Source organism: Chaetodon trifascialis, chromosome 10, assembly GCF_039877785.1.
Source record: "Chaetodon trifascialis isolate fChaTrf1 chromosome 10, fChaTrf1.hap1, whole genome shotgun sequence".
NCBI classification, from domain to species: Eukaryota; Metazoa; Chordata; class Actinopteri; order Chaetodontiformes; family Chaetodontidae; genus Chaetodon; species Chaetodon trifascialis.
In genome coordinates, this window is record NC_092065.1 from 22042196 (window position 1) to 22173347 (window position 131152).

At 42.7% G+C, this 131152-nt stretch overlaps 1 protein-coding gene across 2 annotated transcripts; it reads right to left on the bottom strand.

The window, feature by feature from the left end:
- Positions 1-7700: 7700 nt before the first annotated feature.
- gnao1a (guanine nucleotide binding protein (G protein), alpha activating activity polypeptide O, a) lies at positions 7701-105627 on the bottom strand. Of its 2 annotated transcripts, none has more exons than XM_070972209.1 (8): positions 104567-105627; positions 103671-103713; positions 83643-83784; positions 38008-38168; positions 30389-30517; positions 28373-28502; positions 12823-12976; positions 7701-10644 (listed from the first exon to the last, which is right to left on the bottom strand). In XM_070972209.1, the coding sequence occupies exons 1-8, from the start codon at positions 104682-104684 to the stop codon at positions 10457-10459; spliced, it is 1065 nt and encodes a 354-aa protein (XP_070828310.1). In that variant the 5' UTR covers positions 104685-105627; the 3' UTR covers positions 7701-10456. The 2 variants fall into 2 exon arrangements, with proteins under 2 accessions (XP_070828310.1, XP_070828311.1); XM_070972210.1 differs by lacking the exons at positions 7701-10644; positions 12823-12976 and adding exons at positions 20414-20679; positions 23026-23179 and having other exon boundaries at positions 104567-105329.
- Positions 105628-131152: the final 25525 nt, after the last annotated feature.

The following is a 131152-nucleotide window of genomic DNA, read 5'->3' on the forward strand; positions in this document are numbered from 1 at the left end:
AGTGAAATATGCGGCTCGGGCTGATTTTTCCATGTTTGCGATTGGTCGCATGCAGCAAACTCCGCCCTTTTTATGTGAGCGCGCACAGATCTAGATTGGACAAGCCTGAATTGAATTAGTGAGTTGATAGTCGGCTTTATGGTACCGAAAATCCGGAGGGCGGATGTCTCGTTAAGTGAAGCCCGATAAGTAAGAGGAAGCCCGGCTAGGTTAATCAAGCTTTATGGTACAGGCCTCAGCTCATTGAAAACTCTGCAGCTCAGCTATTAACCAGAACCAAGAGCAGAGAGCACATTAGTCCAGTTTCAGCTGCTCTGCACTGACTTCCTGTAACATTCAGGATTGATTTAAAGGTCTTCCTCCTCGTAAACAAAGCTCTTAATGGACAAGGACAAAGCTACATTTGTAACTCTGTTGTTCACTGTTTTCCTTCAGCACTGTGATCATCTGCTGCTGGTCTACTGGAGGTTTCCAGCAACAACCAAAAGAAAACTGGGGATGCAGCCTTTGTCCATTACGCCCCAAAACTCCTCAACACACTATCAACAGATATCAGGGAAGCAGCTCGCTCAACATTTTCAAAATAAAGCTAAAAACTTATTTCGTCACATTTAGCCTTTAACTATCTATGACTTCCTGATGCAGGTCTGCTTTGCCTTGTGCTTATACACTGCTGCATGTCTTTGAAAATATTGTGTTATATTGTCTATTATATTGTCTATTTTTTTTTTTTTACCTACTTTGATTTTATGTGTATTTACTTTTATTTTCATCCTTATTTTATATTTTTACTATCATTGTCAAGTGTTTTTTTTTTTAATTTTACATTTATTTCTTATTGGTCCATTAAAGTTTATCGTTATTATTATTACAGTATTCTGTGTACTGTTTTCGCAGAGGTAGTTGTTTTCTCATGATAGTCTCTATTTGAACAAATGTCCTAATGAGAAGGTTAATACGTGCACAACAGTTTAATGCTGAGCTCCACACAGACATTATCAGAGGGATGTCAGGACACCAGTTATCAGGATGTGAGCTAACAATGGGTAGACAGACAGTGGATCAGGTAAGCAAGACACAGGTAAAGCAGCCAGGTAAGTAAGGAGGTGGGTCAAATGCTTGACAGCTTGGGCTGTCTGCCAGTGTTCCAGGGTAGAAAACAATCTATACAACCTGAATTGTTGGTGAGCCGACAGGGAACATCTGACGTGCTGAGGCTTGGAACTCGCTGAGGACCAGATGTAGACAGAGTGGGCCTGGGACAAAAACAGAGCACCCACAAAGACAGCCAGAGGAAGGAGAAGCGGGTGGTGGAGACAGTGCTGCTGGAGTGTATGTGTGTGTGTATGTGTAACCTGAAGGCAGCCAGATGGTAGATGAAAACTGATGGCATCCAGGTACACAGATGTGTTGTGATAAATCAATTTCACTTTCAGATTTGCATAGTGTGATGACAGCAGGAGGACAGATGCCTTGTTTTCAAACTTGTGTAATGAGCATGGTGGCACTGCGGACATTATAGAATGATGATGGGCTGTATGTTAGCAGCCACACACACACACACAGACACACACACGCAAAACATAAAACAACAATGGAGAGATATGTCAACACCTGAAGAAATGCAGCCAGTAACATCTAGATGGCTTCAGCAGATACTACTCGAGAGAGGCAAGAGGTGATTTTGTATTTTTCGTGAGCCAGCACTTAAATCGAGCTGGCTATGGCCCACATATGACAGGAAAACATTGGAAACTCTGTGTAAAGCTCCTGGAGATGTACTTGTGAAGCAGTAATTAAAAGTTGTTTTGTGCTGTGTATGTACACAGTCACTGCTTTAAAGATGAACTGTGATGCAGGTGCTGTCGTGGATTAGCGCTGGCAGTGAGCCAGGTTCATTAAATTGGCAGGCTCCTGGCTAAACATCTCAAGGTGAATGATGATTGCTAATTCTGCTTGATCTCGGCACAGGCCTCTTAAAAATTATTGCATGGCTCTGACAGGCGATGAGCTTCACACTCCCCTCTGTCCTCATCTCCCTCCATCGCTCTTCTCACCGCCTCCCACCTCTCTCCTCCCCGTCTTCCTTTCTGCTGCTTCGTTCCTTCATAAATCTCTTCAAGTTTTCAGTCTAACCTACGCAGCTTTTTTTCTGCACAAAAAAGCAACGCTCGCAAAAAAGATAACTTTTAAATTAGGTGTCAGCTTCTTAGGAAATTTACTGTGATGTGTTGCTTATGCAAAAAAAAAAAAAGTTTGGTATGAAAATGAGACAAAACACAGCATATAGCCAACCGGCTTTAAAGCTGATGAAGACATAACACATCACTGCTGTGACTGAATTCCTATTTAATCTCTACCTAATCTATTAAAATCTTTTATGATTGAACATCTGTTCATCGTTAGTGATCATGACACCTGTTGTTGAGCACACACCTGATGCTGCTCCTCCCCAGCTTGGGTCAAATATTACTGAGATCTAATAGGAAACCAGCTCTGAAGCACTGGAATGACACCGACCGAAGAAATTAAAGTGATCTTTCTCTAATAGAAAAAGAAACAACTCGTCTCAGCGAGCTGTCAACTCAGCTCTTCCTTTGAAATGAAGAAGAACAGTGAAGCACTAAGTCTGGTCTGTTTCATGCTACGTGACTTGAATGCAGCACCAACGTGAACGCTGTGTTTTCTCAGTATAAAGTTTGTCTCAGCTCCGTTAATATTTGATTTCTCGACCTGTTATTTGGATTTATGATCATTCATTATTTATATAAGGCATAGAGACAGTACACTTACAAAGCAATGAGACACTGACACATTTTTATCATGATGGCTCTACACTCACACTTTAGATTTGAAATAATGTGCGAAAGGTTTAAATGCTGACTTTCACCTTTAAGGGCCTTTATTTTCAAATCAGACAAACAGTGTGGGAAATGTAGCCAGTTTAATGCAGAAAGCAGTTCCCTCAGTTTTAGGACAATTAACCTAAACGAGCCAACCACAGAGCTTTTTAAGGCCAAAGGAATATTCTTGACTGGTAAAGACTGACCTCAGTCCAGCTGAGTGGAAGCAAAGATGGCTGCAGTTCAAACCTAACGGAGCATTTTGTAAGATAACAAGAGTCTGCTGAGATGTGAGGTTTGGAGACTTCAGACATTATTGACTGCAAAGAATGTGAAAATCAAATATCAAAGTAACACAGTGGCTTGAAAACCTGGGAAAATAGGTTTATTCACTTTCTTGCAGAGAGTTAGATGTGAAGATCGATACAACTCTCATCTTTTTTGTTATTATTATGAAGCTACAGCCAGCAACCAGCTCAGCTTAGCATGAGGACTGAAAGAGGGGGAGACAGCCAGCCTGGCTCTGTCCCAAGGTGAGAAAGTCTGCCGACCTGCACCTCTGAAGCGCACTCATTATCATATCATCACTCTATTCAGCTCAAATTTTTTTTTATAGCACTTTACACACAACACGCCTGACTGGATGCTGAAACCTTAATGACATGTTGTGGTTTTTAAGAGGGCTTGTGTGCTGAACTTCCTGGAGTCTTCCCCTGTCCTTGTCCAGAGATTGTCTCTGGTTCGGGATCCTTCGTCAGTCATCCACTGGCTCCTGTTCTGCCCTTTGACCCAGTCCCAGTCGATGCTGTAAGCCACTTTGGTCTTGTGTTCACAGACAGCTGATGTTATCTATTTCTGGTGTTTTTCACTCTAGGATCCTTGCTGTTTCACCAGTGTACGTTCTGCGCAGCTGCATGTGATGTCACCCACTTCTCCAGCCTTCCTGTCTTTAGGCTCTACCAGCAGAGATGTTCAGGAGTGGAGAGGCTTCTGGTAAGTGATGACTCCTTGTAACTTGGAGACTCATGACATTGTGTGGCTGCAAACACCCCCACGTTAAAGCTGAGGGCCAGCAATTTAACCTCATCATATCTTAATATCAAATCCAATATGCTGGAGTACAAAGGCAACACAAGCAAAAATGTGTCCTAATACATTTTGCTGCTGAAAGGCTCATCTGACTTTGCTTCTCTTTGTTGGCTTTGCTGTCAGCGGGACCTGAAAAGTCTTTTTAACTCTGCGTGGAAAAAAGCTTGACAAGTCCAGACCAAATGGGATATTAAACCACCACAGAGCATCTGAAATGAACCTGACAGGGATTCCATTTCCATATAAAACACATCTTCTTTCATTGATCACAATAGCTCGCAGGCTGGCAATGAGCATCAGATTGCAGGCATTACTTTTGGCTATTAAAACGACAGCTCGAGTAAAGATCATGCACCGAATCCTGCACATGAACACAATTATGCAGGAGAACCAGATGTTCATTTCCCTCCATCCAGGGAAATATTGAAAAACCTTTTGTGGTGAAGCTTATTATTATCAGTGTTGGTTGACTTTTCTTGTGTGCCTGCAGCAAAAGAGTTGCAAAAGCACATGCATGACCCAAAAGATAATACAGAGTGCTGTGTGGTAGACTGGCATTTGCCTCTTACAGTATTTCTAAAGCAGAGCAAGCCTGGTGAGAAAGTTCAGTGCAACATTTCCACTGAATTAGACAACAGAACAAAGTCCCAGAATGGCTTGTTATTCTGTAAAAATGATGAAAGCGTTCGCCAGTCGCAGTCCTGTTAAATCTGCCTTCCCTGTGTGAAATAGGCTCTGTGTCTGTTTCAGTTAGGCAGGAAGCTGATGTGGCTGCTGTTTTCCCCTGGATTTAAAAATATCTCACTGGCAGCCAGGAGGTGAGGTCACTCGGGGTTAGAATTTAAGATGCCTGTCTCACGCAGCTGTCAGTCACTCTGCTCATCAAAGTTTCCCTGTCGGTCTTCACTCTGATAAATCTGTCCTGCGTTTGGTTCCTTCAGGCGTTTTCTTCAAAAACCTCCTCGTTTCGGTTTCCTTGTCTGTTCCATTTTTTCTGTCTCGAAAATGACCGTAGATCGTGTGAAGAAATACCTCAACCCCAGTAAGATGACGAAATAGGATTCAGGGAGACAGGCTTGAGTAGCAGATTGATAAATTTGAAGGCTTATCACTGTAGCTACCTTTCTGCCTTGACATCCCCGCAGAGGGGTCACTCTGACCCCGGAAGAGTAGCTTCAACAGCTAACGGCAATCCAAACAAACAATATTTCAAAACTGTAGCCCTGAATGAGCCAGAGAGATAGATATAAGAGATAAGGAGAGTGAGTGTTTTCTTTTTTTAAAGAAAAAAAGCAATTAGGGTGAGTGGAGTAGATAAGATTCAGAGCTTCTTCCCTTCCACCCCCTCCATCCCCGCCTCGTGTTCACCCTCACGCCTTCTCTGCTGCCTCTTCTCCCTCTGTTATGCTTGAACCCAGTGAACCAGCCTTTTCCTCGCAGCGACTGCTGCAGCGAGGATGAAAGACTCCTCTCTCCGTCCACTCTCTCTTCATGTGAATGAATACTGTCTGACACAACATCCCTCGCTCAGCCTCCTATCACTCCAAATCACATTTACTATTCTATCTGCCATGACAGGGATTCTTTCTGATCTGTGTGCGTGTGTGTGATGTTCTAAGCCAACAGGACCTGCAGCAGAGTTGAAATGCATCTTCATTAGAGGCCAGAGTATGTTAACTGGTGAGGTGTGTGCACAGTACGTGCAGGATTACTCCCATGCTTTTTATCAGTGTACTGACAGGGCATGGCTCCATGTACACAGTGTGAGTTTGTGTTTGCACTGCAGAGACACACATATACACATTATCAACACACATACAACCAATACAAGAGGATGAGCAAGAAAATCCCATTTCCTGACAGTGAAGAAGTAGTTTGGGGATCTATAATGTTTAAAGACTGCACGTGAACACCCTTATATGTTTTGTTTAAGTTGGCATCTCCAGTATTTGAGAGTGTGCGTGTATGTGTGTGTACATGTGTGTGCGTGTGTGTGTGTGTGTGTGTGTGTGTGTGTGAGAGAAATAGATTGCATGACAGTGTGATAGAAAAAGTGTGTTTGTCCTTCTGAAATATCTCAAACTCAATTCACAACTTTCTCCCACTGGGGGTCAACTAGAGGACAGGAAGCAACATGTTTGTGGCTCTGTGTCCGTCTTTCAGGATCAGGGTCCTCACAGGGCTCGTAGTGCTCCTCCTTGGTGTTATGATTACAGCTCACTCACTCTGTTACAGACGTTTGGGGATGCAGAGACACTCACTGGAGTAAATGTTATTACACACATATAAAGATCTAGATTAGATTTATATTTTAAGCAGGAACACTTCTTAACAGCATAATCAAAACCACTTACCTGGAGGTCAATCATTGAAAGACTTTATTAAACAAAAGTGAGCATGTAAAATGTCCATCAGATCTTAATGGCTACTACCTGGTGCAACTTTTACATCATGTGGTTTCTGTGTGTGTGCATGCAGTTGTGGATAATTCTAACATTTGATGTGCTGTTTCTGTTTTTACTTGCAAATAAGCAGCTGAGACATAATGTGGTTAAACTGGTGATTTGTCTCCAGCCACGCTAGCGGCTCTGTGAGGCTGTATTTAGGCAGAGCGGTGCTTGGAGCTGAATGATAACATCAGCATGCTAACACGCTAACAGCGACAACACTAGCGTGCCGATGTTTGGCAGTGCCTACCTTGTTCACCATTACACTCTGCAGCATGTTAGCATGCTAACATAATCAGCATTACACACAAAGTAAGGGTGCGGCTGAAGCGAATAGATGGACACTCTCCAGTGGACACTGGACTCAAAGATGGCCTGATGATGGTGCTACATGAGAAGTCACCGACATCTTTAGGAGACATTGTCTGATGGCCATGAGTGTCTCTATAACATTACATGGTTGTCCATTCAGTAGTTCTTGAGAAATTTCAGTCTGGACTGCAGAGGTGGGTTCACACCACCAGCACGGGTGGAAATCTGTCGCTCGTCTGGGAGCTGATTGGTTGTTCAGCTGTGTCTGGTGATGAGTAAAATGTTATCACAACTGATGGGAATGACGTAGCCAGCATGACCGTACCTTGATCAGTTTAGCTGAACCTCCGGAGGTCATTTAGTCTCACTTAACACACGATCAGAAGTAAAAGTAGTCAGTGACTGTGAAGAAAAAGGTGATATGCATCCTTTGAGAAGTCCAAGTGCACATAAAAGATGGTGCAGGAGCTGAGATGAAACACAGGGCTACGTTATCTGTTTTCTACAGATTAAATTGTGGCTGCTGAAAAGGTACTCGAGTCGGCCCACCATGTTTCACAGACTCGATTGTAAATTGTCTCCTAAGATAATTGTCCTCCTCTGTGGCTGCAGCAGTATCAGGCTGCTTGCTGCTGGCTATAGGACAGCCAGCTGTAAACAGTGAGAGCTTATTAAAATGCAATTAAAAGAGATCATCAGCACTGTCTCATTAGGTGTCACAGTGTGCACCAACAATGATCCAGAAGCTGGTTTTGTTTCAGCTGCTTTCTTTCTGTGCTGATCTCCTTTCCAGCTTTTGGGAGTGTTTCATGTTTCTGCTGGCAAGCTTTCGACTGAGGTGTTATGTTTTTGTTGGGTGGCAGTGAACCATCTGACTGCGCAGTTTACCAGGTGTCTGAATTAAAACCCAGCATCTGCGACACCGGCAAAGTTTTCAGAGAACGTATGTTTCATCAGCGGGGTTCAACTTCAACAGACGCGGCGGCAGTGAATGACTCGGAGACGAGAAGAGGTTGGCTTTTTTTGTCATGAAAACAGTGGCTTTTTAATGTAAACACTACATTCGATTGGTTTTTCCAGCACGGACATCCCACATGAAATAACAACCATTCACTAAAGAGGAGTAGAGGGAGAGAGAGAGAGAGAGAGAGAGAGAGAGAGAGAGAGAGAAAAAGCTGCACAGAAAAAAGCATTCACTGGGTAAAGAACAGAACATAGAGGGGTAATAATGAAAAGAATGAAGGTAACAGGAACAGAATGCCAAAGAAACAGGTATATCATGTCATTATACACAGTTGTTTTCTCTTTTAAAAACTAGAAATCAAGAGGGCAAGAAAGAGAGGTTTATATAGATAGATGGATAGATAGATCGATGAGGGGTAACATAGATTAGGCATGAATAGATAACAAATTTCCAAATCTACTTATTGTGTGTGTATGTGTGTCTGAGTGCAAGCAAGTGTGTGCGTGTGACGTGAGAACTGTGCTTTTCATTGTAGACCTGGAAGGTGTGTGTCAAACTGAAAAGAGACAGAAGAAGAAGAAGAAGAAAGGAGCATGACTTTATACAGCGTCAATGTGTGAACATGCGGCGTCCCTAACTAGCAGACGCAGCGAGAAACGTGCTCTCCCCAAAAAAAGTGGTTTCTTTTTTTTTTGTTTCTGAAATAATAAAAAATAGATATTGTTATAATATTATATTTAATCGTTCTGAGTCAGGCTAAAGTGAGGACACGGTTCTAATGCAGGGAAACAGGCAAAAACGGTAAGAGGAGAGAGGGTGGGGCACAGTTCAGAGCATTACAACAACACGGGGGTCAGTCTGAGATCGGCGCGGTTCCAAATCAGCTCGCTGTCAAACTGGAACCCTCTGCAAAACATCTTTTTATTTAAAAAAGGGAGATATAGAGAAAAAAAACTGTTTGTAGCTACAAAGCACAAGAAAGATTATCCTTTGAGAATATTACAGGTTCGTCATGATGGTTGTTGTCGATGCTGTAGTAATACCCACGTTCGTTGGTTTTATTAGTTATCGTAGTTATAGGTGTAGATTTTTTTGTCCTTTTTTTCTGAGGGTTTAAATTTTACGTTTCGCTGTAAGAATGCCAAAATCTACACTTCTTCCAAGCCTCGCACGTGACCTTTCAACCCTTTTCTCTCGGTCCCCGCCCCGTCCCATTCAGGAACCAGTCATCTCTCTCCTTGTGGCTGCTGTCTGTCCTCGTAGTTCTTTTTTTTGTGTTTTTTCCATATTTTTGATTCATCTTTTGCAATTTTTATTGAAATTATTTTTTAAGTTATTATCTCAATAGTATCTATGTGAAGATTTTTTTTAGAGGTTTTATGAATCAACTGGTCTCTTTATACAAAGGCTTGAGTATCACATGCTATCTGTGTCAGGGCTTCAGGAGGAAGAGGAGAAGAGGAGGGGAGGGGGTGGAAAGAGAGGAGGGGCCCTCGAACCCCGAAATGAGGGTGCCAGATCGCCATGCATCAAGAAGGCAAAAAGAAGGAGGATGGATGGAGGTGTGAGCAGTAAAGGCATGGCGGTGTGTAAATGAAGAGAGAGACAGAGGTATGTGCAGGACAGGCGATCGATCAATAAATAAATTAATAAATTAATCAACCATTATCAAACCAGGAGTGAGTACATGGAGAATGTTAGTAGGTCTACAGGTTATAACAGTGAGGAAAGTAGAGTTATAACGTTGTGTACTTGCTTCTAAAAGCGTAGCTATCTACAGTACAGTACCTCTGTTACATGGCACTGATAGGACATTTAGCACGTTTCCTATTGGCTCTTAGGCTCGGCCATGACCGATGGTTGGCTAATGGCTGAGGCCAGGTCTGGGAAACAGGAAGCCTCACTTCCTGTCCGTGAAAAGCCGAGTGCAGGGAGTAAAATGATCCAAGCTACTCTAAAACAGAGAGGAAATTGATAACAAACATCTTAAAATGTCTTGGCTAATGTAAACAAAAGGCGAATGTTAAACTCAGTGTTGTCAGTTTCAGCAGGTCTCGAGAATGTTTTAAGGTTTTCGGCGACCTGTCTAGTGTTTTTTAGTGCTAGCAACATTTTCAGGTATTTCCGCAAAAAAAAAAAAAAAAAAAGTTATACATAATCACTAATATAGCAAAAAAAAAAAAAAATCATACACAAATAAAAGTGTCAAGGTGAGGCAAAATGTGAATAAAAATCAGTGTACAGACTGATGCTCGTAATAAATATACACACGATCAACAAAAATAAAACAGAAGTCATATTCATCGGAATAATAAAAAAAATCTGCAAAAAAAAAGTACAGGTTTTGTTTTTGTTAACAACAAAAGACACAGCGGAGAAAGAAAAGAGAGGAGAACAGGGAGCGGAGGCTTTCATTGACTTTGTTCAAGAAGTTATCAAGGCTGCAGGGTTTCGTGTTTTCTACTAAAACAAATTTGCTTGCTTGGCAGCAGGCCAAAGACCATCAGGAGGACAAGTCGGAGCGAGAAGAGACAAGAACTAAAAACATTATATATATATATTTATATATACGTATGCCTATTTTTTTTAAATTATCCTCATTATTAATATGTACCTAGTTGCATTTTTCTTTCTTTTTTCTTTAAATAATCAGCAGAATCGTCATCATCACCATCGTCATTTCCAGAGCAGTGTCAAAGGAACAGGAGCCGGGAGGGGGCAGGGGGGAGGGGGGAGGACAGGAGGGGTGAGAGAGAAGAGGGGACAAAAGGGGGAGGGCATTACAGGGTGTGTGGGCGGGCTCAGTACAAGCCACAACCTCGGAGGTTGTTGGCGATGATGATGTCGGTCACAGCGTCAAACACCACCTGGATGTTTCCTGTATCTGTGGCGCAGGTCATGTGACAGTAGATTTCCTTATTTGGAGAGCGATTCTTGCTCTCGAACTGTGCTTGGATGTAAGCTGCTGCATCCTCGTAGGTATTGGGTCCTGGAGGGAGAAAAGACGCATCTCTCATACGACAGAATGATCAAAAAGGCACTGATTTCACACTCAGGGCCGAACGCTGGCCGCAGACATCCCAATGTTCCCATGTTCCTCTGGCCTCAAGGATGTTCAGCGCGTGCGCGTGTGTGTGTGTGTGTGTGTGTGTGTGTGTGTGTGTGTGTGTGTGTGTGTGTGTGTGCACGTGCTGGAGAGTACGTACTGAAACCACATGAGTGTCACAGAGTGTCTGAGCGGGGCTCAAACTGCGTGTTTGGTGGCTCTCTGACTTAGAAGATATTGTCTCTGTTCTTTACTCATGAAACTGTGATTCGTGACCCGTAAGTGAGAGTTCTGGAGCATTATTCTCCAAGGCTTCCCGCGGGAAGGTAAGGGAGGCCGTGACGAGGGAGGGGGAGAGATAGGCTAACTGCGATTATGACGGTAGTTAGCAGAAGAGAGGAAAAGCTCAAGAGACAGAAATGAGGAGGATCGTTTGTGTGAGGGGGTTAGCAGGCAGCTCTCCCCCGTCATGGCTGGCCGAGCGTGACTGTCTCCTGCTCTCTGACTCCTGAACTCCTCCTTTTCACCGCCATCCGACTCTCACCTCCACGTGAAGAAATCTTTCTGCTTTTTCCTCACAGCGTCTATCTCGGCCTGTGTGCTGCTCCCCTCTCTCCCTCCGTCTATCGCTGACTCCTTCTCTGCCGTCCCTCCAGACACAGCCAAGTAAATCTTCATGTATGTTGCACTTTTCAAATTGAGGTCAGGCAGTTCTTCAAACAGGCCACATCAAACATATTTTGTTCATCTCCTCCTAACAACGCATCATTCAAACTGATTCAGCGGCTCAAACAGCTGCTTTGATTTAAAGTGCCACATTTCTCTGAATGGTTTACAACTCAGCGGCAGTAAACGTCCAGGTTGGTGCTCGCGGCTCTGGAGGTACGACGCAGAGCAAACCAACATATCTGCTGGATCTAGTAGCGATTAATCAGTGGCCAGAGACACAGACAGCTATTTCACCTCAGGGAATCCCATTAAGATTAGCTGGTAGTCATTCAAACTGGTGTTGCTTTCATTACCTCAGTTTCAGCATCTTCATATCAGCAGTTTTACGAGATAACATAAGACAAAAGTGAAATGATAGTTTGACATTTTGTTTCTTGTTGAAACTTGGGAATTGATGCCACTCTTACGCCTGGATGATAACTATTAAGCTTCAGCGAGCAGCCTGTTAGCCTAGCTTAGCATAAAAACAGGAAAGGGGAAACAGCTGGTGGCACGGTGGAAACACTGTCACCTCACAGCTAGATGGTCCCGGGTTCAATTCCCATCTGGGGCGCTGTGGGTGTGTCCTCCAACATGCCTGCTGCCCCTTATCTCGAGGAAAGGGGCCTTTCTGTGTGGAGTTTGCATGTTCTCCCCAAGTTCGCCTGGGGTATCCATAAAAAAACCCCACTAAAAACATGCAAGAAGATCACCACCTGACCAATGGTGACAAAAGGAACTGGGTCCCGGGTGCCGCTGTCAGCTGGCAGCCCACCGCTCCTGGTCTGCCGCAGAGGAAGGACTTACCAGAATGGGTTAAAAGCAGAAAAATAATTTCACTTAAGCATGGCGTGCGCAGTTTCTCTGTAACTCTGCATGTTGTGTGTTGTGACTAATAAAGGGACGTCTTCTTCGGATTTTTGTTTTAGCTCCCTTTGTATCGACTCTTACTGGCTGCTGCCTATAGCTTCATATTTAACATACAGTGTGGCATCAATCGTCTCATCTAATATTCATCAAGAAAACAAATAAGCTATTCCTAACTGCACTAAAGAGAGATTTTCAAGACTTAATACTAATACTTGAGACTAAATACTGATCCTACTTTGCACTCGTCTGCAGATGAGGAGAACTGCCATCCTCCCTCCTCAGTAATGTGTGGAGGCTGGCAGGGGCAGCTGTGTTCTTCACGTTTTGTCATTTTACAGCCTAACCAATGGATCAGTCACTTTATGATATATTGGGCTCTCGTTTCCTCCCCCGTGCAACTGGATTCAGTGTCACTGGTTCACAGCTATTTGTATCCTCTAAGAAATCTTTTTTTTTTTTGCACCTGTCAAGTTTTGTTGAGGCTTATATGTTTTGAAAGCTGTTATTTCTCACCTACACACTCCTGTTTTTTTTCCTCCCTACCTGTGTATTCGGGGAAGCAGATGCTGAGCGCAGACTTCTTGATCTTCTCTGCAAACAGATCCTTCTTGTTGAGGAAGAGGATGATGGAAGTGTCGATGAAGAACTTGTTGTTGCAGATCGAGTCGAACAGCATCAGAGACTCGTGCATGCGATTCTGCGGAGGAGGAGGGAAAGAAAAGATGGAAAAAAAAACACGGATGGGGTTAGATGAGATGAGGGGAGCAGGTGAAAGGAAGAGGATTAAACAGAGGAGGAGGAGAGGAGAAAGAGTTGGGAAAATATCGAGGAGAGACAGGGAGGAAAGTGAACGGATGATGATGATGATGAAGAGAGAGGAGGAAAGAAGGAGAAAGGTTAAGTTACCACCAATCCATAACCTCTGCACTGTGACAGTCTGGCAAAGAGACTGCAGAAAGAACATCGTTATGGCCAGTCCAGAGGCCAAAGAGGATGCAGATGAGCCAACACTGCTCACGCATCTTTGAAATCAAATGCAACATTTTATAAGCACAAAGTGGTGATTTATTTGTCTCACCCACACATACAGTAGCAACAAGAAACAGCGGCAGTGTCAGATTACACAGTGAGGAAATGCTTTCCAACAATTACAAGAAATAATCAGAGTTCTTGGAAAACAGAGAAAGAAAGAGACAAAATGCACAAACATCCTCAGTATTTCCATTTGAATATACTGCCTACACACACACACACACACACACACACACACACACACACACACACACACACACACACACACACACACACACACACAAATGAAATTAGGTCAGCAAAATAATCAACCATATCAAGTTACTCATGTGGTGCTTTATTATCATTTCTCTTGTATAAATACAACTTTCAATAAATTATCACAGCAGTGAGGGAGATACAGCAGACATGGTACAGTGCTCGGTAAAATACAACACATGCACACACATACAGTACACATGTACACACGCACACACGCAAATACACACAGAACAGGGTTGAGGATTTTGCTGTAAGTCATCTGTACTTCTAGGCAGGTGCTGACTGGTATTGACAGAGGGATTAAAAGATGTGGACATCAGAGGGTTGAAGGCTAAACAGCTGAGAGCCTGACAGGACTTTCACCAGCTTACACTCTGCCTGCTAAAGTCCAGAAAGTCCACTACGGTCCTGTGCCCTGCGGCTCTCTGAATCCTCTGCCAGTCCAGCGGTAGAGCAGGATCTCCCTGCCTCTGCAGAGGCATGAGTGCTCGTTTCACCAATTAGCCAGCTTGAGAGGGAACGGAACATATCGAGAGACAACCCCAAAGCTTTTACAGACAAAACTCTACCTCTAAAATGGAAGCACAGACAGCTGAGCAAAAAGACACCACAGAAGCTCATCTAAATGTAACACGGGAAACATTTGGCACTAAACTCTGGGTTCAAACATTCGTCAGAACAGTTCTTCATTTGGCTGCCGTTGTGGGAAATTGTTTATGTTGCTGAGGCACTGGAATGGCACCAAGCTGCAAACATTTCTTTTGTGCCGCCACCTGCTGCCAGATAAAGTAGGACCTTTGTTACTTGAATGAACCACTGATTGCATTATTCACATCAGAGCCACCTAAAAAAGACACCATTACCCATAAATCCTCACTAGCATGGCCTCAGACTACATTACCCACAAATTTCTCCTTCACTACAGCCTATAGGAGTCCATTATTTATCGCTGGGACTGAAGCCGGACATAAACTGTGTTAGCCACTATCCTCTCAGCCTCGCTCGCTGCTGTCATTTCCCACTGGTTGTTTGGGGTTTATTGGTAATTCATCAGGACTGGAGACAGGTTGTGAAAAGCACAAACACACGCATACATGCACACACGCACACACACGCGCAGGAAGCATCAACTCCACCAAACAAACTACTAATAACTTCAGAGGAATGAGAGGTTTACGTGTTCGAGGCAGCTACAGTGAGAGGAAATCAAATGAGTTCAGTCTACCACGGATGAAGCTGCCGTTTAATCAGACTGCTCTGTTCTCCTCCAACCTGCATGCACAGGTTTTATACCGTGATAAAGAAAGGGTGGATGCGGCTTCACAGTTGCTTCTAATTGCACAGCGGGCATGTTTTGATCCACTTCCTGTTCATCACATACACGTTAACTAAAGGTTTGTCAGCGTGTGTTGTTGTGTTAAAGGCCTGGTCACAACAGCATTCAAAAAGGCAAAAATCAATTCATTCCAGTGGAATCGCAACAATTATTGGACAAGCCTGCAGGGGTGGAAGTGAAAAGAGCATATTTTCAGTCTAAATTCTGCTTTGGTGAACATGCGAACTGGAGCCATTGACCAACAGCAACATGTGTTAACAATGCTGACCCTTGCAGGAATGCAAAGCCAAACTGGACGAAGCTCTTGAAGCTCATCAGCTGTGTTGGACCATCTAGTTTTATTCAACCTCCTCTGTCAGAGAATTAACTGCTCCACAGAAAACATGGGGAAAACCGGATGGTACAAATACCTTTCTTGAATAAACTGTGAGAACTCACTGTTCTGTTTCTGATCAAACTAGTATGATAGCTGACTCTGATGAGTGGTTAGCTTGATAGCTACTTTCTTGTTCAATGTGTAGACCACCAACCAGCCCTGCTTGCAGTCCATACATCACCAAACCTCTAGAACCCCACAGTTTGTGAAGAGGTGCAGATAAATCACTGTGCTACCTGAATCTGTTTTTCTAGACTTCCACTTGTTTTCGTTAAACTTGTGTACTTTTGTTACTTGCTTTGAGCTCACAATGATCATGTCTGTGTTGCTATAATTGCAATACATTAGCGTGACAAGGTAATATAGACTAAAAAAAAAAATCAATCTGTACTTACAGCTGCATTTTCACACTACGATAATGACTTTTTGACAAGAGTGATGGATTACTGTGCCTAACGCACATTTCAAGAGTCTGCGAGGTGATTTCATTACTGTATAACATGAAGGTTAGCATAAGGCTGAAAAACACTACAGCACATCAAACACACTGTCTGTGATCTGCAATAATTGATTTAAATATGCAAAAACACAGTTAGGGTGCTTTAAATTCAATTTTCTGCTAATGCAGTGATGTATTTAAGTGCTGTTACAGATTGGGAATAAATTGGGGTAATTCACTTTTAAATGCATCTGATAGTTCTGACTCGTTTCGTATGCCACTGAAGAATCTGTCCAATAGAAACACGGCTGGATCTCGCTCTGTGCGCCGCCCGAGGTTAACACCGGCATAAAAGAAGGTGGAAGACAAAGCTCGAACAGTATGCTGCCACTGACACCCTGAGGGCAAACATAAATGTAGGCATTTCCTTTCATCTGAACGTGAATCGGAGCTGCTAACATACTTAGGATGGAAATTTCACCAGCCCATTGTTCCTCAGCCCATGCCTACCGCTGGCTGCTCTTAAGGCTTTCAGGCATAAACACAGTGGCATACATGTATTTAAAAAAAAAAAAAGAAAAGAAAAGGGCGAGGCGAGGGTGTCTTTGTTTTATTCTAACAGCAGAGGCTCCACCAGCGTCCTGGCCTGCATTGAGTGAGGATGACGCTAAACTGAATTATTCACACAGCAAACGTTAGGGCGCTTTTACAGAGGCAGCACACAGAAAAAGCCTGTAATCTAATTATGCAGAAGCATAATTCAGCTATAGAGCAAAAGTTTAATTACAAAGCGGACAGGCGCGCACTTTGATATGTATTTTAGAAAAGCAGGGGAGCTTCTACGCGCAGTGACTACTGACAGATGTGCAGTTAAGAAGCGAATGGACAGAAATATTTTATGCGGACTCCTTTTCACATGATTTCAGGGAAACGCTGCTGATGATATCTGCGTATTTCAAGTCATATCTCCAAAAGTGAAGCACTTCCTGACACAAACAATTGCAGAGCTAATGCAGTAAGATCGTTTTCCTTTCACGCCATGTAATATTAATGCAATGAGCGAGGAGAAGATGATGAACTAAAAGCCTTCAGCAGTAGACTTCACGTTTGGCAGAAGAACCCGAAAAACAGCGGAGGCTCTTTGGTCGGACACGCTGCTATCATTTGGCACCGCCGAGTAAGGTGTTGTGACATTTTGAAGTCCCACGGGTGTGTTTGTGTCTTCAGTGCGTGTATGTGTGTGTGCGTGTGCATGTGCATGTGTGTGCGCATGTTGAGGGCCTGTGTGTGTGGAAAGGGTAGACAGGTGCCTTCTGGGTAATTAATCCACAGATACTGACTCCACCACAACACCCATGGGCTGGCATTGTCTCTCACAGAACACATGCACATGTTCATAAGCACGTAGCACACGCACACGCACACACATACACACACATTGACCTTTCCTGTACTATCAACAGACACACACACAGGCAACTATATACAATTGGTAAACACATAGGAATACACAAACAGGATACACACACACACACACACAGGATACAGACACACACACACACACACACACACACACACACACACACACACACACACACACACACACACACACACACACACACACACACACACACACAGCAGGCTGATCAACAGCCTCAGGCAGCTCTCTGTCTCTAATTGGGAAAAGTTGGCACAGATGTGGTAGGACGAGCCGATGACGTCATCTACCTGTTTTTTTTTTTTTTTTAAAGGCAGCTCTGAGCAGAGGGTGGAGACACGCCCTCGCTGTTCGAGTGTCGAGGGAAGAGTGGAATATAGCAAATGCCCTGCTCATAAATAAATAAAGGAGCTCTCTACCTCTGTTTGCCAGGGAGCACTCACACCAGTAAAGCTGTAAACACACTCAGCTCAGTCAATTCAAGCAAGTCCCACAGACAAACAAAGCTCACTTTCTATGTGATGCTGCAAACTGTTGCTTAAAGACAGAGAGAGGGGGGGCTGGATGATACTTTCCTGCTGCTGTATGCAGCTCTTTGCCTTTAATGTCAAGGCTCAAACTTGATCTGTTCCCACAAACTACACGCATCACTTTTGGTTTCCCCTAAGCTGTGCTCTACATCAGACCTCAATCCTACAGCAGCTCTGGGACGCCTCCCGCCCGGCACAAATGGAACTCGCTCAGCAGAAAACAAAACATCAGGGCTAAAATAATAGTCACGAGGTTGACATTCTAGTCCCAGAGGACCACATGTACCCACCAGCACACAATCTTTCAAAGCTCACCTCTGGCTTATTAAGGCAGAGTGGTGGACAATAGGGATATTACACTGTGCAGCCCCACACAATGGATGCGGCCCCAGGGCCCTATAAAATCAATGCTTCCTTTGAAGCATTATCTGGGAATTGTGTGGTTGAGTCAGCACACTGCGCAGCTCTTCGTTTAAAGTGATATTATAGTGGACCCATACTCGCCGCAACATGAGAAAATCAATCCTAAAATCTGACCAGAGGTGACATCCGCAGGAGATGAAGGATGACGGCATAGAAAGCAAATTCCTCACCAGAAATTGAAATATTAGCTATGCATTTGTACAAAACCCCCCCAAACAAATAAAGCAAAAAAAACAACAACAACAACAACAACAAAAAACAGCAACAACAAAAAAAGCAAACAAAAATACTATTTCAACTATATTCTTTTATGGGGACCAAAAATAAATTTAATGAAAAGCATCCAAGGCCAAAACACTGAGGTTATAATGACGCTGTTCCCCTGCAACGTGGAAACACACAGCTCAGCTCTGCTGTATGAACGTCTGCTGCACCGTATTCAACAAGATGATCGAACTCCCAATGACCATGTCCACGCTTCAGTCAAATGACATCACAAAATACAAAACAGTAGTCTTCTAATCACTTTCTGAATAATATAATCTTATTCTAACAGCCCCACTGTGAGTGTAGCATGTTTCAAATGGTTCTAATGGCATGAGTGAAAAATGAGGCGTTCCTCATTACTGTCAAAGCCAGAAATGCTGAAATCCTGCACATAAGGGCCTTTAAGTTGGACATGTTGGGCCTTTAAAAGCTGGACGAGGCAACCGAAGTGCCATAAATTTGTCATGTTTCCTAAGTGGGATTACCTAAATGGTCTCATTACATTTAATACACTGAACAGTCCACTCTGATAATCCCCCTCCTCCCACAGGTTCTGACTGAACGAGGCTCTGCTACACTGAGGCTGGTGGGAGGCTGTGTGTTTCTCTAAGGCCACTGGAGGACAGGACGAGATGAATGGACTCTGTGGAATTAAAGGGTCCTTCTTGTTGAGGCATCATGTGAAGCAAGGCGGTTTGATATTATATGATATTAAAATCTAACAATGAACAGGGCATTATTACAAGTAGACGTATTATTATAACTAAATCATAAAAAAATGGAAAAATATACAAACTAATGAAATTAGAAATGAATTAATACAGAATTAAAACTGAAATCATGTAATTATTCTTATTTTAAAATTTCATGATGGTTAATTTTTGTTTTATTAAAGCAATTATCTTTAAAAGTATGTTTTCACTTCAGTCTTCTCACATAAGGAACACTCACATGGTCACAGCCTCTCTGCAGGCTCAGCAGCTGCTACGACATTCATTATTGTGTTTGATGCTTTTAAAATAATTTCACGATCATTGGCCCATCTATTTCTTCTCCATTTATTCATATGATGACTTGACTCATAATGTCTTATTTATTGACTGAATGCTGGTCATTCTGGAGCTCCATATTTACAGAGCATGGCTTAGTGCAACAATGCAATCAGACACTATGCAGTAACCACAAACATGAGGGCAGGCCTGTCACCAGCAACCACAACGAACAACATACAAAATAATGAAGGAGGCGAGCACAAAGAGCTATTTTACACAATATAAATAGAACTACAGTTTCTTTGCTGATGACTGACGGTTTTCAGTGAATTTCCTCTCATTAGGCTGAACGTAATCTAGTCTACAGTCTATTATCTCATGCACATGGCAAAGTCACATGAAGTCTGAAGAACATCTTTGGACGCAAACTTAGAGTGAACTGAACATGTTGCACAACATACTGATGTATTCAGCTCCATCAGCCTCGTGTGACTGAGGCGTAAGTCCAGGGCGAAGAAGAGGAGCAACTCAAGCTGAATTTAAATTAATTAGAAATACTTTGGGGGAGAGAAGTGCTTCTGATTACGCCAGTTTTGGGGGACAACTGGAGAGCCCCTATGATGGCTGCACTTACCACCATGTAATTTGCCATCCATCTCGCTCTTTGAGTAACACAGCAAAACTGTATGTACAAACAGGTCTGAGGAACCTTTGTGCCCCTGAAGTGTCGACTGTGCAATTTGTGCAAGACTTCAGCAGCACAACAGCAAAAGATTTGGACTTTTGGTACAATTAAAAGTACGGTGTTAGTGGAATTTTTCCATTGCTTCTTGTTTAGGGGGGAGTAAAAAAGACAAATACATTAAAAGAAGTCTCAACCAACAAATGAATGAACCCACCAACCTGCCACTCAACCAATCAATTCATTATTTAAGACTCACGTTGGACCAATGGCCAGTCTTACAGTAAAGCATCATGTTGTCATCACGAACACAGCCCATACCCCATATTTGAGTGATGACATCACTGACATGGGCCACACAACCTCAGTGGAACCCCCGCACAGGCAAATACAAGTCAAGCACCCTTCATCCATTGGCTAATATTGAACAGAATGGTCAGTACAGGCCGCAGCCCCGCAGGTTATTTGCTATGATGACATCAGTGACAGCATCAAACACAAACTGGATGTTGTTGGTGTCTGTAGCGCAGGTCACATGGGAATAGACCTCTTTGTTGGCTGACTTGTTCTTGCTCTCGTACTGACACTTAATGTACGCTATTCCTTCCAAGTACGTGTCTGGACCTGAGGAGAGACACAGAGAGAGATGACATGCAGTGGGAGTTAGGTGAGGGCTTAAAAGCTGTTGCTAGCTGAACCTTGGTATCGGTGGGCTATCACACATTTTCTGTATCAGCACTATTTTCTGAAAACATAACCTGTGACTCCCTGGCTCAGCACACATTCTGCTGAGGTGTACAGAGGGCCGAGCTTAGTGCTGGCCAAGCTTTAACAAATACGATACACAGACGGCTTTTTTTGGACAAAATGGAAAACTGATTTTGGGCTGACAAATAAAATGTGACGGAAAATGTTATGGCTTGTTATTGGTCTGCCAGTTTCTGAATATTGCCAATGTATCAAAGCCTCTCTACAGCAGCAGAACAAGTGTGACAGCAGTGAGGTCCTCCTGATTCAATTTTCAGCAGTACCGAATGTATGCCCTTTTAGTCCATTACTTAACTGTGAGGGTTACTTCTCCTTGCACTGTAAGCATTTGGCACGCAAGTTTTAATTTGTTGTAATGCCTTTGGAATGAGTCAGATCCCAGTGATTGCGGTCATGTCTGCTCAAAGCGTCACTAACATCTAACTGACTCTCAGCCATGAGCTGCACTGTGGTCTGTCTGCTTCAGCAGCATCAGAACAGGCACGAGGTCTGGCTGTGTAAAGGGATGAAGAGGAGAGAAGAGCAGAAGAAACAGGTTTGGAATCCTAATTCTCTCTTTCTCACACTCTCGCTGTTTTGGTCTCTCCATCTTGCTTTCCCACAGTCTTGCTTTGTCTATGTTTCCCTAATTTTCTCACACTCTTGCTCGCTCTGTCTTTCTCACGTTCTGTTGTTTTCCTACGTTGTCTGTCTTGTTGTCTCTTGTATCGTACTTTTCTGCTTCTTTCACTCTCATCCTTGTTTTGCTCCTGCGTTGGAGCTGAGCTGCTTTTTTCTGTTGCCCTCAATCTTTTATTTTGTACCTTTACATTGAATACAGTGCCAAATTCACCTTATTTATCTTATACCTAAGATAAAGGTCGATGCTATAAATGATGACTGCAAAAATGAAGTTAATATGTGCACAGTGATTGATTTAGCCAGCTGTGTTTGTTAATTAAACATAGGGCTGAGCAATATATGAAATTAATTTGATTAATTTAAATTTGTCTTTGTCACTTTCACATGTGGTCCTACATTGGACACAGCTCAGTCTAAACAGTCATATTGAGACGTCACTTGCTTGAACTGAGTGTCTTGAGGAGAGATGTAATTAAAACATCCCGAAATTTTGGATGAAATCTGTCGTGTGTGAAGCCATTCAGGTCACGATCCCACCACTCCTGACTCCAATTCTGCATCCTAACACACCTTCGTACTGAAGCAGCAGCCGTTGCTCCACAAAAACTTAATTCATAATTTGTCTCTCTTCCTCATCATCCTCGTTATCGTCTGCTCAAGAATTTGCTGGCTTCCACTGCACATCAACTTCTAACTGAAGCTGTAAAGGCTGACTTCAGTGGCCTCCAGTGGCCTGTTTGTTGTCAAAGCATTATCTTGTTATGAGAGGTGAACTCGCGGGAGTCACCTAAACTAGCATGTGGATTCTAATTTGTTCAGTCTGGCCCTACCTGGTGGGTAACTAACGTCAAGAAACACAAGCAGCTGCAGCCAATGATTTTCTGCTCTATCTGTGTTGAAGCTGATTATTCATGTGGATGCTCTTCTTAGTTTAGGCAACTGGTACTGACAGTGCTTTGATGAAAAACTACTTTAGTATATACTACTATAGCTACTCTAAATGGGAAAGCTCATTAAACATTTTGGTGGGATGACACGTTGCAATAATCTAATATTGTGGAGGAAAAGACACTAGAGAGACATTGATCTGGGACATGTCTCTCATAGAACCACCTGCAGCTGGGCTGTCAGGTGGGAGTATTTGACAAACATTACTTCAACGTTCGCTGGTTATTTGAACAACTTTAACACAAACTGCACCAAACTGTTTTTTTTTTCCTTATTTGAGAAAATGTCTTGGTAGGACACATAATTCTCCACAGATCACTGAGATCAGCTCAAACCACTTCCATTTGAATAAATATACACATTTTCTCAAAGCAGTGACCCAATCAAAAGGACCCTGGACTACGCCCAGACGCTCACAGATTTAGGAGATGGGTTTAGCGTTAAAATGCTTTGTCAATGACTCTTCGACAAACAGTTAGGAGTGTTTGTCTTTCCTTAATCAGCTACTCTTTAAATGGTTGTGAAAACTGGCTGGTGGGTGCTCTACCTCAGCGGCCTCAGTCCCTCTTAGTCTCCATATTACACAGTATGAGCTAGTACCAGACAATCAGTCTCAAGTGTATGGATATGTACCGGTATACTCAGGGAAGCAGATGGACAGTGATGACTTAATGATCTTGTTTTCAAAGATGTCCTTTTTGTTCAGGAAGAGGATGATGGAGGTGTCCTTAAACCACTTGTTGTTACAGATGGAATCAAACAGCTTCAGAGACTCGTGCATGCGGTTCTGTGGAAAAGACATAGGTAAGGGTTAAATGGGCTTTAAAACACACTCTGCTGCATGCTCACAATGCACAAATGCAAAAAGAAGTAGCCAAATCAAAAGTACACATACTGCAGACACATCACTGCAAAACAAAGAGGAACTGAGTAACCAAAATTGAAAATGAGGAGTTCCTCTTGTCTATGGACACAGTATTTCCTTCTGCACAGTCAGTGGTATTTGTGTGTGTGTGCATGTGTGCATCAACATATCAGTAACAGAAGTTATTAGTAAGCTGGTTGCTGCTGCTGAGTTAAACAAAGCCATGCACTTTTAGCGTTTAAGCTGTGAGCCACTGCCTACTTTAACCCTAGTACAGCATGTAACCCTGAATAAATGATAGCTTAAAGGTACCCTGTGGAGTTTTTTGACCAATAGGGGTACTGTACAGCAATGCTCGAAGAGAAGCTCTCTGCATTGAGTGTGTTGGTCTACCTGCTCACTGTGAGCAGGCGTTAATGTAATCTACATTTCTGCAGACTGCAGAAGGCAGTTTGTGGAGGTACAGAATTATAAAGGCAACAGTGCGCCAATGAAGGAGGAGAAGAGGCAAAATGAGCTGATGTAAACAATGCACACTCAAATCAAGAGCTTTGCAAATGTTTTCTGAGGTAGAAAATTGAACACATTCCTCAGGCCGGATACAGCAAATGCATTTTGGTAAGAGAGGCTGAATGTGAACAGAATAAAAAGCACTGCGTACAATGAAAACTCCACAGAGTCTGTAAAGAATAAATGCTGCAACAAAACAATATACAAGGCATTGATGTAAACACTGCTAAATTAGCATCTAAAATGAAACTAAAATTGCTAGAAATCATAGTAAGTTAATAATGATTAATACATTAAATATCAAATTAACTTTAGAATTTTGATTTTTCATCATTAGGCACTTTTTTTCTTAGTAGATGATGGGATTTTTGGCTCTCTAGATTTTCCTGTTAGCAAAAGTAGAATGCTTTGTTAGCAAAAGCACTTCACAAATCAGTCTACCTTGATCAGCTCTCACCAGAGTCCACTGCTGTGCTAGCTAATGAAATCTGTGGCATCTGGTGAAAAACTGTTGGTTTTAGTTTTTAGTGCTCATGCAAAAAAAAAAGGTAATCGGTTAAGAAACCTGTGTAGACTGCATACAAAGGTGCCTATTGATGGAAACAGATGAGACTGATTCTTTCAAAGAATGAGTTGAAAGCAGCTTCTCTCTGTTTATGACCCGATTACAAAGTTTAAGATGGGGGTGTAGAGAAAAGGTGATTGATGGGGCCCATCAACCAATCAGATTACAGGAAACGAGAACTGCAGATACATTACTGGAGATTCAGGCAAGAGACAGAGGAGAGGAGGTTTAAATAGCTGTACAATAATTTAGAGAAATAATAAAGTGATCAGACAGACAGACAGACAGACAGACAGACAGACAGACAGACAGTCAGTCAGACAGATAGACAGAGAGACAGACAGACGACATGCAATAAAACATTCTGCTGAGCTGAAAACGAAGCTGTGCAAAGACGCACACTGACAATTCACATCCTTGGTTCACAAACAGAAAGAGGCACTGCTTTCAACTCATGGTGAGTGTATCAACCTATCAGGAGGTTTCATACCTGTCTGTGGGTGGGGCATCTGTAGAAGATCTGACTGCTGATTGGTTAGAGAGGACAGTCGATGGCGAGAGTGACAGGAGGAGCGGAAGGAGCCAGAGATGCTGCAGGGTGGAGCTTAGAGCAGGAACAGGAAATGCAAGGGACCCGCCCACCCAGCTACGTCCCACTTCCTTTACATGACCCCCCACCCCCACCCCACGCCCTAAACACACACATATAGACACATACACACCCCTAGTGCTGCAAAGAAAGTGTTTAGAGGCAGGAGGACAGGACTTAATCCACACAGTGTTCACCAGGAGCAGTTGTCATTTCAGAGTACAGACTGTGTGTGAGTGTGTGTGTGTGTGTGTGTGTGTGTGTGTGTGTGTGTTCATAGCAACAAGACAAGGAGAGGCAGAGAAAAACACACAACGCAAGCACTTCTTCTATAGAATGAAGGGAATTACAAAGCAAAAGTTGTAAGTGTTGCACTGCATGCGTGTGTGTTTGTGGCCATACAGCACATGATGGTTATATGGATTTATACAGTCAGAACCTTCAGCATGGAGAGAGGTGGTCTATTACTGCTCTACTGTCCTCTCTAAAGAAAAATAACACTCAAAAACAAAACAGTTCCCCATTAATAAGGTATTTCATTCACTTTCACCACCGTCACTCCTGTTAGCTTCAGTAGCTCAGAAGCCGATCAACTCATCATGAGCAAGTGTCGATTCTGGCAAAAACTTTAATGAATTTAAAACAACGAATCATTTTTCCATTGGTTAATCCATCCTTCCATTTTATGCCACTCATCCGGGTCCAGGATGCATCTGTTATAATTATTAAATCAGTGGAAATTACTGTAATATACTGCTGGGAAGCAGTGAAAAAATGTGATATAATCATGAATAATTCTAGGTAATATTAATATACTTTCCATCCTACTTTTATACTTTGGACTGTATGATCATAAAACAGTTATTAAATGACATTCTATGTGGTATTAAAAAGGTCTTTAGAAGTCTAAAGTTGAACTGAATGCACTGAGAAGGAAACGTATATTCTTTATGGTTACGGTCATCAATAATTTGTTGTTTTTAAAGAAAACCTGCTTTGTTTTACTTGATGCTAAAATTTAAATAGAAATGCAAATGTGACCACAAAACGTATGTGACCTCTTTCAACTCACCCATGCAAACTATGTCACATGTCTTGACATACTGGAAGTCACTATTAAGAGCTTGAAACATTGTTCTATGTATATGCAGGTCAAATAAATCAAAATAATAAATGCATATATGCGTCATCTTACTTCATAAGAGACTGGTATACTGAGACTTTAAAACAGGATTAGTATTACTGTATGAGGGAAAAAGGTGGAAATAGATTTGATGATTTTAATGAACTGCCCAAAAGGGATATGTATTATTTTATCACTCCCATCACTGAAGGGGCGTCATCTTTGGCTTTCTGATTGTAGAATATTTTTACTGTGCACCATACTTGTAATTTCTGAATCACATGCCTGGTAGTGTGTCTGGTAGCAGAACTGATGGAGGATGTGGGCGCTTGCAAAAAAACATTGGGTTATTTGCCTGGTAATTAGAACTCCCACACTCGTGTTTGCTCTTTAATGATAACACATAATGCTGATCAGAACACCGTCTCACAGATAAAAAATTAGCAGGTTTGCTATTAATGTTGTCTGAACAGATAGAAATCTGGGATGCTTCGTTTTCTTTTTTTGGTGGACCCATACCTTGCATTCATCTATTGGAACTGGCATCTTAGTTGTGGCTGTGTTGGTGGAAAGGTAATAGTGGCGGCTGTATCAAACAGCCCCTTTATTAAAAAATCTCTTATCACTGCTCTACAGTCGGATCTGCCGAGGTTCTGTCAGATGAAAAACCGGTATCTTTTACAATGGACTTACAGAGTCTAGATATACGCCATTGTTCTTTCACTCTGAGGGATGGAAATTCTGTTTACTATTGTACGTAGCTGAGACATTTTCTGCCATCAACAATGGCAGCAGCTGTGCTCACAGTATCACAATGACCTTACATTGCCTACATGTGAGCAAAAGAACACCACGCACCAATTAAATGGACTGAGATATGCAGCACTCGTACGAGAAGCTGTGTGCGAGCGTGTTTCATGATGGATATTTCCTCTCCTCGTCTGACGTTCTTCTGCTGCTCCCAGCTCAGGGGGAGGCTTGACGACATCTGCATAAATAGAGCAGCTACTGCACACAATTTCCCAGCTTGGAATTCTCAGAGGATACACTTCAGGCTTATAAATAGCAGTGAGCACGGTGCATTCAAATCAGCTTATTTGTTTTAGGTTACATGGTATCAGCTTTACAGCCACATGGCTGGTTGTGGCCTTTTGTTGAGGAAGCACAGAGCTGCTCCATTGTAGCTGAGTCTTGCTATTGCAGGAGCTGGTTTTTCACCACACGTGTGATAGGTGTATAGTTTTTTTTTGTTTTTTTTTTGCAGTTTTATCACTGCAGAGCTCTTAAGATACACACACAAAGCCAGTTTTTCAATGTGGAAAAAATGTGGGAATTGTACAAATTTGTGGTGTATAAGGTTTTTATGTGCCAGTAATGTTCTGTGCTCACCCAGCAGACATTCTTTATTTCATATTATATTAATTTATTGAGAGAATTCAACTCTGAATTTCCTACAAAGTACTTCATGGATGAGGTCTACACCTGCATGTCGCTGCAGTCAACACAGTCTGCCTTGAGAGCAACCTCATACACATAAGATACTGCACGTCCTTCCCATGATTTAAAACATTTGTTGTGACCAGAATGCAACTTGTTTTGCAGCGTCGATGCCGGGAGGAATGATTTAGAGAAAAAGCACTGAAACCATCCAAACAGTGCGTTCACTAGAGACAGAGCATTGTTGGATTCAGTGCTTTGTTAAACAAACACGTCCAGCAAGTGTTTTGAATGTGGCCCTCAGAGGTATTCTGTTGATGTATTTACATGTTCTGCTATGACACCAGAGTTCAGCCGAACATAATGATGGTTTACCAGAAGGACATCCAGAGAACACCATAGAAATTCACACTCTGTCCTGACTGTAGGGAAAGCATGAAGCGAGGCAGACCACTGCTGATGCTTCAGCGTTATTAGAGACACCGCATATTTGAAAAGACATCTGAAAAGATTATATATAACATGTAAATACGCACATTTTAGGACTTTCATGGCTTAATTTATTTTGCAGCTCGTCAAAGAGCACCAGACATTTATCCCTCCCTGCCTCAAGCTTTCACACAGACCATGTGTTTAATGTCAGCTTACACATCGTTTCTACATATAGAACAAGTGGATACTCTGTCTTCACACTAGCTGTTAGACAGCCTGTGTCAGGCTGTATGAAGGGATTATTGCCATGTTCTCACATCCTGAATATATAAAATAGCATTACTGGTGCTAGTTGATAAAATCTCCCTTAAAAGGTGTCTTCCAATATTTAGAAATGTGCCAGAAGGCCACAAAGTGACAGAGAAAAGAGAGGACAAACACGTGAACAGCTGTCCTTACCGTGGTCTCGTCCTCATGCAGCACCTGGTCGTATCCGCTGAGCGCCACACAGAAAATGATGGCTGTGACATCCTCAAAACAATGGATCCACTTCTTCCTCTCCGACCTCTGACCGCCCACATCGAACAGCCTGATGGACAGAGACAGACGTGAACAAGCACACACATAAACCCGTTCTTGTTCTTTCTTTCTTACTGTCTGATGAGACAAGTCAAATTTGAACCGATGAAATGTTTAACTTCAGACTGTGAACATGCCGTATACACAGCTGTGGAAACCAAAGTGGAAAGACAATGGCCTCTTAAGGCTGGCAGCTCCTTCAGCATTCTCAGTTGCGGTCAGTTTGTAGGTCCATTCATAAACTGGGCCTGTTTCTGTTTTCCTGCTGGCTCATTATTCCAGCAGTGGCACACTGTGTTCAGATGTGACAGCTCTGGCCCTCTTCCCAGTCCATAAAGTGGTTCTCTTCCCTGCAACAATCTGATATTGTCACTTTCAGGTTTTATAATCCAGCTTCTCGGTTCAACACCCAAATGTGTGCTCCTGGAAAGTCTCCTTTCCACACTATTGTTTTCTTTTACGGGGTTCAAAACGCTCAGCCAGTCTCCCTAAAGTATATGAGACAGACATGGGATCTCATAAAGTCTGGCAGTGTTCATCTTATTGTAATTCTATCCTTTGGATGTGGTGTGGTCTCACTGGGTATGAGTCATGTACAGACTCTACTGCCCATCTGAGATTTTTTTTTTGCTTTCTGAGATGAGAGCTGACAATCAGGAGAGGAAGTCTCTGGTAGTAACTGAAAAGAGTGGTTGTGGATCGCACTGTGAGGCACGTCCACTGACAGCAGATTCGGAGATTTGGTGATCAAAGACAGCAGAATTCTGACAGAGTCAGAAATTTAGGAGGAAATACTCAAAGCTTGGCTGCTGGTACGCTCCAAAAACCAACCAATCAGAAAACACTCGCCCGCTTCTGACACCGACAATGATTCTCCTGCCTCTCCTCTGCATCTGTAATTATGCTGACTTGATCAGACCATGCAGCAGGTTTTAAGATATGGGATGTTTGGAGAGAAGGTACTGGACTCTAGACCAAGACCTGAGACCTTCTGAGGAATACGGTAGAGATCAAGAAATCAACAGTTCATAAACTGTATATCTGAGACTGAACCTTTGACATCATACGCTTCAAACGGCCACTTTCTAATGTATAAGCTGTGTTTTTGTGGCTTTTAAAATCCACTTGAAAATTACACCAGCAGAGAGGAGTGAATCCAGTGCCACATGTGCTGGGTATAATGGTAGGTAGGTTGATGGGTTACACCCAGTGCAGGAACACTGCACACTCCCACACACTGCCTGACTGCCCATAATAGCAATTGATCTGACAATATTTAGAGCTTCTCAGCAAAACACACCCAGCACACCACCTACTCAACCGCAAGAGACACAGTAAAAAGCACCATTCAGCAGTACCAACATTTCTCTGCATGCTTAAACTGAGTGTGTGTCTACGTATCTGAACACACAATACATATGGCGTGTGTGTGTGTGTGTGTGTGTGTGTGTGTGTGTGTGTGTGTGTGTGAGAGAGAGAGAAAAAGATTGAGACAGAAAGTCAAAGCTGAAGTGTGACAGTGCATCCACCCAGAAAAAGAATCTCTCTGCTCTGTGAGCCCGTTAATACGTTTGTGTATGTGTGTGTGTGTGTGTGTATGCTCATGCACACAAGACGTGCAGAAATAGAAAATTAAGTGAATTAGAGGCCAGAAAAAGACTCCTCCCCTCCTTTCTCTTTCCTTTCCTCCTGCCCCTCCTCTTTGTCACCATTCCCACAGCTCCTCTAATTGAATCAGGTCTCATTAAAAAGGCAGACAATCATAAATATAGACACTTGTTTAAAGCATTTAATCTTATTAATTACAGAGTTCCTACTGTATGGACAGAGGAGCAGTGCCGGTGACAGTTAAGGACTAATCAGAGGTTAATGTCGCTGTCACGAGTGGATACTGACCTGAAGTGGAGGTTTTTGAAGGTAAAGTGTGTCTCGACAATGCCTGTGGTCTTCACTCGGGTCCTCAGGATGTCCTGCTCTGTGGGCTGGTAGTCCGCCGCACCAATCCGATCTAGGCTGTCTAGGTAGCTGCACACAGAAACACACAACAAAGACACACACTGTAAATCAGCAGCAATCTACTTCCATGTCAGCTATCAAAAGTAGGCAGGGTCGAGCTTTGGATTTGTCCTCATCTGTGTGGAAGCTGGTCCTGGATGCTACTAGCGTTTAGCCTAACAGTAGCTTCCAGTTCTTCTTCCACTCCAGCTACCTCAGCCAATGATGGCGGTGCACTTGCCAAATTCCTAAAAAGCCTAAAAGCCTTTCCTCTTGTCAAGTTAAAAGTGAAAACATACTTTTAAAAATTAAAACGGGTATGTAAGCCAAGTAGCTTAACAGGGTTCTTGCCATACAAAAACGATGACGTTTCGATATCTCTATATTACGATGTCTTCACCATAGAAAATGCCACTCAAGGCTCAGCCTATTACCTTGATATCATGTCTTTAGTCATCAACAACAAATCCACTAGAAACTAGAAAGTCATCTAGTGACAAGTAGAAGTAGAATATGACAGCCATCCACTGGACTCCTCTCATTGATAATGATAGTAAATGTGCTGCTGAACTGACTGCATTGGGGTTTTCTATCTATCGGCTCCCTCTATTGGAGGTCAGAGGTCAGGGTTAGCTACAGATCAATCCAGTCAGAACCAGTAAGGAATGTGTGCCCTCCTTTTACGGTACTTTAATTTCCTGGAAAACAGAACATTTTAAGTCGCAACGTCAAGATTTCCCAAGGAGCTGACAAATTTCTCATTTATTAAATAAGGCTGTCAACCGCGGCTAAAATACACATGGAGACTAAGTTAGCACGATGAGTATCCGTTTGGTAAGAAATGAGAAAGGGAAGCGGGTGGGCGTGATGACTCTGTTGAGTTATGTAATGGAATATCCCTGGAAGTGGACCTTTATTTTTTAATGTAGAAATATAAATCAAATAACCTGGAATAGTGCAGTTCAGAGATTCATTTCACGGCCCTTGCAGGGCAGTTCTCTGGCTGAAGGATGATCACTCTACCTACATACAGTATTAATCCACCCTACCATCAAACAAAGAGCAGGAGAGACAGTGAAGAAGAGCTGTGATTCGATTATTTATTCACTTTTACACCTTGGCCCTTGAGAATCTCTTATTCTGATTGGCTGGCAGATATCCTTTATGTTCTTTTAATGCCATATCCTTTGCCTCTGTGGACTTACACTGGTGTAATGCCCACCTTGAAGGGTATCATCCCTTACATATCCCCCTCTGAAAGACAGCTTGGCTTCTCCAGCCAAGTGCAGTGAGGTCTCAGCAATGCTAATTATTTTTCCACACAACAACCACTCAAACATTACTGGTATTCTAAGCCAACAGACATGGGCTGACAGATAGTCATGCATAAACACAGAGCAGGGGAGACGAGCAGAGCATATGCCCACACCATGAATCCCTTTAGTGTAATGGTGTAAAGTTTTATTTATAGACTGGTGAAAGTGTGGTTTCAAAGCTTTTAAATGGATGCTGAGTTACTTCCAAGAGAGAAAAAGATAAAGGCTAGAGAGGGAGGAGATACTGGGCTGATGGCAACACGCACACACACACAGATTCAGCGAAAGAACAACTGAGTACTCAGAATGGAGTATGGGTTGGCCCTTGGAGTTTGGGAAGGATGGAAATATTAAGAGCTGACAGGGGTGGACAAAGAACATGAGAGGAAAAAAAGGACTTTTTTTGGATCGCAGTCAGGCAAAGTCATCAGTGGGACCTTTGATTCTCTGACTTGACTGTTTTAACTGTATCACAGCGATTTGGTGTTAAAGCATTTATCAGTTTTGGAAGTAAAAGGGCTCTGCTAAGATTATACGATCATCAAACACTTGCTCACCGCCTAAAGCTGATTCTTCTTACAGTATGATGCTTGAAACATAAGAACTGCTGTTCAATCAAACGCATTCTAACACAACAGTCGCGCAAATCAGAGCTGAAATGCATGTTTGCTTTCTGACAAGCAAAAGAGCCGTTTTATCATTTTTAGTCAGCTTTTATGTTTCAGTGAGAATAGAACTTGAAACTCGGGCCAGTAAAGGGTTAGATACATTTTCCCACAAGGAGGTAACCCTCAGAGTCGATGGCAACATGCAGAGTGACTGTCTTGCACTGTTTATCTCCATCCTCCTCCATCTTCAATAAATGCTTCTGTGGAAGACGTCCAGCTCTCCTGAGCCAGGAGTTAACCAGCTCTCAACATTTCCCTCACATGTGGTGCAGATGCAAGTCATAGCCATAACGTCCAAGGTTTAAAGATCACTGTGGCTGCCCAGTGCTCCCAATACTCAAGATGGGTTCAATGTAGGGAATGAATTTCCGTATGGGGATTAATGGAGGACATAACTTTAACTCATCAGTCCGCAGGTGACAGATGAGACACAACAGAGAGAGAGAGAGAGGGATGACCCAGGCTGGGAAAGAAGAGCACAGAGCAGCTGAGTCAATCACTCTTGTAATGCACAAGGTGACAAGTTGATAAGTCAGCTGAAAGGAAATTAATCAGCAGCTATTTTGGTAATTGATTAAGTGTTACATTCAGTGGTTCCAGCTTCTCAGAAGGGTTAAGGATCGTTGGTCATAAAAACAACATTTGAACATGTCAGTGTTGGGCTCTGGGAAGTCATAATTGACATTTTTCATGACTTTGTGACATTTTATAGGCTAAACAATTAACTGATTTCTGGAAGACAATCACAGACTAGCTGATAACAACAAGAACAGCATTATTGAAAGTAGGGTTAGTACTCTCTCAAGCTGTTTGCTGGAAGTCACTGATCTCTTGTCCCTCTGTTTGACCACTAAAGCATCTCTTCATTAATGTCTCATGCTGTCTTTTTCTCTGTCCTGTCAGACTCCACTAGTTGTGAAGCGATGCTGAACACCTGCCAAACAAACACAAAAAGCAAACTAGTCGGCTGCACTTACATATTTCTACTCGGTAAGAAAGGTCAAAGCTGTCATTATCATTGTGACTCTGATGACTTTTGCCACCGTGGGAGGTCGAACTGTCTCTGAATAGAAGCTGCCTGCTCCTCCTGTTTCCACCCTGCAGTCACTTTTTGGAAAAATACTTTTGACATGAATGTACAGTGCAACACAAATGCATATAGTACTGTTATCCCCCAAGGGTGTTTTTACACACACACTCAGCAATGTAAATGACATTAAATCATGCCTGGGCAGGCTAATGACTTGCATGTGTAGCCTGGTTTTTCGACAGCATACGGTATGTAGACCACCACTGGATTAGTCCTTTTCCTCATCGTGCACTCAGTCGATTAACACACATCTCTATATTAAAGATTACATTATGGATTATCGCCTTAAAACAGTGTTCGGCACAAAAGAGACGACTGGAGTGAAGTGATAATGACAAGGATGAGTGTGTTTGTGTGTTCCCAGCACAGAAAACGACAGAGTTTGTCTGACAAGTTGCGATATTCAACATCTCACACACACACACACACACACACACACACACACACACACACACACACACACACACACGCACACGCACACGCACACACACACACACACACACACACACACACACACACACACACACACACACACACACCCCTCCCTCTCTTTTCAGTGGCCTGCAGTAATTGCTGCATGCAATGTGCAAAAAGAGTCACACCATTAACCAGTAACATCAACTGAGGCACTTATTAATAAAACAGAGGCTAAAGAAAAGGGTGTGGTGGATTTTTATGCATTTGGGGGGAAACTGCAGAATGCACAAGAATAGGAAACGAAGGAGGCTGGAACATCTAAAGAGCCACACAGAGCGAGAGAGATGCAGATAAGTGGGTAAGTACGCAGGCGAGCGGGTGCCAAATTATAGCACAGTGATATTGATCACTTGCTGTATTAACTCAAGTTCAATACCCTAACATTAGCCATTAACACTGGCATGTGGTTCACTACAGAAATTAAAGCCATTAAACAGGGCCGCAGGGCATAGAAAACAACAGAGCTCTTCCGCCAAAGAGAGAACATGTAATACAGAGACTTGAAAAGATTTCATCCGCCACTTGTGACTTCTGGAGACGCTGCAGGAACGTGATGCAACATGATACAACCTGGCCATGAGATAAAGGGGCTCTGAATCGATAGAGGAAAAAGCCCTGTCATTATAAGAAGATAAACCAGAAGACTTCACACTGGCAGTGTAGACGCTTCAAGGCACGTCTTACATCAACACAGGCCAGATCGCAGACTATTCTGTATTTTCACCTTTCACGAAGAGAAGCGTGCTGGCCTTTCAACCGCTGTCGTCAACACAAGATGGAAGATAGAAGACAGCCAGCAACGGAGCAATAGCAGAACCCACCAGCACCGGGAGGAACTATATTTATTCATCAAAATCAATATAGCTGAAGCAGCTTTACATTATTAGCCTGCGCAGAGTTTGATGATGTAAAATAATCCAATGCAATGCAAGAGGCTGAATCAATATCTTTAGTAAAGAATGGAGAACGAAGCCATTTCGTCTGACATTTAACTTCAATTAGTTCTAAACAAGCACACAAGTAGCAGACTCACTGCCTTGACTGTGACTGTGCACTTGATCTGTTAGATACCGCCGCGTCTCAGGGTCAGAAATCAAAGCACCAAAGCAATGCTTTTCCATTAAACCACGTCGCCTGGCATCTGAATGTCATTGCATGTGTGTGTACAGAGAGGCCGAGTGTGTACATGCATACCGCTGTCACAAAGACAGGTGATGTAAATCATGAAGTGTACGTGTATTGTGGTAAATAGGTCAGCACATGCAGAGCATCTGCGCACACACACAAACACACACAGAGCGAGGTGGCTTCAGGCAGCACTTGCTCCTCTCAGAATAGAGCTTTCTGCTCTCTATGTAATACAAACACACATTACATGCATGTGTGGCTGCACACACACTCGCACTAACACTGTATTTGTACCATGGCCTTCTTTACTTTACTCTAATACTGTACCTGACAACCGCAGAGCTTTTCAAAGCTGAATCTCACAAAATATCTTTACTATGGAGAAATATCGCATATCGCATTCTTCTGCTGAGAGGCATAAACACACACACACACACACACACACACACACACACACACACACACACACACACACACACACACACACACACACACACACACACACACACACACACACACACACACACACACACACACACAGTCAAACTGAGTGTGGTCTGGCCATGTGATATCTGTCCTGTCAGTTCATTGGCTGGTTGGCCTGTTCTGCTCCACAGGCCACAACATAATAGGAAGTGTGCATCAATCTTTAATGTGACATTTAAGACAGATACACAAACGGACACGTGCACGCGCGCACACACGCACGCGCGCACACACAGGGCGGATGTTGTTTGAGTTAATTGACCGCATGTAAATGTTGGTGTGTTTGCTCTCCTTCCAAGATGTCTGCCATGATGAGAAGTAACAAAGTGCTCTCTCTCTCTCTGTCTCTCTGTCTCTCTCTCTCTCTCTCTCTCTCCATCTTTTCTTGCTCTCTCATTGTTTCTGGCTCTCTGGCTGCTTTTCCTCGCCATTTCGATCTCATTTGTCTTGTGGTGTGCATAATTCAATCATTTTGATGTGTTTTCTTTGTCTAAGCCTCTGTTTGAATTCCCCACTTTAAACTTTCCCTCTCTTATCTCTCTCTGTCTTCCTTGCCCTTTCTCATCCTGTCTTTTCTCATGTTCTCTGTGCTCTTCAGTCCTCTCTACCTCCTGTTATTTATTCTGTTTTATGCTGCCTCTATGCCTGCAGACATTTGCTTCTCCATGCTTATTTTAACTAGTAGATTTCCACATATGGTGCATTTGATCTCATCTCTAGATGTGGTTCGAATGTGTGGGATGCAACTGTTTTCTTTCCCATTGCCTCTAAATAAGACATAATACATACAGTAATGAGTTATCCTCTCACAAAACTAAGACATGAGGTGGAGACTTTCTCTGCAGGGTCATGTTGGAGTGTCTTTCCGTGCTTATGACATGGTCACAAAGAAAAAGTCGTTTCTAGTCAGTGTCTCTTCAAACAGTAAACGTCTTTAACTCTAGTTTGAGGTTTGTTGCACCAGATGGAACGGAACAGGAAGCAGAAGCAGCGTTGCTATGGTTACCCACCCATTCAGAATGGTGGTTGAACTGTTGACCTGAACAATGTTTGACGTGTCCTAACACATGATTTTAGCAACCACCTGCCAGCCAGTCAGAAGCAATTACTGCCCCTGACTGTGGTATGAATAAAATCTGTGGACTGGAGTTGGTGCGCAGTCGTTACTCTTCTGCTCTGACACATCCTGCTGTCGTCGATGTCAGCACACTTTAGCATCTTAAAATGACCCGACTGCAACACAATGCCAGTGACATAGAAATCCAAAGGCAGCCAAGCTTTTGTGGATGAATATTATGGCACTATTCATTAATGTAAGCATAATTCAATAGTATTTTCAGATTAAAATACATTATAATACACTGTCATCATAAGACAGCGAAGAATGATGTTTAATATGGATTCATGCTATCAAATGGCCAGCGCATACATCTGCGGTTAGAGCCTATTAGCGTGAGTGGTGTACGTGTAGTGGATGTAGTGCGCACAGCGACAAAGATATATGACTCCGTCTGCCACTCTGATTCAATTTCTCTTCATGTCACTGTGTAATTTGCATTGGATGTATGGTGCACAATTAACCCCCCACACCCTCAGCACTCAGCATAAATCAGGCCTGCTACTTACAATGGTGATTGACTGTGTGTCGTAACAGCTAGTGTATGATCGCATTTTGCATGGAGAAGATTGTAAATAAAAGGTGGTGTGTGTGTTTTTATAGTGGGTGGATGAAGGGGGCTAATGAATGATGCATTGATCCGGACTTCAGCTGGGCAGGTGGAATATGAACACACACACGCTCTTACTACTGTGCTGAGTCAGTGATATGGTTCTTCTGGGGGTGCTAAACAAAAGCCATCAAATTCAGAACACACACACCCTGTTTTGGCTTATTGCTTACTACAAACACACACCTACACATGCCCACAGCCAAAACATGGATGGTAAAATGTGCACAAACTCAGTTTATCCATTTTTTAAGCCAACTCTGATTGGCTCTCGAGGAGCGGCAGCATTTATTTTGCGACAAACTGTAGCTGAACACACACACTGAGCTGCTCCACTCTGCTGTTTCCCAACAGTATTTACATTTAGCTTTGTTTTGCTCTGTATTTTGTTGACTGAAATGTGCGCTTATGACATTTTTGACTTGACATATGACGCGATTCCATAAACAAACTCTGACTACAGTTAACTTTGTCCTTGCATTTTCCGCCTTTCTGAAGGGACGAATTTATCATATATACTGAAGAGGCTGAAATTAAGTCAGCTGGATAGTCAATCTGATTTCATTAACCGTTCGATTAATCGCCCACGCCTACAACACACACAAATGACAGCATGTCCTGTACGTACTACTGCGCTGAATCGTTGAGCTGGTACTCTCGGGCACGGCTGAAACACTCCTGGATGCCTGAGTCGGACCACAGGCGCATCATGGCGGAGAGCAGCTCGGCGGAGTAAGGCTCTGTATCCTCCATACGACTGACCACGTCACACACCATCTTAGCATCCGCCTGGAGGGAAAACAACAGAGGTGAAGCAGGAAGTTAGTGTTAGAGGCCTGAGGAGGAGCACAGCTCTACAATACCTTTGCGTACTGTGCACTATAGCATCATGTACAACTACTACATATTGCAGAAGAGCAATAGACAAATCACCTGGAGGAGGGAGGGTTAACAGGGATAGAGGATGAAAAGGAAAGAAGAGGTCAGAGGTAACAGGAGAAGAGACAAAGATTAAGGGCAGAGAGGAGAGAACGAGAACATGTTCAGCTCCCTCTGGTCCATTTACTCTGCAGGTCAAAAGCACCATTAAAAATCCACGTGTCCAAATCCAAAGGCTGAGTCAGTACAGAAGCAGAAACACACCAGACAGCTGCTGCAGTTTGCAGGTGCATCATGCAAGTCCAAAATCTGCCAGGGCACACTGAGAGCAGAGGGCATGAGGATCCACCCCAGAATAAAACAATACTAATAACTACAATTTATTCAAAGATGTCACTGAATCAGTTTTTGTATATCAGTAATCTCCCACTTCATATGACGCTAAATACTACGTATTTGGGAAAAATATATTAGGGATAAGGGAAAAAAATGACCATATAATCATGACTATAAGGCTGCATCTTGTCCTGGAAATATCCAGTGAATCCAGTGTCTTGTTCAGTCTAACCTGTCAGCTCAAATAGGATGCTATGCTATCACAAGCTAGAGAGCCAGAAGGCTGAACAGCTGGATTGAGGGATGGCTATTATGCGTTTAAAGTTTGTTTCAGTGCCATCAAAGTGCAACATGGGCGCACCTTCAAGACCTGGAAACAAAGCTGGCTGGACTATGGCTTTCAGGCTGCTGTCATGCAGCAGTGATCTGGCTCTGGTTCCTTCAGGGGCGCAGACGGTGGGTCTGCACTGAGCTCTCTCCTGACAAGGAGGCAGATAAGTTGCTGCCTTACAACCCAAAGCTGTTTGGGTCAAATGATCCCAACAGTCCTGTCAGTAAGCTGCCTGCTCTGGTTCACATCAGGCTAGTTCATACATTTATTGCCTGATATAAACAAACGTTTAGCCATACAGTTCCTATTATGACATTAATGTTACAGACAAGGATGGTAATTATTCAATCAGATGATGTAAGTGGGGCTCAATCTTTTAACTGCATACATGAGTGTCACAAGATGTTTTTTTTTTACCATTCTATTTCTTTTGTTTAATAAGATGTGTCATTCTGTTTATGGAAAATCCTGCTGCCCACTTGGCTATGAATAAACCAGCTGCAGTGATCTGATTCCGCTGCCATAACCACATCAGCTGGCTTTATCTGTCTGAATCCAGCTGTTGACCCCCATCTGCTTTCCTCTTTGCTCTTATTGATTTCTTTTCCGAGCACTTACCTCCTACATGGTCATTCTCACTCACAGTAATGACCTTTGTGCTCTAATGCTTGGTGTCTTCATAAGAGCTCTACCACAGCACACTAGAACTGTACTGAACAGCAACATGACAGAATGTTTTTTTAATACTGTATACAGATGTGTCAAATAACATCCTCGAACTGAATTCCACTGGAGACATTAAACCTTCTACTGCTTTAAGACTTAGACTTAGACTGACTTAAACTGCTTCTTTATTGATCCAAATTTGGGAAATTATTTTGTTGCAGTAGCATTAACATACAGGTAAACACAGAATGTAAACACAATATTTAGAAAAAAGTAACAAGTGACAAAAAATGTAAGCAGGAATAAAATTAAAAATATAACTAAGTAAAACTAAATATATCATTATATAATATGTATTATAATGTATAATACATATTATATAGTATTATAAAAATATAATAAAAAATTCTATATAACTAAATATACAGACAGTATTTACAAGCAGTGCAGTTTTGGATAATAAATAAATGTAAACCATGGACTGTATGTGCAATATAGCAGTAGTGCAGATATTTAAAATATTGGGGTCTGTGAGGTTAGTGGATTAGCTGTTTAAGTTATTATTGCACAGTATGAGAATATTAAATATTTCATGTGGTATGATGTGGTTCTATAACAACTTCTATAAATGAGATACTTGTATTATTGTGGCCTCAGAAATCTTTGAGTCAGCAAAATGAAATATAATATATATGTATCTATATATACAGCTTAGCATCTATCCAACTAAATCACACCGAAACCAAATAGTCTCTGCAACACTACACCTGGCTAACTCCATGACTGCACCAATATATCATCACTTCTCGTCCCCTGAAGAATTACATTTCTTTTAAACAAATGAAACAGTACACTGTCAGGGTGAGCGTTGTTATTCCCTTATTGTAATTTTATCCAGACATTATAATTAGATTGCACAGCACTCAGGCTGAAACTGCAATAACTGCAGGCATGATCTGTTTGAGTTGCCACAGCCCTCTGAAACTCATAGCATGCCACGCAATCAGGATGAGATAATAACACGCTGCACGAATTTGGAGCTTTGACGGAGTACGCATAGACTCTCTGAGCAGCAGCCTGATTAAAACTCACCCATCTTGACACACTCACACCTGGGAATCAACCAGTGTAGCCTCATTATATTTCATTTCCTGGAGATGCTGGGTAAACCCACATCTACTTTGAAAGTTCAGAAAGTGAAGTGTGAACAAAGAGTTCTCCATTGCACAGGGAAGTGATTTCACAATGACGCTTAATGATGAAATGTTGCTTTTACAGGATGTTACAACATCACAACTCCAAGCATAAAAAAGGCTTGATTAATTATTCCAGGCTTAAAAGATGTAGGCTTCGTTATGATCATTAAAGAATGGTAAAGGTCTTTTTCTTATTGTGCACCTATTCTCCTCCCTGATTTTCCATATTCTTCTCATGCCCTCTTTCTCGTTTCTTGTCCTCCATCCGTACCAAAGTCCCTTCATATACAGTAGCACTATTTCTGTGGACATGAAACATCTCTAACTTTTTATGTTCTGATTAAAGCTGCAGTAGGTAACTTGTATAAAAGTAATTTTTTGTCATATTTGCTAAAACTGTCCCTATGCCCAGACAGCAGTACATGAAACATGTAATCTGTGAAAAAAAAACCACGAAACCGCTCCACTGGTCTTACATACTGCTCCTACTGCGATTTGCAAGAATCAACCGCGCCCGACACAAAACAACCAATCAGAGCCAGAGGAGTGACGTCAGGAGGCTAGTGAAAGCTATGGTGGTGCAACAGCCACTCGCAAAGGAGAAACTGCCCATACCACCGCTGCCAACAACAGCATATACGGCTAAGACATCAAATAACTGTAAAGCTAATATGGTGATTGTGAAAGTAACACTCCGCAGCATGTAAGGTATGTTAGCGACTGTGATGTAGTGGCTGGGCAGAGTTACAGTAGCTTGTTTCCGATGCTAAGGCTAACGTTACTGGTTGTGCACAGCAGCCGCCGTAGGGAGGAGAGGCTTTACATCTACAATACCAATGCTTTTACTGCTTCTGAGTTTGCCCAATCACTGCAGTTTGTTTCAGCTGGTGTAAAAGCTGTCAGAATCTGGCGCTGACCAATCAACCTGACCGAGACCCTCCTTTTCAGTGCTTCCATGCAGACAGGTGTGGTTCATTTGCAGTGTGCAAGCTGGACCAAAACAGCCACAAGACTGTGTGACCGTAGATGATTGTGAATGGTTAAGAAAGCAATCTCCCAATGTGTAAAAGCAAAGTATAGCCTGAATCATTTACAGGTAACCACATGGTCAATCGCATACTTAAAAAGAGCTAAACCAAGCAATCACGGTCTCATGGTGCTGCTCGAGCTAACGCTAGTCTTCCACTGGAGCGGTTTGTGCAGCATGCTGACATAACAGCAGACTGTAACGATGTGAACTGAGTCACTGCTGTCGACTTCAGCCAGACCTGTCATTTGCTTTACTATTCATTTACTCTCCTGATCATGGGCACTTTGCTCCTGTCTATCACTCTCTGCATCCAAGCATACCAACTCTGCACCTACTTGACCTCATCCAGTCAGCCAGTCTTTCTCTCAGCCATTAGCATCCCTCCATCATGATCATCATCATCATCATCATCATAATCACTGTCACAGTCTATTTCTATCTGACCTCTACCTGCACTCATCTCTCTACACTGTTTTCAACTCTGCCTGTCCTTTATCTCTCCTTCCATCTGTCTCATGACTGTGTTTGTTTTGTTCTTCTTCATTTGTCCTCCACTGATGCCATGTTTGTTTTCTTTCTTTCTTCCTTTCCTGTTTTTTCATTTCCCCCATGTATTTTTCTCCATCCTGCCTCTTTGACACTTCACACCAGCTGTCCATCTCTCATTCTTCTTATCTTTCTGTCCTTTGGTCACTTTTCCTATCCCCCTCCCCCATCTTCATCTTCATTTCTGTTTTCCCTCCCTCTCAATCTCCTTTCCCCATCCAGTCTCTCCACTCTTTCAATTAGCAATCTCTCTTCCTTTCATAACTCTTCCTCCTCTCCCCCTCTCTCACTGTTCTGCTCCAGTCTCCCTTTCTCACCTCTATGAAACTGCCATCAGCTTCACGGTCTCAAACCATTTTTAACTCTGCCACCAAGGCGTGCATGTAACCTGTGCCAAGTATTTCTAGATTGGCCCAGATTGCTGGATGGTGAGTTTATATAAATGAAGAAAATAATATTGATATTACCACTGACTTCAGTGTAGCCCCCCCCACTTATAAAAACCAAAGCCACATCTCAGAGCCCGATTCTTTTCACAGAGACTGGACCTAATCTCCAAATAAACGCTTAAGTCTGCTGAATGTGAAGGCAATCATTTGCTAACACATCAGCTATAAAGTAATATGTTGAGGATGTGTGTCTGACAGCTCGTTTTGGAGTTTATACACCTTTAAAATGGATGTAAGTTTTAAAAGTGTTGGGTGAGTTGACGTACAATCAAAGCAGAACTAAGCATAGTCACATATTTTTGTTGCTTAGTACGAGACACAGAGGGGATGGTAGCTTCAGTACAGGGGCAGTCTGAGGCCTCCTCATTATGGTGACACACACACACACACACACACACACACACACACACACACACACACACACACACACACACACACACACACACACACACACAGAGTGAGAGGAGGCCCATGTGCAACAGTTTCTCTGTGTGGAAAGGATTGCTTATAAATGTGTGTGTGTGTGTGTGTGTGTTTGTGTGTCTCAGTAAGAGTCAGTAAGTAAATTTAATCGTGTATATTCATTGATTTTGTAATATTTACATCAGCATCTTTACCTTCTATTTCCATTTGACTAAATTCTGTGAATGTACTTTGTATATGGTATTTGTAGTTTTGCTGTGATGTTGTGAAATGATGAAAATTTTGGATACAATTCTTGAATCTGTTTTGATTAAATTCCTGTTTCAATTAGTATTCAGCAAAAAGTTTTCTTTTGTTTAGTATGAGTTGAGTATCTCAGTTCATCATCTGTAATACCTCGCTCTTGTCTTAGTTTTAATTGATGATGACTGCCTTGCTGGAAGTATGCTTGTCAGTGTTCCAGTCACTGAAGCCTAATGACAGACTTGCTGTCTGTTTGCCTGCTCGACATCACTGCTTGGACACTGAATATGTATTCATCAGTGCCATCGTCATCACTCCCACGTCTTGTGCATCTGTTCCTTTCTCTCCTTCCTTACTTCTCGCCCTCCATTCAATAGCCAATCTGAGCTCTAACTAACTATACCCAACATATCCTCCAAACACACATTCACCCATCCATCAACTCGTGTGTGTATGTGCTTGTTTCATATAATGCAGAGGCTAAAGTGAACACAACACTTGCAATTACAGAGAACATTTGAAGAGTTGCAGAAATATCTCACAAGCATCACCTATTCTGACCTTTGCCATTCCCTCAGAGCTGTGCACTTGGAACGTCAGGCTACACAGACACAGGCTACACTCACATCCTGTTTAATCTGCAACTTTATCCACAAGACTTGGACTCTTAGTGACTCTGCTAACACTCAGCACCAGACAAGATGAGAGGAAATCTCAGGGGCACGGTCCCACTGAGGCTTTCAGCGTTAGCTGCACTCAACTCTGAGCTTTTCTCAAATAGGACTATCCTGTTATCCTATCCAGTACATCTGTACTGTGTAAAGAAAGGGTTGTATTTGAAATGTATATAAATATCACCACAGATGGTAGTATTGTTGAGGCACATTCTGTAAGCAGTTGTATTTTATCCACAATTTCATTCAATCCACTGCAGGGGAACGATTGTTCAGCACGATCTGTTTCACAGTCACAATCGTTTATAAAATATTGCAAACAAATTCCTTTTTATGTTATATTTGAGAGAATTAAGACTTAAATGTTTCAGGGGTTTGTGTTAGACCCATGTTAACAAATTCAGGTTTCAAAAACCTCTGACTTCGACATGAGGGAATCAGAAGAATGCTAATCCATTTCTGGGTATTAGGACTCACTTCTGCTGCACTGCATACTTTCCAGATTCACAAACTTAGCTTAATATGTTAGCATGCTAACTGATGCTAATTAACACTAAACACAAGTATGGCTAAGGGGTCTTTTTGTAGAGATATGCTAATAAACCACAGTATTGTATACACTGATATTTTGACCTGACGATGGTGAAGTGAAGCGGTCACAGTTCACCTCAAGGGGAACATGAATGTCTGAACCAACAGTCCGCTCATCCATCCACTTAAGATGGATCAGTCTGGACCGAACAGGTGGACTGACTGACAGACTGACATCAGCATCCCTGTATTGAATTTAGGATGACATCTGATTCTTGCTGTTCACACTGTTATGAAATCAGACTTGGGCCACTTGTGCCTCCAGCCTGAATGTCCACAACAACCCTCCAGGGCCTGCGGCGGTCTTCTAATTTCCTCACACCAAATGAAGATGTCTGAGTGAAGGTGGAAGGACAGCCATGCTGAGACTGTTTATGCTGATTAGGTGGGTAAGCGCAATGCATTAATGTTAAAACCTGCTCAGACCGCCTCATACTGCAAATGCAGATGCAGGGCAATTTTTGTGGCTTTTGTTGGCAGAGGCACAACCACCATCTCCAACCTTAATGCGGAGGTTTTCACATTTTACATTTCATTAATTATCTGTTACAGTATCTAAGAGCACATCATGTTTTGTGTTTTTCCAAACATCAGACTGGAAGGCTTTTACTCCCAGAATCCAGGTTTAACAGTAAAAACATGTGTGGTGATGCAGCTGTCCTCAGGATGAGTCCTTCTAAGCTCCACCTAATCTGTCAGGACAGTCTGATCACAAGCAAAAGTCTAACATCGGAGTCAAAATATGTTTACTGTCATGTCAGGAGGATTATTAAAGCGAATTTTGCCACTTCCAACCATATTTGTGGTTGTGGCTGATGCACATGGAAGCATATCCAGATACTGAGTAACACCTCAGAATGATCCATCCTACGCTGCTGTATGCTACAAAACAAGTGAAGCATTTTAAAACAAGTCCACACATGCTGTCTGTCTTTGTCTCCTGAGCAGTATCCTGGCTCCAGTTTGGAAACCTGTATACGCCTCGCCACAAAAAACCCCCATCTGCTACCTGCAATTATCTCTAAATCAATTCCCAGCCCGTTAATATAAAACCTGACCTGACCCATGATTAAATATAAGCTTGGAGCTGCTGCTGGGGTGTGAAAACAAAAGCTCAATGGGCAAGGCGCTGCTGGGGTACACAACGGCAAGAGATCTTAGATAAATGATAAAAATAAATAAAAATGCACCGATGCATGTAAACACTGGGACTTAAAGATAACTGACCTGATGCATTTTTCTAAACCCCGACTCCCAAAACCTATTTTGCAATTGACTGCTTAAAGGCTGTTTAATTTTCATTTTTTTGCACTGGATAAATACGGACAGGTGTTTTGCACTCATTTATATTCACTGGACTGTAAAGACATAAATGGGTGTTTCCAAATAATGCATATTATGCATAGAAAGAGAGCTGCAGAGTTTCAATGTTTGCATATGTATGACCAGCCGTGCAGATACTCCACCAGCTGCTGCACCAATAAACATCAGCTGCCTGTTTATTCTGCCACTGACAGCATAAGCTTAGCGTAGCGTATTTTTTATTTTGGAACATCAGGTACTTCATGGAGATGGACTTTTTCAGCTTCCCTTTCGCCTGCTGCTGTTTTTAAAGGGGATGTGAGGAGCTTTTGTGATTGTTCGACCAAGCTCCACCTGCTGATTCTGTATTCATTCTGCTAATAAAGCATTCAGCCTCTCTTCCATGTTGTGCCCAGCCGCAGCTGGTTTACGCCAACGTCTGCGGTCACCAAAATTGCGAACATTTTGTGTTTGTGCCTGCCGATTTCTACTTGAGTTCTAAAGCCCAAAGCGCGTGTTGACGATCTGACGGTGCTTAGGCTCAGTGAAAGTCTGTCATGGAAACACTATGTGATAAACTGTTTTGTCAGACACACATGAAACGGGCTGGATGTGATTCATTCGCCCTGTGACACTGTGGTCAGTACTGTCTTTGAAAAGAGAGCTGCAGCAGTGACAATGTCCATGAGCCACATTTAAACCCGAGTTCACAGACTACTATTTGGCCTGCTGAGACACCATGGCACCCCGAACATGCTCTCCTCAAACATTAAACTGCAGCTCTCTCCATCTGTCATCGTCTACTAGGCGCCGATCCCACTTGAAGGGATTTGATTTGATGTATATGTGTTTCAGTGGCGGCTAAAGCTCTGTTTCAGCTTCCGCTCTGCTCCTGATGCCCTGTCCTCTGTGTCAACAGCCACACAATGCCTCATATGGAACGAGAGAGTGTGTTCATCTGAGTGTGAGCGCGGGTATGAATGAGGGACAGTGCAAGAAGAAACGAGCCTGTTTTCTGTTGCTGTGCGTAAATGTGTGTGTGTGTGTGTGTGTGTGTGTGTGTGTGTGTGTGTGTGTGTGTGTGTCCGGAGTGTGTTACAGTTTAAAGCGCTGGGCAGTGAGCCACAGACACACTTAAAAACCCACAGCTCAAGCCAAGGATACTGTCTAAACAGACATACTGGACGACACAGGGTCAGTGTGTGTGTGTGTGTGTGTGTGTGTGTGTGTGTGTGTGTGTGTGTGTGTGTGTGTGTGTGTTAGTGTTGTCATGATACCAGAAATTCTACTTTGATACTAATACCAAGTTTAGCATCATGAAGCCACATTGGTTTCATTTGAACTCTGTTCATCTATGGTTATATTTATTGGGTCAAAGGTTGATATATTATGTATTATAGACCTGCCTTGCACAATGCCCATTAATCTATGAATAGTTCTAAAACAGAAGACCAACTGGCCATTTATACTTAAACAATACTCCAGCATCACTTTATTGTTAAAGCCAATTGTTCACTACGGTCAATCTCATGTTCGCTGAATTTATGGAGGGAGTGTGCATGCTTGCTCTATGCAGCAAGAAAGAAAACAGTTCCAAAATTGTTCACAACAATATCTGAAATATCTTCGGTAACCGTGTCATGACTTCTGGAAAGAGACACAGATGTTTGATCTTTGATGATGATCTTTTTGGCGCAGACGTCTCTGCAGCTGATATCTCCACAACTCTGCAACTCACACCAAAACAATTTATATTTTTCAACCAAAACTGGCGACTACTTTACGTGTATTAAAATGAGCGCTGTGTAAGAAACCTGCCCTGTGATATGTGATGGCCAGTTGGTAACTTGATCTGACTTGTAAACACGGCGGAGCAGCAGACATGTAGCTGTGCTGTTTTAAACCCCTATCCAGTGAAGGAAACCAGGTTTCTCCTTTGCATCATGTTTAGGAAATTGGGTTGCTGCAGGAAGCTGACAAGAACCAGATTACTTGACTGCTCTATGTAAATGCTCTAAACTGAGCTAAATACTTCCCACCATTTTTTCTAACGCTTATGTAAGCAGAGCATCTGTAAATCGTAGATCCATCTTCTCTTGTATCTGTCCCCTTAGGGAGCAGATTTTGCAATAATTATCAGCTTTCTATGCATTATCCCATTTGTTGTGCAGTCATTTATCAATGGCGTGAATCATCTGATATGAAATATTGACTGAATTTTTTTTTTTTTTTTTTTTTTTTTTACAAGCCTGAGTAATTGAGGGCCGTCTGCAGGAACAAATGAGTAATGTGTTTTGGCACAAGGTATAGTTTAATCACAAATCAACAAAATCATTGACCACTGAGTGATGTAATTACACATAAAACCGTTACATGAAGGGTGTTTTTCGACAAAAAACTGACCTCAGGATGCATTCACACTCAAACATTCAACACTGTCATTCAACGGGTCCAGTTCAGCTCCAGGTAGAACTTTTCCAGGTCTTTTTAGGTCCAGGGACAAATGTTTGGACCCGTGAAGACCTCTACTTTGGAGGACAATGCCAGCTCACTTTGAGCACTTCGGCAGAAAGTATGGCTGTGTAAAACAAACGGGGTGTGGATAAAGATGGGCAAGTTTCCTCAACAGGTGTTTGATAAACTGATCATACTGTTGCCCTTTTGTTGCACTTAAGGATCATGCGCGTCGTCCTCATTGACTGCAGTAAAATATATCCTTAACTCTGTAAACTGAACAGGGTGGAGCAGACGGGAAAGATGAGTCTGCACAAGTTCAACTCGCTATTTTCTGAGTCTTCTTAAATGCACAGAGTTGACGGACACTGGAGGACAATAACAGAAAGAACCAGAGGGTCTGGTTCATCAAAGAGGGTATAGTGGGTACATCACAGAGCTGGACCAACAAATTGACCGGGCTGAAGATGTGTCCACATCATAGCTACACCCTATAGGTTCAATTTAGATTGCCCACAGATTTCCCACATTGGAAAGGACATCAATTTTAAGAACTCAAAGGCAATCCAATTTCACAGCCACAAAGGCCAGTGCTCTTCAGCACAACTCGCCTGCTGAGCTGCCACACAGTCATACACACACTGCGCTGACATTGCTTTGTATGGCTGTGGGTTGGTGAGTATATTATATATTATATATTATAGTAAAACTGGGTCATCTGGTGGCCCCGGCCAGATGTTTGAGGCAACATAAAAATCACATTTGTTATGAAGTCAGCGTGAATAAAGGAACACAAACAGCGTGTACAAGACAGAAGATGTTCATGTAAGGGTGTGTGTGTGTGCTGCTGACGCCACAGTGAGCATCAGCCATCAGATATCTCGGACAAAAAACAAACATGGCTGGCATTCTCTATCAACAATCTGTTCTCGCTCCTCGTTCTGGCTCTCCTGGCCCTCCCGTCTCTCGTCTATTTTGGGGCTCGAGTTCTCTCTTTCAATCATCTTCTTCATCCTTTGTGTCAATCACACCTCCCCTCTTTTTCTGTCTTTCTTTCCCCTCTTGTCTCTCACAGTCTAACCTTTACCATTCCTCCTCAGACGCACCTGACATGATAAAAAATCCCAGTGGTATATAAACACACTCACACCACTGACTTCACATCTCCTCCGCTTCTGATCTCCCTCATCTTTCTCCACCCCTTTATTATCTCACCTCATTACCATCTCTTTCCTCTTCTCTCCTCCTCTGTCGTCTGCTGGCATGCCCCACCCTCCCGCTCCATCTCTCTTTTTTCGCTCTCTCTCACTCCTCTGCGTCATGTGACTCTCAGCTGCAGTTGCCATGGTGACCATCCTCATTTCCCAGGAATGTAATCTTGTCTCTGATTCTCTCTCTTTGCCCTTCCCGTGCATGCAGCCGCACCCTCCTCCTTCGCCTCCATCACCATCATCCTTCCTTTTCCTTCATCTATCCCTCCATCCCTTTCTCGCCTTTACTTTACCTCTCCAGCTACCCTTTCGACTCCCCCTCTCCTCTCCTCCCTTCTTCCTCCCTCTTCTATTTTCCTCTCAATATACAAAGAGTTTCAATCATTTTCTGCTTCATTACTGCAATTCAATCAATTCAATTCAACTCATGTTACTGATATGGAGGTCCACACACAGCCTCCTCTGTCTCTCTCGGCCTCTCCCACTCCCTCCCTCTCTGTAGCAGTTGCTGAATAATGGAAGTGATGAAATATTAAATTGTTGTTCAGCCCTCCTGTAGACTGCCCCGACGGAGCCCAAATACTCACACAGACACACACATGTATATATATGTCTGTGTGTGGCCCATGCCTTGCTCTGGTGGAGCTTCCGTTACCGCCCTCACAGGGCATCCTGCTACCACACCCACGACAGCACCCAAACACACACACACACATACACAGGAGGAAGGAGGTGGCAGATATGGGGAATGTACAGTACGTGCTGTTATTTGAGCGGATCGTTAAAACACACTTAGTCAATAGCAGCCAGAGCAGCGCAAGGAAAAAAAAAAAAAATCAATCCTACTGTCCCCACCTCAACCCCCGAGAGAGATGGAGGAAGAGGTGGAGAGAGCAGGAGGAGGAGGAGCAAGGACAACACTGCATGTAATCACGACTATGTATATGAACATTATGTATGCAAAGTCTTTATGCTGCTTTTGTACAGAGATGCAGAACAGTATATTCATGAGGTCCCTAACACTGCAATGATAGCTGATCTCAGCAGCAAACGGTGGATGTGCGATCAGCTTCGTGAGCATGCGTTCGCACCGTTTGTTCTCCGATGTCGATGTTTTGAAATCTCAGATTTGAGAACTGGAGAGGCATCACCTTGCACCTGGCTTTGGGTCTATTGCAAAGGTCTGGAAAGGCTGAATTTGCTAGCTTTTTTCAGCTAATGCTCCTCAGTTGAATCCCAATGTAAATGATGTCTTTTCTTTACATCCAGTCAAACGTTTAACAGTATATTCTACAGCTGCTTTGAAGGGAGTCTGGGCTACCTGTTAGCTCATCATTTACTTACTCATTCGTTCTGTAGGCAGCTAAGAGGTAGGAGTCTGTGCCCATGCACCATATCAGGCTGGAGAAGATCAGATACACAATCTGTGTATCAATCAATTTTCTACTAGAAAATTTTATATTTGGCAGCCTTTCTTAATGTTTGTTGAAAATATGAAGGCAGATAGTACTGGACCTCTTTTTTTTCTTTCTTTCTCTTTTATGTCTGGCTATGTGAATTCTGTATTTTGAACTCTGTATTTTATACTGTTAACACTGTAAGTCTGGTATTTTGGGAAAAGGGGATGGGGGGGTGCGATGGGCTGGGGTTGAACTGTTAACTGTAAATTGTAAAACCCAAATAAAAAGACCTTGATCAAAAAAAAAAAAGACACCCACACAGTCCAGATGATGATGAAAGGCTCTGAATTTTTCCTATTAACTGTGTGACTCTAATGACACCACGGTTTGGGTGAATACTGGACTCTCATTGGCTGCAGGATGTCCATTAATTTCTGATAATGGACACCTGCTGAGTAGCTCCCGTGTAACTGTCTGTGAGTGAATGTGCTGCCTACACAGTATCAGCCTTTATCTAAAATGTGTGACCATAGCAACAGGGAGGCAGTCAAAGCCATGTTAACAAGCTAACATTTAAACCCAACAAGTGGCTTCAACATTTCCTTTAACCTACCTGGAGACTATGAACATTTTGATGACTGGGACGCAGCTGAAGCGAGAGAAGTTGAAATAAAAGGGACAAACAAACGTCCTTCAGTGTCATCATCCTCCTCCTCTGAGGACTGCAGGATGGCGACTGCAACACACACGCTGCAACAAGGACACAGGCCCTCTGAACTTACTGATACATTGCATCACACAGGCAATACGCACGCTGGTGAGGCCGAACAAGAATCAGCCCTTTGATACTGATGCCGTGGAAGATTATGCAGAATGTCTCTGCTTTCATTTTCTTCCTACTAACACAAAGACGAGTGAAAAAAAAGTTTTCAGGGCAAAGTTAGTAGCTGTGCAGAGTTATGTTGCTATGGAGATGATATTCTGGTCCTGTCCTACCTGCACATATGCGCTAACAAACACACGCACGCACGCACACACACACACCAACACCCCATACTCCTAATTTAAGGCTGTGTGTTCTTTTGCAGCTGTTCTGCAGTTTAAACAAAGGCGTGAAATGCTTCATTTATTCCATCTTAAATGTCTCGCTGTGTGTATGCCCATCTACACACCTACATGAACAACACACTCACCAAAATACCAGCTGCATCCCACACACCAACCAATCACATCTGTGGCAGTTGTGTGTACAGACACACTCAAACATTAACTGAGAATATCCAATGAGCCATTTTACCTGCAGCTCTCATGATCACTCCTGCCACACTCAGAAATGGGTTTGCACTAGTGCTGTCAAAAATATCGCGTTAACGCAAACCAATTTTAACAGAGCCATTTTTTTTATCGCGAGAATAACGTTCTGTGTGACCTAGTGAACTTGTAGTTTCTTATAAGCTGTGGCCACTGCTAGTAACGTAAGAAAAACTACAGGATCAGATTGTAAACCGCAAACAAAACAATAGGCACGCCCCACGCACGTGTTTGGTCTTGCCTGCTCGCTAGCTGTAAAAGAGTAGGCTAGCGGTTTGTGTGGATGTCATGTTAATTTGCAATTAATCGCGACTATGACATTCATGAGATTAATTGCGATTAAATATTTTAATCGATTGACAGCACTAGTTTGTACACTTGGGATGTCAAGGCACGACCAATAGAACACACCTACACATCAGGACCTCCATCTGTCTTGGTCAACAGCCATTCTTAAAAAAGGCTTACAGCAGTCATTTCTCCCTCTGAGTCTGCTCCTACCTATGCTGGCCTGGCACTTCTTATTACAGATCTCTCTGCTTCACTGTTTCCCATCTTTTTCAAGGTCCCTTAAGAGTGGCTGAAAAATACTATTCATTATTTTATCTTACTTTTTCCTTTTTATGGCTTGCATTGCGTATTTATTCTGTTTTCCCCCCACTGACTCTGCTTTGCTAAAGCAACCCGATTTCTCCACAGGGATCAATAAATCTTAAGACTCTCTCCATATTGGTTTCTGTGTTTTCCCACCTCAGATTTTCTGTCATTTTCAACCAAACCCCCTTCCCCCCTTGCCTTTCTTTAACTGTCACCCTTTGTGCTCTGAGCTCTCTCTCCTCTCAGCTTCTCTCCCGTTGAGTCTTAGGAGTATCAGCCTCTCATCCATTCTGCCTCTCTGTCACTCACTGCCTCTTTTTTCTCACACTTCATCTATACTTAGATCCAACACTGAGCTGTCAGCCCCTCCTCTTTCCAAACATACCTCGTGCTCAGAGAAGTGGTGAAGTGCACACACACACACACACACACACACACACACACACACACACACACACACACACACACACACACACACACACACACACACACACACACACACACACACACACACACACACACACACACACACACACAGCAACACTCATCGACACATAGTGAATTTTAAATGAAGCATTTAGAGAATGTTGTCTGATTGAACCTTGGACAACCAGCAGGTAATTACGATCAGTCCAGCACACCTCAAGGATGATCAGTAATAAAACACTGATAATCTTTATTAATCGATTCTCATGTTTCTGTCTGCACATGGGAGACAATGGGAGCTGTTACATAAAGCAAAGATAAACAAATGAATAAGAGCTGTAACATTAAGGATAACAAGCAGCGCCTGTGTTTGGGTGTTGGCTCTCTGGCAGTTGAGCAGACTGATTATACTCATTACAGACGTGTGTGTTGCTGCCTGTGTGTGTATACTTGTGCCATGCTGTCATCCGGGCCAACCATCAGTAACGTGGATTCTTTAATTATGATGTTTATCACCTGCGATGTGCCAAAGTTTGACAGTGCTGCGAGCCGTTTGGTCCCTGTAGCTCTTGGGAAAGAACAATGTTTGCATTTTGCATGTTTGCAAAGCATATTCCAGGCATTTTGGATATTTATAGGGAGGATATTAAAGCAAAGCCAAGGTCTTTCCACAGAGCTTTGTTTGGTGACATTAACCAGGCATCTCTGTTGCTGGTCAGACGGGGATGTCCAAGATCTTCTGTGCTGTCACAGTACAGAGTGTAATGAAGATGGAATGAGGATTAGAAACTGAGATCTCGTCTGGAAAACAGTCAGTTATCTTGCGGCTTTAATTCTTACTGAGGATAACAAAGTTAGTGAGATCAGCCAGCAGTTGGGCGCACTGGTTGCTTTCCGTTTACCCTTAAATGCCAGAGGAGTTTAAGAGGAAGTACTGAAGGTACCACACCACTGAATCCTGACTGGACATAGAAAAGGACTACATCTCCCAGCAGGACTGGGAGAGCTGGGGGAGCACAGAAGATCGGCTGCCAGAATTTTGTTTGACGTTGATCGAATAAATGGAGGTTGCGATCATTTCAGTCTTTTGAGAAACTGAGAAACGGACTTCCGATTTGTTGCTTTTCTGTGTCACACACGGTTGCAATCAAAATTATTCAACCCCCATTGCATATTAGGCTTACTGGCAAAATATACAATTTCTCAGCTGTTTGCTAGAAACAAATTACACAAGAACGGTTTAAGTAGTTCAATGAAACTAATGTCACAAGGGTTTTGATCCAAATTCAACACAAAATGCTACTTTTAATGACTACTGCAGTCTCAAAATTATTCAACCCTTTCATGACAAGCATCTTCAATACTTAGTAGAACACCCTTTTGCTGTTTGCTGCTGCACACGTGATGCATAGCCAGACACCAGCTTCTGACAGCGTTCCTGAGGAATCGTAGCCCATCCCTCATGGGCAATGGCCTCCAGTTCAGTAATATTCTTGGGTGTGCGTTTTGCAACCGCCTTCTTCAAATCCCTCCGGAGATTTTCTATGGGGTTCAAGTCAGGTGGCTGTGATGACCACTAAAGAATCTTCCATTTGTTCTTCTGAAACCAAGCCTTGGTGGACCTTGAGGTATGCTTGGGAGCATTGTCCTGTTTGAAGGTCCAATGACGCCTGAGTTTCAGATTCCTCATAGACGGAATGAAGTTTTTTCCTAAGATTTCCTGATACTTGACTGAATCCATTGTGCCCTCCGCATGCTGCAGGTTTCCAGTGCCAGAGGACTGGCATCACTGAGCCACCGCCATGCTTCACTGTAGGCAGGGTGTTCTTTTCAGCATATGTTTGATTCTTCTTCCTCCAGACATACTGCTGTTCCATAGGCCCGAAAAGTTCCAGTTTTGTTTCATTGCTCCACAGAATAGGATTTTCCTTGTTTGTGCAAGGCAATGATCTCTTCTCTGAACTTTTTGGACAATTCTTTTGACTTAGCCATAATTCTAACAATCAAGCATTGATCTTAACAAACTCCTAGCCAGTCGAGGCATTTATGTGTTCTATCTCAAGCACACCTGAACTAATGAACCCCTTGATTAGTTGCACTAAGTGTGCTTGAAACATGGGGTTGGGTAATTTTGATTTGTTGCATCAGGTGTGCTTGAGACAGGGGATTTAATAATTTTGAGACTGCAGTAGTGATTAAAAGTAGCATTTTGTGTTAAATTTGGATAAAAACCATGGCAATATTAGTTTTGTTAAACTATTTCAACTGTTCTTGTCTGCCTTGTTTATTGCAAACAGCTGAAAAATTGTACATTTTGCCAATAAGCCTAATATGCAATGGGGGTTGAATCATTTTGATTGCAACTGTATGTCAATAAACTGAAAATCTTTGGGTTTCAGTTGACTAAAACAGGCTCATAACTATTAAAACCACAGAAGTATCCGACAGATTAATCAATAATGGAAATAAGTGTTTCAGTTGCAGTCCTTGACTTAAAAAAAAAACAAAAAAACCCCACAATGCACAATTCAGAACTGCGGCAATCTACTTCCTCTCATACAGTAACTCAGTTGATGCCTTCCTGCAGCTCATGAGCACCAGAGAGTCATAAGATCATCTGTGGTTTTGAGTTGAAAGCAGCACTGCTTTGTGTAAAAGAGCAACAATCTTAAGAGCGTAGCTGAGTACGTCCACCATTGTTCTGAAATGAACGTGCAAAAAGAGACAAATTCAAGACGAACATCAGCTAAAGCTCCACGGTTGAATCCCAATGAAAAACATGTCTTTTCTTTCCATTCAGCCCATCAAGGCAGAAGCATCAAATGTGAACCCATGCAGTGACTGTAGCTATGCTGATGTAATACAACGCCTGTGTTCACTGAGCGAGAGTGAGGCAGAAGGAGAGGGGGAAGGGACAGAGGGATACAGAGGAGCAGAGGAAAGATGGAGAGAAGGAGAGGAGAGAAAGTCAGTCAGTCTATGAAAATGAGAGGAAAGGGAATTTGTGGGCCCCCCGTTTCCAGCCAATAGCATGGCAATAGACGTGGCCAAAACACAACGTCCAATCATGTGAAAGATGGGTGGTCAGGTGACCGCATGGCTGCGCGTTCCATGGAGGTGGCCGGCTAGACTGGTTGCTACGGTAACTGGTTGGTATCCTGGAGACTGGCATAGGGGCTTATAGAAAACTGAATGGTAAGACACCGAGAGACGAGAGAAGAAGAAACATCACACCATACACACACACACACACACACACACACACACACACACACACACACACACACACACACACACACACACACACACACACACACACACATTCTTGAAAACATATAACAGTGCATGTGTGTGTTTAACTTTGTTTTATATCCCGGTGGGGACTTTACCCTGACTGCACACCAACCTCTGGGGACCTGCTGTCACCATGGGGACAATAGTGAGGGGTCCCCAGGGGTCCAGGCTGCTTTTTGAGGCCTTAGAGTTGATTTTAGGGTGAGAGTTAGAATCTAAGAGGTAAGAGGCTCGTTATGTCAACGAGCGTCCCCACAGGGATAGAGATAGAAACATGTATGTGCATATGTGTGTTTGTGTGTGTGTGCGCCAATTTGGAGTGTTGTGGCCATTAATGATAAGAGCTGTTGAATCAGATTATGTCATATTTGCAGCTACACACACACACACACACGCACACACACACACACACACACACAGAGCAGAGCAGAGCAAGCACAGACAGGCTTGATGCTTCGTTGAACTACAAATAATAACAGACCATGTTAAGAAACAGTCAAATCCAGGGTTGCTTGATGAGCCCAGCCTTGATATACCTGTGTGTGTGTGTGTCCTCTCACATTGGGAACACATTGTGCTTTGTCGTGTGTGTGCCGATTTTGCCACAGAAAACCTCTAACAGCAGCTTCTTTTGTGTGGATGTGTCTCATTTAATGGTGGATCTTCGACATCAGCCTGAAAGCTGGACGTGTGTCATTCGGAGAGAAGCCCTTCAGTGAATTTTCAAATCATATTTCCATGGTTCATTCTGTATGCTGCAAAGCGTGCCATCATTGTTCGCTTTGGACAAATTCATTTAACAGTGTTTTATTGATGTGATTATTAAAAAGTGAGTATATGGTAAGCGATGAACACAAATGCATGGGGGATAGAGTGTGTGGTCTGTCACTAATTTTCATTTCTATCGTGGACACCAGCTTCTTTGTTGAAATCCACAAAAGTCAGTCCTGACTACTAAATACTGGCTTTGAACTTATCCCCCCTCATCAGATATTCTCTGTACTGTGCCATTTACTCCTCCCTTGCATTTTGCTCTCAGGATAGTCCATCATTTCACCCACTCAAGAGTTACTGAAGAGCGGAAAAAAGCTCTCAGAGTCAGCTAGTTTGCTAACTGTTAGTTAACAATCTCATTTAATCAGGAAAGACTCGCCAGTGGTGCAATAGGTTCGCACAGTTATTCCAGAGACAGAAGAGGTTGAATAAAAGAGGCTGGTACGACACAGATAATAAGCTCTGACACCTTCCTTCATTTTGGACGATCTGGCTCTATGCTGACACGGAGGTCAGCGCTGTCGAGGCAATTTGCCATTGGTCAACGGTGCAAATTCACATGTCAAAGTTCACCAAAGTAGAACTCGACGCAGTGCAGGTTCGCTTTGTATAAAGCAGGAACATTATCCCTGCTTTCTTTCCGGAGCTTTCCCTGGGGAAGAAAAAACTGACATTACACTGCTGACGATTATGTAAACTCGTGTACGCCTATGTGTGTGAAGAAGGGCTTCTTTTTGCTCAACTGCGAGTGTGCGCATGTTCGTGACCAGTGAGGTCAGGGGTTGTGGACCCCTGTGTGTCTGTGTGTGTATGTGTGTGTGTGTGACAGCTATGTGGGTGCTTAAGTCATAAAAATGCTGGCACTCGTCTGGCTCTACCACTCATCCAACCGTGATAAAACTCTACAGTGTTAGTGTGTGTGTGTGTGTGTGTGTGTGTGTGTGTGTGTGTGTGTGTGTGTGTGTGTGTGTGTGTGTGTCAGCACCCCGTGGGCAGAACTTTCTGCAGTACAAGACTAGAAAGCAGCAGCGATGCACTAGCTGCCTGGCTGACTGGGCTTTTTAACGTCCATCCTTTTTCTCCTGTTTCCCTCCTTGCTCTCTCTCTCTCAACACTCAGCCCATTACTCTGGTCTATTCAAGCTGCCCCCCCCCCCACCCTGTTTCTCTCTGTTAGAAGACTGAAGAATAGTGAAGAGAAGCAGCTACTGACAGAACAACTCCACACACACACACACACACACACACACACACACACACACACACACACACACACACACACACACACACACACACACACACACACACACACACACACACACACACACACACACACACACACATAACCGCACAGAGAGGTGGGGGCTGAGGCGTATTACTGTATGCATGACAGAGCTCATACAGGACTCACTATAGCAGTGAACTCACAAAGAACACATCAAACCATAAGGACATTAAGTCTTGCTCTTTCTCTGGCCTGCAGCACTTTCTCTGTGTGTCACCCTCTTCATCACAACAGCCTCCAGTTCAGGCTTTATCTCCCACCCCAAAGCCTTCAGCTGCACAGCGACGATCACAAGCTGTGTGTGTTTTAACATACTCGTGCTGAGAGACAACAACATGAGCATAAAACAGAAAAAATAATGTTAAAAAATACATCAATTATTCGGCCGAGCTGACTCAAGAGCAGAGTTAAGATGACATGTCACAGCAGAGAGTGGCACAGTGAACTCATCTGTGTCACTTTGGGAAGTATTGAGGAGCTTGGCGGCGATGGCGAAGCTGGCAGGGCTGGTGGGTAAACTACTAGAGCGCTAATTCACGCTAGCTAGCTGGGAACATACTAGCACTGGTCAGCTCTTTGAGCTTCTTTCTAATTTTCTCTGAACTCTTACTCCCGCCCACATTTTTGGTCATAGGATTGTTCATTGTGTCATTCAAAAAAAGGTTCTCAACGAGACAAAACCAGCTGTTCCTACAGAGGAGGTTCAATTAAAGTACTTCAGATCGCTAACAAGCTTCGACAGCTTCCTCCATTTTGGACAAAGCTGACCTTCGTGCAAAATACTCCATTGATTCAATAATCTGACCTCGCCGCAGAATTTTGTCATTTTAAAAGCCTGTGTGCCCACAACTTTACAGCGACAACTGAAAGCACTGCTACAGTATCTGCTTCGCCTTGATATTGAGCTGCCAGAAGTTTTCCCACTCCATCATCATGACCTTACATCTCAGTCTGCAGCATCGCTTCAGTTTAAGAGCTGAGATGTGAGAAAGATGAGACAATAACGAACAGATTCCACTCTGGAGTGTAAAAGGGCAATCTACTGATATGTCACTGTAGGACAAATAACACGCTGGCTGATAATGACATAATGACAGAACAGATATAGCATGAAATCAATCAAACTGCTGTTATACTGAAAATATAATGGAAAAAAGATGGAAACATAATTACATTTAAGTGCAGGACTGCATGTTGGAGCAGATCTGCACAAAAACTAACACACCTTTAATATTGACTGTTATTGGGGAAAAAAAAAGACTCTTACAATGGTGTGTTATGTGTTTTTTACATGTCCTCACCTGTTTGACCTCATCAGGTTCATTGATTTTTGTAAATATTTGTTTATTCTGAATTTGATGCAGCAACATGTTCCAAACAAGTTCGTTCAGGATCAACAGACTGGGAAAGATGTGGAATGCTCCAAAAACACCTGTTTGGAACATTCCACAGCTAAACAGGTTCACTGGTAACAGGTAATAGTATCATGATTGGGTAAGAAAGGGGTGTCCTGGAAAGGCTCAGTCATTCACAAGCGAGGATGGAGAGAGGTTCACCACTTTGTGAACACATGATTGGATGAAGGATGTTACTACATGGACTCAGGAACACTTTGGAAAACTGTTTACAGTAAAAACAGTTGATTTTCAATGACTGGAATCCTGGTTGTACTTATTTGTGTGTGTGCATCCATGTCCAGTATGCTCTGACTGTATAAAGAATTCAAGACCCTTTAAAAGCAGAAATAGAAACATGAAACACCCAAAGTGAAGTTATTTAAGAGGCACTTGGGATCTGGTTTTAAATAAGGTCCTGACAAACTAAAAGAGTTTAGGGAATGAATACAGTTGATGAATACCTTAACAAGTATACAGATGCATGTATCTGTGTGTGGTCCCTCGTATTACTCACGTTGTGGGGACATAAATCTGTTCACCACATGGTGTGGACTTGTCTTCCTTGTGGGAACAAAATGCAGGTCCCCATAATGTAAATCACGCAATTTTATGGTGAAGACTTGGGTTAAGGTTAGGATGAGGGTGAGGGTTAAGCAAGCAGTGGTTATGGTTATGGTGAGGGTAAGCAGATCTACGTCCCCTAACATGGCCAGTTTGAGTCCAGCATGGACGAGTCCAGCCTGATCACCTGCAGGGCAACGCATGTGCTGCGGTCATCCACCACTCTGATATCTCTCTACATCAACTGCATGTACAGGATTCTGTTTGTGTGTGTGTGTGTGTGTGTGTGTGTGTGTGTGTGTGTGTGTGTGTGTGTGTGTCACATTGCACTAATCAGACTGTAAAGATGAATTTCCCTCAAGGGGCTTAATAAAGGAACTCTTCTTCCAGTTTAGACTGGGGGAAGAGTGAAGGAGGGAGGAAAGGAGGATGAGAGATGGGAAGGAGGAGGGGGAAAGAAAGAAACAGGATGAGGATGAAAGAGAGGGAGAAAAAAAGAAGACATGCAGTGGGAAAGAGGGGGTGGGTGCCAGTGAGAACGGTGGAGAGAAAGAGACTCTAACCAGCTCTCCATTAAAAGTCCAGACACGTTGGGGCCCATCTTATGTCATTGGCCAACACACACACACACACACACACACGCACGCACGCACGCACGCACGCACGCACGCACGCACGCACGCACGCACACACACACACACACACACACACACACACACACACATACACATACACATACACACACGCACACGCACACACGCGCGCGCACACACACACACACACACACACACACACACACACACACACACAAACATGCTCTCTTCTCTGCTTGCTGATCAATAGAGGCAGCACTTAAGATTGCAGCACAAAAAGCTGGAGATGGAGAGTGAGGGAGGCCTTTGAGGAGGAATTAGGATCAATCCAACAGGCCCGACGTCGGAGTGAGCTCGGTATCTTAAAGCCAAGCCCTTGTAGTCATGATTGTGGGCTGGAACAGTAGAAAACAAACTTCTGTTCTACTGTAACGCTTTCATTCACCGAAAACACTGAAACTCCAACATCAGGGTTGAAAATCCAACATAATCAATATGGCTTAAAGAATTCATGTCCTCCATCAGATTGTTTGGAAACACAGAGGCTCTCAGGTTTTATCTGAGCACAGCTTAAATCCTCTGTGCACACATACACTGTATGCTGACAATGATATTCTAAACTGAGCAGGAAGGGTGAACGACTTGAGGAAAATATCCAACTGTGATTTTTCTGATTTTTTAATGTATTCGTGGCATTCAAATGGCTACACAATGTCCAGTTAACTTGCAGTAATAATTACGTGCCGGTAACGCCTGACAGGCACTTTGACAGACTGACAGGATGGTCAGAGGGTCTTACAGTTCTGAATCCTGGAGCTCTCAGTCCAGAGCACTTAAGGTGGAAATCTCCAAACGATGATATGACATGCTTCAAAGCAGAACTGAGTTAATCTGACAATACCAGCCGTCTTTCATCATTTACAACTTCCAGGCTAGCTGCTGGCGAGCTGCGTGAAACAGAAGTCCACTGAGATCGTGTATTTAGAAAAACCACCCACTCTATTGGTCGCTTCCTTTATCCAGTGGATCCAGGAGGTGTTGTCAGGCTAAAATTGGAAAAATCAAATGAACAAATATGCCACGTGTGGATCAAACTTTGATAAAACCTGGTCTTTGTTTGGAAGCTATGTTGAGGACCTTTCATTTCCTGTAAATGAATAAGGTGTAACTGCTGTACATACAAACTGGTCAACTGGAAAAGAATGTATTTGGATATGTCTGATAGCAGCTTCCTCTCATGACGCCCGACTGTATTAATCTGGATGTAGCACTTTATTACTATCATTATTATTATTCTTATATGCTTGTGTGATCCTGAACAGGACAATGTGGGAATGGAGGGAGGGAGCTGTGGGAATGATGACAGTATAAAATACAGTATAGGTACGCCATATAATGACATGTGTTTTTTGTCTTTTTGCCTAATGGAAAATGCCCATAAAAATAAGTTAAATATGTTCTTTCATTCTCTCCTTTGGAGCTTGAAAGAGGAAAAAATTAGTTCAGCAAAAGACGAATGGAGACGAAGCAGTTGGATGAAAAACAGTAGACAGATGCATGAAAGGATGGATGCATGAAAGGATGGATGGATGGATGGATGGATGGATGGATGAAGCAAAGACAATGAAGGACTGGGGGAAGGTTAGAAAGAAGAAAGGAATGCAGGAGGGAGGGGAGAGAGGAGGACAACTGGACAGAGCAGAGGGATGGATGGATGTTTTCTTTTCCATCTTATATGTGCCCCCCCTCAGCGCGCGCACACACACACACACACACACACATATACACACAGGGGACACCCCATTTATGGCTCAATTATTTATGAACAGACAGATGCAGCTTTTTATGAAGTTAATAATTGAAGAAAGATGAATTAGAGGGGGCGGGGGAAAGAGTGAGAGGGAGGACTGAAGAGAAGACAAAGATGGGGAGGAAGTAGAGATGTCCTCCTCAAAATGGAGGGCCGGCCTCCTCGCCCTCTTCCCTCTCACAGCGTCGTCTGTATTTCGGTCCTCATCTGTCTCACTATCCCTTGACCTTCCTCTCCTCTTCTTCATGTTTCTCCACATCAACACGGGTCATCTTCATTTTCCCTTCCGTCTTCTCCTCCTCTCCCCCTCCCTCTCAGGTGTTCTTGTTACCATGGCAACAGCAGACATCAGAATTAATCACCTAGAGCGCTCCCGTCTCTTGCAGCTACATGGAGAACACGCGAAACGCACACACACACTGTACCAAGTTGACATGACACTGTCCTCACCGCTGACTGCAGCTGACTCCACATAACTGCACTCTTTGTTCAGCATCTTCCCGGACTCATTTAACACACATACACACACACACACACACACACACACACACACACACACACACACACACGCATGGATAACACTGGAAAGTTGTGGTTTGGATTCCAGGAACACATTTAGAAAAATAGAAAGAGCGTTGCAAACATTATTTCAAATCTTGAAGCAACACTCGTTAAGAGGAATAAATGCTTTTCAAGACTGTAGTTTTTCGGATCACGTGCTCAGCATTTTCTTGATGGTTATCACAAATAAAACGAATCCCCCTGTGGCAACTGAAGTGGTGCCACCAGTTGTTAGCATTAATCACTGGTGTGTGAGATTGGGGAGGGCCAAGAAAGCCTTCAGTTGCACCGCTCTCATGTTGTGCATCGCGCTGCTGCCTACCAAACCCCAGAGGGAGTTTCAGCTAATAGAGATTTACACATATTAACAGATAATAATGCAACGATGCTGCATTCATATCATCTGTGAGGGATAGCGCAATCAAGAGCAGCATGTTAGAAATTGAGGATGGTGTGTGCGTGTGCGTGCAGATACGGCATACTTACAGACCAAAGCTTGGGAAGTGTGTCTCTAACAGCGAGCTGGTGTGTCAGTGTGTGTTTTCAGTGTTGTGTGTGTGCCAAGAGTTAAATAACACTGCTCTTGAGGTGGACAAAAATACCGCTTTATTGACCAAAGACAGGAAGAGAGAAGGGCAGAGAGAGGGAGAGAGAGAGAGAGAGAGAGAGATTGAGAGAGAGAGAGAGAGAGAGAGAGAGAGAGAGAGAGAGAGAGAGAGAGAGAGAGAGAGAGAGAGAGAGACACTCATGCTGATGATATCTGCTAACCTTCAATTAGCAGCGGTAGGCAGCAGGGCATTGATTAGCCTCTAAATGCCAGAGCAGTGTGCAAACACCCCCATCCACATCCAAAGACACACTCACACGCACACACACGCTCACATGCACAGGTACAAATTAGCGTCACAAGTCATTTCACAGGGATTATGTGTTCACGGACACAAAACGCAAGTCTCCACATCTGCATCAGTGCTGCAATCAGAGTGACAGCAGCTCTACCCTGCAGCAAAGGTGATAAAAGCAGCATAACATTTCTTTTATCAATTGGATTTGGTCGTCATTTCCTCTAAACCTGTGTCATATGGGTGTTGACTTCTCAAGAGAAGCTGAGGCTGCACAAAGTTCATATTTATGGCAGGGCTTTTGCACAGGTGTTTGCTGTTTGCTGTATTAATGCTGGATTCCTCTCAGTCTGATCTAAAGATGCTGTTCTGACTCACCCTGCTTGACCCAACCCTTCCTGTATTTACTGCATCAACAAACTGCCTTTTCCTTCCAAGAAATTTTGCTGAGCAATGAATTTCACGAGCAAAAACCCTCACTTTCAGTCTTCACGAAACATTATCTAATGCATCTACAGTATCTAATGATCAACTACTCGCCAGGCCTTAAACGTGATCAATTTTAGCCCTCTTTGACCTTTGTGCTGGCTCTGACACCACAAATCATTGGAACTGCAACCTTAATCGGTGACTGAGCATCTTTGGATGTGAAATAAGTTTAACTCCTAAATGAGAGCATGTTTAATCACTTAAGATTATCGTGTCTGAAGCTGACCGATGCTGAACCTCTGGACCTGTTCTTAGCCCTCTCATTTTATATTTTACATGGTTCATATTAGACAGAAATATCACATCTGTTCCAATGGCCACGATACTCAGCTGCGCCTGTCATTTCATCAAGATGTGAGAGCTTCTAGATGACAGCAAGAAAAGGCAGTCGTTCTTATCACACAGCATGCATTCACTGCATCTCACCCAGCCCACTTTATTCCCCTACACCTGTCTGAGTCAGTGAAACCCCCAAAGACTAGAACTTGTCCATGTGAGACACAGTCCTCAATGGAAAATATCTCTACTGGCTCCCCACTTTTGCAGGTGCAGGACATGCTGTATATATTTGGTCATTTTGTCTTCAGTCTCTTTTCATTTTGTGCTTCATCTCAGCCTTCCTCCATCTTTTGCGCTCATTCTCCGACTGCTTTTCTCTCGGCTGTGGGCTCCATCTGTCTGCCTTTTACCATGTAGGAGCAAAAACGTGTCCTTCAACAATCGGCACCGACATGCTGACTGTGTTCCTGTGTGTCTGTGCCAGGTAAACTGTATGTGAATGTGGCTAGCAGGGTGTGTAAGAGTGCGGCAATACATCATCATCACTGCATGTCATACACTGATATGTGCCTGTCCTCGTGTATGCGGACTGGGCCATCTCTGACTGTTTGTGTGTGTGTGTGTGTGTATGTGTGTGTGCAGCCATAGATTAGGGTAGACAGTGCCTTGACGAAAACAACTGAGTCAGTGTTTTATTACCCACTCCCCCAACACAGATCTACACACACACACACATAGGTAACAGGCACATTTACGTGCCTTGAAAACTTTCTTTGATCACTGACACATCCCTCTGATTTGGAATGACCCGTGCAGCTTTAACAGGGCACTGACAGGACGGGCTAAACCATCAACCCCTCAGAGGGAATAGGAAAATTACAGCAAAAAAAAAATAGAATTCAGAAATCATATGATGAAGAGATGAGAGAGGATTTCATCCACAGATGAGTTTTTGTACAGCTGAATCACTTTCATTCATGTCATGAATAGCTGCTGCGATGATTGGATATTCCTTCCTGATACAAGTAATTTAACTCATCTGAGGAGACGGGTATTTCAGGCAGTGTTTGTGTGTGTATGTGTCTCAGTGTGTGTGCTTTTTCATTTTATATTTTGGATAAGCTTTGATCCAGAAATGAAAGTGTGAATGCTGCTGCATTTTAGGAGATGTTTTGAATTATAAAACTTCTCTTCCTACTAAGCTACAGTGGCGATGCGTTGCTATCTGGCTCTCTGCTTTGCTTTCATTTAAACAGTTTTTTTCCTGCCTTTCTTCACTGCACTCTACAGATGAACAGCAGCCGCTCCATAATTTACTTTATATTATTACAATTTTCCTGTACTGAACAGCCTTCAGATACTGACTTTGTCACTGTGACCTGAGCCAGCTGCACCAGCTATGTGAAAGTACAAACTTAGCTGAGTTATAATGTACGCTACTATGCAGAAATGAGATTTTACTTAATATTTACAATCAGTACCTGCCAGGAGTCTGACAGACGAGCTCTGTTCTTGGATTTTATGATGTTGAGAATGCCCTCTCACATGCTGCACTGCTCAAAGGCAGTGGAAGAGAAAATGAACCACCTTCTTGATGTTGGAGTAACAATCTGGTATCTTGTATTTACTGTTTGAACCAGGTCACAACCAGAGGACACTGCCAGACGTTTTCCTGCTTGTTTTAAGCACATTCACTCTCTCTGTGGAGTCTCTGTCAAGTTACAAAGGTGGTTTTTGTGATGTCCTCTGAGACAGACCACAAGATTCAACAGTACCTCCAACACTCACTCCAAGCTGCTTCAACAGAGTGAAATCCTCAGTATAAGAAGACATAGAATGTGTGTGTGAAATGCCAGGAGACAAACATTACCCAGAGCTTGCTGTTGTTCTTTCAACTTGTTTCATCATTTAGCAAGTGGGCGACTGGACTTTTCATCCCGACTAGCTTGTCTGTTAGCAACAGCTTATGCTACATTTGTGTGCTCCTCACTCTCATTGTGTTTATCACATATGTGGATCGATGGGGACGCAAACGACATGTCTTCCACCACATTTCAGTGCGCTCATCATTAACTTCAAGCCTTGGCACATCTCACCAAGTTTAGTTCGATGCGTCTTTGTAGGAGGCTCTTGTTTTTCGGACATCGCTCACAGTAGGTTAATTCATTGGGTCAAATGTGTTGACAAGAAATGCATGTAGTCAAGAAATGTGTGTTGATGACCAATGACAGTTGCTGCTGTCGTCTTCTTCTGCTGAGTCTTGTGGCAGTTTGCATTACCGCCACCTGCTGGACTGTAACAGCTTCACTATTTAACGTGTTCACCCAACGTGATCAAGAATCAATTGCTGCTTTGCATGCAAAGGCTGGATGTTACACTGGATGTTACACATTTCTGATTTCTGTCATGCATGCATTTCTGCACACATACAATTGTCAACTGTTGTGCTTTGAAGACTTCTAAACTCCAGGCCAGCAAGATGTCAAATGGAACACCACCCAACAGGATACCAATCAACGGCCAATTATAAAATTAGTCTATTCTGGCCCCGTTGTCAGAATTTCAGGGTAAATGGCCTCCATCAGCTCTAGAATCACACTACTGATATACACACAAACACACCACACACTCATTGTCAGCTTGTTGATAGCCAGTGAATGGATGTTCCTGCTGCTCATCCCTCATCCCCTCCACATCATCCACCTCTGCTCCAACTATGATGGCTATGCCAATCACTATCAACAAGAGGCAGGCAACAAAAAAAGAGAACAGCTCGGGCTTACGAGATCGATAAGGCCACCAAAAGATCATGTCTGAATTGCAACCACTTAGACAGAAGGGCCCCAGCCTCACAAAATTCGCTGTCTTCTTTTAGGCACCACCCCCCCTCCGAAACAGGACCTAGGCCACCCATTTTGATTGGTCTTTGAGTGAACAAGTTGTCCTCAACCTATCTACTCCTGCAGATGTGTCAAGTCACTTATTCTGTATATTCTCCAAGCCATCACCGACAGTCAGTGTCAGGCAATGTTTCTTTAATATCTTCATACAAACTCCAATTCATGCTTGTAACGAAATGTTGGCTGGGAAAAAACAACAGTGCACCAAACCTTATTGAAGAAGTCTACTGCCAAGTTCTTCGATACTGAAAGGAGCTCCATGAGGGAACAGCATGGACACTTGCCTCTTCATGCTGTTCTCACAACACAGAACTACACAGACACACTGCAACAATGGTGAGAAATTCCATAGCAGCAACTTTTTACACTATAGAAAGACACTCACATTAACATAAAATGGCACGCAGGGACGCGCGTGTGCGCGCGCACACACACACACACACACACACACACACACACACACACACACACACACACACACACACACACACACACACACACACACACACACACACACACACACACACACACACACACACACACACACAGAGCTGTGGCAGACATTGGCCTCTGCCAAATGCCTGGTTTCTTAATAAGAGGCAGTCATCAAATATAGATTCAAGTGTCCTTCATAATTTACATCTACAAGGCGCAGCAGGCGCAAACACACACACACACACGCACACACACACACGCACACACACACACAGACACACACACACACACACACACACACACACTTTTATTGCCCTCTCTGTGTATGTACTGGATGTGTATACAGCATGTGTGTGCAGGGGCATGCGTACATCACCGAGCAGGAAAACTAGGACAAAACAGCATAAAAAGGAAAGGGAGGAAGGAAAAAAGGGAAAAAAACAAAAGAAAAACAAAGACAGAAACAGAAACTGTTCCCCGTCTCATCAGGTACGACCACCTCTCTCTCTCCCGTCAAGGCGAAGGGGTTAGTCAGCTCTGATTTATTGCTGTAAGTCAGTAGCTTGTTGGTTTGTAATTACAGGTGTGCTTTGTCAGTGAGGCGGAGGTTTAAAGATTTAGCCTCAGCGTGTGTGACGGTTGGCTAACTGGGCTAATGCTTGGTGAGAGCAACAACGTAATCACTGTCTGCCTTAATATTTGCAGTTGATTCACAAGCACATAATCATGATGGATAGGCTGATGACCACGTGTGCGTCCACAGTGCAAAGATGGAGGGGAGAGAAAAAGGGGAAGGGGAGGGACAGAAAACATTTTTGACATCTGCTCAGAAGTAAAAAAAGAGGAAGTCCATGCAGCCAAGGTCCAAATCCGTAACACAAATTCTTATTTCCTCAGGTCTCTGAGGTTGAATTTTTTTAATCTCAACACCTAATGGATGGATTGCCATGAAATCTACTACAGACATTCATCTCCCCTTCCGGATGAATTGTAATCTAACTGTAAGTTAGTTGATCTCCTAACTTGCAATCATCAGGTCAAAGATTTCATTTGTCCAGTGCTTTGGTTTAAGACCAAATACCTGCAAAACTAATGCCAATCCCATTAGCCTCAGCAGTACTTAGCATGCTAATGCACTACATAAAGATGGTGACCCTGGTAAATACCACCTGCTAATCATCAGCCTATTAGCATTATTGTTATGAGCACGTTAGCATGCGAGCATCAGTACAGCCTCACAGTGCTTAAAGCGTGGTTGTACATAATACGTCTGTAAAGATTCATCAGTTTTGTGCTGTTGAAGCTTCTCAGACTCTTTTCCAATCACATGATGTGTTGCTACTTCTCATTAAAGCAGGTCACATAACATGTGACTACATAACTACTTACGTACTGTGCATGAGAGAACTTTGAATCTTTGGCTTTTACCTTGATGCCCAGTCCATTGTGTATTGGACCATGCCAATAATGACCACTGGATCAGCTCATCCTTATATGTTAATCATATACCCTGGTGTCTATTTTTAGCCAGGCTTAATTACCAGGCAGGGCAGACTGAGCGGTCCCTCAGCCCAGTTCAGAAAATGGTTCATACTACAGTTTTCTAGCAGAGCACAGAGTACAGAGCCATACTTGAATTACATTACTGTCTATTTTGAGACAAGGATAATTAACAGGCCAACTACATTTTCAACAGGACAGTGCTATTTAAGGGATACCAGCAAAGTACACTCCAGTACACGGTAAAGTCACAATGACAGCATACTCTGCCACTTCGTTAGCTACCTCACCAAGTCAAAGCTTAAGTCTGTGTGACAATAAATGTAACAAATATCACATTTTCTCACATTATTATCTTGGTTACTTCATCATTTTATAGTGTTGAAGGAAAGCATGTTTTGATTCATTTTGCTCCAAGCAGGTAACAAATGTTAATGCCACACTCACTAAAGCTCTCAAAAAACAATTTTACATGATGTAAAAATAGATTTTTCATGTGATACAAATGTACTCTGGTCCACTTGACCAGGCTCTGAAAAGCACTTTGGAAAATACTGACCAGCTGGATGACAACAGGAGCTTCATACATCTGAGGTTTTGTATGACAGAGATGATATATTAGTCTTATAGGCAGGTATCTATTTTTAGCCTGGCCTAATTAGCTGCACCAGCAGTTGGCTGACAGACTGAACATAGAACAGAGAAGAATTCGAGCACAACAACAGAAAAGGATGTCAGTATACGAAAGTCGAAACTGCACACTACAGCCATCTACAGTTGTATTTTCCCCACAGTTCACTCCGTCATAACGGTTTAGTTCAGTCTATGTTAAAGCTAAAAGAACACTCTGGGTATAACTGACTTCAATCTCTGTTAATAGGCTGCATCCTAAGTAGTGGTTATATAAGGCAACGCACAACAGAATACCTTCGAAAATAAGATTTATACAGCCACATAAGCAAAGGATAGAAGGAAAAACAGATTTCATGCACCTAGAATATGACTTGTTAGCACCCATCACAATTACAGCAGTCATTTAACAGTAGATAAAGTAACCACATAGGATTGTCTGTTTCCAGATAATCCAGTAACAAATCCAGGTGCTACAAAAATCTTAGAAATCCAATATGTGGGTCTGCGTGTTATTTTGCAACACTGCCCACAATGGTGCAATACAACCAGAGCCAGTTAAGGGATAGACACCTTTGTGTAAACAGTAACACAAAATCTGTACCTGCTGACAGACCTCATGGTGTAAATCATCCCATTGATTGTGCGCCTGTGTGTGTTTGCAAACAGCACACTGCACTCAGAACAGTGGGATATTGTATATCTGTTCTGAACCGACGCAGCTTTTGGTGACATTTGGCTGTTTTGCAGAGGCACGGAAATGCGATGACATTAACGCAGGGTGTGTTATCAACCTGATCCACTCTGTACACACACACACGCACACACACACAGGCATATAACGGCCAGAGCTCCCTCCCTCCATCACCTTAACCATCATGCCTTACACCTGAGGGAGAACATTTCATCTCTCTCTTCCTCTCTCTCGAGGGAGCCTGAACCGTGTTCTGTCTCTCTCAGCAGCTGAGAACCCAATCCCCGAGGTAACTTCCACACAGCCTCTGAGAAAAGTCTACTCCTGGACACACACACAGGCGCACATGGGCGCACACACTCACACATGTACACGCACACAAATGCCACTTCATGAGTGACTGATCACAAGTCTATCTAGGTGACTTGCTGGCATGAAACCATTTATTTCGTCATGAAAAAAACCCTCTGAACTGTGCTATTGTGTTCTGCTGAAGGGATCTTGCAGAGGAGCAGCAGCCTCACACATAAATAGATTCATTTCGACACTCGTTTATCTCACACTCCACGCCATTCTTTACAGAAATACACTGCAGGAGTGGTATTACGGCTTAAAAATGTTCGAATCACATGACACCTGGCAGTCATTTTTTTCCTTTGCCCTTTACCTTTTTGTAGACACAAACGATATCCTCAATCTTAGCTGTTCTTGCTAACTAAAATTCTCCTCTAATCCCTTAGAAGTCAGCTTATGGACATACAAGGTTTTCAGTCATCCCATAAAGTCACTAAATCCGTGTATGTTTGTGTGCCAGGCAACTGGCATTTGTGGGTGTGTTTGATTTCTGGGAGTATGAGGCCTTTCTTTGAAGGCAGTGCTTAGCAAACCAGCACTGATGATTGGCGGCCCAGGGAACTGGGGGCGACAGGAGCAAGGCATCATGGTCCTGTTCTTAGTGGCGCAGTGTTGTGGCTTGGCATGGTGAGACAGGTCCATGTGCCTGTCAAATGATGCTGGCAGTACCAGTCTGGAACACAGTGAGGAGGTTAGTAGCTGTGTATTAAGTGTGTGTGTGTGTGTGTGTGTGTGTGTGTGTGTGTGTGTGTGTGTGTGTGTGTGTGTGTGTGTGCGTGCATGCGCGGTTTTAGAGAGCTGTGGGGCATTTTATGGAGCTCTGGTATAGAACTAGTGTGTGTGTGTGTGTGTGTGTGTGTGCGCGTGTGTGTGTGTGTGTGTTGCCTCCCCTAAAGGCCCTTCTCTGAGCCTTTCTGATGTTATACACTCTGACGTGTTTTGCAGGCTTTATTCTATCTAACAGGCACTGCTGGCTCACAGACAGACACACACAGTCCAAGACAAGAGGGCAATGGAATGAGAGGGTGTCGTGGAGTGGAGTCAAAAACCCACCAGAGCTAATTTTCCCCTTCATGGCTAATGATTGCAGAAATAACAAGCATCGGTCTGTCTTACACACAGTCAGTCAGTGTCTGATGTTTCTTTTCATCACTCCATTTGTCTCACATAACACCTGACTGCCTTGTGACAAATTCTATCAGAGTGTCTCTTATGTACATGATTATTAGAATTATTATTATTATTAGTAGTAGTAGTAGGATGTGTGTGTGATGTGTGTAGAGCTGACAAGTGGATTAACCAAACAGCCATTTTTTAAGCAAAAATGCCAAAAATTCACCTATCACAATCTCTCAAACATGCTTATTTCATTCTTTCTTGAATGATATATAACATTAAAACTGAACATCTCAGGGATTTGGACTGCTGATCAAACAACAAATCTAAGATCCCATTTATACCTGGTATTAAAATGCGATCCGTAGCCGAACAAGTTATCCACATAAGGCAAAAAACATGTTATTTGCAAATGCATTGAGATCAGAATGTGATCAGATATGAAGGTAGTGTGGCTGGCATTGTGTTTGGATCTTAGGTAGGTGTACACACAATCTGTACAATGTGCTGGCATCCATACACAAGGTAACATTGATACAGCTATTTGTTTTTTAGCATATAATAAAGGTTATTGTTCAAATTTAGATAGTGAGCAACAAAGAAGACTGAAGGATACACGCCTCTATGTCTATTCTGCGCTATGAAAGCACAAAAAGATGCGTGATTCAACAGAACTGTGAAATGAAAGCAAAACGGGTGGGAACTGACTGATACACAGCAAGAAATAACCGTGTGTGTGTGGCACTGATCTGTGCTGCTGTTAACAAGACATATAATTTATCCAGTCACAGAGATGGTACTGCAACACACCAGCGCAAACTGACACAATATTTGTATACACAGAAAGAAATAACTTAATGTATTATTTCTGCCAAATTTACAAGAGGGAATAAATGACTAAATTTTGTTGGAGACATTTTTTTAACAAAGTTAAAGGGCTCAACAAAGGTATCAGAACTGCACCAAACTGAATGGCATTATATCCCATTTCTGATAGGACAAAAATATCCAGCTCATTGTGCCACTGTGGAGAAGTTGGGGGATCACCACAGTCATTAGGTTTCTATGAATATCTTCAAAATTTAATGGCAGTCTACCCAGTTCTTTCTGTCCTAGCAGTGGGTCCAAAATGGGTGATCCACGGGACCCCTGGCCTAACATTTGGGGAAATGTACAATGCTTGTTTTCTCCTCTCTAAGTCTGGTTGAGATGTCAGGCATCCATCCATTTCTAAACCTCTTAGCCTGTTCAAGGTCGCAGGACGCTGGAATCTATCCCAGCATGCACTGGTTGCCAGTCTATCACACAGAGGCTGGCACACACAGACAGACATATTCATACTCATGTTCACACCTACAGGCAATTTAAGAGCAGCCACTTGACCAAACCTGCGTGTGTTTGGACTGAAGGAGAGCGGAACATGCCAACTGTACACAGGAAGGTCCCAGCTGGACCTGAGATTCAAACCACAGGGTGACGGAGAAACGAGCTACTGAGGCAAGCCATGATGCTTCAGAGCAGCCAACGGTGGAATACTGTCAAGGCTCTGGGCAGCGTCCAACATCCAAGTGAAACGGTGCATGTTTGAATAAGAGATCTCCTCTGAACGCTGAAAAACTGTGTGTCAACTGTGCGTCCACAGTATAAATAATAGAAGATGCACTGCAATATGTTAGAGTTTTAACCTATAACACACACAAAAAGACATACACACTCTCCAAATCTCAGGTACGGGATCGTGGTCCTTTCTGTTGCTAGGATACGGTTCATTTCTGTGCTGTGACAATCTCACTTTCATGAGGCAGACTCTTCCTCTCTGTTCTCGCTCTCTCTGCTTTACTATATTTATCTCCCTCTCTCTCTCTCTCTCTCTCTCTCTCTCACTCTCTCTGCATGCACTCAAACACACATCACACACATCCACACACAGCTGGCCTAAAATCCTCACGGTGTGTGTGTGTGTGTGTGTGTGTGTGTGTGTGTTAATTAGCCAGCTGCAGTTACCCACACACTAATGACCTCTCATCACTAGGGGGTGGGATTAAAGATCGAGTGTCCTGATGAAATGAGCGAACTAGCCAATCAGGTGCCTTATACAGAGCTTATCTTATTGATCTATTGGCTTTGCCTGGAAGAACGGAATGGATTGATGAGCGGTCATACAGGTAAATAAGAGAGAAAACTCCTGTGACGGGATTAAATGAGAGAAGGGGACCAGAGGGGAGGAAAGATGAGAGGAGATAAAAGTAATGGGAAAAAGGAGAGAGGAGGGCGGTCGAGAAGATGAGGGCGGGCGAGGGAGGAAAAGGGTGAAACGCTGATATGAGGACGGAGGTGATGAGGGGAGACAGGAAGGGAGGAGAGAAAATGAGAAAAAGAGGAAGAAAGAGAGGAAAAAACGAGAGAGGGCGCAAAAAGGGGAGAGACAAAGCGAGGATGCTGAAAATAACAAAAGAGAAGGAGGGGAGGGAGGGGGGGGGCAGAAATCAAAGGGAGCTCAGCACTGCAGGAAGGTGGCAGGCTGACACACACTTCAAACACACACACACTCTCTTGACGACACACAGGAACGCATGAGAACTTCAAACGTCTGAATGCGAGTGTGTGCAGCGGAGGCTCTGTCCATACAATGACCTTCTTAACCTGGTGGGAAGGAATCTATAATGACACACACACACACACACACACACACACACACACACACACACACACACACACACACACACACACAAGCAGATTCAAAGCTTCGTATTCTGATCAATAACCTCATGTGTGTGTCACAGGTTTGGGCGCGCACACACTTGCACGCTGAACTGTGGACACACGTGAAGGCCTGATGTAGTGCAGAACAGTCCCGCTCTGTTGTGATTACAAAGCCGTGCTGAGACAAGAAGTCACATGCAGCAGCATCAGTGTTTCATAAATAACTCATCCTTTCACAGCTGGGCTTGATCTAATCGCTCGTATCAGCTATTAAAGGTTGAAGTCAGTACAACACAAAACTGGTATTATTCTTCTCATTAATAAGCGTTTCTCAAACTGGGTTTTAGTGTACACACAAATGGGTCAGACGCATTTTTTGGGTCAGTCCACGACACAGCAATAAATTAGGAGGAGTGCTGTTTCCATCAGTTTGGTGCTTAAGTGGCAAACTCGAGCGGGATTAAAACCATGATCACAAATGTAACACTACATCATGCAGTGTTGGCCAAACTGACCCCATGCTGATCCAAAAATAAATGGATCCCAATAGCAGAATCTGTAGATATCCAAGGACATATGACAGCTACCGCTCAAATTCAGCAGAAGCGAAGGGATCAGCTGGAGATGCTCTGCACATTTTGGATTGTTTTGTCTCCACTTATCTGTGAACATGTGCAGGTTGTTTTATTATTTAACGAGCAGAGGGATCATTATCATCAGAGGGGCGTTGTTCAGACACACACACACACATACGCACGCATACACACACGCATACGCATACACACACACACAAATTAACCCTTGAGGATAACTAGCTGGTTTCCACAACAACACGCAGCAACCTATCTGCTCTCTCTCACCCTCTCTCTCTCTCTCACCCTCCCTCTCTCTCTCTCCTCTACTTCCCCTCTCTCCTTTCTAGAGTCCATCGAGACACAGTGTTTTTCTGGGGTCAGTTGTTCTGTTTGTGCGTGCTGCACTCAAACAGCGGCTGCAACTTTCATTTCTGTCTCTTCATCGGTCCTTCTATCTTAAAATTTTGCTAGCACAGTGACTAACTGGACTGATGAGAGGAGAGAGGTGAGGGCTGTGGATCAGTCCAAAAGTAATACTGTTGACTATTTTCTGCCTTTGTTGGAAAAAGAGATTGACCAAACGATGCTTTGGAGGAAGAAATGTATTTCTTGAAGCTGCAGTAAGCTAGAGTGGCTCTCCGTCTCCAGCTCCTGCTGTACGTACAGGACGTGTGGGTGTTTACCAGCAGCACTATTCAGCCTCTGCCTTTATTCATTTCAATGAGCAGGCCTACCGACATTGAACAAATAAGATTGAGCATGCATGCACAGGCACAATGTAACGCTGGAGAGTTTTCACCCAAAGAATTGTGTGGATGCATTGAAGCCATCAGTGTATGGAGAACGGATCCTAAGGCCAATGCATCAGTAACATACACACTGGCACACACAAACAAAAAGAAATCGCCAGCTATTGCTCTAGGCTCGCTCTTAACATCCAATGATGCTATTCAGAGGAGTTCGTATTAAAGATGAAGTGCAACAGCTCAGCGATGCCTTCACAGTTCACTGGAGTACAGTGAGAACAGTAGATGTGCTGTGAACAGGGCTTTTTCTAACAGAACTAGGACTGGGCTATATGGCCGAAAATAAGGTGCCGACAATTTTTCCATATTGATCAATACTGATATTTATCTTGATGTATAATTTGATAATGATGTCAATTTAAAGAGCACCCTGATAATGACTGAAGCCTGGAGAATAAGAAAACATTTAACTGTGCTAACATGCTTCATCCGCCTCAGTGAAACAAGTTAGCTCGCCGTGAAACTTATCAAAGCCACCACTTCTGTAATGTTGATGTTGTGTTACCGTTTTTGTCAACAACTTCCTCCACTTCGGAGGATAACTAGAGTTCACTTTCAGCATTTCAGCATAAAGTACGGCTGAGTAAAACAAACCTGGTGTGGATGAAGAGCAGCAGGAAGTCACTGTGAGCGTCCAAGACGTCACATCTCTGCAACTTAGTGCTGCTTGTTCAGCAGGTGTTTGATAAACTGACCATACTGTCTCCTTTTTGTTGCACATATGGATAAAGAGCATTGTCCTCACTGACTCCATTACACTGAAGTTACACTGCTGTCCACTGTGTGTGTGTGTGTGTGTGTGTGTGTGTGTGTGTGTGTGTGTGTGTGTGTGTGTGTGTGTGTGTGTGTGTGTGTGTGTGTGTGTGTGTGTGAGGAGCTCAGCAGACAGCGACACACAGAGCAGAGGCAGCACACTCTGACTGGCTGTGGTAGGCTGGTAGATATACACATACTGAGTAAAAAATGTTTATTATTATTAGAAATCCTATCACAGTTCCACAGCAAGCTTGTTTTATTGCCACACTTACTTGTAACTCCTCAAAATAATGCAGTATGAAATGCCCCTGACCTTGAAAGTAATGCTGGGATAGCTTCCTCTGTAGGCTTGTTAGCCAGACGTGCTAATGCTTGTAGCTTAGGTTAGAGCACGCTGGTTAAATCCATAAAAAAAGAAAATACCATCCAAACTCCTCACATGCAGAGCATCACTCATACTACAGCCTCATGCACACAACTTCAACATGCAGAGAAATCCAAAAGCTGACAGGCCGGCTGCCACTTACGGCGATTCAGGGGAGCAAACGGTCAATTAGTAATAAAGGTCACTCAGAATCTGGCCGAATTTTAAAAAGAAATCTTAATAAATAATACATTTTAAATATTAAGAATGGAGGTTTTAAAAGTTATTCAAAACCTCCACTGTAGCAGCTTCTTCTGTGAAACCTGAGTGAAAACTACTTGAAGATTCATACGGCAGTGACAACGCAGTCTATTTCAAGCCCGCTATCACTGTGTGAGTGTGTGTGTGTGTGTGTGTGTGTGTGTGTGTGTGTGTGTGTGTGTGTGTGTGTGTGTGTGTGTGTGTGTGTGTGTGTGTCATGCTGCCCTTGGACATGGGCTTGCGGAATGTGTTGAGAGCAAGGCAAAACACAGGGTTGCCACAGCAACTAGCCAGGGCCAGGGAAACAGATGGGGGCGTTATCAGACGAGGTGAGGGCGAGCAAAGAAAGAAAAAAAAAAGGTAGGACAGGTGGAGTTGAATATTTGTGATGATAATATGCTGTACTGTGAGAGAGGAAGAGGAGGTCATGGAGACGTAAAGAAGGAAAGAAAGAAAGTCCAAATGGGAGGGAGATGAGTGGAAAAAGTGTGGGGGGGGATAACGGAAAGAATGAGTTAAAATACAATTTATTAAAAGTATGAACAGGTGTCCCATTTTGGAGCTGCACCCATCATCCTTTATGGACGTGAGTAGGACATCTCAAAGTCCTCTGGTTACTTTGAGGGGAAGTCAGACGTGGAGAGTAGTTTAAACACAGCTCAGTCTGCTCTCTGTCCCTCTGCTTCTTGTCCGCTGTCACATTCTCTCCATTTTCTCTTCAATAATCTCCTTTCCCTCCTCTTTTCCTTTCATACTTTCTGGCTTTCATATCAACTACAATATGTCTCTCTTCTTCAATACTTCCTTGAATTTTCCTCATACAGCTTTCTGTCATCCTTCACCTTCCGCTTGGTCTAGAAGCATATTTCGATTCATTACCTGCCATTAACAGTCACACAGTCCAATATTACACTCAGCACGTCTTTACTCCAGTTTAGTAGAGTGACTCATCAGAATGAGTTAACCTTACCCACCATGCAAGCTGCTGGCCCAAAAACAGTGTGAAACAGCAGAATATAAAAATATTGTCTAATGTGTTGATCTGTTTGAGAAATGATTTGAGAGGATAAAGAACAATCTCCTCCTTGCATTTGGACGTGTGCAGCACCTCACCTGGATGGAATCATGTTGAGTTACTGTAAATATAAACTGAATTACTTCTGTCTCTCTTTTCCTCCATCCATCCATCCATCCATCCATCCATCCATCCATCCATCCATCCATCCATCCATCCATCCATCCATCCATCCATCCATCCATCCATCCATCCACCCATCCATCCATCCGTTCTGTGCAGCCATGAGAAAGCTGTTAAAAAACATGCACAGCTCAAATGTGTGAAAGAGCCCCATTCATCAGGGTTTCCTTTACATTCATTTATGTGTGGCCGTCTGCCACGTATTGATTTTTCTATTTTTGGAGGTGCACACTCCGCTCTCACTCTCTCTGTCTCACACAAAAAACATGACAGTGTTTCCCACACATCGTATATTTGGCAAACCAAAGAACAACGCCATCCGCGATCAATTAACTCGCGGCCAATCTCCCCTCGCTCTCCCCCTCCCGTCGACTGACAGCCGCTCACGCTCTGCAGAGAAACACAGGGAGAGACGTTCTCTGGCATCACGTCCCTGCTGTACATCCACTGATTGTGGCGCAACCTAATTCAGCTGTTTTGTAAAAGCTCTGCAAGTTCACCTGGTTGGTGCTGATATCATGTTGTTTTGATCATTTTGATAGGCTACGTCATTAACAGCAGCCTCCTCCACACACGGCTCGCTGTTGTGAATACAGGGGGTGAAAAAATCTAAGAAAACCTGTTGGGTGTCTTTACAAAACACGCTAATGAGGAAGAAAATCAACAGACGTGACGGTGTGGGTGTGTTGGGGGGAAAGACAACTGAAAGTAAAAAGAAGGCAGAGCAGTTTGTGTGTCAACACACTAAAATAAGGTGGAGAATTAAGCAGAATTAAAATGGCAATATACAACACACACACACACACACACACACACACACACACACACACACACACACAATGTCTTTCATCCAAAATGATTGGATGGCTACAATAATCAATCATGCCTAAGGCCCTTGCCTTCACCTCCGGCTAGAAATGCAATACCAAGGTATATTAAACACACAGACAAGCACACACATACACAGAGATCATTTCCTAATCAATAGGTGTGTTGTTATTTCAGCCCTCTTCTCCAGTATCAATAGCTTTCATTGTGATTAAAAATATACTGTGCCTTTGGCTAAGGGTAAGGCCAATGACACGTGTCTGCGTGTGTGCGTGCATGTGTGTGTGACAGAGACAGAGACATACAGAAAAAGAGACATCCAGAGTTTCTTCGACACTGATATTCAAGAAAACAACCAAAGACAAACCTGTGACCACTTGCAGGGTGAGTTAGAGGCCAGTTTGGACCAGAGTATCTTAGCATGTGAACCACATAACCCACATGAGGCTGCTTGATATGCAGAGATGGTCACAGAGGAGTAAAACAATGTATTGTTATAAACAAAACAATTAGGCAGAAATAATGATCAGATGTTGTGCCACTTCCCCACATGTGGGCAATCTCTAGCATCCACACATACATTTAATTAGAGAGGTCAAGTATGAGTATAAGTATTGCATTTGAACGCACCATTCCAGACTCCTCAGCCAATCTGCAGTCTTTGGTGAAGTCTATTTGTGTGAGCTTACAAACTCCAGACAGGAAACACTGTAATCCATTTGGAGCTTCCTCCATGGCCCACATTGAAAAAAAGGGTACAAAGGTAGAGCGAATTTAAATCCTGACAACTCTAATGGCCTGAATTATGAGAATTTTGGTACCTAAAACTGAGGCGCAGGCCAGGAGAGGTCGGTATAATGCGACACTGCGTCTTCCTACATTAGTCCTTACATGTCTAATTAACCTCTTACCATTGCTCTCTATTGAGATAGAACCGATGCTCTTCTGTGGATTAGACTCATAATCCTCAATTAGCATATCATATACTGAACTCGAGTGCTTTACGATTTAGAGGACTTCAACAGGGCTAACTAGACTGGCATGAAGGCATTTTGGCACAGCATGACAGAGTTCGTTGGCAGCCTTTCTCATTAGCCCCCAAATCAATGCAGATGTAGACAGTTTAATAAAGACAAGACCCAGGATCAATAACAAAGCCAAAGCTGGTCCTCAATAAAAAATAACTGAAAACATGTGTTTTTCTGTTTCGCTTCTTCGAAATACTAAAAAAATGAAACACACAAGAAATAAGCTGTCATTGTCACCGCACCTATCTCCAGAAAGCATCTGATAACAACCACTATGTTGCTGGTATTGCTGTGGATATCATCCTTTCCAGGCTGGAAAGGATGATAAGCACTTGTTAGGGATGATACCCACACGAGGAAACACAGATGAGTGGAGATTTCACCTCTGCTCCCCCACCTCAAGCTGACTGCATGTTTTGTGCTGCTGCTGCTGCTGCTGCAACAGTTTAACCACTCAAATCCGTGTACATTGCAAATGCATTAACCATTAACGTGAATCTGTTGGTCCCTGGATCATGTGCTTGCTGTGAGCCTCTGGCATGGTGACTGCGACTGTGTGCCCTCCACAATGCTGCACTGCTGCAGGTTTTTTTGGCAGGAGTGTTAATTTTGTTGATACTCTTTTATTTAGTCTTAGTCCTGTGTCAAATATCCATTTTTATCATTTTTAGTCAACCTCATCCTTTTTTATAGTTGACTAATTGGGTACTTTGGTCTAGTCTTACTCAAAGAAAATCCTATAATAATAATAATAATAATAATTATAATAATAATATGAAATGTCTTTTTGCAGTCAGCAGATTATATTGAGCATTTCAGTCAACCTATTCTCATCAAAACCGGTATATCTTCTTGTTTTTGGTGCATACTAGGCTGGTGTTTATGACTGTAAGGTGTTTGGCTTTTAGCTAGTTAGCTCGCTAGTTCCTGACTGAAGCTCCTCCTGCTGCTTTAAATAAACCTGCAATCTCACTGAAACCAGAGTTTCTCACACAGTACTTGCCTGCTACGGTTTCACGTCATTACCCTGCGTTAAGTCCACACATGCACATGCGTTCACCCTCTCCCTCCTAAACATCGTATATATTTATGCATTTGCTCAAAAAAATGGACCTGTTGCATTGAATACAAGTCTATAATATTTGGTCGCCACTTTTCATTTCTTAACTACATTTTTGTCTCATCTTTTGTCTTCAACGACACTGCATGTTGATAAAGTCACAGTGTTTAATAACATCCGTGCCACCCTGTGGTCGTCTCGTCTTAGTCATGGAAAAAAAAGGGCACTGATGAACATGTTTCATCATAGTTTTTGTAAATGAAATGAACTCTCTTTGATAGATAATTACATCCAATAGCAAGTTACTGGAATCACGTCATGCTATGACATTCGTCCCACTTGTGATAAGCAAGAATACTGCATTGGAACCTCTGATGCATAAATACAGTAACCATTTGTACATTCTGTTATCAGTGTGCGTGGAAAATGGCAATGTTGTGACTGTGTGGACATCAGCTCTCCGAAACAAAGTACTGTAACAGCAGCTTTACCAGGCTGTGGCATTAACAGCACCTTCCACCTGCAGTACACTGCATGGATAATTCACACATCTACTTTACACAAACTCACTGCGCTCAGGGTCAAGCTAATGTGCACGGTGACTGCAGTACTCTCCTGCACAGACCATCATGGACAATTACAGTGACTCAGTCAACATAATGTAATATTCTGCCAATCTCTGTACAAAGATGTGCTTTTTTCAAGAGGTCGGAGCAAGGGCCTGAAGCCCGTAGAGATCAGTGTCTTGCTCACAGACACTTTATCAGGTTTGATATAAGAGCTGGTGCTTTGGTTGAAAGACAGTAACTCTGTGTAAGGCACACGGTGCCCTCTCCCTGAACTCCAGCAGTTCTTATGGCATTCATCCAGTGGCTACTTGCCGCGTTCAGGAAAGGGAGCACAGAATTTGGAGCATTAGCTCAGTGGTTCATGTTGACTGACATCTTCATTTAGCTCACATTTTTGAGAATATAAACAATCTTGAGACATTTCCATTTGCGATGGTCTTGTGTCTGTGCTGTGTCAATGCTACATTTCGTGTCTGTATGTCGTCAAACACTGTAGAATTAATGGCAATAGCTGAAAAATGAATAATGAGTGCTGACCTTCCGTTCTTTGTCTCCGTACTCCAGGCCCAGTGTGTCCATGGCACGCACGATGGCAGCCAGGGATTGGATGGTGTTGCTGTAAACGACAGGCTTGTACTGCTTTACATCATCGCCAGAGAAACCGTCCTCGTGGATGATCCTAAATGCGCACAAACACACACGCATTAGCCAATAGGCAAAGTAAGTTTGGCATTGGTTTTGTGCACAGACACAGTAACAACAGACCCTCACATATCCCTTCAACAGACACACACATATCAGTAGAAGGAAAGCCAGAAGCACAAGTGTCCACATAAATCAGTAGTTAGACTGACAGACAGACATTACAAAAAGTTTAATCAAAGATACTAAAATAAGATCATGTGACCAAGAGCTAAATACAGTGGATGTGCTCCTGGGATTAGGGTTAGATAAAGGAGGGAGAAGGTTTTGGAAGAATGGGGGTGAGGGGTTAGAGAAACACAGGTGGTTGAAGGAGAGTTACAACAAAAACACAAAAGAAAGAGCGAGCGCACTGGGGGGGCAGGGAGGGGAGGGAAGGGTCCATAACCGGTGGGCTAAGCTGACATTTAGGCACACAGTGCTAGCAGCAGCCCATCCTGCTGTTTTAAATGTCATGCTGTCTTTCACTGCAGCGAACACACTGACGCACCCACAGACAGGCTCAAAGACGGTTAGTTAGCCAGGCACCAGACTGACAGGGGGACAGACTGTACAGATGGACAAATCAGACAAAGTCAAACAGAGAGAGTGGGAGAGATGACAGAGAGATGGGCGGCCGAGGACAACAGAGAGGACACCAGAAAACAACTGGCTGATACACGCAGACAGATACAGGCTGGGGCAACACCGTGAGGCAATTCAGACAGACAACGTCCACACACAGAAATGAATGGAGTGAACAAGGTCTCCTCGCGGACAGGCCCGAGGATCCAACCCAGCTCCGTCCTCAAACATCGTGAAACAATGAGAGGATATACAAAGGTGCAAGAATATTTCCTTTCTTGACATTTTGTGAGTTTATTTTCTTTATTTATTAAACTACAAAAGCTAAGAGCGCTTGAGAAACACAGCAAACTCGCTGCTCACACACATCGAACAGGGGGTACAAAGAAGTATCATAAGCCAGGACGGGCCAGAGCTAGCTGGTTAGCATGCTAACTTCAGTAGATTTCTGTGCAACACACTCCAGAGAAGTCTCTGACATAACATCAGAACTGTTCTTCACGATCTTTTGATCATCTACAACTAAACTTCTGTCCATATCTTACACATCGTACCTTTAAATTTATGGGGGTATTATCATAATACTATTTGCAAATGTGTGCGCAGAGTTGTGAAACTGTATCTCAATGTGCATGTGCACTCTCAGGTTTCTGAATGTGTAGCTTCAAACTGCAGACTCAGTATAAATGCCCGTTTATTGCTGATTAATTCATTTCTTTCCCCACAGTGCCCGGCAGTTCAACCAGAGATGTGTGCCTCGAGGAGCTAGCCTCGAGCAGAAACTCCACACACACACACAGATTTTATTTCATTTTCAAACTTGGAAGGTTAGCAAGTGACATCACTTGAGTCACATCTCGGGCACCTCCATCCAGATCCACAAAAGGCTTTATACAACTCTTTTCAAATACGATTTCATTTGTGACATTTTCAGTAGTTTTGTTTCCTATCACACATGCACAGGCAAACTAACATCCTCACACACGCTGCTGTCTTCAAAACACTTCAGCAGTGTGTGTCTGGATATCTGACAAACATGGGCCACTACACAACTGCATGCAAGCTGATGTGTGTGATCGTGTTTATGTTGTGTGAGTCTGTGTGTACGTGGTCTGGAGGACAGCACGGTCCAGGACAGTGTGATGTTTCAGATCAATCAGGCAGCCTGCCAGTCCTATATAAATACACTGGGCTTCTGTTTACATCGGTGACTTTCACACACAGGCCCAAAGACCAGATCTATACACTGGAACTAGGACGAATAGGTACTTTATGCTCATGTGTATAATGTTCACATCAGCTAATATGTCTCATACGATGAGATCCAGAGCCAGAGCATAGGCGTGCATGACTATAAACTGCATCACAGCAGAAAACAGATGCCATTATCTTTTTTTTTTGTGGCTCTATATGTGCTAGTGTGATTTTCAGTCTTTCCTCGCTGCTCTCTTAATGACTTGCCAACCAGACCCTTTTTCTGAAAGTCTCTCTTTTCTTCATCTTTCAAAAAAAAAAAAAAAAAAAAAAAACGAGGACGGACTCTTAATTGGATGCTGCAGTTCCTCCTGGAACAATGTGTTGAGCTGAAAATGCCATGAAAGACGGTGACGCCTGTTTCCCAGTGACACGAAACACCAAACAAAGAGAACCTAAAAAACACAATCAGGCACTCCTGAAACCACAGATCCTGGTACATCTACCATGATAAACGAGACATAAAATTTACATCAACCTGTTCTCTGGTATCACGACAACACAAGGGTGCTAAAAAGATAAACAATGTGCAATGTGTTTCTTGATGTTTTTCTAAATCTGGAGGGGAATTGAACTCTTCCATATGATCTTTAACCTGTTCAAGCAGGCATGGGAGGGCTGATGGGAGAAGACAGCAGAATCGTTACTGTCTTCCTGGAAAGTTAATAGTATTATCTTTATTAACCTGGGAAGAGAGAAAGATAGTGACGGAGCAAAAAAAAAAGGACAGTCACTACAAAGAGAGAACACGGCTGAAAAAAAGAAGAAAAATGGAGGAAATGTTTAAGATTAGCTTTGCAGCAAGTGTTATTAGAGGTGTATCAAGGACTTGTATTCGTGTGTGTTTGTTTGTTAGTGTGTGTGTGTGCGTGCTGGGCTGGCTGACCTGCTGACGTGAGCTTTCATGCATGAGGACCTTTTCTCATTACCCACTCTCCAAGCCCTTCTGTCAGCAAAGACAGAGCACTGTGTCTGTGTGTGTGTGTGTGTGTGTGTGTGTGTGTGTGTGCGCGGGTGTGTGTGTCTCCGTGTATATGTGTGCAATTTCCTGTAGCTTTGGCACAATCTGCACAGTGACCTGAAACATAGTTTAGTTTCACACCGAGCCAGACAGATGGACACTGAGACAGGCATATGGGCAATTTAACCACGATATTATTCCACGGTATCACTGGGTGGCTGCCATGTCGCAAACCAAATAACAGGTGTTTAGTGTACTAACAGATGTAAGCAAGGAATCGATAATCCCATTAAATGATTGATATTTGTGGTTCTCAACCTAAATACCCTTTGACAACTGAAAGACCTGCGAGGACGAGCATTGTCTGCAAGTCACATCCGATTCAACCTCACAAACAGACAGCAAAATGTCTGGTTCCTCCGAGATCCTTCTGGAAGCCTCTCACCATCATCTACAATCTATTCACACTGTTACAGCTGTGACAACTGTGGGAGAATAGTGTCCATCAACAGCACGCTCAAAAACTGTCTGTATTCAGTGTGCATGCTGTGTGGTTTGAGTACGTTTCATTTTGTCACTTCCCCTGTGAAAACACCACATATTCAAACCTGCTTAGAATGAATGGTTTTGGGACTGCCCCTGCTTTGGATTAACTGCTTCAATTACTAAAAAAGAGGGTGAAGCGCTAATCGCACGCAAAGATACTGTGGTTTTTCTTCAGACTATGGGTGGGGAGGGCCATCCTTACGAGAAGCTGACTTCATTCAGTCATGCCCATGAGGCTCTGCCAGCCATTAGCGAGCTAGCCACAGCCACAGTGAAGTGCATGTTTATAATGTACTTCATTATATCCTTATATCCCTAAAAAAAAGTTGATGAAGTGGTTGTTTTTAACATCAGGCGATGAAAGTCGGGATTGTTCGTCCAGCAATGCAATCGCCTTCTAGGGTCGCAGTGTGAGAGAAAATAATATGCATCTCAGCAGATGTTAGCATCGGCCTCTGAGCTAAAGCAGCCACGCAGAATGGCCAGCTTATAGTCAATTAAGTAATGACAACCACACCACCAGCCTGTGGGGTTTGCTGTGAATCAAACAGACCTTCAAACCCACCCCTACGTGGGACCATATGTGTCCATGTTTTTCTACAGTTCATGACAGTCAGTCCTTTAATATGTAATTTGCACAACAAAGTGGAATTTACAATAAAAATGTATGTGAAAAGCAAAAAAGAAGTGCAGTGTTCTCAGTTCCTCTAAAATGTGGAAGTAGCTCCTTTCGTGTGATGGTGACTCTGTGGCTCCTGTCAGCAGGCTGACGGACAGACAGATGCTTGGGGCTGCGGCTTTTAGTTTTCATCTAATCAAAAGCCAAACACTGCACATACTAATGTCAGTACATTACAGTTGCACTGCAGAAGCTCTGTAACTCTGACTACCATAAACACAACTAAACTAATGGATAAAAACAAGCAGCAACAACACTAACAGAGAAGACCAAGTAGGACTATACACACACACACACACACACACACACACACACACACACACACACACACACACACACACACACACACACACACACACACACACACACACACACACACACACACAGTATCAAACACAAAATGCCTGCCTCTCTCTGCTCTGTCTCCCATTATCCCCCACACTCATATTTTTATCCTCACACCTACTCATGTGAACACACACAAACACAAAGCCTACAAACTGCACTGTGCTATTAGGTCTTTATCTCTGTTGTGCATTGTTGCTACCACTGTTTGTCCTGACGCAACCACACACACACACACACACACACACACACACACACACAGAGGTCCTGCACAAGGTCCTGTGTGATTGGTTCTTTATCGCTATGTTGTGCATCCACTCACTCTGTGGTCTTTGTCGACAGTCCTCTGAGTCGTGACAAAGTGCACGCTGACCAACTCCTGTCAACACTGCTGGACAGATTTACTTACACAATGTATTGCGCGTATGTGTGTGGGTGTATGTGTGTGTGTGTTTAGGGGAGTGCTGGAGCAAGTGCAAAGAGCAAAGGAGAAAGAGGGGATGAAAATGTGATGGTGGAGAATGGATATGAGAGACAGCATGAAAGAAGAGGGAGATAATCAGAAAATAGAACCTATAAATAACCAGTGGTGTCAGTAATACAGCCCCCACCCTGACTGACACACACACACGCACACACTCATTTGGCTCCAACACTAACTTGCATTCACACCTTGAGGTCAAGCAGCAGCATCCTGAGCACACACACTCTCTCACACACCTCCAAGCATGCAAGCACTGGGATCTGGATCTGGGATTTTTCCCCCAACACACGAATGTTTTAGCCATGCTAGTGTCATCGGTTGGCTGGTCCACATCTTTGGTCCAGGCTAGAATATGTCAACTATTGGATGGATTGGCATGAATTTTGGTAAAGTATTGATTTTATTGTTTAACTAGAACATGTTAAGATGCTCTTCACTACTTATCATGGGGTCAAAAGCCAAAAAAAGCCATTTCAATAAGTTGGATTTTGTGTTTAGCGCCAAAGTGGCACTAGACATAAGTATGCTAGCATGCTAAACATGACATAAACATGACACCTGGTAAACAGAGGCATGTTCACTGTCATTGTGAGCATGTTAGCAGCTGATATTAGCATTTAGCTCAAAGCACCACTTGGTTAAAGTACAACCAATGTGGCTGTGGACTGGAACTTGTTGCCATTTAGTAACACTTCAATCATTTTGTCCAGTTAAACCAAATACATGGACAGGGAAGATGATATACTACAGTGCTGCACTAACAGCTGATAAATCCTTTTTATTTTATTCCATTGGACTATTGATTGCATGCAAAGCACGTAAAGCTTCAGTGACAATTTATCAAACTCGCTGATGTACCTCCACATTTGTGACAACTTGCCTATTCCATTACAAGTAAAAACTAGAACCCACGACTGTATGCCTCCATCAAACAGATACCTGTCAACTCTTCCTGTTTTTCCTGGGATTAACCTGTATTTTTAACCTTCCTAACAGAAAAAAATAAATAAATAACTAAATAAAAAGTTGGCTGTAACATTGGCGGGAGGCATAGCCACCTTTAGGATGCATTTGCTACCTTCCCCTCCGGTACAACAGGTGGCAGTATGTCGAACATTAGCTGTAACATCTAATGACAAAAAGTCATCCACTCAAACAGCACATGGCAATAAAGCAAGAATAAGAAAAAGAAGAAGCTAGATGACTGTGAGAGGGATGGAGTGGTGTACCTGGTGTATCATCGAGTGGGAACAGGCCCACCTGTATGTCATGCTTTTTGTATAATATGCCATACAGACTTACTGTATACCACTGAAGGAAAAGCAACAAATCTGACGCAGAAACATGCTCCACCATTGACTGCAGTTATTCTCTGCCATCGATCGAACCAAATCCTTCAATAATACATGAATAAACTAAATGCTGAATCTACATTTGTGTTTGCATTTCTAGAAATCAGGGATGTTCACAGCATTTCACCTTCAACCAGGTATCTGAAACCCAATCCGTGATATTTTAAAGCAAGTGGCTGTCTGGTGGTAATTTCAGGATTAACTGTGTGTCCCCTTGTCTAAATGTAGGAGGTATGCAGACAGTGGTAAGGGTGGTGGGATGGTCCAGGGCGGGCCACTGGAAAATTTCCCTTATTTTAAACTCCCAACTTTAACAAGTATGCAATCACTCAAGTTGCAGTTCACGTCTGCCCAGACGCATAAAATACATGTAAGTCAAGACTGGAGGAATTTAAGAAAAGGTAAAATGGAAGTTGTCATTATACTGACATTCTAGTGACTCATACCGAGTGAGAGACGGACAGAGAGAGAGCTTCATCACATGGTGCAATGACAATCACCTGAAGCTCAATATGAGCCGAGCCAATGAGCTTGTGATGGACTACAAAGCTTCAAATATAACGATGCTGCTGTAAAGAAGCTACTATCTGAAAAAGTGGATGCCTCACACACATCTTCAAGCCAACAGCACAGGAGATCTTTACAATCAGCACAGTTTCAAGGTGGACGAGGCGTCATCGATTCAGTATCTGAGCAAATGTGAAATATGGTCACAATCTCCCCTCCTGTTCCTGAGCTGTGCTGTTACTCAGAGGGACAGAAGGACAGACAGACAACCCCAAAATATAACAATAAAAAAGTCTTTCCGGAAGAAAAACTCATGTCTTCAGCCACTGTGTCCCCTCTCAAATGTCACTTACAGTACACGTTATCTGCTAATAGCCGGTATAATGCGGAGAGCCGAACGTTTCCACTGTGACAGGAAGATGAGGAGTTTCCACCCTTGAGTTTATGAGTCTAAGAATGTATCCCCTGCTGGGGAGGAGTCCTGGCCCCCGGTTTGATCATGTGCTAATGGACAGTTCTTGTGCCAAGGGACACAGTCTGCTTCACAGTAGTTCAGCAGGGATGTTCAGAGCTGCACATGCGTGCCCAGGCAGACAGGAGAGCAGAATAATTACAGTTCAGTATTACATCTGGGAGGACCTCATTAAATCTGTCTGCCATTAGTTTCACTGTCACATGTTATGTCTATCTGCCTCTCTCCACTGCCAGGTCCTCTTTCATCCATTATTCCTGTGCTCCCCCCACCCCTTTATTTTCTATTTGTACATCAGACTTGTTCCCTGTCAGTCTCCGCCACTCACTGCCATTTTCTCTTCCTCCCCTTCTCACTCCTCATTCCTAATTATTTCTTCTTCTTTTTTTTACTCCTCTCCTTCTGCTTCTGTTCCTTTTTCCATTTGCAATTAACTATTAATTAAAAAACACAGCGTCGATGCACCCTTTCTCCCTCCCCAGTGACCGATTTCTACAGGGAAACACGAATGCACACGAGTGCGCGCGTGCACACACACACACACGCACGCACACACATACACACAGGTGCACACCAGGCAAAGCTTAGTGTGACAGTTGCAGAGTGCAGTGTCATAACCGTTGCCTAATTAACAGTTAGGTAACAACAGCTGCACAGAGTCCCACCCAAAGTGTTGCACTGAAGCCTTATTATTGGTCTATTTTTCTACCTATACTTCGATGCACATACACTTTCGAAAGCACAGGGCCAAGCTTGTTAAACGCTCGTCCCCTCTGCAGATGCTCCCATTAGAAATGACTATTTGGTAAACATGAGTGAATAAAATGTGAACCTGTGCTAGCAGGTGTAGGTGTGATAGTGTTTTGGGTGGCCATGACGATGAAGCTGCTGAGATTTGAGGCCATATGAGGTCAGCTTCTTGGAACCGTTTTGTACCTGTAATGTTAGCTTGCTGGCTCATTCAATCACAACACGATGCTTCAGCAGTCAGGCGTGTACATTTCAGGTTGGATCTTGGCATCTTTAACTGCTTATTTGTAAAAGATCCCAGTTAAATAGGGACATAATTCAACAATGTCAGAATGTTAGGACTCTATTCTCAGATGAGGTAAAACAAAATATGAGCGTTTATTAACCTGCTGAACAGTGTAAACATTTTATTTTCACTTGTGGTTTCTTTCAACTTCCCATTAAATCTAGGTCATTTGTTGAGGCAACATCATTTGGTTTTTTATATTGGCCGGTAGATATGCCAACCACAATCTTTGCTATTCTCTGCAGCCAGTAGATTTAAAAGGAAAAGAATAAACATGTCACTTATGAAACGCAGAAATCCCAGTACCCATAAAAACAAGTACAAACAATGTTGAGGAGATTTATTTTGAGCATTACAGAAAAGTCGGCATGCATAAAGTCATGTAAAAACAACAGTGACTCTTGTGCAGCCCGGCTGTCAGTGCATTATGAGCAGTGGTTGATCCGGGAGCAATTGATAACATCAATATTACAGCCTGTATATGTCAGCATGTGCCATGTTACAGGCTGATAGACTGCTGGAAGGACTGAGACAGACAGGCAGAGAGACAGCGAGAAGTAGGGCCACAGGTTTAATCAAGTTGTCCCAGATTAAGGTTGAAATGTAATTATTCAGCTTTCCAGTCTTCCCCTGTGTCACTATTAATTACTTACTTTGAGGGATTCAAACCAAAGAAAGCCCAGTCATCTAGTGGAAACAAACCAAAGGGCCTTCCTGAATTCCAGCAACCAGATACAAGACATCTGAGGCACTGCAAAACAGTCCTACTTATTAAGGGTTTTTATTCGAAACTTGAACCATGTAAACATGAGGACAAAGTAAAATGTAATTCAATTTGTCATCGGTTCAAATTCAATTAGTTTGAACCAATCATGTTTTACCTAATTGGTTCATGCTAGCAGCGTAGCTCAAGGGATAGCCAGTCCACCACACAGACTGAAACATCTCAACGGCTATTGGGTGGATTTGCTGTGCCATTTGGTACAGATATGCATAATACTGAGAGGATGAATGGGGCCTTCGACTCAGATATGGCCCCCAGCCAGCGGGGATCTGGGGGCATGCCCTCCCAGAGAACAATGTTGGCTGTAAATGCCCAAATTTGGTGGTCTCCGGTACATTCTAATGCCACTATTCCATTACATACAATGATCTTAATTATTGCATATTTTAATGAATATAACATATAATAATACTCGCCTTCCCCATTGGAAACATGTAGTGAATTATTCTAAATGACAATTAGACTTCTTGCGCCTTGAAGTCAAGACTCCGATTCCTGAAAAATCCAAACTGTATGATGTGGAAAACATAGATTTGATCATATATATTATATATAGTTCAGGGTGTACCCCGCCTCTCGCCCATTGTAGCTGGGATAGCCCCCCGCAACCCCGAAAGGGATAGGCGGTATAGATAATGGATGGATGGATATATATTACTGCAGTAGAGTTCATTATATCATATTTTATGTTTCTGACATTAGTTTGCATATTGGCAAAAAATCCAAAAGCATTCTAGGACATTTTAAAGTGTAAAATTGCAGCATGAGGCTGAGGCCTAGCCTACAGTTTCCTCATTTGACATAATCCTGTTACTTTGACAACAGTGTGTGTTTAATACATCTTAGAGATGGCTCTGCTGTAAAGAGCGTAATGTAAATTAAGGTAATTCATTTATTCATTCGCTAAGCCCACAAAGATCTGCGTGGCATATTTGGAAAATGCATCGATTTCAGGACTATTTAATGCTTACTGTGCAATCTTCAAGTTGCTGCCACTGGTGTTTTCCAAAGCAGCTGATTTAATGAAGCCGTCTGTGTAGCCAATCCAATTCTTAACCAGAGAAATACCTCAACATCTACTCAATGGACTGACACAAATTCAGACATTCATGGTTCCTGGACGAGGAATTCTGCTGACATGGCTGATTTCCTGACTTCATTTTGTGCAATAGTGAGGTTGACATTTACAGTACGGTTTCATGAATGGATGAACTGTAAACACTTTGGTGATCTCTTAAATTTTCCATCTAGTGCATCATCAGGTCAAAGGCATAATTTGTAGTGCTGTCAATCGATAAAAACATTTAATCGCAATTAATCTCATGAATGTCATAGTTAACTCGCGATTAACCGCAAGTTAACTATGTTATCTGTTCTAAATGTCCCTTGAATTATCATTTTAATACTCTTATCAACATGGAAAAGTGGATAGGCTCGCTTTGTGCAAATGTTTTTTACTGAAAACAACAACATGTAGTGTTATATTTCACACTAACATTCTCTCTTTGAGCAGTCATTCACATTTGAATGAATCAAACCTCACACAATTTAACACTGTCAATAAACAGATGACAAAAAAATAAATACCTGGTTACAAAAAAGCACCTTCAACAACCCTTTCTAAGGGATCAAAACAGGGTGATACAAAACAAAGTTACAAAGTTCACATCATTGTAAACTAGGACTCAGGCTATAGTGCAGTTAATGGCTTAAACTTTCCTTTCTTAAGTTTCCTTTGAACATAACAGCATCCATATGCCTCTGTCGAAAGCCGTCCATTGTCGCCTGGTTTTGACAAGGAGGCGGCGGAGAATTTGCATTCGCCGTGTGTTTGGCCATCAGGTGGTATTTCAGACTGGATGTGCTACGTTGATAATTCAGTTCACACCGACAATACACAGATAACTTTGGTCTTGTCAGTCGATCCATCTGGCAACTTTTTGAAACTAAACCTTCCATTCAGAATCTTGTTCGCATCCATTTTAGCGTTTCGCGTTTGACATCCACACAAACCGGTAGCCTACTCTTTTACAGCTAGCGAGCAGACCAGACCAAACACGTGCGTGCGGCGAGCCTGTTGTTTTGTTTCCGGTTTACAATCAGATCCTGTAGTTTTTCTTACGTTACTAGCAGTGGCCACAGCTTATAAAAAACTACAAGTTCACTAGGTGATAAAGAGCGTCAATCTTGCGCTAAAAAAAATGACACCGTTAAAATTGATTTGTGTGAACGCATTAATAACGCGATATTTTTGACAGCACTAATAATTTGTCCAATGCATTTACATTCACATCAGCTTGTTCTATTCCTTTGTACTCACTTTTTGTCAGTGATAAAACAAGATAGAGACCTCAATCCACACATCTACTTCATGCAAACATCTGTATGATGCAATGCAACAGCCGCAATTGCTTCAAATGTTTGGTCTCTGTTCACCTTTATCTGCTGATCCTGAGGCTGTACTTCGTGGTGGTGCTGGATTGTGGTATTATGCTGAAAAGTGTTTCTTTCTCATAATTTGTCTCCATTAGTTACATACTGTTAAGGAGGGGAAAAAAATGGAAAAATCAGCAGAGTAGTTTCTATTATAGAGCTGCTGGATCTATTCAGTTTCTATTTCCTGGTATTTCTATGTGTGGTGCAGGCACAGAAGCACAAACATGCTTTCAAACATATACTCTTTGAGCTACAAACCCAGCCACAGTCACCATCAGCTGACATATCAGCTGAGAGCGGTCACTGTAACAAGACTCCTTTGTCTCGCAGAGCGCTGAACTGACATGAAATCTTCCAAATAGGTCTAACACAAAAAAAAACACACACACTCACACAACCACACAGAAAAAAAACACTCAATTGTGCATGAGTGTGCAGGCACGCGCACACGCACGCACAACACAAATTTCCTCCAACAAAAGACCTTTGTTTTTTATAAGAAGCCCTGATTAGCGCAGAGACCACACATGCAGGCATATTGAGCTGGTCTCATACGACTGTGCAGACAGAAAGAAAGGAAGAAAGACGTGGCTTAGAGAGGAAACACCCTTTAATATAATAAAAAGGCAACAGGAGAAGATAACAAGGGCAGGGAGAGACAGATAAATGAGCTCCATATTCAAAGCGACTGATGTGTTACCACCAGTAACTCCACTGCTAATGAGTTCTGACAGGACACATACTGTCTGATTATCCACTGGTGGACTGAAACACCTGAGAAATTTAGGAAACTGTAGATCTGCAGGGCTGTGACTACATGACGGTCTCCAGAGCCTTCACTGTTTTCAGAGAGGGGAGGGGGAAGGGAGGTTTTCTAGGACTGATACAGACTACCAATTTAAAAGTCACGAGGATCAGCTGATAGTCATCAAATGGACCCTGTTCTCCTGCACTTGACACCTGGTCGAAGCAGCAACTTGTAACTCATGCCTCAGTGTTAGACATGTTATTTTGGAGGGAAATCTATGGCTGACAGATGAAACGTTTTTCATAAATTTTTGTATCATGCATAAACTGTTTAAATAGTACAATCAAGCAGATTAGAGTCGACCACAGTGGTTGTCTTGAGCCACATCAGTCCCATAACGTGGAAATGCGATGGCTAAATGAACACACACCCCTCACAGCTCGCAACTCAGGAGAGTTTAGGATGAAAAAGCTAGAACAAAATTGAAACAAAACTTTTCAAAATGTCTTCATGGTAAGTTTTAGTCAAAAGCAGCTGCCTCACACACACCTACGACATCTCTAAATGTTGTGCTGGTGTCATTGTCTTTAAATGGCTTTCACACCTCAAACACTGAAACACATTTAGATATTAGCAGTGCTGCTTTTAGCGGAAATATTTTAAAGAAACTGTCTAAAACCTCCATAAACATGCCTTGACTGTCCAAAGTGGTGCGTAAGTACTCAAAGGTATAGAGAGTGAAAAACACAGTGAAGATGTGTGTATCATGCAGACAGGCTGGCATGAGCAAGGTCAACTCAACAGAGTTGATAAAATGAGAAGAAAAGCAGAAGCAGTCGAGGTTTCTTCCTTTGGAACAGCGTGTGTGTGTGTGTGCCGAAGCGTGTGTGTGCTTTGATAACGTTTTGTTTGTCTGCCTATTTACAACATGCAAATAGGATTCAAATGCTAAATAAACACAGTGTTAGCAAAGAGTGCTTGGACGTGCCAGCCAGCACATGTGCACACGCAAACACAGCTATCATGAGATGCTGCCTCGCTGTTATTTCACAGCTCACTGACGCGGCCAATCAAATCATTCTGGTGATGAGCACGCCCACGGCTATATTTAACCAATGAAGGATGACTATCTGCCTGACGGACGGTTTTAGATGACCAGTTACTGGCTGAGTTGGTGCCAACACAAGTCCCCCTCCCTCCCTCCCTCTCTTTCTTTCTTTGCTCTCTCTTCCCTCTCCTTGTGTCTCACCATCCCAGTAAAAGGAGGCTAATAATTATCGAGGAGAGCAGGGTCCAGAGTAGGAGCACCCTTTGCACTCTGTCCTTGACAACCCTGTTCTCGTCTCCCTTTCTCACTTCCTCTAGCTTGCTTAATAAGTGAGAATATGTTCTTTCACTTGCCTGTCTCTCTCTCTCCTCTTGCTAAAATGGCTTCACTTTCCTCTTCATACCTCCCCAACCTCATTCACACTCATCCTCCCTTTACCCTCTTCTCTCCTCTCCTGTTTCTTTTCACACTCCCACATCAATTGAATTTTCCTCCCTGGTTGCGCTTCTGCTGGGTCTCCCTGTAACTCTGTCTCTCTTGTCCCATAGTTGTCTCGCTTCTCTCTTCATCATTCCTCTCTTCATCCGTACCTCCACCACTTTATCAAGTTCAGTTCTTTCTATGCCCACTTGCGAACTGCTCCTCTCTTCCTTTCCTTCCTTCCTTCTTCTTTCTATGCACTGGGCATTTATTTTGCTTCATTAAAACTCCCTTTCTGTGTCCCTCCATTTGTAACGCCCATTCTCAACCTCTCCCCCTCTGCCTTTCTGCACAAAACACCACCATTTTTTCCTCAATCTTCCTCCCCTTCCCCCTTTTATTCTCCTCTTCTGAGGCTTAAACCTAATTATCTCCTGTTCTAGAGAAACCACACACACACTCACACGGTGGGAACAGCCTGTGGGAAGCAGTGCAGCCGTGAGGGACGGACAGCGTTTGTTCTCCCTTCAGCCAGTCGCCTCCGATCATGTCAGCGTGGCACAAACACACACATACATTGTAACAGAGAAAGCCCGAGCTGAAGAAAAGGAGAAAGACAGAGTGAGAAGTGCATAATCTACACACAGCGACTGCCTGGCTGAATGGGTTTCATGTTTCTTGGCTTAAATCCTAATGACTTAAAGGACAATAGGGCAGGCATTTTCAGTGATACCAAACTCATCAAAATAATTACCAAAAATATCTAAACCAGGTTGGTTCATTCACCAGCAAGGACGACTGGCTATAAAAGTTATCAAGAAACGAAATGTTAGAAACAGCTGTCATTTGATTTTAGATTGGTTGACAAATAGAAGCACCTTTCTGTCTAATACAATAAACCTACAAACCTACATGATTAAATACAAAACAGCTACTTTTGGCAAACTGTTTCAGCCTTGCTTTATGAACTGCAACTCGAAAATGTGGGATGACTGTATTTAAAAAAGCAAATAAGCATCTATAAACAGGGCTAATGATATCGTGATTTATCACTGGCCCTCACCTGTTTGGGTTTACATTAGTGAGCCTGTTATTGAACTACAAATAAATAGTGTTGTGTGAGCAATGTAGGCCATCTCTATTGCTGCTGTTCAGTGCCTGTAAACTGCATTTATAAGGTCACGTCTTATGTTCAGAGCTTATACAGTTTTATGTGGGTCGTAGGCAGTTAATGATTGAAAGAAATATGACCTGGAGATTTAATCAAGTAAGAAAAGATGTCATGATATGACTCCTGGAGAAGTCAGAAACACTCACTGTGCTCACTTTCTCAAAGTAACTCCGCAGCCAGAGGGCTGCCTACGAGGTTTCTCAGCATATCACAAACACGGCTGATTCAAAAAATATTCTTTTTTTTTTTTTTTTAATTACAGCAGAGGCCAAGAGATCATGAATTTTAGTCATGAATAAGGATAAATCTCCAAAAACACACATGTTCCAATAATGCACCTCAATAGCATCTGTGATTATTCTTTCCTTGTTTGATAAACTGCACATCTTTAAAACACAATTTCAGTTTGTATGTCATGCCTCTTCTTACATATCTGAACTGCCCAAACCCAAATCGAGACAACCCTGATGACATCATCGGGGTCATCATGGAGCACTCCCTCCACAGTCATTGTAATTGGCATTCATCACATGCTTTTCGCAATGACAACCTCGAAAAGAGCTTGGTCTGTACCAGCTCTATATGGAAAGTGTCCTGAGACAACTTCTGTTGTGATTTGGCGCTATACAAATAAATAAAATTGAACTGAATTGAAACTAATATCAACACAACACCATATTTTCATTAAAAATATCAGTTCATACAAGAATCTCAGTGAGTTTTATCGTTATTTACCCATTAACATGGTTTACAGTGACCTAAATTGAGGGGAAAATAGCACTTTTTTTCTCTGACCCACTGAAACAGCATATTTTATCCTCTCTACTCTACTCTTCCCTAAATTAAGTTCATTTAAGAAATGCTTTTGCTTTGTTTAACTGTCTCTCATTTTCAGCTATGCTCTTGGCTAAGGACTACAATGCTAAAAGCAGCTCACCACGAAAACTAGCTACATTAGGCTATGTTAGCAATGTTTACAGTTCACTTAATCAATAGCACACACTATTTTCAAACAGGCAATGTGCAATAATGCAAAGCAATTTGCATGTAGCAGTCACTTGGTATTGCCACTGTTTGAACAGATTGTAACAGAATTTAAAAAATGATCATTCATCCAGACGACTGGGCCTGGCTGGTAAATTGGCTGGCTTGCCTTTATCACTGGCAAAATAGTTGGCTAGCTTGCCAAACTTCTTCTCCAGCTAACGTGAGCCATGATACTAACATGAAGACAATTAAGACAAACACTGTTGATTTTAGCCTGCAATAAATGATGTAAAAGTAAAAAGCAAAGTGCTAGCTGCTTTTCTGCTAGCCAAGACTAATGCAAGGCGGGGCGACCCACTAGCTGATTGTAACCTAAGCCAAGCTGGGGTTGGCCGGCTGGCTGTGGTGTGCATCATGGCACAGGCGGACAAAGTGATTCGCAAACGGCAAGCTAGTTTGCATCATGGAGCCAATGGTCCAAATAAAATATGGCAATTCTAAATACCACTGTAATTTAATCGCCAGCATTCAGTGTTCATTTCAGCGCTCAGTCTCATTTATGTCATGTCACTGTTTGGCCGGTGCCCACAGGATGATACTCTGCAGTTTACTTATTATCAGCCACTGGTGTCATTAATAACAAGCGTTTTCTGAAAGCCACACATAGAACGAACCTTTAACACATTTTAAAAAGGGAATGAAAAAGATGTGACAATTATAAATCACTCTCAACATTTGCGTCTCCTGGGCATGTTCACCAGCAGTCACTCATTTCTTCCCAGGCAGAATTACACCCATCTCTGGAGTTTGCCCTCACAGATCTACCACTTAAGGCCTTTAAGGGCTGAGAGGGAACAACTCACACATAATTAGGAAAGTACAAAGGGGAGCAGGGACGCACGTTAACCCACCACTGGGTAGAACCTCTCATCTTTTCCACCCTCTTTTTCAGCAGCTGTGCCAGGCAGTGGCTCCCTTGATTCTGCTTAATTATATGAAAATATCACAACTTATTTTTCTCACACGCACACAGTGAGCACTGCTGGAGAGGTCAGTTTGCCAGCTGGGCAGCAAGAGAACCTTTGAACACGTCTACGCGCACACACACACACACACACACACACACACACACACACGCGCGCGCACGCACGCACGCACTCTCCATAAACAGATGGTGCCACACACAGACACACACACGGCTCTATGCACGAGATAGAGATGTGTTCACTCATGACCAAATCTCTTGGGTTGCTGGCTCAAATATTCCATTCATTGATGGGTATCATGCCCATATGAATACACAAACACGCCCAATCTGTTGACACGTTCACATTCTCCAGCAAACCATGTTTCCTTCAGATTCCCTTTTTCTACACCGTCATGCATTTTCTTCTTTGCTTCATCATCCCTTCCCCTTCCTTGTCTTGGAGTTCTACATTAGACATTACACCTCGATGCTCACTCATCCATACACAACTTTAATCCACTCTCAGCCCTATGTGTCTCTCAGACACACACACACACACACACACACACACACACACACACACACACACACACACACACACACACACACACACACACACACACACACACACACACACACACACACACCAAAGTGCACCTGTGCTCCCCACAGAGATATTATCAGCGCTTTCTCAGTAGACTTCTTGCTACTCAGTAATTTCATCATCTCAGAATCCAATAATAAGTGTTTCCGAGGAAAGTTTGGGAAGACACAGCATGTACTGTCTGGTAAATAATTTTAGCCGCAGCGCATTTCACAAGTCACTTCCTAAAAGTACCGACAGAACAGACTCAACATTATCAGCGTTTAAGGCGGCCACGGTTGCAGTATTTTTCCACTGTTCCGTACAGAGTGGTAATAGACTCACTGAGATCGCACGCACAGCTGCGGCACGACTCGATATACACAACATAAAATCTAAATCTAAATCTAATCCACTCATCTCTGTCTCTCTCTTACTCTGACGAAAGCCCACACATATGCACACACACGAACACACACCCACACACACACAATTGGTCACTTGAGCACGCCCCAGATGTTCAGAGCACTGTGAAAGAAAACGCAGTAAGGGCTTTCCACTTCTCTGATGCGGTTGCGGAAATAGCAGAGCGTCTCTGAACAGGAACGTAAAGGCTTCCCTGGCAGGGCGCTGTCGACCACTTGAAAAGCAACTTCCCTCTCTATAACATCAGATGCTTTTGTAAAGACATACATACTAGTATGTTCAGGTTTCAGATCGCACCGCTCAAGCAATGATTCCAGTTTGGGAGACATTTTTTCCCCACTTGTGCACACAGAAAGGTGCCCCCCTCCCGGCTCTTACAGTGTATGGCTTCTATGTCTGGATGGTGTAAAGCTTCTGACATGGGCACAAGAAATCACTCATGGTCAATACACCTTATCAAGAAGAGATTTTGCTGGGGTCCACTGTATCACTTTGCTCTTTATCAGGGGATGAGGCCCCTGAGAAGAATGGAGAGTGTACTAAATAAAACCTTGGAACAATTGATAGACGGCGGTGTCTGCCAGATGCAGCTCCATCAACACATGCATATGCATAAGCAAGAAGAGCTTGTAGCCAGGAATCAGACAACAGAAACACAGAGGTGGCATGGCTGAGATGATGAAGGACACTGTCTCTATTTCTGGCAAGAACTACCATAAAATTTCCTGTTATAGTAATCTTATATACCCAGGATGCGTGTCTTCGGCATGTAACAACGCGTGTAAAAAGACTGTCAATAATATCTGTAACACTGGCATAATCGGCAAGGACTAACACAGCCACCTATTAACATTCACTCCAAGTCACATAAGTGTGTGATTTACATCAGTCCGATGCCTTCAATATTCAGATGCTCCAAAGGTTATGGCCTACCCCATAGATATATATATGTATATATATATATATTGAATGAACCCACTGGGAGCATTGGTCAGTCAGTGTACAGAATGTCCTGGGCAGCTGGAATGACCATTAACAGCTGAGAAACAGGCTCATCTGGATCCACTGAATCATGCCCTTATGTGATATGTCACCATACGACCACAACCAAAGCCTATTATCGGCTAAAACGCGCTCGGCTGTTTGTAAAATGACGCAGCAGAGGAGATTGACGAATAACCATATGTCACAACAGGATTACAGATAAAATGGCAGAGGTCGGGGGGGGGGGGGGGGGGGGGGGGGGGCGCAGTATACTATTGATGTGCCAGCTGATGTGAGGCTGACCTTAGAAAGGGAACTAGTGCAAATCCTGTGGAAATATTATAGGATTATTGCAGTGATACAGTAAATACAAAACTATTAAAATATCATATGTTTGTAAGAAACTGTGCACTAAGCACCATAGATAAGTCCCAATAGGAGTATTATAAGGACATTATGATGATACCATAAGAGGAAAAAAACAGACAGCTTTAATTAAGTAACTAAACTGACTGCTAAGTACCGCAGGTACACACCAAGTCCCTACAGGAGTAAAGCAGGAGTATGTGGTGGTATTTTAGCAGAGCTACATAGGACTGGTTGGTAAGTAGGCCTTCACAGACACGGACACAGCCAACAGGAATGGCGACAACTGATGGCGCCATAGCAAAAAGAAGAGCTATCATACTTTGGGGTGCAGCTAGCGATTACTTTCATCATCAATTATTTTCCCTGTTTCTCAATAAATGTTAGAAAAATGCCAGTTAAAATTCACTAAAGATGAGGTGACATCTTAAGATATCCAGTGATATGAAACAGAGAAAACCCTCACATTTGAGAAGCTGAAACAAGGACAAGCGTTGACACAGTGACGCTCGGACAGATGTTTGACGAGTTTGGGCTGAGGTCAGGGCTACTACGAGGCGACCAGTCAGGCTTCTCCGCGACAAAACGTGACACAAAATCAAGGTGCTATCAAGCCACAGCTGCACTCGCTTTGACATCAGGCTGTCGTGTGCATTACATGTGTGAGAGACAGAGAGAAAGAGTGAGAGAGGGACACACATACGCACTATAGGGTTATTAGACCGTGCTTATTGCAGACTTACTTCATCTGTTTGACGATGGTGCTTTTCCCTGACTCTCCAGCCCCTGAGGGATAAGACACAAGAAGACAATGTAAACAGGGTGTATGTGAGTGTATGTGAGTGTGTGTGTGTGTGTGTGTGTGTGTGTGTGTGTGTGTGTGTGTGTGTGGTAGCAAAATGGAGAGAGAGAGAGATGAGGGGGGTTGGAGAAAGAGAGAGAAAGAAGTCAGACTTAAAATCCTAAGTGAATAAGAGCAGCAGCAGCAGTGGGGTGGAGATAAAAAGATGGAGAAAGTGGCTGCACCCTTTCTCCCTCAACATTCCTTTTTTTTTTTTTTAAATTCCCTCCATCTACTACAAACAGATTAAACACTTACAGGCTACTTTCTTTCCCACAAAGAATCAATGAAGAAACCTCCCTCCCTGAGCCAATGAGCCATGGCTGCCTGTGCTTGGCCCTCCGTTGCTGCAGACTGCCATTTTTTTTTTTCTTACACCCATCTGCAGTTATAATCTCTGATGTAGTTCCCACCTTTTACCTCCACCCTGACTGCTTTAGCAGAATGAAAACGTTTCCCACCGGGCACACCTTGAATGGATAAGGTCTTATTGTAGCAGGTGGCTTTAAAGTGATGTAATAAGAGGGAGGGTGTATTAAAGATCAAGCAAATCAACGCTTCTGTGCTCATATGTTGCATTTTCTTCACACCGTTTGATTTTCGCTTGTGCTACACGTGATGATGATTTTTTTCATTTATTTCCACCACGGTCTTAATTGCTGATCATCTCTTGCCAAACACCCAACCCAACCCCACCACCACCACCACTCCACCACACCTTACACCCCCCCAAGCGTTTCGTGTCTCTGCCGAGGCTCCACAGGCCCTGCGGTAGCCCACGGAGGGGAATTCTCTTACCGAGCAGCAGCAGTTTGACATCTTTGGCCGCGGTGAGACCGTCCTCCTTCAGGTTTTTCTCGATGGCTTTGCTCCGGTCCAGAGCCGCCCTCTCCTCTGCGCTCAGAGTACATCCCATGGTTAGAGAACACAGCTTGAGAGCGTTACCGATACCGGGATCCACGGCAGAAAAGGCAAGGAAACGCTGGATTCAATGAAACTTGTGCGCGGAAACAACGCTGGTTGCAAATCCTGTGGGTGTTTTTTTCCTTTCTTGGTTAATTTCCTCCCTTTCTGCGCTGTACCTTCGGTCCCTCTAAGATCCCTCTGTGTCTCTCTGTCGCTCTCTGGGCAGCTCCCTCTCTCTCGCTCTCAAGCCGGGGACACGGTCCCGTTAAAGCATTTAAATCAAGGATCCACTCGGATTGAACCACAGCGCAAAAACAACACGATGTAGCCTCCGCAGATGGTTGTTTCTCAAGCGTGGTCTCGGCGGTGGTCTGTCGGTCCGTCCGTCCTCCGTCTCTCCTGTTTGACTGTCGGTAAATCACGGTAACGGTTCTCTTCTCCAGTCGTCGGTCGTGGGCTGTGTGTTACTGGGCGGCGGTGAGCAGCGCTCGCATCGTTTGATTCCAGCACGGCTTTCTCACGGCGGCTCACAGTGGACGTTCCTCCTTTTGGCTCCTCCGGGCGGCGGGGACTCGCTATGTAACGCTACTGCCTCCCGGTAGCTCCGGTAGGGACTCGGTCGTTCCTTAGTTCATTCGTTCAATTGCAGGTTGGTGACGTCAGAACAATGAAAAAAAAAAGCTGTGGAGGGAGAGGGAGAGAGGGTCCATACTGCCAGTGGCGCAGCCTGGTGGTGCACTGTTATCATAGTACCTTCGCAGGCTTTCATAGTCCAATATTAGCCTTCATGTTATACAGAAAAATATAAAACGCCGTTACAATAAAACAGCGAGTGTTCAAAAAATATTTCATATTATTGATAACCAGGTCAAGAGCCCCGAAAAGTGAATTTGTTAGCTTTCAGCTACCGTTAGCAAACATATCAACCAAGCGCGTGTGATTTTTCTGTCAGCGCATGAATATTTCATTGTAAATCAAATGTGATGCGGCCGCGGGTGTGTACATCACTCAGCCAATCAGAGCTGAGGCGGACACACTGCACACCTTTAAAGATGAAGGACAGCTTCCTGGAAACTTTTCAGCCACTTCAGGTGACTTTTACGGGCAGGTGGGGGTTTGCTAAGTTGCCATGGGGATATGGAGGTGTCCAGTTGTCATGTGACCTAAGTATGACATTTCGGTCACATGATAACAGATGGCCCTGTGTTATGCTGAAAATGCTTTGGTTGTCCTTATTTTTCATATTTTAGAGTCATGTTAGGCAGGGGCGGAGCTATGGGCGGGCCTACGCCCACCCTGATTGACAGCTTGCCCACCCAATCAGAAATTCATGAAAAGAAATAAAGAAGGAATACGATTTTCACAGTTATCCATCCATTGTCTATACCTGACTGTCCCTTTTCGGGGTTGCAGGGGGGGCTGGAGCTTATCCCAACTGTCAACAGATGAGAGGTGGGGTACACTTTGAGCCGGTCGCCAGCCTATCGCAGGGCAACATATACAGACAGACAACCATTCACGCTCACACTCACACTTAAGGACAATTTTAGAGTCACCAATTAACCTAATGAGCATGTTTTTGGTCTGTGGGAGTAAGTCGGAGTGCCCAGAGAGAACCCACGCATGCCCGGGAAGAACATGCAAACTTCTCACAGAAAGGCCCTGCCCGACCCGGGGTTCGAACCAGCGACCTTCTTGCTGTGAGGCACATGCACTACCTGCTTGCGCCACCATGCCGCTTTTCACAGTTAAAGGTCCCATATTATGAAAAACTCACTTTTTTGGGTCTGCCACACGCATACAAAGTGTGAAATAAGACATCCATCTAGCATTGTTCTGTTGTTGGCTGTAAAGAGGAGCATAAATCGTTCCATCCCAGCCGCAGAGGACAGAAGAGCACCGTGGATTGAATTCATTTTTGAAGGCAGTTCAACAGTTGACAAAAGCCTGTTGGTGTGTGCTAACCACTTCGAGGCTGACTGTTTCTCCAACCTCGGTCAGTGCAACAGCAGATCAATCTTTCAATTTGTTTCCCAAAACAGCCATTTTGTTTCTGAGATGAGCTGTTCAGGTAAGTCTCATGACTTCATCTGTTTTAGATGTCTTTGTTTATGAAGGCTGTGGGGACTCCATATAAGCACAAGGTGGAGCTATATCTTCTGAAATGAAAACTCAAACGCTGATAAGATGATTCTCACTGAATATGGAAGGGCAACCCAAAAGATGCTTTTGCTTTGGTGAAATGTTGCCATATTCTATTTTACATTGGGTTGCATTTCGACAAATAAGATTTACTTATTCAGCTATAAGGTGGGAAAAAGACAAGAGGACATCCTAGTAAAGCCTTTCAGTGGCAACAAGACAGCTAGAAGCTTTACATCACATGCACTACCAATGATTTCACCCCACAGTGGTGACCAGCCATGAGAAAACCAGCAACAAGTCTCCTGGAGGGCATTCTGAAAGTGTAGTTTCTAAGCTTTCCAATGATGACTAACACATGGAAATCTGAAAATATTTGAGGAAGATGTGGCCATTTGAATGTAGACACTTCTCAAACTAGTTTTTTGAGAAATCCAGCCTGAAAGATTCTCACCTACCAGGGGAGCCAGGTAACAGTGCTGCTCATCGCATCTCATTTACATAAGTCCAACCCCCTAACCATTGTTCAAACTGTTGTAGTAATTTGAACAACAGTTATCAAATGGAAATGGAAATTCTTTTGTTACAAAAACCCCTGACTAAAAATGAAAAACAAGAAAGGTAATATACTTAAGAGTTAGAAGGAGCAAATGTAGATACTTATTACTAGTATTAAATAAAATAAATTCTGTCACTCTGTGGTGCAGTGGGATGGATCAGTCTGCTGCTGAATGAGCTCCTGTGGCCTATCAGTACATTGACATCTTACGCTCCAGCTCCTCGCAGAGGCAGAGGGATTCTCAAGTCAAGTCAAGTCAAGTCAACTTTGTTGTCAATGCTGCTATACGTACAGGACATTAACAGAGGCCGGCACTTCATGATCATAAACTCCACAAGGGGTGAACAGTGTCTACAAATCACCACAGTGCCGCGGGTCTTACTTCCCTCAATGAGGGCTCTGTCTGCTCGGTAGCATGTTGGCCGGTTCAGCTGGATGGTGGAGTCTGGTATGCTGTTATTGAGCCATGTTTCTGTAAAAACGAAAACATAGCACTTTCTCACGGTCTGCTGGGTCGATCTCAGAAGGTGTATATAGTCCAGTTTGTTGTCCAAGGAGCGTACATTGGTGAGTACGATAGATGGTATAGCCGGCTTGTGTGGATTCATCGCTAAGCTAGCCCGGATACCCCCGCGCTTTCTCTGCTTCTGCCTCCTCTCGCACCGTCTCCGGCACTTCCTCTGCGGGTGCACTGCAGTAGTGGGGGTCGGTGTCGAAACGGGCCACCGGCGTGTGCCGGGTTTAATTTGCAAATTGCTGTGTTGCCGATGTCAAAAAGAGCCCCATGGCTGTATGTGCACATTGGGAGCGCCAGCTACGATGAAACATAAAATCACTTGAACACACCAATGAAGACAAACATGTAGACACCACATTATCAGTGTTGGCATAACCAGAAGCTGCATAAGTAGCCATGTGGTTCCCTTTTAACGTGCAGCTGATTGGCCAAAAAAAGAACAGAAGCATGTGAATAGCCAAAGAAAGTCAGTATGCTAATTTACTGTTGACTTACCACACCCCCAACTAGGACCGTTAATTTCTGCTAAAACAACCCAAATTCAAATACAAAGTTTACAATTTTAAGGCCCCCAATACTGTTATTTAAAACATGGAGTGGCTTCTTCATGATTTCAACTTACATATTCTGCAAAAAACCTGAAAATTCTGAATTTAAAAAAAAAAAAAAATCGATTTTTCGTTGTTTACTCAACTTGGGAAAAAATTATTGAAAGGGTTGTTTTTCAACAAACGCATGCTTTCGTGATGCAGAACAATCTTTTTAATGCATTTCAGTCTGGATTTCGTCCACACCATAGCACTGAGACGTACTTATCAAAGTTTTAAATGACATACGTCTGAATAATGATGCTTCCAAAACCTCAGTCTTAGTATTATTAGATCTCAGTGCTGCCTTTGATACGGTTGATCAGGACATACTTCTTGACAGACTGGAGAAGTGGGTGGGACTTACTGGCACTGTACTACACTGATTCAAATCCTATTTGCTAGATAGAGACCACTTTGTGTCAATTGGTGAGCATGTGTCTGAATTAAAAAAAATGATGTGTGGGGTGCCACGAGGGTCCATTCTTGGACCACTTCTTTTCAATATCTACATGTTGCCCCTAGCTCAGATTATGGAGCATCATAATATTTCTTATCATACTTATGCAGATGATGCACAACTTTATATTTCTGTGTCATCACATGACTACAGTCCCTTACTTTCACTGAGTGAGTGTACTCATCAAATCAATGAGTGGATGTGCCAGAATTTTCTTCAGCTTAATGCAGATAAGACAGAAGTGATTGTATTTGGCCCCAAAAATGAAAGGTCAAAGATCAGTGCTCACCTTAACTCCATGTCACTGACAACAACAGATAAAGCCAGAAATCTTAGTGTAATTATTGATTCTGACCTGAATTTTAACATCCATTTAAAGCCCATTACCAAATCAGCCTTCTACCACCTGAAAAATATAACCAGAATTAAGGGATGTCGGTCCAAAGAAGACATGGAAAAACTTGTTCATGCATTCATTTTCAGTAGGTTGGACTATTGCAATGGAGTCTTTACTGGCCTAAACAAAAAACAATTAGGCAACTACAGCTGATTCAAAATGCTGCTGCACGAGTCCTTACAAACACCAGAAAAATGGACTATATCACACCAGTCCTCAGATCACTACATTGGCTTCCTGTGAGTCAAAGAATAGACTTTAAAATCTTACTGCTGGTCTACAAAGCATTAAATGGTCTATTCTAGCTCTGATTCTAGATTTATTAACCACATATGAAGTATCCAGACCTCTCAGGTCATCAGGGACAGGTCTACTGTGTGTTCCCAGAATCAGAACCAAACAAAGTGAAGCAGCTTTCAGTTATTATGCTCCTCACCTGTGGAACATTCTTCCTGCACACCTGAGGTCTGCACCAACTGTCAGCTCATTTAAATCAGGATTGAAAACATTATTATTTGTTACAGCTTTTACTTAAAGTAAATATATCTGCTCAATGATTTCAATCATTCTAATGCTAAATTATTGTCTTTTACTGGCTTCTGTTTTTAATTTTCCTTTAAATGTATTTTATTTTTATTTTTATATTCTCTTCTAATTTCTTTCTTTCTTTCTCTCTTTCTTTGAAATGTATGATTTTAATGTATTTTTCTGCTTCTGTAAAGCACTTTGAATTGCCTGGTGTATGAATTGTGCTATACAAATAAATTTGCCTTGCCTTGCCTTCCAGCAGAAAATGAAAAAAGTGCCTTGAGCACAGAGTCCATGGTTTCTTAAGTAGATGAGAATGCCTCTCACTGTGTTCTGACACCCAATCTTCCACTTATCCAAAAACTTAACTCCCATTCTACTTTTATTTCAATACACATGGCACTGAGTACTGTGGCCCTGCGGTCGTATTAGCATCCTCAGCCATCCAATCTTATCCATGAGCAACATGGAGACAATGTTGCCTGGCAACACAGCCAAGGTGCCCAGGAAACTGACAAAGTAGACCATGTCGGCATTGTTCTCATCACTGACGTCGCTGAGCAGGCAGCTCTCTTTGTTGTGCAGGTAAGTGCTGTTGATGAGCTTGCAGTTGACCAATCTGTACTTGAAGAGATCTGGGGTGAAAATAGGGAGGGAGGGGCTGTGGAGGAAGTTGAGAGGCGAGACAGAAAGGGAGCAGGGTTGAAGGTGTTGATTAATAAAGTCGGGGGCGCTTTTTTGTATAGTTTTTGGTGTCTTAAGCGGGAGACATAGGACTAAGACTCCTGTCACACTGAATTCTGTGAATCACACATCACAGGCCTGCTGTGTAATGGAGTGATGTCACAGTGTCCAAAGCATTTTTTGTTTGTTTTTGTTAAAGATGTTCCAAGGGTTTTGTTTGTTTGTTATACTGATTTTATTGATTATTTTATTGCTTTTATTGGCTGACATTAGCGATCATGAGGACAGGAAGCCAGCCATCATCGTAGACTACAGCTGCAACATGTGAACAACTTAGATAAGGTGACTGGAACGTACAGCTGTAGAAGGATGACTGCCCGCTGGCCCCTGGTCATCAACCACAACATCATTGATGTTTCCTCCTACAATGCCTTTGTGATATGCAGAGTGATCCAACCTATCGGGATGCCTTGTAAGCGGAACAAGAGGAGGGTGTTCCAGCTGGGAAAGGCACTTCTAACCCCATTCATCGAAAGAAGGGAGCATCTCTCCCGCACAGAAGCCTCTGCAGCAGTTGTGAAAGCTGTTCAGAAGGCTGGTTCTCATGATCAACCTGAGGATCCAGCGGCCCTTGCCACTGCCCCAGCTGGGGCAAGTAAGAGGAAGAGTTCAGTTCTGCCTGCTAAACAAGGACTGTAAAACACATACTGTGTGCTGCAGGTGTAAGAAATATATCTGCAAAGGCTGTGTACTTGCATGCTGCCCTACATGTGCTAATCAGTTGACTGAGTTATGTTTTGTTCACATGTTTCACATGTTTTGTATATTTTATTACATTGTTCACTGGCAACAAAACAAAACAAATTGACTTTGTTGAGATAAATAAAAATGCATTCAAAATTACTTTTGGCACATTTCTGCTACTTTCTTAGGATATAGAAATAATACTATACAAATATTGCTTGCTACCTATAAAGAAAAAAAAAATAATGCAATTGACAGTCTCATAAAAACGAGTGGTGTCTCCTGAATTCAGTCTTTCTGCCATGTGAAGAGGTAAAACTTGGGTATTCACACAATTTGTGGTGAATGACAAGTTGCTTCTTCTTGGGGGTGTAGTGAAGGCAGGTCATTTTGACCCAGGGGACAGGGGTGTATGCAGAATATGAGGACATCAGGAGGGGTAGAAAGAGATATCAGCACCATGGACAGCTCCCGCCGGGCGCTTTAACTTTATATCGAAGCTTCACTGTAGCTTTAGATTTACTCTAACAGCCTCAATAGGGAACACTGTGCAGATTATGAGACATGCTAGTCAAGAGAGGTGTGTGATGCAAGTTGCGCATACATTTGAAACTTTCTGGTGTGAATTTCTCTGACCCACTTTTTCATGTCTTGTGTTTTTTAACACACTAAATCACAGCAGATATAACGACAAATGAAAATGAAAACAAAAGGGCAAAGGAATAATTGTTTTACACCACCTTTACATCAGTATCATTAAATCGCCATTGGTGGGCTTTTTATTTATCTATTTATTTTGCAGAAGTTGCACAACATATTGAATCATAATTCAATATATATAATAATATACATGTCACGGTTCGTGCAAGGACCCAAATGCAGAGTACAAAAGAACAAGTTTATTTTCCAAAAGTAACAACAAAAAATCACCATAAAGGGAAAACACTCGATCCGAGGAACAAAAAAATCACCATAAAGGGAAAACACTCGATCCGAGGACAACCAACTGAAAATCACCTTGAAGGGAAAAAAAGTAGCAAATAAAAGTCAAATAAAACACAAGACAAATTACTTACAACAACAGAAAACGTCCAGGAGAAAGTACAAAGAAAATCATAGAGACTGGAGCAAAACGACGTGAGGCAGGGACTAAGCTCGAGAGCAGGGCACATGAGAGAAGCAATACGCAATACTCTGGCACAGAGGCAAGTTAGGAGCCGGCTTAAGTAGCCGGCTTGATTGCAGGATGAGACACAGGTGAGTCAAATCAACCCTGCTGCCGAGCTGATCGCCCCGCCTCCGTGCACTCAGTCTAGGAGCAGAGGGAGAGAGAGAAAAGGGGTTACTGCTGAGAATCAGAGCACAAGAGTGACACATGACAATGCATTTGCTTTTTTTTTTTTTTGGCTAGGTTTTGCCAATTTTTAGCATGCAGGAAAAAACCGGAGCGCCTGGAGCAAACCTTGTTTATCACAATGTTAGTGCAGTGCTGACTAAAATGGTGGTATGAACAATGGAGCTGGGCCTGAAAACCGTCTACAAAACCATTCAAACACAGGACCCAGTCCGCGTGAGACACTTTCAAGCGCATTGTCACTCCACTTACTGTTTGCAAACCAGCGTCATCTAGACCCAACAGGCAGCCGAGTGGATAACATCCTCAAACTGCCCATCTGACACAGGAAAAGAATCTCACGTGTATATTTCGGTTAGAATAAAATGAAGTGCAGCTATTACTTGGATGAAAATAAACCACACAAGACAGAGATAACCTAAAATTGGAAGTACTATTGCTACTGTGCTGGCGACACTTCTAATATAGTTCCAAATACTCGCAATAATGTTTCCTAGCCTGATGGCACAGTGCGATACTGGACGGAGACACGAAACGCAAAAACATCATTTTTCTGAGCCCGGTTAGAGTTGCTGAAATTGCTGCTCTGCTGACACAATTAAACGCTGCAATTTTGGCACAGAGTCTGGAAAACAATGTGGTCTCGTTGCCAACAGGTGGTGGTGTCTGTGGCTCAGGTGTCGTTAGTGTCTGTGGCTCAGGTGTTTAGTTTTTTTCCAATGTTCCGTCGTCCATTGAGCTCAAGACACCAGGGGACACAGGAGGAGATGTGTCATAAGGGGGAGGCATAGAACTAAGACTTCTGTCACATTGAATTCTGTGAACCACAGAGTCAGTGGATGCGGAGGTGTTATCCTCCTCCTGTTCGCCCTCCTGAGATCCCAAGACTGGAGAGCGTATGCCGTTATTCTGATGCAGTAAGAGTAGCTGGCTGAAGTCTGTCCGGACTGGTGACAGCACGTCTGGAGATGGTTCGTTGCCCTCTGCCGGGTTAGCATTCGTTGAGCAGGTCCCAGTTCGGATGTGAACAGGCGAGGCGCGGCTCTGGTGATCCAGGGGACCACAATCACACCAAGACTGAAGATTGGCATTGCTTTGGTTGTGGGAGTTCAATAAAGTGAAAATAATGCCAATATCGTTTGTCAAGTTTTTCCTCAAGAATCCAAAATATGTGAAATACTGTGACCAATCCTTATATGCATCACGGTGTGGACTGGAGAGCTAGAGGCATCAAAGCCAGGCTGTGATTTTTATTGTAGCAGGCTCAGCACAGGGTAAAAAATTGTTAAAAAGTATATATATATATGTGTGTATATATACACATATATATATATTAGTGCTGTCAAAAATATTGCGTTATTAATGCGTTAACGCAAATCAATTTTAACAACGCCATTTTTTTTATCGCAAGATTAGCGCTCTTTGTGACCTAGTGAACTTGTAGTTTTTTATTAGCTGTGGCCACTGCTAGTAACATTACAAAAACTACAGGATCCAATTGTAAACCGGAAACAAAACAATAGGCACACCGCACGCACGTGTTTGGTCTTGCCTGCTCGCTAGCTGTAAAAGAGTAGGCTACCGGTTTGTGATGTCAAGCGCGAAACGCCGAAATGGATGCGAACAAGATTCTGAATGGAAAGTTAAGTTTCAAAAAGTTGCCCGATGGGTCGACTGACAAGACCAAAGTTATCTGTGTGTATTGTCGGTGTGAACTGAATTATCACCGTAGCACATCCAGTTTGAAATACCACTTGATGGCTAATGCGAATTCTCCGCTGCCTCCTTGTCAAAACCAGGCGACAATGGATGGCTTTCGACAGAGGCATATGGATGCTGTTATGTTCAAAGAAAACTTAAGAAAGGAAAGTTTAAGCCATGGTTTAACTGCACTATAGCCTGAGTCCTAGTTTACAATGATGTGAACTTTGTAACTTTGTTTTGTATCACCCTGTTTTGATCCCTTAGAAAGGGTTGTTGAAGGGGCTTTTTTGTAACCAAGTATTTATTTTTTTTGTCATCTGTTTATTGACAGTGTTAAATTGTGTGAGATTTGATTCATTTAAATGTGAATGACTGCTCAAAGAGAGAATGTTAGTGTGAAATGTAACACTACATGTTGTTGTTTTCAGTAAAAAACATTTGCACAAAGCGAGCCTATCCACTTTTCCATGTTGATAAGAGCATTAAACTGATGAAGTGAAGAATATGTGGTGAAAATGTTTACAATTATTGTAAAGAATGTTAAAATAAAATGTTAAAATAAACGACAGAATATAATAATATATTCTATTAATATTCTCAATATTAAGTTTAGCTTTTATGTTATTATATTAGCTTTTATGTAGGCTTAATTGAGCTCTGTTGGCCAGCTTGTCAATAGCTGTCAGACAAACTGTTATTATCTTCCTTTTCTTCTCAAAAGGACTTGAATTAGCCTGAAATTGGACCAATAATATGTTGTTTAGTTTGAGGCAATGCTAATTAGACAGTGGTGGGAGGCAGCTGTTCCACAATGTCCATTGAATGAGTTGTTGTCTCCATATAATCACTCTATTTTATATGTTCAAAGGGAGCAAAATGATCCCAATGACAGCGGTGTTTGCAAGGTGTCCATCATCATCATCATGAACACCAACAACATCAACAAATTCACACACACACACACACACACACACACACACACACACACACACACACACACACACACACACACACACACACACATATATATATATATATATATATATATATATATATATATATATATATATATATATATATATATATATATATATATATATATATAATAGGATAATATTCATTACATGCAGTGCACACTATAATTGGTTTATTGATGTTGTCTCAAAATAGAAATAGTTAAATTACATGGAGTAATTTAACTAATGTTATCTAGTAATGATACCACTAACCTTTAACCAACTCTGCAAGTCTTTATCAAAATCTCAATTGCAAAAGCTTCCATTTCCATTACATAACCAGTGAGACACTCAGTCAAGTTTGTTTTTGTTTGTAGTGTTTCCTCACTCAGATAAAACATGTGAGGCAGTGGAGTGCATGACTCCCTTTTCCTTTTTCCACAGTTGTTTGGTTGCTGTGAATCATACAGCATCAGTAACATGTAATTACTCAGTGCCACTCCAAAAGCTCCGAGCGCAGTACATTTGAAACTGCATTCGAATGTAAATTGAATTCACAAATGGAAATGATCTTCAAATATGTATGAAATGCACTTACTGAGTCTCCCACCCACCAACTGGCACCTTAATTATGACCACCTTCTGTTGTGAAATTTTGATTTGAAATAAGCAATGATTTGCTTTTGAGTGTGTTTCCCCATTTTGTAAAGGAGTTTTTAACTGATAATCAGATCCAATGTGTGCTGATTGCTCTTTGTCTAATGACTTAATATGCAAAGCCTCAGATAATAACAGGTGAGAAATGATTAGAGAAATGCATTAGATTTAATGAGTTTAAGGGAAGTATTCTCTCATTGCTTAAACTAATAGCTATTGGTTGTTGGAAATATCTGGCACCCAACTGACATTTGCAGTGAAACCTGGAGGTTGCGTATCCATCAGCACCATCAACATTTTAGCATCTTTGATGTCACTAAAGATAAAATCAGCCAGCCAAAGTGCTTGTTTCCCATGTGTAGTTCAGATTACTGGTACATGTATATGAGCTGAGTTTTCCAAGCAGGCTTCTGTTAGAGCCATTTTTCTGGCAACAAAACCAGAGGGTTTTTAATAAGATGTCAGGATGTTTTCCAGCCATGTTTGTGAGGACTAAGCTGGCCAACACTTATTCTGGCGATCAGGTTGCGTTCTCTCATATTAAAGACTGCCATGTTTTTATGGCAGGCAATATTACAAATATCAAAACATGGCAGCCACACCAGTTTGGCCCCAGTTTTTGGTGTTGTTAAAATATTTTGGTTCATGTTGCGTTCTTGGCGAGATTTACACTTTCTAATACATTTTGCAACAAAAATGTTGAGCACTCCATTCTACAGGTGCAGCCTTTAGCTGCTTCAAGTTCATTGTTTTGGTTGTCTGGCCCACACATTGACTGCAGGTGCAACGTCAGGCCTCTTATCTACCTCACATGTGAAACCATAGGCAGCTGTCTCATGCGGACGCACTCACGCAAGCTGAGTGTATATTGCCTTTCCCAGCATGAAACAGCAGTGAGACAAAGTGAATAAGAGATTGGTGCAGGAAGTCAAGCATCAAGCATTGGCTGACACAGTAGCCGCATCCTTTTGTGTTTTAAATCAGCATTATGTCGCAACAAAGATTGAAAAAAAATGCACCATGCATTGAACATTTCATTGTAAAACCTGTGACATTTGCATCAACCTTGGCACATTTGAGGAAAACCTCTGAGGACCCTGATTATTTGTACTAAATTTCACATCAATGCATCCAACATTCAAGATTTTTCAATAAAAACAAAAAAATGTCCATCACGCAGTAATATCAGCCTCAAATTTCATAGCAATCCTTTTCATAGCATATCTATTCATTTCATTTATTCATTCACTAAACTGCGCATGTCAACATCATGGGAGAGAGAGGTACAAAACCTTGTACTGTTCCATCCTGTAGACACTGAGATAGTGAAAACTCTGACAGCTGATGGTGTTGATGATGAAAAAGTCAGAGGACTGCCAAGTCATTAGGATTCGTCCTCAAGTGTTTCTACTAAAATTCATAGCAGTCCAAAGGTGACATATTTTGGACCAATTTCACACATTAGTGCCTCAGGTGCCTTTACAGGGTGAGCAGTCTAAACATAATGTAGCTTTAGTGGAGAAAATAGCATCAGATCGGAGCTGACAACCCATTTTTAACATAAGCTGCTTATGTCAAGGAACAAATGCATGTTCGAGATGTTGTCAGGCAAAGACTTGGAAGGTATTTTCAACTTGAGACATTCAATAAGTTTTAGTGCAGTAAAGAAGCTAAATTAAACTGTACAAAAGCTCAATTTTTTAAACTGCTTACCCAAACTGCTTCATCTGCAGTATTAGCGAGCTCAGTCGTTAGCCTTTTAAGAATCATACCATACAGTATCAACAATATATACAAAGAATTCTGTGAGTGGTTTTTATTTTCAATATGTAACATGCACCATATTCACTGATATTAGAGAGGCACTGTTGCAGTCAGGGCACCTCTCTCTTTCCTTCCTTTGTCACATCTGGTCAGTTTGTTAACAAAGTCAGGCTGTGGTAACTGTTACACAAGCGACACACACCCACACACACACACACACACACACACACATTCTATGAACATTGATATGATGCAAGTCTTCCTTGCAGAATTGAAAAACTATGCTGTTGCCTCATACTGAGGGTTGGATCTGCTGACTCAAAACTGAAGAAAATAAAACAGCATTCTGCAGTGCATTAAATGAGAGATCTATTCAGCTTCATCATTTTTTTTTTTTTTTTTGTGTAAACCTTTTTTGCAAGGAAATGTAAAAATAGCAAAGCATCACATGCTAGTACATTGCAATCAACAGAGCTGACCTGCGAAAGAACTTAGAGCCCCCGTGGCCACCAGAGGGCCCCTAAGAGTGCTTGGAAATGTTCCACAAGAGAGCTTTTTTGTGATACTGTATAATACATTATGTTAGTGATAATCGTACAAAAATGCGGGGGTGGGTGCTATTTTGTTGTGCGTGTCTTCATGTTGAAATTCTGACATGAACTATATATATATATTTTTGTTATAGTTTTATTTCATAGTTCTTGGCTCTGGGCAAAGTAAGGATGGCCCCCAAGGAAAATCTTGCCTAGGGCCAATGTTGTCTGGAGCTTGTCTGATTAGAATAGAGAGGGAGAGAAACAGAGAAAGATCCACAGCAATAACAATAAAATAACAATAAAAACAATAACAGCTATAATTATAAAAGAAATATGTCTAATAATAGAACACTATATGATAGCATTTGTAGATGGCATATGTTTGATTTTATATGTACATATTAACGTATGATAGTATATGTATATAAAGACAATAATATATGTACAATAATGATAGAAATATGACTAATGACAATAACAGTTGCAGAGGGCATCAAGCAGGGCCATGGCAGTAGGCACAACCATGATCCACATCCCAAGTGCAGCCATGAGCCATGGGCACCTGAGTTGAGAAAGCACAAGGACTCAGGGCAAGAAGCCAAGTTAGTAACATGCTTTAATAAGACATGAATGCATACAGATGGATGGAGAAACAAGGAGAGAGGAGCTCAGTATATCATGGGAAGTCCCCCCTGTAGCCTAAGTCTACAGCAGCATAAGTAGGGCCCTGTCTAAGGCAAGCCTGAGCCAGCCCTAACTTTCCGATTTATCAAACAGGGAAGTTTTAAGCCCACTCTTACACATAGAGAGTGTGTCTGCCCCCTGGACCAAGACTGGAGTCATTAACATAATACAAAATGAAATCTATCTGAAATCTGATCTAGCTGCTTCAACCAGCTCAAATGTTACGGTCTCTGCAGTAGGATGTGATGGTCAATGGTGTCGCATGCTGCACTAAGATATAACAAGGTCTTTTAAAGAGGAGATTTAATTACAGCTACTTTAAAGGACTGTGGTACATGGCCTGTTGATAAAGAAAGATTGGACATATCTTTAACAGCGCATTCTAAAGTCCCTGTGTTTGAAGAAAAGTCAGTTGAGGGCCTTTTGCAATCGTTGGCATGTCTGGCTAAGTAGCTTACCCCTACAGAAGTAACCAAGCATTACTTCCAAGCAAAGAAGCACATCATCAACAAACTACATTAGTTTGTGTGGTTACAGGTTAAAGTGCCATTCACTACTAATACATCCACTGCGTGGAAGATGGTCCTGGATGCTATTAGAGTTTAGTCTTAATCAGATTTGGGAAAGTTTATGAGATAGAGTTACTTTTGCCAGACAAATTAGTTAATATTGAAATATTAAATTGTTTGAAAAGATCAATGAACCAAGATTATATTAGAACAAAATAAAAGCTCACTTTAAATAATCATATTATCCTGGGACTAATTAGTTCCACACTGCAGCACAAGAACAGAGTTGGTTCTTCATTTCCAAGTCTTCTATGTGAATAAACTGGTGAGGCAACTGACTTTTTCCAGGGATCTGTATCAGTATTTCAGCATCCCTATGTCTGAAATCAACAACCCATTATCATTCAGAATCTCTAAAAAAAAAAAAAATAAATAAATAAAACAATCTGCCCACATCAGCATTATAAACCATAGGAAAAAGGAAAGCTTGAGGAATGTGGTCAGTTAAATAGGTACTACTACTGCAATGCCTGCAATGTGTAATGGCAGCCCAGCCAAATAAAGCAAAGAACCATTGGTCATTTCTAATAAAAAAAAGTTCACAGATGTTTATAGAACACCTACATCTTCCTTTCTTAGAGAAAACACAGAGGCCGGGGCCTAATGCACTCAGTGAAAAACAGTGTGGGTGTGGGCCGAGGGCTAACTGGAGGTGTCAAGATGTCATTTGCACTCCTCAGTCTCTGGCTTTCAAAGAAACACAGTCAAAGATGGAAAGAGCTGGATTAAATAAGGGTATGATGAGAGGAAAAAAAAGACAGTCCTATAGGAGAAGAAGAGTGTGAAAAAAGAGCAGTGTGGAGGCAGGAAGAGACATCCTGATGCTCTGACTGCAGCACTGAGTAAATAAACTAAACTGACAGTAAAGGGGAGGAGAAGGGAAAAGAGAGACTTGAAAATGTACTGAGAAATTCCCCCACAACACAAAGCAATGCTATATTGATTCAACAAAGCAGAGAGAAGCACACTGAGGCAGACGGAAACAATCAGGACAACAGCCAGGTCAACGTGATATTGAAATAGCATCACATGATTGGAAAATTTGCTTTATTTACAAAAAAACTACACATTATATGTTGGCACCAACAAACAAAAACCCTGTTGTGATGAGCCGTTGAGCTCCTCATCTTGACCCCGTTGAGATGAGGATTTGCATTATGTCGTCATTCCATGTTCAAATATCTGGTCTACTGAAGCAGACTTTAACAAGATGCTGAATCTGTTTCTAAGTCACTGCTTGACTTTTGGCCTCATTATGACAGGGTGGAGTAAAAAGACTGGAAAAACTGACTTTGTCCAAAGGTATCAAAATCCATGCACCTGCACCTTTTTGTCTAACTATGGGGAAACCAAGAGAGACTCCAGGAAGTCACCACTACCAACCAAGAAATAGTCCCACACACAACCCCCATAAAACCACAACATTGCTTTTCCACTTTAGTTTTGGAATGAATTAAACAAAAAAGATGTGATGTATTAATAATGAGATTTAGTGGTCAGTGGATTTTGTAACTGTTGGACAGAGACAGGCTAGTTTTTTCCCCTATTTCTAATCTTTATGCAAAGATAAATGAAGTGCCTCCTCCTTCATATTTACTGCACAGGCATGAAATTGATATGGAGATTCTCATCTAACTCGTGGAAGGGAAGTAAAAAAGCATATTTTCTGGTGATTAACTATTCCATCAAAGCCTGAAACCTTGGGCAAAAAATACAAGAAAGTCATCACATAAAAAGGATCAGAATCAGTTGAGTGATGTGCTATGAAGTGATTTGATTGAACTTTAAAAAATAATAATAATAACAATAATAATAATCCACTGTCCATACAACTGATGACTGTCAGTGTGTGTTTGGAAGTGTGTCGCTGTGTCTCTTGAGCAGTGGGGCGAAATTTGTATATAATGCCCCCACATAGAAAGTAATCTCCATAGTTAAAGTGATAACCAGCAGAAGGATTATTATGTCATCATTTCACCAAAACTAAATAAATGTAATGAGGTGATGGGGTCTGCTCCCTGTTGCAGGGCGGACCATTTGTATGACAGTAAACTAAATACTAGAAGTAAAATAAATAATGAATGCTGGTATGTGAGGAGTCTTTGGCAACTGAATCCCACTGTCATATCACACCGTGAGCCATGCAGGAGCATCCTCCCGATGATCTTGAAGATGCAGCTGAAGATCTGGACGGTTGTGATGAACTCACTGGGAGGATCCACAGACAGCTGATTCTGATCAAACTAGAGATGAACGGGGTGGAGGTGGGTCTCATCGATGTGACACTGAACTGACAGCTGAAAGCAGCAGAGAAAGGAGCGTGAACCGCCTCTGTCAGCGGGTTGAGTTGGAGGCAGAATGTGAAAAAAATCAAAGGTTTCGGCATTGGTATCAGGGTCTTCTCACTGTGACTGCGGCCATCATCTCTGCTTGGGCAGTGGTATATTACTTTATATCACAAGGCCCTGAGCAAGAGCAACTCTCACTCCTCTCTATACAAAGGTGTTTCCATTTTAGGGTAGCAGCTATTACAGTGATAAACAAACAAAGCACCAAAGCCCTGACTAATCCGGGGGCACTGCAGCGTGTGGGCCTTCAAAAACAACACGCCTACTCCTGTTTCCTGAGTAAAGCCTGGACAGTTTGGAAAGATGTGGGCTATTACAAACATGTCTTCAAATAACACCAAGTCTACTGGACATGAAGTTGTGATGTACTTGTCTTTGCCTACCACCGCTACTTTGTTCTGGTTTTCTCTGGAGTTGCATAAGAAATACAACAAAACTGACTATTTAGTTAATCATTTAGTGTGTTAGCCATTTGGTGTGTGGATTTGGAAATAGGTGTTTACTTTGCGTCAATCAGGGCTGCTTCCACTGCAAAAAAAGCAGCAGGTTCAGATTAAACAGAGTGTATAGATATTACTTCAACTACTGCATCCTACGTACACTTCACTGTGGGCTCATTTTTAGCAAAAGTTTTTTCAAGTGAGCAAAATCCTACCCAGAAATTAACCTGTCCTTACCCTTACATGGTTAATGTTACTTGTCTCAACTGAATTGTAACCAAATACTGTAGCTCTGTGGAGAAAAAAGCCATCTTTGGCGTATTAGCACTACCTATCAGAAAACACCACTAGAATTGCAGATCGTCATCATCTTCCAGCACAAGACCGCAGGCTGACTCTGTATGAGATCCAGGTTAGAGAGAGATGACGAGTCCCTGACTGACAGAGCACAGCACTTTGTCCTCCAGGGAGGGGCTGGAGGGAAATGATGGAGTCAAAAACAGAAAGGTGCAGTAAGTAATGATGAGGGAGCTCTGCTGATCGGAAAGAATGTGTACTGAGATACCAGCATTGTGTCCCACAATACTGTTTGAAACAGTGAGTGTAGTGAGTGGTCCACGATAAAAACTGCACTTCCATGATAATCAGTGATGAAAGGCTCAAGTTGAGAAAAAAAAAGAGACCAACACCACGCTGTATTTGGATGCATAAGTGTTGTAAGGATGTTTAAAAAGAGACAAGTCAATAAAAATGGCTTTCTACTGTTTGAACCTGACAAAGTTCAGTAAGATCATCCATGGAGGCATGAGAGCAGTTGAAAAGCCTGTCAAAGTTACACTCAAACAAGGCCGAAATGTCCTTTAAGGGAAATTCTGGTATTTTCCTGCCAAGGTCTTATTCTCATAACTGTGGTCATTCTAACTGTGAGCTACAGCCTAATGACTCTCCGCCGCCGCTGTAAAGATTTGGGACACCAGAAAAACAAAGTAGGCCTAGTCTACACTGGGGCCTCCAAAGCTCTCAAAATAAACTTAGATATTGCATAAATCATTCAAAAGCTTGCCGGCGTCCAAACAAAAGTAAGGAAAGAAGGACAGTCAGGATTAGCTGTGCAAAATAACTGTATAGGGATCTGTGGTACATCCAGGGCGACTTGGCGGATAACCAAATGAGCTGCTGGTCGAGTTGCTGGTTGAGTTAGATGTGTAAAGCTGAGGGTTGCTGTTCAGTTAAGGCTGTGCTGTGCCTGAAACAAACTAGCCATACAAATTTTACTACTACTTTTAAGAGCCAAGATGTCTTAACATGCTTGGTTGCTGCAACAGGGGGTTTGTTAGCTGGACGTGCTCCAAGCTTACATTAGAGCACATAAAGACAATGTTTGATCCGTTCTTAACATCTTTTCTGCTTTGCACAGAAGAAGCCACCCTCAAAACTCTGAGATACGGTGCATTGCTCTTCTTAGATCTTCGTGATTCAACATGTCGAGAAATTCAAAGCTTGACAGGCCTGCTGGTGTCTGGTTAAAGTTACTCAGCTATGATTGGACAGTTGCTGTTCGGAGAAAGTTTTTAGCAAAGGATCAGTTTTCATGCTGAAATAAATTGAAGGATTATACATTCTGCATTGCAATTCACTAAAAACTAAACAGTAATAACATGACACACATGTGTAACAGCAGTGCTGTGTTTGCAGTACTTTAGCCCTTCACTACCAACCGATAAACATGACTCATATTATCAAATATAAACACAAGCAGTGTGCCGTCATATAGAAGCTGAGAGACAGAGACAGCTAAAGGTTGGAACTCACAATAAAACGAAATAAACCACACACACACACACACACACACACACACACACACACACACACACACACACACACACACACACACACACACACAAACCCCCAAAAGGCACTGAAGCATGTGTCCGTGAAGTGTAATCCCTTTTAATCCACACAAACAGCAAACAGTCAATGGGGGATGAGTATGTGTGCGCACAAGTGTCTGTGTGTATGTGTGTATTTTCTGTGTTACTGCGAGGGCCATTTTGCCTTCAGGAGAAAAGAGTTTAAGATATCGTAGGGTAGTTCATCATGCTTAACTGCACAGCTCAAGTTCAAACAAATGCAGTTCAAAGTAACTTTGCAGACTAGTTGTTTAATCTCAAAGGTAAGAGTGCACACAAAGTACTAAAGAGACAGGAGATATGATGAATTTTAGTCACCTACGATACATCAGATGGTTATTACTCTGGAAAATAAACAGCAAAATGTGGAGGAAAACTATCTCTTCGTCCAAGTTTTGTGTTTTAAAGACTTAGTAGGTTGGTGATTTTTTTTAAATTTCCTTGTCATCACGTTCTTTCATGAAAACAGTGTTGAGTGCTGAGTCAGAAATTCAGTTTATCATCGTGATTATCTATTAGCGAGGAGAGGTCTGTGTGTGTCATGGACGTCTTAATATTTATAGTATATTTCTGAGGCTTAGGGTTAGGGGTTGTTATGTCATATAACTTCTGAACATGAAAATTAGCAACCAAATTCTAAATTGATATTGATTCTACTAACAGTAGAAGACTAACAACTGTATCAATAAGACTTCTTCATATTATGCTCCGAACAGCAAAATAATGGAGAAATGGAATAGTTAGTGCTATACATGAAGCTATTTTGCTAAAACTTCCCTTACAGTGGAATGATGCAGGTCAGTGAAGTCTTGAGGTTCAAAGTATTGTCTTTTGTAGGGAAACAGAAATCATCACTGATTCCATGTCCCAGTCTTGTTTGACGTCAGTAACTCCATTTCACCGGCAGCTAGCTTGCAGCCTCACAACTCGAGCACTGCTATAAAAAGACATTTTGCATGAAAAATGCAGAAGAGTTTCAATCCAGATGCCCCAGTCACATCATGAGTGCCACTGCTACCACTAAACCTGACTTTTTTCCAAGAACATTCATAGCTCATATCTTTCAGCTGGGTTCCCTGTAGGTCGTTTACACAGCTGTTAGGCAAAAATTAAGAGGAAAAAAAACCTTCCTGTCAGAACAGAGAGAAAGTTGAGGTGCCACAGAGACCATGTTGCTGAAAAAAGAGAAAACTGAATAAAGGAGACAACTGCCAAAACAGTCAGAACCACTTCAAGCTGCAACTGTTTTATGAAAAGCACCTCAAAGGGTTTTCTGTCTCTCCCAGAACAGTTGTGATTTCATGCTTATTACTTTCATGTACGCTTCCATCACCGTGCATTTTTCCATTGAAAACCAATTTCTGCACTCAGTATTATACACCTTATAAAGTGAAGAATGTTAAACATGCACAATCGCTCATTTCAGCGGTATTGTTAATCTTTCTCCTTTTCTTCTCACCTCCCTCTCATACTGCATCTGCTCTTCCTCCTCCTTTAGTTTTACACATCACTAAAGATGTAGGATCTTCCAGTGATGCGACTCTGCAGCGACGCTTTGTATCTCTTTGTATTTCCACTCAGTCCTCCCAGCTTTTTAAGCGATTAAATATGCAGGGATGTTTCTTCTTCTTCTGCTCTTCTTTATTGTCGGTGCAGAGCCTTGTCCACGCTCTGTGTATAAGGCTGTGGTGTCTGCAGATGAAGTGCTTCAGCTCGGTGATGCTGGTAGTTATGAATAAAAGACATCTTGTTCTGTTGTAGTTTGGCCCTGCATCAGCCTGCAACTGCTGCTTAAGTGATCTCTGAGGGCCCCTGGCTGGTATTTGGGGAAGAAAGATAAAAGAAGGAAAAAGAAGGAGCTTGTATGACATGACAGTTGTGAGTACTTCTTTACATTCATCTCGGTATGTGCAGAGAAACGCCTGAATGCAAGGAATCTTAACTCGCGTGTGAATTCATGAGTTTGACAGGATGTACGTGTGTGTCATGGTTTGATCTCATCCATGTTTGTGCGTGTGCTTTTGTGTGTGTCTTGTGCAGTCGAGGGTTTTCGCAGCGAGGGGTTAAACTCCAGAGCGATGCTTCATGGTGCACGATGAGAGGAGAGGTACTCAGGGACCACACAAGCCTTCCAAATAGCACTCAGTCTGAATAATGCAGCAGTATGTGGGAGGGAGGGAGGGAGGAACGAGGAAGAGGAGGAGGAGGTGATGAGAAGAAGAAGAAGACAAGGAATTAGTGGACAGGGCGAAAGAGAGATTGGGAAGTGAGTGGGGAGCAAAAGATTTGCAGAATGAAGTGAGCACAGTGAAAGGTGGAGGCGATAAGAGAGGAGGGTGAAGGCTGAAGAAATGCTGATTTACAGTGACACAGAGGAGATGGAGAAGATGAAAAAAATGGAGTGTAGAGTAGAGCAGAAGAGAGAGGAGGCAAGGAGACGGGGAGGGAGTGATGAACAGCAGAGAGGAGAGACAAAGAAGGCCAGGAGAGGGAGTTGGCTGTGATACGAAAAAGGTTTCAGATGTAAGAATCATTCCCTGCTTGCTTTTAGGTCCAGACTAGAATTACTGCCTCACCATCGAACGCCTCCACCAATCAGTCATGGAGCAGTTCACATCCATGTCTGTCCAGACTTATATCATATATGTAGTGAAGACTTAAAGGGGGTTTAATAAAAGGTATCAAGAGTATTTTTTGGTGAAATGTAAGCGATCACTATACTGACATGTATGACCGCAGTGAATCATTTCCAGGTAGGAACATGCTGTCTTCACTTAGAGACTATTTCTACAGAGGAGGACAGAGGACTGACAGAGAGCTTCATCACATGGAGCAACGACAATCACCTGAAGCTCAATATGAGCAGAACCAATGAGCTTGTGATGGACTACAATGCTTCAAATGCAGATGTTGTTGCAGCTACTATCTGAAAACATGGAAGCTTCACACACATCTTCTACAATCAAGATTAGTGTCACCAATTCAGCATCTGACCAAATGTGAAATATGGCCCCAATCTCCCCTTCTGTTCCTGAGTTACGGTGTTGATTAAAGGTGGAGCTTTAAACTATTGATAACTAAATATCGCCCTGTGTTGCAAGAAACTACAGTTATTAACAAGTTCCTATGATACGGTATAAATAATTAGCAAAACAAGAAGTAGCCTAAAGTGATGGAAAGACAGTGTGTAGTTAGTGGTATTGAAGAATGAGGACCACACCAACATCTGAATGGACCCAAGTGACCTTTGTAGGTACATCTATGCTGTGCTGCAGCTAAGCAGCTATCTAGCCTGCAACCTGATTTTAGCAGTGCAAGTGAATATTCGTTTGGTGGCTACAAGCAGAGGTGCGGGACAAGATGTGTTTGTCAGATAAGGAGACTTGAATCGGAAAGGTAATGTGGTTGTTGTCTGTGGCTCTTGTGCTGCTGTCTGCCTCAGTGTGATCATCTGCTCTGCCTGTTTCAAACTAATGCAAAACTAGGCGGTGTCTTCATAAAAAGGAGAACACAGGACAAGTGATTTACAGAAATGGTGTGTACTGTATGCTGTAGCAGATGACTGTGAGAGGAGGAGGAGGGCTCGCTCATAGTGGCAAACCCACACAGAATTACCAGCCAACAGCACGTCCCCCAAGCTCTATGGGGCATTTTAGTGCCTTTCAGATCATCGTTTTGGTTTAATGGCGCACAACTCTACTGTTTCTTTTTCACTCTCCCTGCTCTCATCAACATAATTTGCACATGTAGTAGGAGGCCTTTATCAGCAAACACAAAACACACTGCACACTACCTGCTCAGCACCAAATGGCAGATGGACAATATTAGCGACTGGCTGGTGAACATAGAGGAGCATTTAATAATTAGACAGCCAGATATTTCCCTCAGCAGTTGGTGAAGACCTTAAACAGAGCTTAATTACTGGAATTACCAGAAAACAGGACTCTAAATGTTGCTCCTGGCCCTGGTGCCTCTCTGTGTCTCTGTTTGTATGTCTCTGTTTTGGGTGTTGCTGTTCAGTCCAAACACCTGCACCAAACCGCTCACCTGCAGCCCATTAACTCATCAGTCCTGCAGTAAATCAACCCGTTTCCCTGACCAAATTATGCTCTATTTTTCTTATTCTGAGTGTTGTTTGAATTTTTGATTTATCCTGCATTAACGCTGACTGCCTGCCCTGGTCAGCGTCTTGCCAGTCCACTCTGCAGCCAACAGCTCAGCGCTCTGTGCCTGTCACACTCCACCACGATCTCCAGCTCATTAGTCCCAATTCCTAAATAAACCGTGTTGAACTGTTGCCAGCCTTTGTTCCATTTCTGCCTTTGAGTCCAAAATTTACTGAACATAACAAAATGTTTCCTGGTGTCTCCTGGATGCGTAACTAGGCAAACATTTAAGAACATATCAGATCGTTGCACTGTCCCCCAAGTGGCCAAAATTAAATAGATAAATTACAGATTAATGTAGTGCCTGATGTCTTATCATACTTGAATTAACTACATAGAGTTTGATCCCTCAAGCTAAATCTGACCTTCAAAAAAGAAAAAAGAAAAAGAACCTGAAATCTGATAATAGGAGGTCGCCCTTAACTCACCAGTTTAACATCCACCACAGCTTTGATGTCACAGGTTCTTGAGCAAGATGAAACACTAAATATCATAAGGACATGATTGCAGAACATGCAGGTTACATAACATGAAAAACTGCAGCTTACACAGTGTTATTCAGCATAACCTGCACGTGTCTGCTTCATTCGTGACATGCCAGTAATCTGAGAAAGCACCATTTTCTCTGACATCATCAAGACAATTTTAAGACAGTGATTTCCCCACTAACACTCTCAGGTTGATGGCTTGTTAAAAGGGCTGAAATCTAATTTGGAGCATTCACAAATGGAATATAAGCTGCATCAGAGGTGTAACTGGAGAGGAGTGCAGCGCCACCGCCTTGAAACAAGGAGAAGACAAGATCAAGAGAACCTGAGAGAAACACGAGTTAAGAGGAGAGATAATGGTATTTATAGCAGCTATACTTCCTTTCTGTGCGTATGTGTGTGTGTGCCTTTGTGTGCACGCATAAAGTCCTAAAAATGTGCTGGAGCACACAGAAAAATTCTTTCTATATGTAGTTATGCCTAATTCATAAGATTTTGAAATGAATGTCACTTTCAAAACACTTCAAGATGCTATCTTTGTAGCTTTGGGCAGTTGTAATATGCAAGCCATGTTGCCACTCCCATTTCATATTTTGTGCAAAGGAATATTTGTTCTGAAAATACACCAGAAGCTGCCTGTATAAATCTAGTGTTTTAAAGTCATGAATATTAGTCATGGATACAGAAAATTACTGTCGATTTGTGGTAAGAAATCAACATGACAGCTACCAGATGAACCCGTGGCACAACAAAGATGTGCAAATTACCTTTCCTGTCTATCAGAGGTTGGAGTCCTAAACTTTGTGTTTACAGTAATTTTCTGCCAAAATATAGCATATTTCATGCCAAATTCTTAAGTGTTAGAAATAATAAATGCTTTTTAAATTAATATGTATTTCTTTTAAATAAACTTTAAAGGATAGGTTCACGCTGCACGGTGGCGCAGCAGGTAGTGCGCGTGCCTCACAGCAAGAAGGTTGCCGGTTCGATCCCCGGGTCAGGCGGGGCCTTTCTGTGTGAAGTTTGCATGTTCTTCCCGTGCATGCGTGGGTTCTCTCCGGGTACTCCGGCTTCCTCCCACAGACCAAAAACATGCTCATTAGGTTAATTGATGACTCTAAATTGTCCTTAGGTGTGAGTGTGAGTGTGATTGTTTGTTTGTCCTTACATGTGGCCCTGCAATCAGCTGGCGACCGGTTCAGGGTGTACCCCGCCTCTCGCCCATTGTAGCTGGGATAGGCTCCAGCCCCCCGCAACCCCGAAAGGGATAGGCGGTATAGATAATGGATGGATGGATGGATGGATAGGTTCACACGTTTTCAACACTCCAATGATCATTTGAACATTGGAAACTGCTCACACTGGCTGTAAAGAGATCCTGTAGATGTTGTTTATTACATCAGAAAGTGATCAACACATGATCTGTTTGTTTGTCTGCTGATCTGTGCTTCGTGTACTTTTCCTCCAGTTTGCCCAATGTGACCTTTGGGCTTGGGCAGCATATCAAGGCATTCGAGCGTTGAGTCTGATTAAGATATGGACCCAAAAAAGGACTCTTGCAATGGTTCAATTCTGGCAAAGAATGGAGCGTAGAGCCAGTCCACAGCTGTGTACTGGAGCTAATTCACTTACATCATCTTTTTGCTCCCTCCTCTGCCATGGTTTAACCAGACTGGAAACTTAATGCCATCAGGGGTTTATCTCAATGAATCAAGTTGTAGTATTCACATCACGGCAGCAGATGGAAACGCACATAAATTTGCACTTTCTTTTGCAGATTTTCTTGAAATCAGGTTAAAGTTTGCTCTACATTGGATGGAAAGCTAACCATAGATGTATGTTAGCCAAATCCACAATCTGCATGACCACACTTCTGATATGACCACACGTGGGAGAATGACATAATCTCCACAGGGGAGTTTTTTTTTTTTACTTTAGATGCTTAAGGAAATGGCAGTTATTTTCTGTATTAACTATCTGTTTCATTAGAGACACATGACGGATCTGTAGCGTACTGTAGGTTACCACTCCAGGACTCATGCTACAGCTCCATGTACGCCACTTGAGCAGCATGTGGAGGAATCCAAAGCTCAACAGACCTACGCCTATCACAGCTGCTCAGATGGACGATCACCATTTGGGGAGGGGGGTTTGGCTAAAGTTCAATAGCGTGAACGAGGACACGCATTTGCAGAGAGTAAAGGCACAACAATTCAATCACTCATTCAAAGAAAGTAATCATAGTGTCTCAGTCTGTTTACTTGAACTTTTATTTGTTTTAACA

Bases quoted from the DNA above. Each gene is read 5' to 3' on its own strand.
- gnao1a (XM_070972209.1), bottom strand. From the start codon at position 104,684: ATGGGATGTACTCTGAGCGCAGAGGAGAGGGCGGCTCTGGACCGGAGC. The intron at 38,169-83,642 runs GTCAGCACTCAT...TTTTCCCTCCAG, and splicing joins ACGGAGACAAAGAACGGAAG to GCGGATGCTAAGATGGTGTG. The intron at 28,503-30,388 runs GTCAGTATCCAC...TCTGTCCATCAG, and splicing joins TTCAAAAACCTCCACTTCAG to GCTGTTCGATGTGGGCGGTC.